General features: G+C 40.0%; 2 protein-coding genes across 5 annotated transcripts in view; both read left to right on the top strand.

Moving 5' to 3' along the window:
* The window catches only part of LOC129655164 (guanylate-binding protein 4-like), a 23,597-nt gene extending 19,799 nt beyond the window's left edge, over positions 1-3,798 (top strand). Inside the window, exon 11 of the mRNA XM_055585243.1 lies at positions 273-3,798. Within this exon, the coding sequence (XP_055441218.1) occupies positions 273-506 (234 nt within the window). The 3' untranslated portion in view covers positions 507-3,798. The remainder of the gene's footprint in view (positions 1-272) is intronic.
* Positions 3,799-35,794: 31,996 nt separating this feature from the next.
* On the top strand, positions 35,795-95,830 carry LOC129655165 (guanylate-binding protein 4-like). 4 transcript variants are annotated; one of them, XM_055585246.1, is made up of 13 exons: positions 35,806-35,924; positions 49,809-49,911; positions 67,848-68,043; positions 71,173-71,300; positions 80,605-80,714; positions 80,919-81,115; positions 82,660-82,905; positions 83,979-84,259; positions 86,503-86,715; positions 88,095-88,197; positions 88,530-88,723; positions 92,063-92,132; positions 93,249-93,316. In XM_055585246.1, exons 3-12 carry the CDS (start codon positions 67,854-67,856, stop codon positions 92,120-92,122), a joined length of 1,722 nt encoding a protein of 573 aa, XP_055441221.1. In that variant the 5' UTR covers positions 35,806-35,924; positions 49,809-49,911; positions 67,848-67,853; the 3' UTR covers positions 92,123-92,132; positions 93,249-93,316. The 4 variants fall into 4 exon arrangements, with proteins under 4 accessions (XP_055441220.1, XP_055441221.1, XP_055441219.1 ...); XM_055585244.1 differs by lacking the exon at positions 92,063-92,132 and having other exon boundaries at positions 93,249-95,830; XM_055585245.1 differs by lacking the exons at positions 49,809-49,911; positions 92,063-92,132 and having other exon boundaries at positions 35,795-35,924; positions 93,249-95,830.
* Positions 95,831-136,318: the final 40,488 nt, after the last annotated feature.

Consider the following 136,318-nt stretch of genomic DNA (forward strand, 5'->3'; position numbering starts at 1 on the left):
TTTATGAGGCTGGAACCTCTCCCTGGGGTAGTTTTCAGACCTATACCCAACTTCTCTGTACCCAAGAAGATCGTGTTGAAGGAACATGGGAAACTCTAAACCCTGGATGCTCTCCCTTCTGTGTTGCAAATGTTTGCAAATATTAGAATAATATATATAAAAAATAAACATATAAAGTGTTAAAGAATAGACACACATGCATATCAACTGTAGTAGTTTGACACAAAATGCTGATTTGGGGTATTTTCAAAAAGGGACTCTTCTTTTTACAGATGCAAAAAGAGTTACTCACAGAAGGATTCAAAAAGGAAGCTGAGGCATTAAGTAAAGAGATAGATCAACTAAAAGAAGATATTCAAACAACTGAAAAGTCCTTCAATATTTCAGATGTCCTTGATATGGCGAGCATGGCATTGATTGCAGTACTCCCTGGGGCTTATAAAGTACTTGGTATGGGACTGAAACTTCTCAGTGATCGTATGAAAGGGGCTGAGAAACCCTACTAAGTGTATTTTGGAACGCTTCTTATGTTTTAGTAGTGTAACACTACAGTTCATTGTTGGGGGCCAGCGTGAGGCACTCCGCCCGTGGAAAAGGTCATGAGGAAGGAGGCTCGACATACACAAAGGCGGGATCGAGCCTCAGGCATCCCCCTGGAAATCCTTGAGCATCTACCCCCATAACCAGAGCCTGCCTACTTTACTACTTTGTGTTCTCACCTACACCTCTGACTTTACGGGGGGCTGTCCCCCACTACCTCTTTCTGAGAAGGAGTTAACTTAGAGCTCCAGTTAATAATAATTCCTGGGCGTGACAGGAGTGTTTCAACTTACAAACTCCTCTGAAGGTTCTCTAGCCTGCCTGACAGGCTTGTCCGGCCACATGTGATTGCTCACAGCCTCCCAACTGTGACAGGCACGAGATGCTTTAAACCTTCTAAAAACAGGTTCCTTAGAAAAGTTAGAAAACCATTAGTATAAGTATAGTGGTCTGATTAGAAATTGTATTGGTGAAGGGTTTTTCATTTGTTGAGCCAATGCTTACTGCTAAGTCTCCACATCCCTTGCCCTCACACACATTAATGAATATATAGAAATAAGTATTAACCTTTGATATTAATCACGTTAGACCTTAGGCTAAGTAAATTCTTTCCTTAACTAAAACCCACTACACCCTCACCCTATAGGAATGTAACTTTATTTGGGTGGTGTCTGTTTTAAGAATAATCACCCCTGGAGAAATAAGTGTCCTGGTTGACTGACTGCTGTCACAAGGAGAGGGTCATAAATTGTCAGCAGGCCCCCTGGCCAGAAGATGATGTAACACCCCTAAGACCTCTGTATACATTTGTATGAAGCACCTGACTTTGATAAAAGTCAGGACTGCTGACCCCACGTGACTTTTACATAACATCTCAGTGTATAAAAGTAGACCATGGAAAATAAAGAATTGAGATCAGTTCCTCGAAAGACTGGTCTCCCCATGTCTCTCTCTCTCTCAAACTCTGGCTGAGTCTCCATCTGGAGCGTGGAACCCACCAAGCTTACTAATTAAATTGCCTGGGCTTCTAAGATCCGACTGGGGAGGCCTCAGTGTCTCCTCTCCTTCGGGAGAACGGAAGGATGCCCGCGGCCTACGTAAGTGGTGCAAGCTTCTTGTCTTGAAGTTTTATTGGTCTCCCGCATAAACCAAGCTACTCAGCCTCTTTTCTCCACTGAATTTTCCTACTGAGCTATCCTCATTCTATTACTCTTTATATCTTTGATGAATATTTAAATAGTCGCCGACGCTGTCTCCCCTTCGAATACCCTGGATCAGCCGGGGCTGGACCCCGGCAGTTCATTTTTAAAATATGTATGTCATGATAGTTTTGTTCAAGAGGAGCTTAAAAACTTATTATCAAAGAATTACTAATGGTATTACAAAAGTGATTACCAGTGCTTCATATGCAAAAAAATCCCACACAATTTTGAATGAATTAGTTAATTTTAAAAAATGGAAACAAGTTGGAAGATAATGACTAATTATAGATAAGTGTTAAGAAAAGCAAGAAACAAATAAGAAGAGGAAGAACAGTCGCAGTCTATAATAAAGTCTTGGAGATCAACTTTTTAAGTTATAATGAGCCCTTATAAATCAATGAGGAAAGAACAACCAACAGATTTTTAAATGGGCAAAAATATACCAACAGAATAAATATGTTTAACTTTATTGATTATAAATGATGTACAAGGTAAAATTAGGAGGGACATGTGTCACCTCCCAGATGGGCCAGAAAGAAAAGTTTGGCAAGGACACTGGCTGGCAAGGGTACCAGGAAATTGGGGGTCTCTGATAAATGCTAGAGAGAGTGCAAATTGGTGCACATATGTATCAAAGATTTAAATGCAAGTCCTGCTAATACAGAAGTCCATGTTTAGCCATTTATCATACAGATTTTTTACCCAAGTTGCAAATGACATATGTAGCAGTTTATTTGTCACAAAATTGTTGTAATTCCAGAAGACTGTGAACTTCAAAGTCCCTCTGTCACATACTAGTGAGATAAATCCTGAGACACACTTACACAGGAAAACTCTACAGTCACTGAAATGAAAAGGGAAACTCTATTTGTGCTAACGTGAAAAAATCTCAAGATGCAGAAAGTGTGTATAGTTGTACCACTGATTGAAAAAAACAATGAATATGTGCACATATTATCATCTATCTTGGAAATTAAAAAAGAAATTGGTATCCGTGAGCACAATGAGATAAATATGATAACATGAGAAGCTAACTAACTTTGCATGGCACATTCCTAGGTGACTTTTATACTTTGTAAGAATTCTTACTTATTGAAACATAAACACAGTTATTAAAATTAAAAACAGAAGCAGTAACACACAGAGTGGAAAAGAGACTTCTCTTTAAGAATATGCGAAATAACTTCTTAAGGAAGCAGGACTAGTAAAGTGTCTTGAGCTCCTTTGATCCCTTGAACATTTGTGTGAACATTGAGTGTAACACAGGCAAGAACATTTAAACAACCAATCTGCAGTCTGGGGAAGTCCTGCTCTGAACCAAAGGCCTGGTCCATGGTGACCAGCTGTGGCAAGTCCTCTGGGCTTGAAGTTCTCTCAGGGCCTGGGTTCCCTCTGGGGTGGGGAGAAGTGGGACAACAGGAGTGAACCTTGGAACATACACAGCGAGCAGAGCCATGACCCCTCCCTACCTTATGTCCTGTTCATACAAGGAGGTTGGGATCTGTTCAGTTCTCCGGACATATCACATGTTTTAAGCCACACTGACTTCATTGTTAATTCTTATGCCACTTAACAAACTCCTTGCTGTGAATTCAGATAAGAAGACCTCCTGTACAAAATCACCTTAACATGTTTCATTCTAGATTTGGTCAGTTCACATTCTATTAATCACCCTATGGGCATTAATTGGAGTCAGCATCTAAACATAAAGAGCACACTTATTAGTCTGAAATATTTTAGTGTTAATTACCACTGGGAAAAAATAACTTTTTCCAGTTCCAACCTGCTAGTTTTCTGAATCTTGGTTTCCTACTTGCTCACTAGAATAAAACATCTTTATTGCACCCTGAAACTGCATCAATTACCCCTGGTTTCTGTCTAAACCAAGAGGACTAGTAAAATCTCTTATTGCAGCCTCATTTCTATGTAAGCAACTCTATTAAGATAATTCATCTGTGTACATCAAACACTCTGTATGACAGATATTATGTAATGTCATTCATTGCTTAATACTCACCTAACAAATGTATGATGATGGATTTCAATACCTATCACCTAGCAGGAAATTTTCTCTTGAAAATAAATATTTCTCTTTTTCAAAGGAAAAGTACTTTCCTGTTGTACATGTGTTATTCTATGATTATAAAAGAATTCAAAATCATTTAAAAAATTCACTATTCACAGAAAAGTATAAAAGTAATAAGGGACAATCCTAACAATGAGATAGAAATGCTGTTTTTAATGGAATACATAATGTTCAAGGCTCTGATGTATTTATTATTGCTGTACAAATGTTTTTCTAAAGAGATCAGTTATGTACCTATTATGAATTGATTTATTCACAATGAACAAGCCCAAATTTATCTACAGACAGTAACTTTGGTCATCTGGAAAGGCGTGTGAAATGTAGGCAAAAAATTCAATCCTTCATATTATTGGTAAATTAAAAGTCTTAAAGAAATTCCTCTTCTTAATGATGTATAAAGAGGATATTTTTTATATTAGTCAATAAACTATACCTAGCCTGTGCCTATTGGAGAAGGCAATGCCACCCCACTCCAGTACTCTTGCCTGGAAAATCCCATGGACGGAGGAGCCTGGAAGGCTGCAGTCCACGGAGTCGCAAAGAGTCGGACACAACTGAGCAACTTCACTTTCACTTTTCACTTTCATGCATTGGAGAAGGAAATCGCAATCCACTCCAGTGTTCTTTCCTGGAGAATCACAGGGACAGCGGAGCCTGGTGGGCTGCTGTCTAAGGGGTCGCACAGGGTTGGAAACGACAAGCGACTTAGCAGCAGCAGCAGCAGCACGTGCCTATGGGGCTTACCTTGTGGCTCAGAGGTAAAGAAACTGCCTACAATGCAAGAGTCATGGGCTCGATCCCTGGGTCAGGAAGATACCCTGGTGGAGGAAATGGCAAGCCACTCTAATATTCTTGCCTGGAGAATCCCGTGAACAGAGGAGCCTGGCAGGTAACGGTCCATTGGGTCGCAGAGTCAGACACAGCTAGGCACACATGCATGACAGTACATGTGTATAGGTAGACTATAATGACTAGAAAGGATAAAATCATGTCATTTATAAATCTAAGCAAATGAGCTCTTTCTATGGCAGTTTTTAGCCAATATAGAGGAGGACTTAGGCAGAAAGCACATGCACGCCCATCTGAACCTGCTGTTTTTCTCTGGAAGGGACTGGATACCCCACGTGCTCTGGGTTCCTTGAGTTTCTATGTCAGAAAACTATAGAGCAATGAAGTAACCACCTTTGGCCAACAGAACAATGATACTGTTTAAAATAGTGAAGAAAGAGCCTGTAATTGGCAATACTTCGGTTGTCACCATAATTGTCAGTTGCCTAAGGAGCTTCTGTGGAAATAAAACTGTCCTTTTGATATGAGGATCCATTTCTCACTGAACATGACAGTCACAGGCTGACAGACTGTGGCATCTACAGCATGACTCTGCTTTCTTAAGGGTTGTGAGTTAAGGTTCAGTTGCCACTTCTCTGACCAAAGTCTCTGGAATAAGTTCCACAGCTGGTCCAGTCCCCAAAGACCCTCTGGTTTCACCAGAGGAACGCCCTGAATACCAGAAGTCTGGAAGGTCTGGTAAGGGGGAAGAGGGGGCAGTGAGGAGTTCTGCTTCCCCATCAAGTCTCTCCGACACACATAATAAGTAATGCAAACAAGAAACAGGCACACCCATTTGTGCCAGGAAGTGATCATGGTTTAGAGAAATGAAGCAGTTAAGAGTGAGGGACTAGACAATTACAGCAGAGTGAAAGGAATCTGCCTGACTCTGATGTTCAGTCCTAAGTGGTTGTCTGATGGAATAAAGTTATACATATCTCAAGACAAAGCTCCAGGTGAAAGGCCTTTTCCATACTTCATAATAATAAACGTATGTTAAATTACTGATGGAATCAAAAATCTATACAAGCACTTGTTGGGCAATTCTGTAGGAAGGCAACATCATAATCATTCTTTCAACACAACATTTGCTAGAAGGGAGCTTCCCAATGTTCTACCAACATTGGGAAGAAGTGAGCTACTCTGGACATTTCTACATTCCTTACCCCTTCTCCTCAGACTTGTGTATGGCCTGCCTCACAAAGGTCTCTCATCTGTTGACTGGGTATTACATAGTCCTCACAGGATGTATTTATTAAGGCAATTCTTCAGTGCTACAGATGGGTTGCAGGAACTCATTAGAATTGCAAACAACACAAGAGACTTCTCTTCAAGAATACAAGATATGACTTTTTAAAGAAGCAGGACTGAAAAGACAGTGTCAAGGGGTCTCCTTTGGTCTCCTCAGGCTCATGTTCAATTCTGCTAGTTGTGTGCACATTGAGTATAACACAGCCAAGAACATTTAAGCAATCAGTCTGCAGCCTGGGAAAGTCCTGCTCTGTGAAGCAAAGGCCTGGTCCATGGTGAGCAGCTGTGAACAAATGTGGCAGGTCCTCTGGACTTGAAGTTCTCTCAGGGCCTGGTCCTCCCTGGGGTGGGGAGAGGCAGGGCACCAGGAGTGAACCTTGGAACATGCAAAGCTGGCAGGAGCCACGGCTTCCTACCTTACTTCCTGTTCAGAAAAGGGGCTGGGACTTGCTCAGTTCTCCTAACCTATCACATGTTTTAAGCCACACGGATGTCATTGTCATTACTATTGTTGACTCTTATGCCATTTCACATCTCCAGGGGATCTTCCACACCCAGGAATCGAACCCAGGTCTCCTGCATTGCAGGTGGATTCTTTACCAGTTGAACCACAAGGGAAGCCCAAGAACACTGGAGTGGGTAGCCTATCCCGTCTCCAGGGGATCTTCCCCACCCAGGAGTCGAACCAGGGTCTCCTGCAATACAGGCCTATTCTTTACCAACTGAGCTATCAGGAAAGCCCATCACCAACTCGATAGACATCAGTTTGATGGCATCACCGACTTGATGGACATGAGTTTGAGCAAGCTCCAGGAGTTAGTGATGAACAAGGAAGCCTGGCCTGCTGCAGTCCATGGGGTCACAAAGAGTCAGATACGACTGACCACGGAACTGAACTGAACTGATGCCACTTAGCAAACTCCATGTTGTTAATTCAGAGGACTTCCTGTACAAAACCAACTTATCTTAAAATGTTTTACTCTAGATTTGTCAAGTCACATTCTGTTAACCACCCTATGAGAATAAATTGGAGTCTACATTTAAACATACACAACACACTATTATTCGGAAATATTTTGATGTTAATTACATGGAAAATAATTTTTTCCAGCCCAACCTACTATTGTTCTGAATCTTTGTCTCCTATTTACACATGGACAGAGGAGCCTGGTGGGATACAGTCCATGGGGTCGCAGAGAGTCAGACACAACTTAGTGACTAAGCATGCACATGTGAACTTACTAGGATAAAACACCTTCACTGTACCCTGCAACTTCATCAGTTGCTCCTGCTTTCAAGCCAAACCAAGAGGAGTAAAATCCCTCATGATTTCAATCCAAACCAAGAGGAGTAAAATCCCTCATGGTGACCACATTTCCTATGTAACCTACCTAAGATAACTCATCTGTGTACACTGAACACTATATAAGACTGACTTTGCACAATGTCACTGATTATTAAGTACTTGTATATAAAAAATGGCAGATGAATTTCAATACCAAGCACCTAGCAGAAATTTTTTTCTTAAAAGATTTTTTCAAAAGATAATTATTTTACTATTATGTATATGTTCTTCCCCCATGACTGTAAAATAATTCAAAGTCATTTTAAAAATTCATTAGTCACAGAAAGGATAAAAATAATAAACTAAAATCCCAACCATGAACTAGAAATTCTAAGAATGACACATATAGTAATTAAGGTTTTTATTATTAGTTTATAAATGTTTCCATAAGTAGAATAATTTTGTACCTATTATGAATTGAATATCCACAAGCAACATGCCCAAATTTATCTATAGACAATAACTTTGGTCATCTGGAAAGGGATATGCAGTGTAGGCAGAAAAGTCATTGTTTCATATTATTGGTGAATTAAAAGTCTTAACAATGAAAATTCTCTCCATAACCAATAAAACAGAAGGAAATTTGTTATTGTACTGAATAAGCAGTACGTAGTACATGCATAGGCTTCCCAGGTCACACTACTGGTAACGAACTTGCCTGCCAATGCAAGAGATAAAGAAGACTCAGGTTTGATCCCTGGGTTGGGAAGATCCCCTGGAGAAGGGCATGGCAACCCACTCCAGGATTCTTACCTGGAGAATCCCATGGACAGAGGAGCCTAGCAGGCTACAGTCCATAGGGTCACAAAGAGTCGTACATGACTGAAGCAACTTAGCACTCATGCACGCACATAGTGCATGCATATAGATAGACTGAAATGACTAGAAAGAATAAAATCATGTTACTTATGTATGCAAGCAGTTGAATCTTTTTGCATTGCACAATTTTTAATATATAACATATTTTCTTAGAATCAATTGTATCCCATTTTTCCATTAGTAGACTGAACAGCACATTTTGTTGCCATATGCTGAATTTTTTGTACTTTCCTTTATAGAGTTCAACCTATGCTAACATGGGAACTGAGGTATTCATTGTTTGGTTAATTGCCCTCATCTAAAAGAATATTCTAACTTCTCTCATCTCCCTGAAGAGAAATGTTTACAGCCAGGATTGAGCCTAGTTTAAACTCTCAAGGTGTCAGGGAGCCTGGGGCTCTAACTTTCTGGCTATTCACATTTCAAAAGGAACGGAGCTGAAACACTTGGAGACCTCTCAAGGTTATACAGCTGCCAGTCCCTGGGAAGTTTTATTGGCATTCAAAATTTTAGAGAAAATATAGAGATTGGTCCAGCAACTATGGAAAACAGTATGACGTTTCCTCCAAAAAAAACCTGGAACTACAATATGACCCAGCTGTTCCAATTCTGAATATTTACCCAAAGAACACAAAAACTAATTTGAAAGGATATGGGCATAGCCATGGACTTCCCTAGTAGCTGCAGGCAAAGAATCTGCCTGCAATACAGGAGACCAGGGTTTGATCCCTGGGTCAGGAAGATTCCCTGGGAGGAAATGGCAACCAACTCCAGTATTCTTGCCTGGGAAATCCATGGATAGAGAAGCCTGGTGGGCTATAGTCCACGAGGTAGAGAAGAGTCAGGCACAACTAAGCAACTAAGCTTATACACACACATGACACCTATGTTTATAGCATTATGTGTGATAGCTAAGAAATGGAAACAACCTAAGTGCCTGTCAATGGATGAATGGATAAAGATGAATGGTTTACGCATAAAATAAATACTACTTGGCCATTAAACAGAATGAAATTCTGCCATTTGCAACAACATAGATGGACCTTGAAGGTGTTATCCAAAGTGAAATAACTCAAGCAGAGAAAAGCAAATGCCATATTATTTCACTCATATGTGGAATTGTAAAAAAAGCAAATGAAAAAACAAATAGAACAAAGCACACTCATAGATACTGCAAACAGTTGTCATTTGAGAATCTGACACTATCTTCTTGAAACCTTTGGTAAGAAATTAACTCTAGATCAAGTTGATATTGTCCAGTGATTCTGCAAAAGAGTCTAAGTTCTTGACCTGACTGTGACATAGAAAAACAAGCAGTTCAGGGATGTTTAATTTTCCTTTGTTTTTAATAAAAAACACTGATAATTGGAGGCCTCAACTGACCTTTTCTTAGTGTTAAAAACTTCTCCCAAAAGATCTTTAAACATTTTAAATTAATGCATGACAAAAGAACACAAAAATGCTCAGTTCAAAAGTACATAATAGGTGAAATATTACAAAATGAACACATGCCAGTAATTATTTCTGAGGTCAAAAATAAGAGCACTCCCAAGACCAGATGTTTTCTTGTACCCCTTTTAAACTTTAACCCAAGCCCTGCCACTCCAACGCATAGCTATTAGGTTGGTTCAAAAGTAATGGCAGTTTTGTATTGTAGAAATTTGCCATTTAATATTGGAATATATCCTCAAATAAATGTAGTTATGTCATATATCATTTTAATGTGCATTTCTTGCATTTATTTTAGATTGTGACATGTTAGACGAAAAGCAAATTTGAGCAATTTTCTTATTTGAGTTCAAAATGGGTTGTAAATCAGCAGAGATAACTTGCAATATCAACAATGCATTTGGCTGAGGAACTGCTAATGAAAGAACAGTACAGTAGTTGTTCAAGAAGTTTTGTAAAGGAGACTAGAGCCTGAAGATGAGGAGTGTATCAGCTGGCCATTGGAAGTTGACAATGGCCAATTGAGAGCAATCACTGAAGTCGATCCTCTTACAACTACATGAGAAGTTGTTGAACTCAATGTTGACCATTCTATGGTTGTTCAGTCTTTGAAGCAAACTGGAAAGGTGAAAAAGCTTGATAAGTGGGTGCCTGGTAAGCTGAACGCAAGTCAAAAAACGTCACCGTTTTGAAGTGTCTTATCTTACTGCATGGAACAACAACCAACCAATTCTCAATTGGATTGTGACATGTGATGAAAAGTGGCTTTTATACAACAACCATAAATGTCCAGCTCAGTGGTTGGACCAAGAAGAAGCTCCAAAGCATTTTCCAAAGCCAAACTCGCATCAAAAAACGCTCATGACCTTTTGGTGGTCTGCTGCTGGTCTGATGCACTACAGCTTTCTGAATCCTGGCAAAACCATTACATCTGAGAAGTATGCTCAGCAAATTGATGAGATACACTGAAAACTGCAGTGCCTGCATCTGGCATTGGTCAAAAGAAAAGATCCAGCTCTTCTCCATGACAGTGCCTGACCTGTCTGACCACACAGGTCACATAACCAATGCTTTGTAAGTTGGGCAAATTGGGCTACAAACTTTTGCCTCATCTGCCATATTGCTAACTGACTACTACTTCTTCAATCATCTCGACAACTTTTTGCAGAGAAAATGCTTCCACAACCAGCAGGAGGCAGAAAATGCTTTCCAACAGTTCATTGAATCCTGAAGCACAGATTTTTATGCTACAGGAATAAGCAAACTTATTTCTTCTTGGCAAAAATGTGTTGATTTTTACGGTTCCTATTTTGATTAATAAAGATGTATTTGAGCCTAGTTATAATGATTTGAAATTCACAGTCCAAAACCGAATTACATTTGCACCAATCTTGCAAGAGAATTCCAGAAAAACATCTATTTATGCTTTATTGACTATGCCAAAGCCTTTGACTGTGTGGATCACAATCAACTGTGGAAAATTCTGAAAGAGATGGGAATACCAGACCACCTGACCTGCCTCTTGAGAAACCTATATGCGGGTCAGGAAGCAACAGTTAGAACTGGACATGGAACAACAGGCTGGTTCCAAATAGGAAAAGAAGAACGTCAAGGCTGTATATTGTCACCCTGCTTATTTAACTTCTATGCAGAGTACATCATGAGAAACGCTGGGCTGGAAGAAGCACAAGCTGGAATCAAGATTTCTGGGAGAAATATCAGTAACCTCAGATATGCAGATGACACCACCCTTATGGCACAAAGTGAAGAGGAACTCAAAAGCCTATTGATGAAAGTGAAAGAGGAGAGTGAAAAACTTGGCTTAAAGCTCAACATTCAGAAAACGAAGATCATGGCATCTGGCCCCATCATTTCATGGCAAATAGATGGGGAAACAGTGGAAACAGTGTCAGACTTTATTTTTTTGGGCTCCAAAATCACTGCAAATGGTGATTGCAGCCATGAAATTAAAAGACACTTACTCCCTGGAAGGAAACTTATAACCAAACTAGATGGCATATTCAAAAGCAGAGACATTACTTTGCCAACAAAGGTCCGTCTAGTCAAGGCTATGGTTTTTCCAGTAGTCATGTATGGATGTGAGAGTTGGACTTGAAGAAAGCTGAGCACCAAAGAATTGATGCTTTTGAACTGTGGTGTTGGAGAAGACTCTTGAGAGTCCCTTGGATGGCAAGGAGATCCAACCAGTCCATTCTAAAGGAGATCAGTCCTGGGTGTTCTTTGGAAGGAATGATGCTGAAGCTGAAACTCCAGTACTTTGGCCACTCATGCCAAGAGTTGACTCACTGGAAAAGACTCTGATGCTGGGAGGGATTGGGGGCAGGATGGCATCACCAACTAGATGGACATGAGTTTGAGTGAACTCCAGGAGTTGGTGATGGACAGGGAGGCCTGGTCGCAAAGAGTCAGACACGACTGAGCAACTGAACTGAACTGAACTGAATAGCTGCTACCTGGCTTTTAACATCAGAGAGTAGATCTGCTTGCTTGTCAACTTTACATAGATGGAATCAAACAATATGGATTCTACTGTATCTGGCTCCTTTCATTCAACATTACCACTAGGAGATTCATCCATGTTGTTAGATTTAACTGTAATTTTGTCATTTTCATGCTTTAAGTCTTTTCATAGTAGTTATTAGAAGTTATGTTATACAGTGCAAATATACTACAATGTACTTATCCATTTACTGTTTATGAACACTTTGGCTATTTTCACTGCTGAAGTATTTCAAATATTGCTGATATGATCATTATATGAATTTCCTTGGTGTGCATGTGCATACATTTCTGATAGCAATATATTTAAAAGTGAGATGGCCAAGTTCTTGGGTATTTATGTTAAACTTTAGTATATAATGCCAAAGAGCTTTACCACTGATGGACTCTATTGTCTATTGCTACATAAGAAACACTACAAACCTATTGAATAAAAGCAAAAATTATTTTATTTCTCATAATATGAGAAATATTATAAGAGTTGAGTGGGTAGTTCTTTTCCTGGACTCACCTGGTCTCAGTCACATGGCTGTATTCTATGTGTGACTCTGTAGGAGGTGGAGGACCTTGCACTGCCTCGCCCACAAGTCTGTGGCCTGAGTGGGATGGCCAGAAGACTGGAACCTCTCTCTTCACATGGACTTTCATCATCAAGTTGTCTAGCCTTCACTGAGTCAGCCATCGATTGATTTCCATTTTATCATGTTATGCTTATGCTATAAAGTTGAACAGACTATCACCCTATCCAACAAATCTTGTAGGCCTGTTATAAGAGAAAATGGGTTCTGATCATAGAGAGAAAAAAAAAAAGTGTTTTTTGTTTTTTTTTTTTTAACTATTTTCCTCTGCAGAGTTGGTAAACTAAATAGGGGACAGGATTCACTTCCTATTAGAAATAAGCCTTCAGTGTGAGCAGGTCAGAAACAATCAACTCTATAGTGGAAGCAAATCATTCTTCATTATAGGATAAGACTGAAAATGAGAGGGTTATACTCTATGTTTATTTGTATCTCAAAGAGCTAACAAATGTTAGGTCATGATAACCTCAAGTTGTCAAGATTGAGACATTGAAATTAAAAAGACATGGAAAAGCCTACTAACAGAAGGTTTTTGCTGCTTTTAACTCAACAAAATTATCAAATCATCCAGGCCTAGTTAAAGAGGCCATGCCTACAATTGTGTAAATAAATACGCTATGTAGAGTAGAATTCAGAGGAAAAAACAAGCCATGATTCATCAAAGACTGCTTCATAATGGTAGCTTCGTTGCATGAATGAATTTAAAGCAATATGCAAGCTAATACATATGGAAGTGATAAAGAATAAATTAAAAAAAAAAAAAAAAAAACAGAGAGGTCAAAATCTGAAAACACAATTGAGTAAAAAGCCAACAGAGTAAGAGTCACATTGAGGTTGCAGGCCTGGTGAGAAACATGTGAATGCAGATGCAAAGATTGAGAACCAGTGAATGGAAGACAAGATGGGCCCTGCAGCTCCAGGGGCCATGCTGAACAGTAAGAGGAGAAAGCCACTGGGGAGTCTGAATCACTCCATCTGACCCAGGCTCTGCTCAGAGACAGACTTAAGAGAAATCAGGACCAAGGCTAGATGAGGACAGTGTCTGCGTTTCAAAGTACAGAGGTATATTTGACACAGTTCTCTACATGCAGGCTACCTACTATTGATACTATACACCTGACCTGAGAAAGCTCAGCTTTGTTCAACTCAGTGACCTAAATATGAAGAAGTGGAGCTTCCAAAGCAAATTTTGTGGTGAAGTCAAGAGATGAGGGACGGTCCTAAGATGGCAGAGGAATAGGACAGGGAGACCAATTTCTCCTCCACAAATTCATCGAAAGAGCACTTGAACGCTGAGCAAATACCACAAAACAACTTCTGAACACTGGTGAAGGACACCAGGCACCCAGAAAGGCAGCCCATTGTCTTTGAAAGGAGGTAGGACAAAATATGAAAGATAGAAAGAGAGACAAAGAGTTAGGGATGGAGACCCATCCCAGGGAGGGAGTCTTAAAAGAGGAGAAGTTTCCAAACACCAGAAAACCCTCTCACTGGCAGGTCTGTGGGGAGTTTTGGAATCTCAGAGGGCAACATAACCAGGAGGAAAAATTAAATAAATAAAACCTACAGATTATGCACCTAACTGCAACTCCCAGCGGAGAAGTAGCCCAGACGCTTGCGTCTGCCACCAGCAAGCAGGGGCTGAACAGGGAGGCGCGGGCTGCATTGCTTAGGGTAAGGACCAGGCCTGAATGCCCTGAGGGTAATCTGAGGGAGCTAATGTGAGAGAGAAACCCAAACCGTGGGATAGCCAGAGAGGAACAAAAAAAAAAAAAAAAAGGAGAGAGAGAGAGAGAACTTTCCAGTGAAAAGCTCTAACCTAAGGCACTGACAGGCCTGCTTACAGAACAAAGGACTGAGCAAATACCAGAGGAGAGTCAGCTTGCTGCAGACCGGCCCATCCTCCACCGGAGGCAGAGAGGCAGGTGGATGCCAGGCAGAGCCAGAAGGAAAGGGGCAAACTTGGCCCCAGAGATGGCATCCCCTACCAAACTGTGAGCAGGCTCCCTGTTGCTAATCAAGTCTTCCTGGGATCTTGGACGGTTGACATCCATCAGGAGGGTCACAGCCAGAGATCAGCACCCCAGAAGAGACACACGGCACACCTGCGACGGCGCTCCCACTGCGCACCCAGGAAACCCAGTGGCTGGGACCGGGGAGGTGATAAGATGCACAGCCCAGCTGGGAAGAGTGTGCTGGCCAAGCACCTGGTCGGCTAGGCTGCTGGGACCTGGGAAGGGCACAAAACGCAGGCCCAACTGAGTCTGCGCCTTTGTGGGAGTACTTGAGAACCTAAACCTGAGCGGCATAGATCTGGGAAGTGTGGGCAACCCAGCGCCCACCTTAGACAGTTCCCCGGCAGAGCAACCTGGAGCCTGAACAGTGTAGACCGAGAAAGCACACAAGCCGTGAGTGGGGGCAAACCCAGTGTGGCCCAGACACTGCAAGTGATATTTGTTTGTAGTATCATGCCAGTGATATTTGTTTGTAGTGTTCCTCCCTCCCCGCAGTGCAATTGAACAAATAAGCCTAAGTAAATGATCACCTTCACCCCCTTGTGTCAGGGCAGAAGTTAGATACTGAAGAGACTTGCAAACAGAGGAAGCCAAAATAAACAAAGAAGAGGGAATGGCTTTGGAAGTGACAGGTGCAACAGATTAAAACCCTGTAATTAGCACTGGCTACATTGGAAGGGACCTATACACCTTGAGAAGAAGTATCAGGTGGAACAAGGAACTATCTGAAACTGAACTGATGACACAATGCCCTCAACCGTCCAGAGAAATTCCTAGATATATTTTTACTATTATCATTAAAAAATGTTTAAAGATTTTAAAAATTTTAAGTTATTACCCCTTTAATTTTCATTTTAAAGCCTACTATTACCTTGAAAAAAAGACCCTATTTTTAAAGCAAATTTCATTTTTTTATGTATATAACGTTTGCGATTTTGTTTTTTTAATATAGTATTTTTGAGAGTCTAACCTCTCCTCTAGATTTTTAATCTTTTCTTTTTGGTATTTGTTATCAATTCTGTACCTTTAAGAATCCAATCTTCAGAATCCATTTTTACTTAGGAGTGTGATTACTGGCTTCATTGCTTTCTCCCCTTTTCACGCTCTTTTTTCTCCCCCAGGTCACCTCTATTTCCTCCCTCCCCCTTCTCTTCTCTACTTAACTCTGTGAATCTCTTTGGGTGTTTCAGGCTGTGGAGAACACTTAGGGAACTGATCACAGGCTAGATTGGTCTCTCTTTTGACTCCCCCGCCTCTCCTGCTGGTCACCACTATCTCATTCCTCCCTCTTCTCTTCTCTATGGAACTCTGTGAACGTCTCTGAGTGTAGTTGAAAGTGACCTTGTTTTATCTGGGTTTAGGCTCAATTATTGAATGAGCTTGTCTGTTGTGTCACTTCATCATAATCAGAGAGTTACTGTCTGATGTTAGTGTTCTGTCAGATAGCTATATTGTGCCAGGAACCCCCAGGCTAGTTCCTAACACTGAAACCTTAAGAGTAAGTTTCAGTTCAGTCCTTCATACTGGGTCAGATCAGATCAGATCAGTCACTCAGTCATGTCTGACTCTTTGCGACCCCATGAATTGCAGCACGCCAGGCCTCCCTGTCCATCACCAACTCCCGGAGCTCACTCAGACTCATGTCCATCGAGTCAGTGATGCCATCCAGCCATCTCATCCTCTGTCGTCCCCTTCTCCTCTTGCCCCCAATCCCTCCCAGCATCAGAGTCTTTTCCAGTGAGTCAACTCTTCGCATGAGGCATGAGGTGGCCAAAGTACTGGAGTTTCAGCTTTAGCATCATTCCTTCCAAAGAAATCCCAGGGCTGATCTCCTTCAGAATGGGCTGGTTGGATCTCCTTGCAGACCAAGGGACTCTCAAGAGTCTTCTCCAACACCACAGTTCAAAAGCATCAATTCTTCAGCGCTCAGCCTTCTTCACAGTCCAGCTTTCACATCCATACATGACCACAGGAAAAACCATAGCCTTGACTAGACGAACCTTTGTTGGCAAAGTAATGTCTCTGCTTTTGAATATGCTATCTAGGTTGGTCATAACTTTCCTTCCAAGGAGTAAGCGCCTTTTAATTTCATAGCTGCAATCACCATCTGCAATGATTTTGGAGCCCAGTAAAATAAAGTCTGACACTGTTTCCACTGTTTCCCCATCTATTTCCCATGAAGTGATGGGACCAGATGCCATGATCTTCATTTTCTGAATGTTGAGCTTTAAGCCAACTTTTTCACTCTCCACTTTCATTTTCATCAAGAGGCTTTTGAGTTCCTCTTCACTTTCTGTCATAAGGGTGGTGTCATCTGCATATCTGAGGTGATTGATATTTCTCCCGGCAATCTTGATTCTAACTTGTGTTTCTTCCAGTCCAGCGTTTCTCATGATGTACTCTGCATATAAGTTAAATAAGCAGGGTGACAATATTATTTGGAACCAGTCTGTTACCCATGTTCAGTTCTAACTGTTGCTTCCTGACTTGCATACAAATTTCTCAAGAGGCAGGTCAGGTTGTCTGGTATTCCTATCTTTTCAGAATTTTCCACAGTTTATTGTGATCCACACAGTCAAAGGCTTTGGCATAGTCAGTAAAGCAGAAATAGATGTTTTTCTGGAACTCTCTTGCTTTTTCCCTGATCCAGCGGATGTTGGCAATTTGATCTCTGGTTCCTAAGTGATTTTCTTTCTTCATACTGTTATATGGCAAATTACATTAATTGAGTTTTGAACCACTCTTGCATTCACATTATAAACCCCACTTGACTGAGGCTCCTTATGTTTATGTATTTCTGGATTTGACTTTTCATGAGGTTTATGGTCAGCAGTTTCCTTTTTTGAACTGTTTTTGTCTGATCATGGTATCAGAATAATGCTGCCTTGTAAATGAATTGGGAAATCTTTCCTCTTCCATTTTAAATTGGTGTTATTTTTTTCTTTAAATTCCTGGTTAAATTCACTATTCATAAGGGACGATCTGGACCTATAGAATTGTTTCCCAAAGTTTTAAAATAGTTTTAAATAGTGAGGTATAATGGGCCTGCAGAGAGCTGCATACATTTAATGTGTAAATCTTGATGAGTTTGTGCATATGCAAATACCGATGATACCATCACTACAGTCAAGGTAGTTGACATTTCCAACACCTCTCCTAAACTCCTCCCTACCTCTTCTTCAGAGGTCACGAATCCAGTAGAGTTCACCATAAGCTATCAATTTCAAGTTTATATACACTCCAATTTCACAGAGCCTTGTTTTCCAGCCAACTCCTGTAAGCTGGCTTTCCTTTTTCCTGCAACAGAGCTCTGATAGATTGTTGTGTTGGATACCACCCACTTCTGTCCTCTCCCTGTTGCCTGGGGTGAAACTGCAGGGTTTTACACCTTCTCTCAATTCTACAGAGCTCTGCAGCCCACCATAACCTCCTGATTCTTTCCCCTAGGTTATTGTACTGAAATGCTGAATCTTTGGGTGCAAGTTTCACTTCTTTCCCTCCCACCTGATGGAGAAGATTCTGAATCACGTGTCTTTTCCTTACCTACAGAGCCACTGCAGCTATTAAGAGTCACTGATTCCTTTTTCTCTATGGCAGCATAGTAAAATGACAGCGTTTATGGGAATGGCAGGAGGTTGGGTCAAGTTCTACTTCTTTTCCTTTGTCTTGAAAGATAAGGCTCAGAATTGTGTACTTTCTCTCAGTCCTGCAGAGCCATGCAGGCTGCTAAGAGCTTCTGCCCCTGTTTTTTGTTCTTAGCTTCTCCCAGGAGTCTAACCAACTTGGTTTATCTCAGAGCTCTGAGGGAGGTGACACGGGAATAGGTTTCTTGAGCAGCATTTGGAAAGTCTAGGGAAGTTGGCTGCATGCTTCACTTGTTCTTTGCCCTCAAGCGAAAAAGTGTGGGCTGAGTGGATTTTTCTAGGTGCTAAGTTGTTCTGGCTTAGGGGAAAGGCTGATGTTATTAAAGGAAAACTGCTTCTCATATCCATTTCAGAGAGATATCTCTAAGTTTGTGTTCATCTGCATGCTAAATTGCTTCCGTCGTGTCCGACTCCGCAACCCCATGGATTTAGCCCACAAGGCTCCTCTCTCCATGGGGATTCTCCAGGCAGGAATACTGGAGTGGGTTGCCATGCCCTCCTCCAGGGCATCTTCCCTACCCAGAATCGAATCCGAGTCTCCTGCATCTCTGCATTGCAGGTGGATTCTTTACCTGCTGAGCCATTGGGGAAGCCCATGTGTAACTTCACAACAGTTAAAAATAAGAAAAGAAATAAGAATAACAAATACAAATTTAAACGTTTTTTTAATTTAAAGATCAACGGATATGCTTTCACTACATGAATGTTTTTGTAAATGTCTTATAGTTTATTTTTACATACATTACTTAATTTTTATTACCACATCAGTCTTTCTAGGAAAGGAACAATTTATGCTTTTAAAAAAGAAACTAAGACAAAGTGCAAAGAGCTGTGATCTGATACAGGTCATAGTGACGTTAAGAACATAACTGTGGACTGAAAGTTAGCTTTCAATATTCCTTCCAGGTCTCTCACTTCCTCTCCTCACATCACTGTGCTGCATGCTGGGAGTATGGGTGGACAGAAGGGACTTGGCTGGGCTCTGCTGGTCTTACTCACCCTTTTTCTCCCCAGTCAGCTTGTTCATCAGGTAGGATTTGCCTGTGCAGTAGAGGCCCATGATAGCCACCACCACAACAGGCTGCCTGATGGCAGATAGGATCTTCAGGGCTTTCAGATTAACCAGCGGTCGCCCATTAGTGTTCTCACTGAGGCACTCTGGGCCTGGCATGTGGGCCTCTGAGGCCATGTTGCCTTGTCTGCAGGGCAAGAGATGGGATGAATTAGAATTTCCAGTCTAAATAGATCAAGAGCTTTCATCAGGTTATTTTGCATTCAGAAGGAGAAATGTAAAAATCTCCATGATATAATTGTGTCCCCAGTTAACACAGACAATATCAACAAAGAGAAAGATGATCCTAATGCTTTTTTTTTTTTTTTTTGGCCAATCACAAAAACCTTGGCCATTTATGTCAGCAGAGTTTTATCAAAGTAGCCCATTTAAAATATTCATATGACAGTGATTTACCAACATTCAATCACCCTCATAAACAAAGTCTTCCATTTAATTTACCATGGAAATCTTCTGTTAGGGTTCACATTTAAAAATTTATGAAAGTGAAAATTGCTCAGTTGTGTCCAACTCTTTGGGACCCCATTTATAGTCCATGGAATTCTCCAGACCAGAATACTGGAGTGGGTAGCCTTTCCCTTCTCCAGAGGATCTTCCCAACCCAGGGATCAAACCCAGGTCTCCTGCATTGCAGGCAGATTCTTTACCAGCTGAGCCACCAGGGAAGCCCAAGAATACGGGAGTGAGTAGCCTATCCCTTCACCAGCAGATCTTTCTAACCCAGGAATCCAACCGGCATTGCAGGTGGAATTTATACTAGATGTTAAATGTAAAACAAAATAGGATTCAGAGGGATTTGTTGCACTTCCTAACTGTGAGAATCCATATTTATTTTTTCATTCATTAATTCTTACTATGAATAAAGAATTTCATGAGCAAATGTTCATCACTTGATATGTCTCAAAACTATTTTTAATGATTTGAAATGCATTTTTTTTCTCACTAGTTATCCTTATTTCTACTGGAATAATGGTCCACAGAATTTCTCACATTTCTTTTCTAAAAGTGGAACTTACTTTGGCAAATTTTATAAACATATGTAACCTTGTGAAACACATGACTTAAGACTCTTCCGAAACCTTGCTATGGACTTGTAGAAGCAAGGGGATCTGAAACTTAAAATTCATTAGCTTCAAAATAAATTAGCCTCCAAATAAGTGGGGGTAAACTATACAATTGCAAATACTGTATGGTACTAAAAATTGTGTATGTGTAAGGGGAGAAAAACACAATTAATTAAAGATTAAAATATCAGGAAGAGATCAAGAGAGCTAGAGAAGAAAATTATTGAGAGAAAATGGCTATATTTCCAACCAAACCATTCTAAGTTTTCTGTTTTGTTCTTTTCTCCTGTCTTGTAGAGTAGAAGTAGAAGCAAGAAGAGGATTAAGAGAGGTAGGGGTAAAGAGAGGAGTGGGAAGGGAACCAAGGAGAGGAAACTGAAAAGAAGAGAGAGAGGTGTCAGACAGTAGGTGATGAATGGAGCTAGTGTCAAGCCAAGAAAGTCAGGGGAAGAGTCTCCAGAAGGCAAGATCAGAACTCCTTGAGAGACCAGAGAGGGCAAAGTAAACAACAGTGGTGACTTTAACACTGCTCCAGAGTAGATTCTTTAAGGACAAAGCTTTTTAGTAAAGTGGTGGGGTCGAATTCTGTCCTAAGGCTTAAGCCATCCTTGAGGTGGCACCAAGAAATTGAACTTAGTGAACCTGTGCTGTTTCTAAGGAAGACATCCATTTTGAAGCAGAATGCAAGTGTAGGACTGAAGAGTATGATGTCCTTATAAATCTACATCTTTCTCTGGGTTTCAGTTTTTTTCCTTGTCTTTAACAGTATCAGGTGGCTGTTTCCACTGTAGCTCACTTACTGTTCTCTCCTTCTCATAAAAAAAAGAAAAGAAAAATCTGTTACCCTTTCAGTTTCTTAGCTGCAGACAAATCAGTATTGAGCAAGTTGTATCAAAGACAATGGTAATCAATTGTGTCCCCATTCAACATAGACAACATCATCAAAGAGAAAGATAATCCTAATTCATTTCAAACTCTTAGTTTAGCTCCATGTCCTTGGTGATTAATTCCACACAAGCACAGTCATGACCATAGGATGGGCTGCCCCTTGCTCACAGCTGGATCTCATCTGACCAATGTCCCAAATCATGATGAGCTACAGTCTATCTTGATGCTGATCATTTTTTAGAAAACTAACTAACCCTTACAGATTCCTTCCCACAACTGCACTAATCTTGCCATGGGCTCCTCCTCCCACATCAGGGCTCCTTTAGCACTGAAGAAGAATCTGCTTTGAGGAAAAAGTAAACTTCTTACCTGTTTTCTGCTCAGCTCAGGTAGAGTGGTTCTGTAGCAAAGTTCTCCGTCTCTCACTAGATGGTTAAACTTTTATTTCACCAGCTCAATTTCCCGGGTCTTGCCTGCTTTCCTTTAGTAAATAGACAGTTAGAAGTAAAGCAACCTTTCTAACAGATTTAGAGTTATATGAAACTGAAAGCACTGAGAACAAAGCAATGACTCAACAACCATAAAAGGAATTTCTGGAAGCTATCCTCGTAGGAAGGAAGATGGGTTTGACACAATTTCTCTAGAACCTTCACATTAATTGTTTTGAAAGACATCTTAGAGACCATTTAGTGTTGAAAAAGGTGTCTGTTAGATCCTTAAATATAATGGAGTGTATCTCAGGATTGGGTGTCAGTTTGGGAAACCTAGAATAGGAAGCATATTAATTTTTAGGTTTATATATTTTTGAGATTAGTTCTTTGTCAGTTGATTTATTTGCTATTATTTTCTCCCATTCTGAAGACTGTCTTTTCACCTTGCTTATAGTTTCCTTTGTTGTGCAGAAGCTCTTAATTTTAATTAAGTCCTATTTATTTATTTTTGTTTTTATTTCCAATATTCTGGGAGGTGGGTCATAGAGGATCCTGCTGTGATGTATGTCAGAGAGTGTTTTGCCTATGTTCTCTAAGACTTTTATTGTTTCTGGTCTTACGTTTAGATCTTTAATCCATTTTGAGTTTATTTTTGTGTATGGTGTTAGAAAGTGTTCTAGTTTCATTCTTTTACAAGTGGTTGACCAGTTTTCCCAGCACCACTTGTTAAAGAGATTGTCTTTTCTCCCTTGTATATTCCTGCCTCCTTTGTCAAAGATAAGGTGTCCATAGGTGCGTGGGTTTATCTCTGGGCTTTCTATTTTGTTCCATTGATCTATATTTCTGTCTTTGTGCCAGTACCATACGGTCTTGATGACTGTGGCTTTGTAGTAGAGCCTGAAGTCGGGCAGGTTGATTCCTCCAGTCCCATTCTTCTTTCTCAAGATTGCTTTGGCTATTCGAGGTTTTTTGTATTCCCATACAAATTGTGAAATTATTTGTTCTAGTTCTCTGAAAAATGCCATTGGTAGCTTGATAAGGATTGCATTGAATCTATAGATTGCTTTGGGTAGTATACTCAGTTTCACTATATTGATTCTTCTGATCCATGAACATGGTCTATTTCTCCATCTATTAGTGTCGTCTTTGATTTCTTTCACCAGTGTTTTATAGTTTTCTATATATAGGTCTTTAGTTTCTTTAGGTAGATATATTCCTAAGTATTTTATTCTTTTCGTTGCAATGGTGAATGGAATTGTTTCCTTAATTTTTCTTTTTATTTTCTCATTATTAGTGTATAGGAATGCAAGGGATTTCTGTGTGTTGATTTTATATCCTGCAACTTTACTATATTCATTGATTAGTTCTAGTAATTTTCTGGTGGAGTCTTTAGGGTTTTCTATGTAGAGGATCATGTCATCTGCAAACAGTGAGAGTTTTACTTCTTCTTTTCCAATGTGGATTCCTTTTACTTCTTTTTCTGCTCTGATTGCTGTGGCCAAAACTTCCAAAACTGTGTAGAATAGTAGTGGTGAGAGTGGGCACCCTTGTCTTGTTCCTGACTTTAGGGGAAATGTTTTCAATTTTTCACCATTGAGGATAATGTTTGCTGTGGGTTTGTCATATATAGCTTTTATTATGTTGAGGTATGTTCCTTCTATTCCTGCTTTCTGGAGAGTTTTGATCATAAATGGATGTTGACTTTTGTCAAAGGCTTTCTCTGCATCTATTGAGATAATCATGTGACTTTTATTTTTCAATTTGTTAATGTGGTATATTACATTGATTGCTTTGCGGATATTGAAGAATCCTTGTATCCCTGGCATAAAGCCCACTTGGTCATGGTGTATGGTCTTTTTAATGTGTTGTTGGATTCTGATTGCTAGAATTTTGTTAAGGATTTTTGCATCTATGTTCATCATTGATACTGGCCTGTAGTTTTCTTTTTTTGTGGCATCTTTGTCAGTTTTGGTAGTAGGGTGATGGTGGCCTCCTGGGATGAGTTTGGAAGTTTACCTTCCTCTGCAATTTTCTGGAAGAGTTTGAGTAGGATAGGTGTTAGCTCTTCTCTAAATTTTTGGTAGAATTCAGCTGTGAAGCCGTCTGGACCTGGGCTTTTGTTTGCTGGAAGATTTCTGATTATAGTTTCAATTTCTGTGCTTGTGATGGGTCTGTTAAGATTTTCTATTTCTTTCTGGTTCAGTTTTGGAAAGTTGTACTTTTCTCAGAATTTGCCCATTTCTTCCACGTTGTCCATTTTATTGGCATATAATTGCTGATAGTAGTCTCTTATGATCCTTTGTATTTCTGTGTTGTCTGTTGTGATCTCTCCATTTTCATTTCTAATTTTATTGATTTGATTTTTCCCCCTTTGTTTCTTGATGAGTCTGGCTAATGGTTTGTCAATTTTATTTATCCTTTCAAAGAACCAGCTTTTGGCTTTGTTGATTTTTGCTATCGTCTCTTTTGTTTCTTTTGCATTTATATCTGCCCTAATTTTTAAGTTTTCTTTCCTTCTGCTAACCTTGGGGATTTTCATTTCTTCTTTTTCTAGTTGCTTTAGGTGTAGAGTTAGGTTATTTATTTGGCTTTTTTCTTGTTTTGTGAGGTATGCCTGTATTGCTATGAACTTTCCCATTAGCATTGCTTTTACAGTATCCCACAGGTTTTGGGTTGTTGTGCTTTCATTTTCATTCATTTCTATGCATATTTTTATTTCTTTTTTGATTTCTTCTGTGATTTGTTGGTTATTCAGCAGCGTGTTGTTCAGCCTCCTTATGTTGCCATTTTTAATAGTTTTTCTCCTGTAACTGAGATCTAATCTTACTATATTGTGGCCAGAAAATTTAATTTCCTTAAATAATGGACACATAGTGGATGTGGCTCCTCTTTTATGCATGCTGTAAGTGAGGAAAATGACACATCTTACACAATCATGAACACGAAGGCCCTGGAACCTAACACCCAGTGAACACACAGCATGTGTTCCATGCTCAGTGCTGATCACGCCACATAGGATAAATAACTGGTATTTCATAATAGACATTTTTCTATCATTTTATAGGAACTGAGGCACAGAAAGATTAAATGTCTTATCCCAAATCACAACACTATAAATAACCTGAACCAAATCACTTTTCATCCCCAACCCTCTTGTTAAGCCCCTTCGCTGTACTGTCTTTCCATGTTTGCTCAGTGAATAGCAGTAGAAGTAACAGCTTTGTTGCTTAATTTCTTTCTAAGAAGCACATATGTTCAGTTCAGTCACTCAATCATGTCTGACTCTTTGCGACCTCATGGACCACAGCACATATGTTACAATTGTCTAATTCATTTTTGAGTACAACCATGCAAAATGAGTGGTTTGTCTCCATCTTGTGAAAACAAGGAGGTTTCAGGAAGATTAAATAATATCCTTGGTCAAGGTCACTAAGCGTGTCGTAGAGGTAGGATGTGAATCTGAAACTCTGTTTACTCTTGAACTATGCTTTGAAAAATATGACTTCTCTGGGTCTTTGAGCTGCTGGAACACACCCAGGTTCTTCCTGCCTTAGCAGTCTGAGTATAACAATTTTCTGCATCCGAACCTTTCTTACCCCAGATGTTGGAACAGTTGGTTCCTTCTTGTTCTTAATAGCATCTTTTCGCTGAGGCCTTCCCTGAGTATTAATCTCCATCCAATCACCTGCTTTTTTTTTTTTTCTAACTTTTGCCTGTGACTACCTGAAATTGAAGTTCATAAAAACAGGGACCTCTTGTGTTCACAGATGTATCTCCAGCAAATAGATCAGTGTTTGGCAGAGAGTATAAACTCAGTGGATATTATGTGTGACTCAATATAAAATGACTCAAAATATGAGAGTAACCTTACAGTTTGCCAATTTGAAGTATATAAGAAATAGTAAAATGCCTGTGTAAAGTGTTTAGTTTGTTTGCTACTTTCATTACATTTTAAAAATGATATGTTTTATGTACATATAATACTGATATATTGTTTTTTCTCTTACTGAATTTTTATAATAAAATAATTTTAATTGAAATATAGTTAACATACAATATCACATTAGTGTCAGGTATACTACATGATGACATAGTTTGACATGTGCATACGTTATGAAATGAGCACCACAATAAATCTATAACTGTCCCCATACAATGTTATTAAAATATCAGGACCATATGGCTTATGCTGTACATTGCATTCCTGTGGTTTATGCGTTATATAACTGGAGGTTTGTAACTCAAGCCCCTTCACCCCTTTGCCTGCCATGGCTCTGTATTTGCAAAAGTGCACTGAAACACTGTGGTGCTGTGGCCTTACTCACTGTACTAACTGTGACATTCCGAGTAGTCATGTTATAGATTTAAAAGTCTCTGACTCTCCTCTGTTTTTTCTTATGAGTTTTCTTATGTCAATTAAGGACAGCTTGAAACTATTTTATTGAACTACGTCAGTCGAAAGTGAAAGCAAGAATAGACTTAGTTTCTCAGAAATCCACTGGTTATTAGGAAACCAGCTCCTTCCTGATTAGTATAGTGGGTTGTATGCAGTTTTGTTCATTTTTTTATGTCAGGCTGCTTGAAATATTTTCTAGGGACATCTTTTTCCTAAATGCTAGCTGTGAGGAAGCTTTAAATCCTCACTTTCCCATGTACTTGGAGTTGCAGTTACTAGAATACTTATATTCTAAAAGATAGTCTCAGATCAAGTTAATTTGCATGTTACTACTATTACATTACAACTTTTCATGAAAAACTTTGTATATGTATAAATGCTTAGTGGTTTCAAATGTTTTCCAGGACTTTAGTTCCCATAAAACAGCCTCTGAATTTCAGGCATGGAATGTTTTTATATTAGGCTGCTTTTCATGTGAAAAACTCCATGCAACCTGTTCTAGGGTACCCAGCACCAGAGACACAGTCATTCAGCTAGAGTCACTAAGTGTCATATACAAAGGAGTCAAGGTCAGCGTGTGAGAAAAAGAATCTGCAATATATGCGTATGTATAGGAAGTAGGCTCCAGGAGTTGCTGATGGACAGAGAAGCCTGGCATGCTGCAGTCTGTGTGGTTGCAAAGAGATGGATATGACTGAGCAACTGAACTGACTGAACTGACAGGAAGCGTATGTACTTGGGTTGGATCCCTGGGTCGGGAAGATCCCCTGGAGGGGGCATGGCAACCCACTCCACTTTTCTTGCTTGGAGAACCCCCATGGACAGAGGAGCCTGGTGGGCTACAGTCCAAGGGGTTGAAAAGAGTCAGACACGACAACTAACACACACAGACAATTTATTTTGATGTCAGCTATAGGAAATGATTGAATTCTAGTATTTTTAAAAAATAGCCTGACAGTTCTTATTATTTTTCAGGTAATCTATTCTGTCCTTTCTGTCCATCCTAGTAAACTCAGTATCACACTTTAAATGGCTATCATTTATATTTTCTTTTAAAAATGTAGTGAAGTCTTTTCAGGTCCATGTTTGGGCTCCTCTTACCAACAAATTCTTAGTGACAATTAGGATCACTTTGTGAAATTCCTCCATAATTGGGATTGCATTGGATATAACAGGAAAATATGGATTTATAGGCACTATTTTTAGTTAATTGCTTTCATATTCAAGATGGATTGCTGCTTTCTTTAAAGCCTTTTTTAAGTCTTTTGGTATTATTGTGTATTTTCTATATTTCTGTTCAAATTCAAATTATTATGAATATTGATGCCTTATTATTTTTCCTTTATATTTGTAATATAAATTTTACACTATTTTAAGTGTACAAATTAAGAGATGCTTGCTCCTTGGAAAAAAAGCTATGACAAACCTAGACAGTGTATTAAAAAGCAGAGACATCACTTTGCCAACAAAGGTCCGTATAGTCAAAGCTATGGTTTTTCCAGTAGTCATGTACGGATGTGACAGTTGAACCATAAAGAAGGCTGAGCACTGAAGAATTGATGCTTTTCAATTGTGGTTCTGGAGAAGACTCTTGAGAGTTCCTTGGACAGCAAGATCAAACCAGTCAATCCTAAAGGAAATCAATCCTGAATATTCATTGGAAAGATTGATGCTGAAGCTGAAGCATGAGTATTTCCATCACCTGATGAGAAGAGCTGACTCACTGGAAAAGAGCCTGATGCTGCTGGGAAAGAATGAAGGGAGAAGAGGGCAGCAGAGGATGAGATGCTTAGATAGCACCACAGAATCAATGGACATGAATTTGAGCAAGCTCCAGGAGATAATGAAGGACAGATGTGCCTGGTATGCTGCAGTCCATGGGTTCACAAAGAGTTGGACACAACTTAGTGACTGAACAACAAATGCTGTCCTCCTAGAATGAATTTGGAAGTGATCCCTCCTTTTCAGTTTTTGAGAGACTTTGGTGAAGGAAGTTGCTGTTAATAGTTCTTCATGTCTTTATTTTCCCACCAATAGTGCACAAGGGTTGCCTTTTCTTCATACCGTTGTCAATATTTGCTATTTGTTGTCTTTTTAATAACAGCCGTTCTGACAGGTATAAAATATCTCATTCTCATTTTGATGCATTTCCCTCACGATTGGTGATGTTGAACACCTTTTCATCTGTCTGTTGGGCATGTGTATGTCTTTTATGGAAAAATATCTACTCAGATCCTCTACTCATTTTTAAATCTCTATACTTAGCTCTCTTGAGTTCAATACTTGAAGCTGTGAGTTTAGTTTTGGGATGTAAAAATTATTCTCTGCTATTGTTGCATACCTTTCAGCTCTTAATATTGTATGATTCTATTGTACAAGTCAGGTCATGGAAAAACAGCCAAGGGTTATAGTTTTCTGGCTGCTTTACAGCTAAGTCTAGACACATGATTAAGTTTGAACATAGAATATGGGCAGAAGCACATGTGGAAAGAGCCATAGAATGCTCAGCCTATACTCTACCAGTCTGTGTTTCCCTTCTTATTGTCTGGATCACAGACTTGGCAGTAGTCAAGTTCTGACCTTTCAGGTAAGCAAAATGTCTTAGTGAGTACAGAATATCAAACAGGAAAGAAACAATCCATGAATGATCTTGTGGGAAATCCTTTCACATAAGCCTTGACTGTTAGAACTGTATCAGTCATGCCTTCCAGTCCATAGAACAGCCTCCTAGCTGACCTCTATCTCCAGTGTTCACTTTATTCTCTCCTCCTCCCATTAGAGAGATGTTTGTCAGGCACAGCCCTGGGCAAGCCTAGACTCCCCCTATCTGTGAAATAAAGCCCCTGACTCTAAAGCCCTGAAATAAAGCCCAGGTCCCAACCGATCATTCAAACTCTCCATGAACCTCTACCCTGACTTCAGCGGATTCTGGCTGACCCCTAGAGGTCACTCCCCCACCTCTGTATATTTGCTTATTCCCCTTCTACTCACTCAGATTATGATGTAAAGTGAAAATGTCACAGTGTCTGACTCTGTGACCCCATAGACTGTAGCCATCAGGCTTCTCTGTCCATGGAATTGTCCCTGCAAGAATACTAGAGTGGATTACCATTTTTCTCCTCCAGGGGATTTTACTCACCCAAGGATCAACTGAACCCTTGTTTCCTGCAGCACCAACTTGGGCAAATGGATTCTTTACCACTGAACCACATGGAAAGCGGCCTCCCACTTCTGTATGTTTGCTTATTTCCCTCTTACTCCCTTGAATTAAAGGTCCCAGTAAAATGTACCCCCGTGTACTGCAGAAAAACCATAGCATTTTGATTCTTTACCAGCTGAACTACCAGGGACGCCCTTTCAACTTTAATCCTAACAAAAAAAAAAAAAAGAGTATATTTTAACACTTCAAATTGGGAAGGACAGGATATAAACTCAAATTAAGAGGCAGATTTTTCATGAAAAATGTGATTGGCTGCATCTCATCACATGTCAAAAGAAACAGGTATATTTAATTTCTTAAGTTAGAAATTTGTTTCCTGATTTTTTCCATGTAAAATCTTTCTTGATTCATCTGTCATTTTAAGAATCTTTTTTTGACAGTATTACAAAAAGTGAATCTCTAACATCTTAATAGTTGGTTTTTTTACAGTATTGTCAGAGTCAACTTCACACAAAGATACTACTGAAAATGAAATTAACATTTTTAATGTCTTGTCATCCACTCAGAATATTCTGAGCAAAGTGGCTGATGACCCAAAGTGCACAAAGTTCCCATGACACAGTTCCTATCTTTATCCATCCAGAGGCCAACCGATGTCGGGTAATGGATCATGCAATTTTAGTCTACTAATTCAATACAGAGGAGTGCCTTACATTCTTATATTTTTAGCTTCTCCAGAATTATTACACTAATATTCAAAGATTATTCGAAGTACCCTAATAGAAGAAAAACTGAAAGCTGAGAGAAAATGCTAGATGATTTGACAGATTTGAAAAATTTATTGGTCATGGTTGCTTTGCACACTTAAATATTCACTTTGAATTTTTTCCTTATTTTTAAAAATTAAAAAATTATAAAGTTTAGTTGAGTTACAATGTGTTAATTTCTGCTGTACAGCAACTGATTGAGTTTGAATTTGTATTTATGCATCATTGAAAATGAATTCCCCAAATATGTAAACTCTGGTTCCCCCAAATCTGCATTCATTCCAGTGAAAAAAATGAGCCTCCAAATGATAGTGATTATTTTGAACTATAAAATCATATGTTTTATAAACATACACATTCAGAGCTTTTAGTGGGGCAACTTTGGACAAGAGAGCTCCTCTGACATGGGCTCCCGGAGGGCCTGAATGACTGTCTAAAGTTACCCCACCTTAGGCAGAGGACTGGAAGCAGTGTGAGAACATGTGAATGCTGTATAGCACAGTCTTAAAATAAAGGGGTAAGCATGCTCTTTGCTCTCTGTATCTTGAGGTCATGAAATGTCCCAGTCATTGTGATGAAAAAATACAAAGGAGAGCCTCTTTCAGACGTGGGACTCTTGTCAGACCTGGGAAATCCTCAGACACCTGCACTATTTTTTTCTCTATTCCTGTCAAATTCTAAACAAGAAATGTCTTCTTCCAGTTAAATAAATTAAACCTTGATACATATCTTTCTCTAAACATGATGCAGGTCTTTCCCTTCCTTGTGGAGAGATAAAAATAATTGATTAATAGAGGTTACATTCATTCTGTAATGTTATGGAGTTTAGCTTATAAAGAAGTGTGGTGAATAGAGAATAGAGCATGTTTCCTAAGAAAGCATTTAATATGTAAAGTTTTGATTGCCTGTCTTTGCTGAAATGGAAACAACTTCTTTCTCTTTGGGGCCGTTAATTTCTTACTAATTTTAACTCCTTTAGCCCTGGGGCCACCAGGATTACCAGCTGTGACTTAAGTTGTGTACTTCTGTTCCCTCACAGGTTTCCATCTGGGATCCAGAGTGTGATCTGAATCCAAGGTCATCTAAATGTTATGTACTCCATTCCTACAAATAGTGTTTCTTATGGACACAGAGGATTTGGACAATGAGGATCATGGAAAAAATCTTATTTGCCCAGGGCTTTTAATTTGCCCTCCTAATTCAACTTTTGTGACATATTCCTGCAAATTGTAAACCCAAATGGTGGATGTGCATGTGCTCAGTCACTCAGTTGTGTCCAACTCTTTGGGACCCCATGGGCAGTAGCCCACCAGGTTCCTCTCTGTCCATGGGACTTCCCAGGCAAGAATACTGGAGTGGGCTGTAACTCTCTTCTCCAGGGGAACTTCCCGACCCAGGGGTTGAACCCTCATCTCTAGCATCTCCTGCATTGGTGGCGAGGATTCTTTACCACTAGCACCAACTGGGAAGCTAACATTTTACATCCAACATTAATGTTGGATAATAGTTTTCTTGATTAGTAGAAACATCTGTATTTTAAGGCAAGATTTTCATCTGATTTTTAACACTGGGAAGAATAACAAATTTAATAAATGCTTTACTGGATTGTGGAATTCAGGGCTCTGTATTAAATCTTACAGACACTGCAGTGAAGAAAGGACCAGAGGCTAGTTTGGGAGATGACAGTACAGAGCGTGATCAGTGTAGGATGCCATGGATGCAGCCCTGCTGTACACACAGGGAAAGTTTCACTGTGAGACAACCTCTAAACTGTAACATGTGAGGTCAGTAGGAGCCACCAGTTAGAATGTGTGGATTATGAGGTTGGATACAGAAGCCTTGAAAACAGGCTTTCAATATATGTAAACTGTAAAGGAATATATTTAAACTGTATCTAGTAAGTCTTTAGCTGCTCCAGAAACATTCATAAAGATTGTGGTGCAAATTTTGGGCTTTGCGAATTGATTCTTTACTCCTCAAAAGGACAAGTTTGAGCAATGAAAAACATAGTAAATGTGATAATTTTTGGTACACTGACTTATATAGTAGGTGGAATCTGTCATTTTTATGTTAGACTGAATCTGAGTCTACATTGATGTAGCACCATGACAATAGGCTTCCTTTATGGGAAAAAAAAGAAATAATTAAAAAGTTCTGAATTAAAATTATCTTTAATATAAAAAGTTTTAAAGTATTCAAACTCTCAATATTTAAAGTTTTCAGTATAAAGTATAAAACTAAGGTGGACTCCTAGTGTTGAAATAGACTGTACTTAAACTTACTCCTTGGCAGGAAAGTTATGAGCAACCTAGATAGCATATTCAAAAGCAGAGACATTACTTTGCCAACAAAGGTCCATCTAGTCAAGGCTATGGTTTTTCCAGTGGTCATGTATGGATGTGAGAGTTGGACTGTGAAGGAGGCTGAGCACCAAAGAATTGATGCTTTTGAACTGTGGTGTTGGAGAAGACTCTTGAGAGTCCCTTGGATGGCAAGGAGATCCAACCAGTCCATTCTGAAGGAGATCAGCTCTGGGATTTCTTTGGAAGGAATGATGCTAAAGCTGAAACTCCAGTACTTTGGCCACCTCATGCGAAGAGTTGACTCATTGGAAAAGATTCTGATGCTGGGAGGGATTTGGGGCAGGAGGAGAAGGGGACGACAGAAGATGAGATGGCTGGATGGCATCATTGACTCGATGGACGTGAGTCTGAGTGAACTCCGGGAGATGATGATGGACAGGGAGGCCTGGTGTGCTGTGATTCATGGGGTCGCAAAGAGCTGGACATGACTGAGCGACTGAACTGAACTGAACTGAATAGGTGTGTGCTACAATATCTTAGTGATGTTAACTCGATTTATCTTATGATTTAGCTATTAGATCTTTTTCAAATGTTATGATCATTTGGATACCTTCTTTTTGAAGAGCTGAATTATCATTTTCAATTTTCTATTGAGTATCTATCTTTCTAGAAGTTATTTATATGTTTATATATGGTCATTCATCATTTATTTATGTCTTCTCATATGCAGTTTGCCTTTTTCTTTTATTAATGGTGTCTTTAGGTAAACAATATATCTTAATTTTTATATAGTCAAATTTGTCAATCTTTACAACTGTTTCACACATCTTATGCCTTAAAAATACCTTTCCTATCCTCAAATGCTTGAAACTATTCTTTCATACTATTTTCTAGAGGCTACTGTTTTCCCTTTTACATTGAATTTTACAATCTTTCTGGAATAACTTTTTGTGTATGGTATGACGTGGAAGTCATTTTCTCATTTTTCCTTGTGGATACTCATTGGCCTAGGACCATTCATTTAAAAATCGTCATTTCTGCCAGTTTTAAATGATTACTGGCTGGTCCTCAAGCTCTCAGTTGAGGCATAAGTTTCAGATAATATTTTAAATGAGCATCCACCATAGCGTTAGCATTACAATTTGTTCTGTCCACACTTGCTCTTCTTATTCCCACTGATTCTCATCTTTGCCATTTAGTAGTTTATTATTTAACTCTCTCTTCAACTAAATAGGAGGTAATTTTTCAGGTGAAGATTAGTTTTATTCATATTTGTATTATGTTACTATTTATTTGTATATATTGCTAGATGGAAATTTGGAGACATAGAATGCAATGAGAGCAAAGAAAAGAATTCCACTGAATTCTATTAGGTTCTATTGAATATCTATCGAATATCCATAGAACACTGTACCCAGCATATGAAGGGTATGTTTTAAAGTACACAAGAATATTTAGGCTGACATATTTCTTACCCTCTGACTCTTTTTTCTCATTAAATATAGGGATAATAAGTACCCCATATCTAAAGTATTGTTATGAGCCTTAAACTATACATTAATAGAAAGAGCTTTGGCTTCAAAGTCAGAGCTAGATGGCTTCAAATTCAGGTCCAGATTCATGTTTACTAGTCTAGGACTTCTGACAATTCACAGTCTCTGAGAGCCTCAGGCTTTATCATCTGTAAAATGGGGACAGATCTAGTACTTTGCTTATATTTCTACATTTACTCTTTCTAATACTAATACCAAATGCATGGAACAAAGTTTGGTGCATAGTATGGATTTGATTACATTTAGGTGCCACTGTTTTTCAATCATCTGCTGTTATATCAAAAGTGTTTGTGCATCATCTATGTACTGAGAACTTTGCTAGGTACTTTCAAAGACAGAGAAGAAAAATTGCTCTTCCCAGGTGCCTACAATCAGATTTATATGTGGGACCTTGGTAGCATGAAAAGAGTAATGAAACCACTCAAAGAATTTAACTCAAACTCAGAAAATGGATTGAACATTGAGACAAGATTATATGAATCAACACAGAGCAGGATACAGAAACATCAGTTACTTGAAGCAGAAAAAGGATTATGTGAGAAATAAGTTGTAGAACCCTTCTTCCCTCCCTCCCTTCCTCACTCTGCTCTTTTCTATTACTGGTAAAGCTCTAACAGGGGAACAAGATATTTCTCAAACTTATTTGGCCGTGAAATATTTTTATCAAGGAACATTCCAGAGGCTCACTGTTCAGTAGAATGACCTTTGGGGAATCCTGGCTTAGACCTCCTGATGTAGAGCACAGAGGCCTTTAAACAGCTGGAAGGTCGTGAAAAGAATAAGTCAAAATCCCAAGGAAGTCCTCAATCAAAAGAGCTCAAGTGAAAGAGAGTGAAAGTGAAAGTCACTCAGTTGTGTCTGACTCTTTGGGACCCTATGGACTATACAGTCCATGGAATTCTCCAGGCCAGAATATTGGAGTGGGTATCTTTTCCCTTCTCTAGGGGATCTTCCCAACCCAGGGATCAAACCCAGGTCTCCTGCATTGCAGGCAGATTCTTTACCAGCTGAGCCACAAGGGAAGCCCCAAAGGCCCAAGGACTACAAACTCAAGCTGCCTAATTATTATATGTAATAGGTAATAATATGTGAAGAGTTTGGCCTAGGAAGCAATTGATAAATAAGAAACATTATTATTATTGTTGTTCACTTGGTAACAACAAGTATTAAGTGAGGTGGTTGATAGCATGGGTTCTGGAGAAAGACTTTTGGGGTTCAATCATACTTACTAACTTGTGATTTTAGCACATTATTAAATCTCTCTAATATTGTGGTAAAAGTAAATAATATTGTGGCAAAAATATTGTGGTATAAGAATAAGAGGGGATAATGTATATGTAGAAGTTGTCATTGGGTATGAATCAAGTGTGCAAAAAATGGAATATAACCTCATTTTTTATTATTTATTAAGCACTAAGTGCCAGTACTAGGATTAAGTATGGAGAATTAAAAAAAAAAAAATGTATGACACAGTCATTGCCCTGGAGAACTTACAGTTCTCACTTACTAAACACGAGTATCCAGCTACATTGTGACTGAATCTAACTGGACCTAGAAAATCATTATAGTAGGTTTTCTCATCCTAATACTTTTCAAACTGTCTCCAAAAAGAAATAAACAGCATTATTTTAATTGATGCAATGGATCTTTCTCTCATTTTTCTTTTCAGCAGTCTCTAAGACGTTTTCTAATTATAAAATTTAAAGGTTCCAGTTGAGAAATCATGTCACGCTCTCTCACTAGCATAGCTCTTGCATTTCCTCTGTAGCCTTAGATTCTACTTTCAGTTTCAGTGCTATTTCTTTGCAGACATTGCCTGATAGTTTCGCTTTCTTATCATTGGGTGAGGAAAATCTGAAAAGCCTCAGGAGATTGGAGGGATAAAATAAAGGCCAAATTGCCAGTGAGAGAGAAAAGTGAAACCAAACTCAGAAGAAACACGAAGAGGACAAGCTCTTCTAACCTTCCAGTTGAGGCAGCTTTCTGCTCACCTCTACAGGATCTCTCCACTGGGTAAGACTGAGGCTGGGTGGGAAGAGATTTATGGGAGGGAGCACACTTTCTCTAAAGCAGTCATACCAAGACAGGCTGCGCAGAGCCTGATCTGTCATAAGTTCAAATGAAAGTCTGATGTTGGGCATTAGGGTGTCCTCTAAGTGCCCACTGCTGAGCTCTGTGCTGAATTAGGTTCCAGCAGAGGCAGAGTCTAAACTGAGAGCCAGGAATGCTTGAAGATTCTTTCTTGATACTTTATTAAAGTGTCTTTATTTATTTTTCATAAAACCCACTAACTAAAGCTCAGAGTTCACTTCTGTCTTTATTGCAAACTTTCCAAGTGCTAGAACTTGGGGTCTACAAAAAAAGGCTACAGGTTATTGTAATTTGGGAGCTTACAAAATCTTTATGCAGCCACTTTTTCTGGTCAGTAACTGATTGATTCTCATTTTATAAAAGTGCTATGTCTCATGTTAAAACCAGACAATCTACTTGCCAGCAGTCCTGGTGGGCCACTGTTGTAAGAGGAAATGAGTACAGTACTATCATAGGAAAAAAAAAATTTTTTTTTAGCCACCCCTAGAGAAATGGGAGGCCAAATAGGTGGAAAGACTAGCATCATATAAGATTCCAGTCTTCAGCCAGCACAAGTAATCAACTATAATAGAAGCAATCATGCTTTCTTATAGGATAAGAATAAAAACCAGCATCCCTTAGTCTGTCTTTGTTGATATCTCAAAAAGTTAATAAAAGTTTTATCATGATCACTTCCAGTTACAGGGATTGAGACATTGAAGTTAACAAAGTAAGTAGGGCATTACTAAAAGAAAACTTCAACTCCTCTTAATGCTATAAAATCATCAAATCATCAAGTCCTGGTTAAAGAGGTCATGACTAAAATCATGTGAATAAATATTTTATATAGAACAGAGTTCAGAGAGGAAACATGATCATTTATAAGATCATGTTTCATAAGAGGAGCTTCATTACCTGAGGTAATTAAAAGCAATATGCCAGTTGATATATACGGAGATAATAAAGAATCAATCTTCAAACACAAGGAGGTCAAAATTTGGTAACATAATTGAGTGAAATATAGAGTGTTAACAAAAATTTCAGAAACTATAACCTGATTAAAATGAAGAGGTGTTTTATTCAAGGTTTATTAGGACTGCAGCCTGGGAGACAAGTTCAAGAAACACTTAAAAACTTATGTTCCTCTTGACTACAAAATAGAAAACGTTTATAAAGGCCAAAATTAGACCAGTTATTTACAATTCTGTGTTAAGGATTATAATTAAGGCAAAAAGTAAGGACCTGAATTGGTTGCTGAATTGATTTTAAATTGGTTTAAATCGCTGAAATGGTTTTAAACTTCCACAGGGTGGGGGGAGGAGGGAATCCTGAACCATAAAGTTGCAGGTAGCAGATGTTGTCCCAAACACAGCTGATGCTGTCCTTAGGTGTGATACAGGTCAGAGAAAATCCAAGCTTTTCATGGTGCTAGGATATGACTTAGACTAAATTCTTATTGGCACTCAACTCTTGTTTTGTATGTCTGAGCTATGATTACTCCATTGTAATTTCAATTTGTCATGAAGAGTGAGATTCAGATTAGAGGTATCAGTCTTGGGCGAAAACACATGAGTTCAGATGCAGATCAACGGTTAGGAACCAGTGAGTCGCTAGACAGGTGGACTATGGCAGCTCAGCAGTGCCTGTCCCTGAGAGGAGGAAGCCACTGGGGACCCTGAGTCTCAGTCTGATCCAGAGCTTGCCCAGGAACAGACTTGGGAGAAATCAGGTCCAAGACTGGGTTAGGATGGCATGTGTTTCACATTATATAAATGTTTGACATAATATTCCCCAGATGTAGGCTGCCTGTTATATATGCTTAAGGTGAGACAGCTCAGGGTGTCCTGTCCAAAGATCAAAATTTGAAGGTGAAAAGCTTTGAAAGGAAATTTTGTAATGAAGTCAGAATATGTGAGACACAAGGAAAAAAATCTCCATGTTATGGAAATGTGATACAAGCTGAGCCAGTGGAAATGCAGTCTGGTATGCCCTTCTTCTGGAAAAAAATTTGGCAATAAGCAACAAAAGTATATACTCTTGCCTTTTGACAGAGCAACCCCTCATTCCCAGGAATCTATTCGGAAGAAACAGCTGCAACAATATAAAAGCAGGGTTATTCATTGCAGCACTGTAATTGAAAAACACTAGAAGCAATCTAAGTGCCCACACATAGGAGTGGTTAAGTAAACTATGGTATATACATTTAATGGAGTAGGCACCCATCAAAAAGAATGAGCAAGCTTTCTATGAAGTGATATAGAGTGATTTCCATATATTTGTAAAATCTGATCTTTCTTATTAAGAATGTGAATAAGAAAATATAAGTGATTTATGGAAAGGATACCTAGGAAGTATCAACCAGAAACTAATGAGATTGGTTTATTCTCAGAGAATGGGTGGTACTGCATTTGGGACTATTTGTTGACCATGATGGCTACTCCAGTTATTCTAAGGGATTCCTGCCTGCAGTAGTAGATATAATGGTCATCTGAGTTAAATTCACCCATTCCAATTCATTTTAGTTCGCTGATTCCTAGAATGTCGACGTTCACTCTTGCCATCTCTTGTTTGACCACTTCCAATTTGCCTTGATTCATGGACCTGACATTCCAGGTTCCTATGAAATATTTCTCTTTATAGCATCAGACCTTGCTTCTATCATCAGTCACATCCACAACTGGGTATTGTTTTTGCTTTGGCTCCACCCCTTCATTCTTTCTGGAGTTATTTCTCCACTGATCTCCAGTAGCATATTGGGCACCTCCTGACCTGGGGAGTTCATCTTTCAGTATCCTATCATTTTGCCTTTTCATACTGTTCATGAGGTTCTCAAGGCAAGAATACTGAAGTGGTTTGCCATTCCCTTCTCCTTGGACCACATTCTGTCACACCTCTCCACCATGACCCACCCATCTTGGGTGGCCCCACGGGCATGGCTTAGTTTCATTGAGTTAGACAAGGCTGTGGTCCTAGTGTAATTAGATTGACTAGTTTTCTGTGATTATGGTTTCAGTGTGTCTGCCCTCTGATGCCCTCTTGCAACACCTACTGTCTTACTTGGGTTTCTCCTACCTTGGATGAGGGGTATTTCCTCACCGCCCCCCCTCCTGACCTTGAATGTGGAATAGCTCCTCTCAGGCCTCCTGCGCCCACACAGCCACCGCTCCTTGGACATGGAGTTGCTCCTCCCGGCTGCCGCCCCTGGCTTTGGGCATGGGGTAGCTCCTCTCGGCTGTTACTGCGCCGTTGCAGCCTGGCAGTGTTGGCCACTGCCATGTAGGGCTACCCAAAATAGAATGGGTCATAATGGAGATTTCTGACAAAATGCAGTCCCCTGGAGAAGGGAATGGCAAACCACTTCAGTATTCTTGCCTTGAGAACCCCATGAACAGTATGAAAAGAAAAAAAAATACATGACACTGAAGGATGAATTACCCAGGTCAGTAGGTGCCCAATATGCTACTGGAGAAGAGTGGAGAAATAACTACAGAAAGAATGAAGAGATGGAGCCAAAGCAAAAACAACACCCAGTTGTGGATGTGACTGGTGATTGAAGTAAAGACCAATGCTGCAAAGAACAATATAACATAGGAACCTGGAATGTTAGGTCCATGAATGAAGGTAAATTGGAAGTGATCAAACAGGAGATGGCAAGAGTGAACATCAACATTTTAGGATTCAGTGTACTAAAATGGACCGGAATGGTGAATTTAATTCAGATGGCCACTGTATCTACTACTGTGGGCAAGAACCAATTAGAAGAACTGGAGTAGCCATCATAGTCAACAAGAGTCTGAAATGCAGTACTTGAATGCAATCTCAAAACAACAGAATGATCTCTGTTCATTTCCAAGGCAAACCATTCAATATCACAGTAATCCAAGTCTATGCCCCACCACTAGAGCCAAAAAAGCTGAAGTTGAATGGTTCTATGAAGACCTACAAGGCCTTCTAGAACTAACAGCCACAAAGATGTCTTTTTCATCATAAGGGAATAGAATGCAAAAGTAGGAAGTCAAGAGATACCTGAAGTAACAGGCAAATTTGGCCTTAGAGTACAAAATGAAGCAGGAGAAAGGCTAACAGAGTTTTGCCAAGAGAAGGCACTGGTCATAACTAACACCTTCTTCCAACACAAGAGACGACTACATCATCAGATGGTCAACACTGAAATCAGATTGATTATATTCTTTGCAGTCAAAGATAGAGAAGCTCTATACAGTCAGCAAAAACAAGACCGGGAGCTGATTGTGGCTCCGATCATGAACTCCTTATTCCCAAATTCAGACTGAAATTGAAGAGAGAAGGGAAAACCAATAGACTATTCAGGTATGAACTAAATCAAATCCCTCACAATTATACAGTGGAAGTGACAAATAGATTCAAGGGACTATATCTGATAGACAAAGTGCCTGAAGAACTATGGACAGAGGTTTATGACATTGTACAGGAGGCAGTGATCAAGACCATCCCCAAGAAAAAGAAATGCAAAAAGGCAAAATGGTTGTCAGACGAGTCTTACAAATAGCTGAGAAAAGAAGAGAAGTGAAAGGCAAATGAGAAAAGGAAAGATATACCCATTTGAATGCAGAATTCCAAGGAATAGCAAGGAGAAATAAGAAAGCCTTCCTTGGTGATCAATGCAAAGAAATAGAAGAAAACAAAAGAATGGGAAAGACTAGATATCTCTTCAAGAAAATTAGAGCTACTAAGGGAATATTTCAAGCAAAGATAGGCAGAATGAAGGACAGAAATTGTATGGACTTCACAGAAGCTGAAGATATTAAGAAAAGGTGATAAGAATACACAGAAGAACTATGCAGAAAAAGATCTTCATGACACAGATAACCATGATATTGTGATCACTCACCTAGAGCAAGACATCCTGAAGTCTGAAGTCAAGTGGGCCTTAGGAAGCATCACTACAAACGAAGCTAGTGGAGGTGATGGAATTCCAGTAGAGCGATTTCAAATCCTAAAAGATGATGGTGTCAAAGTGCTGCACTCAATATACCAGCAAATTTGGTAAACTCAGCAGTGGCCACAGGACTGGAAAAAGTCAGTTTTCATTCCAATCCCAAAGAAAGCCAATGCCAAAGAATGCTCAAACTACGGCACAATTGCACTTATCTCACATGCTAGCAAAGTAATGCTCGAAATTCTCCAAGCCAGGCTTCAACAGTACGTGAGCCGCGAACTTCCAGATATTCAAGCTAGTTTTAGAAAAGGCAGAGGAACTGGAGATCAAATTGCTAACATCCACTGGATTATTAAAAAAGCAATAGAGTTCCAGAAAAACATCTATTTCTGCTTTATTGACTCTGCTAAAGCCTTTGACTGTATGAATCACCAAAAACTGTGGAAAATTTTTCAAGAGATGGGAATACCAGGCCACCTGACCCGCCTCTTGAGAAATCTGTTTCCAGGTCAGGAAGCAGCAGGAAGAACTGGACATGGAACAACAGACTGGTTCCAAATCTGGAAAGGAGTACATTAAGGCTGTATATTGTAACCCTGCTTCTTTAACTTGTATGCAGAGTACATCATGCAAAATGCTGTGCTGGATGAAACACAAGCTGGAATGAAGATTGCTGGGAGACATATCAATAACCTCAGATATGCAGATGACACCACCCTTATGACAGAAAGTGAAAAGGAATTAAAGAGCCTCTTGATGAAAGTGAAAGAAGACAGTGAAAAAGTTGGCTTAAAACTCAACATTCAGAAAACTAAGATCATAGCATGATGTCCAATCACTCTGGAAAATAGATGGGGAAACAATGCAGACAGTGACAGACTTTATTTTTGGAGGGGCTCCAAATCACTGCAGATGGTGATTCCAGCCATGAAATTAAAAGCTGCTTGCTCTTTGGTAGAAAAGCTGTGATCAACCTAGACAGCACATTAAAAAACAGAGATATTACTTTGCCAATAAAACTCCATCTAGTCAAAGCTATGGCTTTTCCATTAGTCATGTATGAATGTGAGAGTTGGACTCTCACTAAGAAAGCTTAGTGCCAAAGAATTGATGTTTTTGAACTGTGGTGTTAGAGAAGACTCGAGAATCCCTTGGAGTGCAGGGAGATCAAAGCAGTCCATCTGAAAGGAAATCAGTCCTGAATATTCATTGGAAGGACTGATGCTGAAGCTGAAACTCCAATACTTTGGCCACCTGATGTGAAGAACTGACTCATTGGGAAAGACTCTGATGCTGGAAAAGATTGAGGGAAGGAGGAGAAGGTTAAGATGGTTGGATGGCATCACCCACTCGATATACATAAGTTTGAGCAAGCTCCAGGAGTTGGTGATGGACAGGGAAGCCTGGCATGGTGCAGCCCATGGTGTTGCAAAGAGTCGGACACGACTGAGGGACTGAACTTAACTAAACTGATGTTATCTACCATCATCTATATATACCATATATGACATATACTATAATCTATATATACCCTATATGATATGCCGTAATCTCCATTCTTTTAGTCTACCTTTGTCTTTATATTTAAAGTGGTTTTCTTGTACACAACAGATAATTGAGTTTTGTGTTTTTAATCCACTCTGACAAGTCTCTGTCTTTTAATTGGTGTATTTAGACCATTGATATTGAAATTGATTACTGATAATTGATTACATTACAGAGTAGGATTAATATCCACCTTACTTTATACTTTTCACTATTCATTGCCCATATCTTTGTCACTATTTTATCTTTCACTCCTTTTCTAACTTTTGGTTTTAATTATGCATTTTATATGATTCCATTTTCTATCCTTTCTTAGCATAGCAATTATACCTCTTTAAAAATTTTTTTTAACTGTTTTGCCCTAGAGATTGCAATATACATTTCTAACCAATCCATGTTCAGTGTCAAATAACACTCTACCACATCACCAATAGCACAAGCACCTTAAAATAACAAAATATTCATAATTCTTCTCTCTGGTCTTTTGTATCATTGCTATAATTCATTTCACTCATACATACTCTTCAATCTTCAAATACATTGGTGCTATTATTGCTTTAATAAATTGTTGTATGTTAGATCAACTTAGAATAAGAGAAATATATTTTTATTTTCTTGCCATTTATTCCTCCTTCAGTGCTCTTCCAGTCTTTATGTAGATCCAAATTTCTGATATATCATTTTCCTCCTCTGAAGAACTTTAAACTTTCTTACAAATCAGGGTTCCTGGTGAGAGAGTCCCTCAGTTTTTGCTTGTCTAAGGAAGTACTTATTTCTCCTTCACTCAGAAGAATAATTTCAGTAGATACAGAATTCTAATTTGGTGTTGCTATTTCTTTCAAGATTTTAATTATTTCACTCCATTCTCTTCTTGCTTGTATGCTTTCAAAGGAGATGCCTGATATAATTCTTACCCTAGTGCCTCTATGAGTAAAATAAAATCTCTTTGCCTCATTTCAAGATTTTCTCTTTGATTTTCTGTAGTTGAATATGCTGTGCTTTTCAATTTGAGAAGTTTCTATTGACACACCTCCAAATTCACTGAGTCCGTCCCAATCATGTTCAGTCTACTGATGAACCCACCAAAGACATTCTTCATTCTGTCAGCCTGTTTTTAGTTTCTTGTATCTCCTTACAATTGTGGGAGTTTCCATTTCTCTCCCTACATTACTCACTTGTTCATCCACATTTGCCTCCTTCTCCATTAGATTTCTTAGCATATTAATCACAGTAATTTTAAATTTAGCTGTCTGATAATTTGCAAATTTCTGTCATGTCTGAGTCTGGTTCTGATACTTAATTTGACGCTTCAGACTGCTTTTATGCCTTTCAGCATGTCTAGTAATTTTTTTGTTGAAAGCTGGCATAGTTTAATATTTTGAAGGACCTGATGTAAATATGTCCATAGTGTGAGGTTTTATGTTAACTGTCAACAGGTTAGATTGTGTTTACCACTCGTTTTGGCTGCTGTGTCAGGAAATAACATTTCCTTACTGTTAATGTTTTTGCCTCTCTGCTATCTTTTGGTTTCCCTAGAAGAGTGGTCCCCAAACGTATTGGAACCAGAGACTGGTCTTATGGAAGACAATGGGAGTGGAGGTAGAGGCTAGTTCAAGCGCTGATACTAGTGATGGGGAATGGCACATTAAGCTTCCCTTTCTTGCCCTGCAGCTCACCTCCTGCTGTGCAGCCAAGTTCCTAACAGGCCATGGACTAGTACCAGTCTGCAGCAGGGGGTGGGGGGTGTTAGGGACCCCTGCCTGCCCTAGAGAACTTTTCTGCTGCTGCTGCTGCTGCTGTTGCTAAGTCGCTTCAGTCGTGTCCGACTCTGTGCGACCCCATAGACGGCAGCCCACCAGGCTCCCCCTTCCCTGGGATTCTCCAGGCAAGAATTCTGGAGTGGGTTGCCATTTCCTTCTCCAATGCATGAAAGTGAAAAGGAAAAGTGAAGTCGTTCAGTCGTGTCCGACTCTTAGCGACCCCATGGACCGCAGCCTACCAAGTTTCTCCGTCCATAGGATTGCCCAAGCAAGAGTACTGGAGTGGGTCGCCATTGCACTCTCTGAGAACTTTTCTACTACCATCTAAATCAGTATGTCTCCCCAAATATCATATGTTGAAAAACTTATGCCCGATGTGCTGGTTTTGGTGATGGGGTCTTTAGGAAGCGATTAGTTCACGAGTGCAGAACAATCATGAATGAGTGTAATGCTTCCGTAAACTCATAACATGTACCATGCCCATACCATACCCTTGCTATGGTAGTTATTTTTAGTCTTTTGAGGGACTTTCATACTGTTTTCCATAGTGGCTCCATCAATTTACATTCCCACCAATAGGGTACATACAAACACCACATTTTTAAAATCTTTTGCATTCACTTTAAAGGCATTGTTACTCTGTAGATAATTCTGGTTGACATTTTTCATTCAACACTTTAATAGAGATGTTATTCCACTTTTTCTTAACTTATATAATTCTTAGCAATGTTTCTTTCCAAGCCTAGTTTTTGTTCTTCTGTGTGTAATGTTTCTTTTTTCACTGCTTGTCTCTAAGATTTTCTGTTCATAATTGGCTTTTATTACTAGTCTGTGGGGTGCAAGGCCGTATTTATCTTATATTTGTTTTGTTTGGGGTTCTGTGAACCTTTGATTGGCAATTTGTCTCTTTTATTAATTTTGGGAAATTTTCTCTTCAAGTATTTTTCCTGCCTCTTTCTTTACTTCTTCTATTTTTATTTTTCCAGTTATGTGCACAAGAAACCTTTTGTCATTGTACTGGGGGATATCCTAAACTATTGAAGGCTCAGAATATTTTTTTCTCTCTATTTCTGTGTTTCCATGTGGTTAATGACTATCGATCTAGCTCAGATTGTATGGTTCTTTCCACCAATTTGTTCACATATCTTCTGTTAATTCCTTTAAAAGAATTCTTAGTCACTGATATTGTGCTTTACTTTTATAGGATTTCCACTTAACTCTATTAATAGCATGCAGTCTTTAAAAAATGTAAATGTGTTCATGTGTGTTATTCACCTTTCCAGTAGATCTTTCAACATAGTAATAGTGATTTCAGAGGCCCTGATTTTTCCACATTAGGTTTATTTCTGATATTGTTTCTGTTCTTTGTCTTATCTCATTATGATGCATAGTTTTAAGTTGGGTTTTTTTCTTTGTTTGTTTTTGTTTGTTTCTTGTTTTTGCTTGACTCCATTTTTATTGTATGCTTAGCACTGTAAAAAAAATGTGAGTGTTGAGATGGTAAGATTTATATTTGAAAAATAGCACAACCTCTATTTTGGTTAGGATGATTGTGGGGGGCATTTAGTCAGTGTAGTAATTCATCTGTGCTGAGTTTTGTTGTTGCTACACTCCATCAAGTCCACCACAAGCTTCACATTCCTCCAGCGGAATTCTATTTGTACTGGAAGACCTGAAGCACCAGAAGACTCTTTTAGTTTTCCTGTTCCATCCTCAACCTTTAGCAGACCCTGCATACTTGTCTTATGGGCAGTCTCTGTGCTCTTGACCTATTCCAATGGTAGACTGCTGTTTTTGTTTTTTGTTGTTGTTTATTTACTCATTGCAAGGCTTTGTTGAATGCCTGCATACTCTTAGGTTTTCCAGGTAAATCTGTTGCACCTCAAACCTTGAAAAGCTCAGTCAGTCTGCCCAACAAAAGTTATTGCATATCTCCTGCCCTGCATCTACTATTTCTTGTGATACTTGATGGAGGCCAATGGAAGATTTTATATGAGTATGTGTGAATTTCTCTTATGTCAAGGTTTATTGGGGATTCTGGCCATTGTGCAATATGCAGGAAGTTTATTAAAAATTTTGTTATTCTAATATCTGTAATCAGATAAAAGATAACTTGTTTATGTGGCTCATCTTCTCAAAAGGGATTGCAACTCTTGGAAATTTCATCTTCTTGCTTTGTGACCTCACTTGAAATGGGTTTTTAAAAACATGATTTTATATATTATTTGGACCTTTTTTTCTTTTCAGATGGAAGCAATGTTCTCTTGAGTCATTTTGGATTCTTAGTAGTTTGAAACATGGATCTCATTTCTGTTGATTAGTCACTCTAGCTTTACCAATTTCATACACAACCAATTTTACAAACAGTTTGGTTGCTTTGGCTCTCCTATTATATACTGGTTTTCTACTTCATTAAGTCTGTTTTGCTTTTATTTTGGTTTCTTCTACTTTTTCCTCATTTGGGTCACTTGAAGAGATTGATATTTAGCTTGTTTTCTACTTGAATTCTTTACTAGTTTATGGCTTGAGGATATGAATTTCACTGAAATTAGTGATTTAACTGCATCTTAAAGTCTGAAATATAGTATTATCAGTATTGCTCATTTAAAAATATTTTATATTTTTCAAAATAAAATTCTTTGTGACCTATATATTATTTAGAATTATAATATAAAAATATAAGAATCTTCAGTTTTCTTTTTGTCACTGTTTTATAGCATTGAAAAGTGAAAGTGTCAGTTGCTCAGTCGTGTCCAGCTCTTTGCAAACTCATGGACTATAGCCTGCCAGGTTCCTTTGTCCATGGGATTCTCCAGGCAAGAATAGTGGAATTGGCAGCCATTCCCTTCTCCAGGGGATCTTTCCAGCCCAGGGATTGAACCTGGGTCTCCTGAATTTCAGGCAGATTCTTTACACATCTGAGCCAATAGGGAATATTTTTTTAACATAGTATTATGGTAAATTGGTATACTCTGCTTGATTTTAATTTGTTGACCTGAAAAAAATATGTTTTCTACAGTGTTTGATCACAATTATCAACATATTAAATATCTATTTGTTCAATTTGCTAATTATCCCCTTCAAATCTTTGGGCTTCTCTGGTGGCTCAGATGTTAAAAAATTTGCCTACAGTACAGGAGACATGGGTTTGACCTCTGAGTCAGGAAGATTCCCCTGGAGAAGAAAATGGCAACCCACACCAGTATTCTTGCCTGGAGAATTCCATGGACAGAGGAGCCTGATGAGTTACAGTCCATGGAGTTGCAAAGAGTCAGACATGACTGAGCAAATAACACTTCACTTCACCTCATGTCTTCAACACCATTACTGATTTTGTGTGTTGGTTCTATTAATCTCTGAAGTGGGATAAGTGTGTCCTTAAAATTGTGACTTTCCCTATTCTTTCAATTCTGCCATTTTCTCAATTTATTGGAAGCCATATTATAAAGTGAAAGCCATTCAGTCGTGTCCGACTCTTTATGACCCCATGGACTGTGGAGTCCATGGAATTCTCCAGGCCAGAATACTGGAGTGGGTAGCCTTTCCCTTCTCCAGGGGATCTTCCCAACCCAGAGATCGAACCCAGGTCTCCCATATTGCAGGTGGATTCTTTACCAGCTGAGCCACAAGATACATACAAATACAACAATATTATGTCTTCTATAAAGCTGAAATTTTCTTCAATTTTCTGCATGCATATAGACAGGCATTTTTGCTCTTAAAATATATTTTTATATGCTGCTATATGTATTACTCACACACAGTATAATAATCTGTTTTCATATACCACTTGTAGATACTTTGGTAATAGTATATATCATGTTCCAGAGCCAAACATATCTAAGTGGCTTTACAGTCTTCATCTAGAAACACAAATCTTTATACCCTAACTGACAACAACAAAAAGTTGATGAAAACAAGAGAGGAGATCCAGAGAGACAGAACAAGACCAAGAGCGAGAGAGAGAAAAAAAAAAGAAAGAAATTTCTTGGATCCAGATAATTGAGAAATGATTAACTTTATCGGTTTTAGGTCATATGCCTAATCTCCGCCTAAATCAATCTTGGTGGCTCAGAAATTACAGGGCCACAGTAATTTTCCCTGCTTGGATTCAAGTCTTGAATCTACTCAGTGTAATCTCAGAATTCTAGAAAAATCTGTCCCTGATATTGTCACATACACCTTTACAGTTACAACACGCTCTGCAGCTCCAAATACGGTGTCATTTTATTTTACAAAATAAGCATATGGCAAGCGGACTAAGGATTTTTATACTGTTCTAGCTGATTTTGCAACCAGAGAAGTCTGCATAGGGAATATGTACCAAAGCACTTGCTCCTGGGGAGTCTTGGCCATAGAGCTTTGAGACTACATTCTGCCTGTCCTTCCTTTCTCCTCATTGCCATCTGAAATACAGATGGGATAGCCAGACCCTGATTCACAGGGTTAAAAACCTGTAACAGAAACTGGTGACTAAGTGAAATTCTTGAGCTCCTTTTACAGAACAGCAGGTAAGGGAACAGGTTGTTTGAAAACTCCTATTGTACCACAACAAAACTGGCTGATACCAGGTCAAACCAATACAGCTCATCAGAATCTGTGCAGAAGAGACCTGCTTGTCCCATAGGCGACCCACTGTCATCACAGCCCAAAACTCACCAACCTGTTTCACACCAAATCCTCTGTATTTGCACGTGTCCCATGAAGAAGCATGTAACCAAGATAAACTTGCACAGAACACCAATTATCTCACTTTTCCTTACCACCAATCACTTTTCTCTAAGGCATAAGACCATTCTGCTTCTTTTTCCTGTTAATATTCTAAGCCTCTGTCCTCTTGGGAGGCAGACCTGAGACTTGTTCTCTTGCCTCCTTACTGGCTTGCCTCTGCTGCAAACCTTGGTGTCTCAGTGTTTTGGCTTGTAGCTCCTTGGGCAAAAGAACCTGGTTCCCTAACAACAGCAGTCAAGCTTTTAACTTGTAGGGTAGTACAACACCTTAGGATACAGAAAAGAATGGAAGAAATCTTAATACACCCCCAAACCCCAAAGGTGGATCCACCTTAGTAAAAGAACAGAAAAAAAAAAAAAAAGTGAGTATTTCTGGGCTATAAAATCAAAGATTAAATACACAGGTTCCTCTGTCCATGGAATTCTCTAGGCAAGAACACTGGAGTGGGTTGCCATTTACTTCTCCAATGAAGAAAGAAACCACCGAGTTAAAAAGAAAATAGTTTTTTAAAAAGGAAAGGGAAAAAGAAACGAATTAAAGGCTTTTCAACTGAAGAAAAATTAATAAACAAACCCCTTCTTTCACAAAAACACCCCTGAGAGAAAGGCTGTTGAACTCTCATCCTACCATTATTTGGGTCCCATTCACTGTGGGGTCAGGAATGCCTAAGTCACCTGTGGAGGAGAGATGAAGTTGGGTTTACCCAGCCAGGCAGGGAGGAACACTTGTCTCCCTGGCTTTCCTGGAAGGTATCTAGGTTACTGCCTCCAGGAAAGAAAAAAAAAAAAAATACAAGTCCTCTGTCCTTTCGATTTCGATTCTCATAAACCCCACCCACACCGGATGGCTTTTAATAACCAACTGGCTTTTCAGCTGCTGAATATAAGAGCAGTTTCCAGAGGAGCCAGAGGCAAGAGGAGCCCTAGGGGCGATCCAGAGCAGCTGACTTGACTCCCAGCTGCAGCGTCTGCTCCATGTAAGTTTGTTCCTAAGCTTGACCTTCCAAGCACTCTTCTATTAAATAAGGACAATAAAATCCCCCAGTGCAGGCCCTATCCTGGGGGTGGGGAGGCAAGGATGGCCCCGTGGGGTCAGAGCTTAGCTCAAGCAGCTCAGAGTTGGTTGGCTTTGAGGCATGTCACCCTGATGCTCTGCTCCTCCTGGAGCATGTAGCAGTTGCTGTTGTTCAGCTGCTAAGATGGTGTCCGACTCTTTGCGACCCCATGGGCTGCAGCACCCTAGCCTTCACTACCTCCTGGAGTTTGCTCAAACTCATGTCCATTGAGTCCATGATGCCATCCAACCATTTCATCCTCTGTCACCCCTTCTGCTTCGGCCCTCAATCTTTCCCAGCATCAGAGTCTTTTCCAATATGTTGGCTTTTCACATCAGGTAGCCAAAATATTGGAGCTTTAGCTTCAGCAACAGTCCTTCCATGAATATTCAGAATTGAAGTCCTTTAGGATTGACTGGTTTGATCTCCTTGTTGTCCAAGGGAACCCCCTAAGCAGGGCTGGAGCAAAAAGTCCGGCATGGGACAAGGAGCAGTGTATGCTTCATCTTCTGAGAAAAAGGGGCTGAAGTCCTTTTTAGGACTGAGGGCCCAAACTCCCAGCCCCCTCGCAGAAGCCCTGGGTGCAGTCTCCTCCTCCAACCCCCTCCATCATGACTGCACCCCGCTGGGCACTGGTGGTAGTCCACAGACAATTTAAATCCTAACAGATTAACAGTGGATTTTTTTTTCTCTTAACATTCAATATTCGGAATAATACAAAACTGTATTATTTGAAATAATTTAATCTAATTCTTAATAAAAAAATACTTACTGTAAGCCAATTCGTGTTTATTTACTATGCATTTTTTTTTAATACCTGGCCCATGCAAATACTGCCTCTTATAACTTCTGATGCTTGCTGAAAATACAGTGTGGGGTACTTTTAACTATCACTTCAGATAACTACTGAATAGTAACCATTGGAAACTGTTCATCATCTTCTGCCATCTAGTAACACTATTTCATTCTAGTTATTTAGTTTTGAAGTTCCTTCATTTGAAAACCTCAGAATATTTTTAATTAAAAAAATACATGGTAAACTTATGGTCTCCTACCAAAGCTTTATGAATATTCTGACTCAGAAGTGAATGCTACTATTCCTGTTGCTTAAAACTGTTCACCTTAAAAATGGTGATTTTTCAAGTAAAAATGGGTTTACTCAGGAATAGCAGGGGAATTGTCATTTGGGACAAGCAAGCTGTAGCAAAAGACATGGGGCAAATTCAACCAAGAAAAAGAGGAAGTTTCTCTGTCTTATTTTATAGAGAAGAGTAGTAAGTTGGGAAGGATTGTTTTAAAAGAAAGTCCATTGGAGGAAAGTGAGAGTTCAAGGCAATGACCCTTTTTCCTTGGCTGGGTTGCTGGGGTACTCCTGGGTTCTTCTAGGAGAAGTGAGGCATACTTTTTCCTGTTGGGGACTCTCACTGGAGTATCTCCTGTTGAAGATTTTTTCCCTGGGGTTTGTGATTGTCAATTCTCATAACTGATCTCCAGTGGTACTGTGTGAGAGCTCTTCTTTCTGGCTTGCTGATTCCATTTGAGTGAAGTTTCCTTTTATTAATTTTCACCTAACACAGAAACAAAAGGTTATTTTACTGCTCTGTCTCTGCTCCCCATCCACTGTAGACCAAAAAAAAGAGCAAGAGAGTGTGAGAGAAGGAGAAATATTAGAGAGGAATTCTTTAGAGCAAATTCATGTTTTTTTCTGACTGAGAGATTTTAGATAAGTTATATTCCTTGGCAAATTGCAACTTACAGAATGCACCAACATATTATAACATATCGTCCAACCTATTTACTGTTGAAGTCATACATTAATGCAGGAAAAGTTTCTAAAACTTTCTGAGAACTTATATCTTACCATCTGTATAGTAATGAATCAGGCAGGAATTACTGTTTTTCCTATAACACTGGTAAGAAAATGGAGGCTTTGTACGTAAGTTCCTTTTTCAAGGTTTCAACAGACAATAAGTGACTTGAACCCTGGCAGCCCAACTCCAGAACCTGTACTTGGACATCTCGGGGCAGCTTTCAGCTCCTCCAGCCTGACTCTTCCCCTGTTGCTGTTCTCCCTCTCAGTTGTTACTGCTTGGGCCTCCCAGCCTACTCATCTTCCTCTTGGACTGTGTCCTCCCATTGCTGCAACCAGAGAAGGAATTGTCACTTTCTCAGGCCAAAGCCAACTCTCCCCTTTCATTCAGAAATTACCCTCCCAGTCTTCAGAGACACACAATTGTAAAATTATATAGGATTGACTATGTGCTTGTATAACTTGAAGAGTATGGTAAACATTATGAGATATGTAATCCTCCTAATGACCCCAATACCCTACATGGATCACAGCCTTGTCATGGTGAAGGGAAATTCAGTTCAGTTTAGTTCAGTCACTCAGTCGTGTCTGACTCTTTGCGACCTCATGAATTGCAGGACACCAGGCTTCCCTGTCCATCACTAACTCCCGGAGTTCACTCAAACTCACGTCCATCAAGTCGGTGATGCCATCCAGCCATTTCATCCTCTGTCACACCTTTTCCTCCTGCCCCCAATCCCTCCCAGCCTCAGAGTCTTTTCCAATGAGTCAACTTTTTACATGAGGTGGCCAAAGTACTAGAGTTTCAGCTTTAGCATCATTCCTTCCAAAGAACACCCAGGACTGATCTTCAGAATGGACTGGTTGGATCTCCTTGCAGTCCAAGGAACTCTCAAGAGTCTTCTCCAACTCCACAGCTCAAAAGCATCAATTCTTCAGAGCTCAGCTTTCTTCACAGTCCAACTTTCACATCCATACATGACCACAGGAGAAACCATAGCCTTGACTAGATGGACCTTTGTTGGCAAAGTAATGTCTCTGCTCTTCAATATGCTATCTAGGTTGGTCATAACTTTCCTTCCAAAGAGTAAGCGTCTTTTATTTTTTTATTTATTTTATTTTTTAATTTTACAATATTGTATTGGTTTTGCCATATATCAAAATGAACCCACCTCAGGTATACATGTGTTCCCCATCCTGAACCCTCCTCCCTCCTCCCTCCCCATACCATCCCTCTGGGTCGTCCCAGTGCACCAGCCCCAAGCATCCAGTATCGTGCATCGAACCTAGACTGGCGACTCATTTCATATATGATATTATACATATTTCAATGCCATTCTCCCAAGTCATCCCATCCTCTCCCTCTCCCACAGAGTCCAAAAGACTATTCTATACATCAGTGTCTCTTTTGTCTCATATACAGGGTTAGTGTTACCATCTTTCTAAATTCCATATATATGCACTAGTATACTGAATTGGTGTTTTACTTTCTGGCTTATTTCACTCTGTATAATAGGCTCCAGTTTCATCCACCTCATCAGAAATGATTCAAATGCATTCTTTTTAATGGCTGAGTAATACTCCATTGTGTATATGTACCACTGCTTTCTTATCCATTCATCTGTAGATGGACATCTAGGTTGCTTCCATGTCCTGGCTATTATAAACAGTGCTGCAATGAACACTGGGATACACCTGTCTCTTTCAATTCTGGTTTCCTCAGTGTGTATGCCCAGTAGTGGGATTGCTGGATCATAAGGCGGTTCTATTTCCAGTTTTTTAAGGAATCTCCACACTGTTCTCCATAGTGGCTGTACTAGTTTGCATTCCCATCAACAGTGTAAGAGGGTTCCCTTTTCTCCACACCCTCTCTAGCATTTATTGCTTGTAGACTTTTGGATTGTAGCCATTCGGACTAGCGTGAAATGGTACCTCATAGTGGTTTTGGTATGCATTTCTCTGATAATGAGTGACATTGAGCATCTTTTCATGTATTTGTTAGCCATCTGTATTTCTTCTTTGGAGAAATGTCTATTTAGTTCTTGGGCCCATTTTTTGATTGTGTCATTTATTTCTCTGGAATTGAGCTGCAGGAGTTGCTTATATATTTTTGAGATTAGTTGCTTGTCAGTTGCTTCATTTGCTATTATTTTCTCCCATTCTGAAGGCTGTCTTTTCACCTTGCTTATAGTTTCCTTTGTTGTGCAAAAGCTTTAAATTTTAATTAGGTCCCATTTGTTTATTTTTGCTTTTATTTCCAGTATTCTGGGAGGTGGGTCATAGAGGATCCTGCTGTGATGTATGTCAGAGAGTGTTTTGCCTATGTTCTCCTCTAGGAGTTTTATAGTTTCTGGTCTTACGTTGAGATCTTTAATCCATTTTGAGTTTATTTTTATGTATGGTGTTAGAAAGTGCTCTAGTTTCATTCTTTTACAGGTGGTTGACCAGTTTTCCCAGCACCACTTGTTAAAGAGATTGTCTTTAATCCATTGTATATCCTTGCCTCCTTTGTCAACGATAAGGTGTCCATATGTGTGTGGATTTATCTCTGGGCTTTCTATTTTATTCCATTGATCTATATTTCTGTCTTTGTGCCAATACCATACGGTCTTGATGACTGTGGCTTTGTAGTAGAGCGTGAAGTCAGGCAGGTTGATTCCTCCAGTTCCATTCTTCTTTCTCAAGATAGCTTTGGCTATTTGAGGTTTTTTGTATTTCCACACAAATTGTGAAATTATTTGTTCTAGCTCTGTGAAAAATACCGTTGGTAGCTTGATAGGGATTGCATTGAATCTATAAATTGCTTTGGGTAGTATCCTCATTTTCACTATATTAATTCTTCCAATCCATGAACATGGTATATTTCTCCATCTATTAGTGTCCTCTTTGATTTCTTTCACAGTGTTTTATAGTTTTCTATATATAGGTCTTTAGTTTCTTTAGGTAGATATATTCCTAAGTATTTTATTCTTTTCGTTGCAATGGTGAATGGAATTGTTTCCTTAATTTCTCTTCCTGTTTTCTCATTATTAGTGTATAGGAATGCAAGGGATTTCCGTGTGTTGATTTTATATCCTGCAACTTTACTATATTCATTGATTAGTTCTAGTAATTTTCTGGTGGAGTCTTTAGAGTTTTCTATGTAGAGGATCATGTCATCTGCAAACAGTGAGAGTTTTACTTCTTCTTTTCCAATTTGGATTCCTTTTATTTCTTTTTCTGCTCTGATTGCTGTGGCCAAAACTTCCAAAACTACGTTGAATAGTAATGGTGAAAGTGGGCACCCTTGTCTTGTTCCTGACTTTAGAGGAAATGCTTTCAATTTTTCACCATTGAGGATAATGTTTGCTGTGGGTTTGTCATATATAGCTTTTATTATGTTGAGGTATGTTTCTTCTATCCCTGCTTTCTGGAGAGTTTTTATCATAAATGGATGTTGACTTTTGTCAAAGGCTTTCTCTGCATCTATTGAGATAATCATATGGTTTTTATTTTTCAATTTGTTAATGTGGTGTATTACATTGATTGATTTGCAGATATTGAAGAATCCTTGCATCCCTGAGATAAAGCCCATTTGGTCATGGTGTATGATCTTTTTAATGTGTTGTTGATTCTGATTGCTAGAATTCTGTTAAGGATTTTTGCATCTATGTTCATCAGTGATATTGGCCTGTAGTTTTCTTTCTTTGTGGCACCTTTGTCAGGTTTTGGTATTAGGGTGATGGTGGCCTCATAGAATGAGTTTGGAAATTTACCTTCCTCTGCAATTTTCTGGAAGAGTTTGAGTAGGATAGGTGTTAGCTCTTCTCTAAATTTTTGGTAGAATTCAGCTGTGAAGCCGTCAGGACCTGGGCTTTTTTTGCTGGAAGATGTCTAATTACAGTTTCAATTTCCGTGCTTGTGATGGGTCTGTTAAGATTTTCTATTTCTTTCTGGTCCAGTGTTGGAAAGTTGTACTTTTCTAAGAATTTGTCCATTTCTTCCACATTGTCCATTTTATTGGCATATAATTGCTGATAGTGGTCTCTTATGATCCTTTGTATTTCTGTGTTGTCTTTTGTGATCTCTCCATTTTCATTTCTAATTTTACTGATTTGATTTTTCTCCTTTTGTTTCTTGATGAGTCTGGCTAATGGTTTCTCAATTTTATTTCTCCTTTCAAAGAACCAGCTTTTGGCTTTGTTGATTTTTGCTATCGTCTCTTTTGTTTCTTTTGCGTTTATTTCTGCCTTAATTTTTAAGATTTCTTTCCTTCTACTAACCCTGGGTTTCTTCATTTCTTCCTTTTCTAGTTGCTTTAGATGTAGAGTTAGGTTATTTATTTGGCTTTTTTCTTGTTTCTTGGGGTACACCTGTTTTGCTATGAACTACAGGTTTTGGGTTGTTTTGTTTTCATTTTCATTCGTTTCTATACAAATTTTGATTTCTTTTTTGATTTCTTCTGTGATTTGTTGGTTATTCAGCAGCGTGTTTTTCAGCCTCCATATGTTGGAATTTTTAATAGTTTTTCTCCTGTAATTGAGATCTAATCTTATTGCATTGTGGTCAGAAAAGATGCTTGGAATGATTTCAACTTTTTTGAATTTACCAAGGCTAGATTTATGGCCCAGGGTGTGGTCTATCCTGGAGAAGGTTCCATATGCACTTGAAAAAAAGGTGAAGTTCATTGTTTTGGGATGAAATGTCCTATATATATCAATTAGGTCTAACTGGTCTATTGTATCATTTAAAGTTTGTGTTTCCTTGTTAATTTTCTGTTTAGTTGATCTATCCATTGGCGTGAGTGGGGTATTAAAGTCTCCCACTATTATTGTGTTATTGTTAATTTCTCCTTTCATACTTGTTAGCATTTGTCTTATATATTGCGGTGCTCCTCTGTTGGGTGCATATATATTTATAATTGTTATATCTTCTTCTTGGATTGATCCTTTGATCATTATGTAGTGAGCTTCTTTGTCTCTTTTCACAGCCTTTGTTTTAAAGTCTATTTTATCTGATATGAGTATTGCTACTCCTGCTTTCTTTTGGTCCCTATTTGCATGGAAAAACTTTTTCCAGCCCTTCACTTTCAGTCTGTATGTGTCCCCTGTTTTGAGGTGGGTCTCTTGTAGACAACATATGTAGGGATCTTGTTTTTGTATCCATTCAGCCAGTCTTTGTCTTTTGGTTGGGGTATTAAACCTATTTATGTTTAAGGTAATTATTGATAAGTATGATCCCATTGCCATTTACTTTATTGTTTTGGGTTTGAATTTATACACTGTTTTTGTGTTTCCTGTCTAGAGAATATTCTTTAGTATTTGTTGGAGAGCTGGTTTGCTGGTGCTGAATTCTCTCGGCTTTTGCTTGTCTGTAAAGCTTTTGATTTCTCCTTCGTATTTGAATGAGATCCTTGCTGGATACAATAATCTGGGCTGTAGGTTATTTTCTTTCATCACTTTAAGTATGTCTTGCGATTCCCTCCTGGCTTGAAGAGTTTCTATTGAAAGATCAGCTGTTATCCTTATGGGAATCCCCTTATGTGTTATTTGTTGTTTTTCCCTTGCTGCTTTTAATATTTGTTCTTTGTGTTTGATCTTTGTTAATTTGATTGATATGTGTCTTGGGGTGTTTCACCTTGGGTTTATCCTGTTTGGGACTCTCTGGGTTTCTTGGACTTGGGTGATTATTTCCTTCCCCATTTTAGGGAAGTTGTCAACTATTATCTCCTCAAGTATTTTCTCATGGTCTTTCTTTTTGTCTTCTTCTTCTGGGACCCCTATGATTCAAATGTTGTAGTGTTTAATATTGTCCTGGAGATCTCTGAGATTGTCCTCATTTCTTTTAATTCGTTTTCCTTTTTTTCCTCTCTGATTCATTTATTTCTACTATTCTATCTTCTAATTCACTAATCCTCTCTTCTGCCTCTCTTATTCTACTATTTGTTGCCTCCAGAGTGTTTTTGATCTCATTTATTTCATTATCCATTTATATATTGACTTTTTTTTATTTCTTCTAGGTCCTTGTTAAACCTTTCTTGCATCTTCTCAATCCTTGTCTCCAGGCTATTTATCTGTGATTCCATTCTGATTTCAAGATTTTGGCTCAATTTCACTATCATTATTCGGAATTCTTTATCAGATAGATTCCCTATCTCTTCCTCTTTTGTTTGGTTTGGTGGGCATTTATCCTATTCCTTTACCTGCTGGGTATTCCTCTGTCTCTTCATCTTGTTTAAATTGCTGAGTTTGGGGTGTCCTTTCTTGTTGGGGGCCAGCGTGAGGCACTCCGCCCGTGGAAAAGGTCATGAGGAAGGAGGCTCGACATATGCAAAGGTGGGATCGAGCCTCAGGAGTCCCCCTGGAAATCCTTGAGCATCTACCTTCATAACCAGAGCCTGCCTACTTTACTACTTTGTGCTCCCACCTACACCTCTTACTTTATGGGGGGCTGCCCCCACCACCTCTTTCGAAGAAGGAGTTAACCTAGAGCTCCAGTTAATAAAAACTCCTGGGTGTGACAAGAGTGTTTTAATCTACAAACTCCTCTGAAGGTTCTCTAGCCTGCCTGACAGGCTTGTCCGGCCAATGTGATTGCTCACAGCCTCCCAACCGTGAGAGGCACGAGATGCTTTAAACCTTCTAAAAACAGGTTCCTTAGAAAAGTTAGAAAACTATTAGTATAAGTATAATGGCCTGATTAGAAATTGTATTAGTGAAGGGCTTTTCATTTGTTGAGCCAATGTTTGTTGCTAAGTCTCCATATCCCCTGCCCTTATACACATTAATGAATATATAGAAGAAATAAGTATTAACCTTTGATATTAATCACGTTAGACCTTAGGCTAAGTAAATTCTTTCCTTAACTAAAACCCACTATACCCTCACCCATTAGGAATGTAACTTTATTTGGGTGGCGTCTGTTTTAAGAATAATCACCCCTGGAGAAATAAGTGTCCTGGTTGACTGACCGCTGTCACAAGGAGAGGGTCATAAATTGTCAGCAGGCCCCCTGGCCAGAAGATGGTGTAACACCCCTAAGACCTCTGTATACATTTGTATGAAGCATCTGACTTTGATAAAAGTCAGGACTGCTGACCCCGCATGACTTTTGCATAACATCTCAGTGTATAAAAGTAGACCATGGAAAACAAAGAATTGGGATCAGTTTCTTGAAATACTGGTCTCCCCATGTCTCTCTCTCTCTCACTCTGGCTGAGTCTCCATCTGGAGCGTGGAACCCACCAAGCTTACTAATTATGCCTGGGCTTCTGAGATCTGACCGGGGAGGCCTCAGTGTTTCCTCTCCTTCGGGAGAATGGAAGGACGCCTGCGGCCTACATAAATGGTGCAACCTTCTTGTCTTGAAGTTTTATTGGTCTCCTGTGTAAACCAAGCTACTCAGCCTCTTTTCTCCACTGAATTTTCCTACTGAGCTATCCTCATTCTATTACTCTTTACATCTCTAATTAATATCTAATTAAAGCTATTGTATCCTGATCCTCGCCGACGCCATCCCCACTTCAAACTCCCTGGATCAGCCGAGGCTGGACCTCGGCACTTTCTGTATTCTTGTAGTTTGTGGCATTCTCTTTATTGTGGCGTTTCCTCACTGTGTGTGGGTTTGTACAGGTGGCTTGTCAAGGTTTCTTGGTTAGGGAAGCTTGTGTCGGTGTTCTGGTGGGTGGAGCTGGATTTCTTCTCTCTGGAGTGCAATGAAGTGTCCAGTAATGAGTTATGAGATGTCTATGGTTTTGGGGTGACTTTGGGCAGTCTGTATATTGGAGCTCAGGGCTGTGTTCCTGTGTTGCTGGAGAATTTGTGTGGTATGTCTTGCCCTGGAACTTCTTGGCCCTTGTGTGGTGCTTGGTTTCAGTGTAGGTATGGAGGCATTTGATGAGCTCCTGTCAATTTATGTTCCCTGGAGTCAGGAGTTCCCTGGAGTCAAGGTTTGGACTTAAGCCTCCTGCTTCCAGTTATCGGTCTTATTTTTACAGTAGTCTCAATACTTCTCCTTCTATACAGCACCATTGATAAAACATCTAGGTTACAGATGAAAAGTTTCTCCACCGTGAGGGTCATCCAGAGAGGTTCACAGCGTTACATGGAGAAGAGAAGAGGGAGGAGGGAGTTAGAGTGACCTGAATGAGATGAAGAGGGAGGAGGGAGTTAGAGGTGACCTGAATGAGATGAGGTGGAATCAATAGAGGAGAGAGCGGGCTAGCCAGTAATCACTTCCTTATGTGCACGCCACAACTGGACCGCTCAGAGATGTTCATGGAGTTATACAGAGAAGAGAAGAGGGAGGAAGGAGACAGAGGTGGCCAGGAGGATAAAAGTGGGGAATGAAAAAGAAAGAGACAGATCCAGCCAGTAATCAGTTCCCTAAGTGTTCTCCCCATCTGGAACACACAGAAATTCACAGAGTTGGGTAGAGTAGAGAGGGGTTAGGGGGGAGACACAGGCGACCTGGTGGAGAAAAAGGAGAGTCCAAAGAGGGAGAGAGCAGTCAAGCCAGTAATCTCACTCCCTAGTAAAAAATGGGTACTGAAGATTGAGTTCTTAAAGGTACAAAATTGGTAATAAATACCTAAAAGCAAAAATTAAAAATCTAGAGTAGAGTTTGGAATTTCAAAAATACAATGTTAAAGAAAAGAAGAAGGAAAAGAAATAGAGAAAAAGAAGAAGAAAAAAAGAAAAAACATAGTCACAAAAATTATAAAGAAAATATAGGTACAAAATTGATAACAAATACCAAAAAGCAAAAGTTAAAAATCTAGAGTAGAGTTTGGAATTTCAAAAATACAATGTTAAAGAAAAGAAGAAAAAAAGAAAGAAAAACAAACAAAAACAAAGTCACAAAAATTATAAAGAAAATATAGGTACAAAATTGATAACAAATACCAAAAAGCATAAATTAAAAATCTAGAATAGAGTTTGGAATTTCAGAAATACAGTGTTAAAGAAAAGAAGAAGAGAAAGAAAGAGAGAAAAAAAAGTCACAAAAACTATTAAAAAAAAAATAGGTACAAAATTGATAACAAATACCAAAAAGCTAAAATTAAAAATCTAGAGTAGAGTTTGGAATTTCAAAAATACAATGTTAAAGAAAAGAAGAAAAAAAAAAGGAAAGAGAAAAGAAAAAAAAAATAAGGTCACAAAAAGTATAAAAAATATATATATGAAGTTTGCTTTTTTTAAAAAAAATAGTCTTTTTTTTTTTTTGCAAAGTAATAGTAGGTTATAAAAGTGAAAATTAAAGAAGTAATAGAGGACTTAAATTTTTTTTTAATTAAAAAAAAGAAAGAAAGAATGATCATAAAAATAGTAAAAATATATCTAGGACTTTCTCTGGTATTGTTGTGGATATTGTGGGGTCGGTTCATTTTCGGCTAGTTCCTTGGTCCGGCTTATATTTCTCAAGATCTATAGGTACCTTCCTATGTAGTCGGTACTAACCACAGGATTTTAATCTATTGCCTGTCGCTTCCAAGGCGGTTCCCTCTGTTACAGCTTCTTCTGTTTGCTGGGCTCTTCAGCTGCCGTCTATGTGGTCGCACAGAGTCGGACACGACTGAAGCGACTTAGCAGTAGAAGTAGCAGTCAGTGTCTAATTTCCGCTCTGATACAAAGGGAGCGGTGGTGGACACTTTTTTTTTTTTTTTTTTTTTTTAGGCTCACTTGTTCAGTCGCGCTGTGGGCAGGGAGGGATGCTGCAAACAAATAACACTGGCATGTGCTCGCAGTGCCTCAGCCACACTGGGCCTGCCCCCGTTCACGGCACGTGTAGCCTCCCTGCCCAGACTGCTCAGGCTCTAGGTTGCTCCACCGGGAACCATCCACGGCCGGTCCTGGGCTTCCTGCACCTCCCAGGTCTAAGCTGCTGAGGTTCAGGCACTTGGGTAGTCCTCAGAGGCGCAGACTCGGTTGGACCTGCGTTTTGTGCCCTTCCCAAGTCCAAGCAGCTCAGGTGATGAGGTGTTTGACGAGAGCGGTTGCTGCGACTTATCGCCTCCCGCCGCTCGGTTTTCTGGGTGTACAACCGGTGCACCTTCTCAGGCGGATGTTGACTGTCCAGAACCACAAGAGGTCTTAGGTAGCAAAGAAGCCTGCTTACAGTTTTGTAGATAATGTCTCTCTGGGGCTGCGATTGCCCCCTTCTAGCTCTGGCTGCCTGTCACCAGAGGGGGACGGTCTGCAGCCTGCTATCTCTGTTCAGTCCTTTGTTCAGTGCGTGGGCCTGGTGGTGTCTTAGGTTAGGGCTGGCTTTTCGCGTGGTAGATATCCCACAGTCTGGTTTGCTAGCCCAAATTATTTCGCTCAGATAGCACTCGGGGTATTTCGGCCAGATCCTTACTCTAAGTGATGCAGCCCGTACTGCGCCTCCCTGCCCAGCCCCCACTTGCTAGTGGCGGGTGCAGGCGTCTGCGCTGCTTCTCCACTGGGGGAGTTACCATAGGGCTCCTAACCTGTGGGTTTTTTTTTTTTTTTAACTTGTGGGTTTTAATTGTTTATTTAGGTTTCCTCCCTGTTATGTTGCCATCTGTGCTTCCAAGGCTCGGCACAGAGGGCAGTGAGAATGTTTCCTGGTGTTTGGAAACTTCTCTCTTTTTAAGACTCCCTTCCCAAGACAGAGCTCCATCCCTCCCTCTTTTGTCTCTTTTTTTGTCTTTTATATTTTTTCCTACCTCCTTTCAAAGACAATGGGTAGCTTTTCTGGGTGCCTGATGTCCTCTGCCAGCATTCAGAAGTTGTTTTGTGGCATTTACTCGGCATTTAAATGTTCTTTTGATGAATTTGTGGGGGAGAAAGTGTTCTCCCCATCCTATTCCTCCGCCATCTTAGCTCCTCTCCATGTCTTTTAATTTCATGGCTGCCATCACCATTTGCAGTGATTTTTGAGCCCCCCAAAATAAAGTCTGACACTGTTTCCACTGTTTCCCCATCTATTTCCCATGAAGTGATGGGACCAGATGCTGTGATCTTCATTTTCTGAATGTTGAGTTTTAAGCCAACTTTTTCACTCTCCTCTTTCACTTTCATCAAGAGGCTTTTTAGTTCCTCTTCACTTTCTGTCATAAGGGTGGTGTCATCTGCATATCTGAGGTTATTGATATTTCTCCCAGAAATGTTGATTCCAGCTTATGCTTCTTCCAGCCCAGCCTTTCTCATGATGTACCCTGCATATAAGTTAAATAAGCAGGGTGACGGGAGAAGGCAGTGGCACCCCACTCCAGTACTCTTGCCTGGAAAATCCCATAGACGGAGGAGCCTGGTAGGCTGCAATCCATGGGGTCGCAAAGAGTCGGACACGACTGAGCGACTTCACTTTCACTTTTCACTTTCATGCATTGGAGAAGGAAATGGCAACCCACTCCAGTGTTCTTGCCTGGAGAATCCCAGGGACAGAGAAGCCTGGTGGGTTGCTGTCGATGGGGTCGCACAGAGTCAGACACAACTGAAGCAACTTAGCAGCAGCAGCAGCAGCAAGCAGGGTGACAGTATACAGCCTTGATATACTCCTTTTCCTATCTGGAACTAGTCTGTTGTTCCATGTCCAGTTCTAACTGTTGCTTCCTGACCTGCATACAGGTTTCTCAAAAGGAAGGTCAGGTGGTCTGATATTCCCATCCCTTTCAGAATTTCCACAGTTTCTTGTGATCCACACATTCAAAGGCTTTGGCCTAGTCAATAAAGCAGAAATAGATGTTTTTCTGGAACTCTCTTCCTTTTTCGATGATCCAGCAGATGTTGGCAATTTGATCTCTGGTTCCTCTGCCTTTTCTAAAACCAGCTGGAACATCTGGAAGTTCACGGTTCACATATTGCTGAAGCCTGGCTTGGAGAATTTTGAGCATTACTTTACTAGCGTGTGAGATGAGTGCAGTTGTGCGGTAGTTTGAGCATTCTTTGGCATTGCCTTTCTTTGGGATTGGAATGAAAACTGACCTTTTCCAGTCCTGTGGCCACCGTTGAGTTTTCCAAATTTGCTGGCATATTGAGTGCAGCACTTTCACAGCATCAACTTTCAGGATTTTAAATAGCTCCAGTGGAATTCCATCACCTCTGCTAGCTTTGTTCGTAGTGATGCTTTCTAAGGCCCACTTGACTTCACATTCCAGGATGTCTGGCTCTAGGTGAGTGATCACACCATCGTGATTATCTGTGTCCTGAAGATCTTTTTTGTACAGTTCTTCTGTGTATTCTTGCCACTTCTTAATATCTTCTGCTTCTGTTAGTTCCATACCATTTCTGTACTTTAATGAGATAGTCAATACCAAAATCAGACTGATTTTATTCTTTGCAGCCCATATTGGAGGAGCTCTTTACAGTCAGCAAAAACAAGACCTAGAGCTGACTGTGGCTCAGATCATGAGCTCTTTATTGAAAAAAATAAGGCTTAAATTGAAGAAAGTAGCAAAAACTGCTAATCCATTAGCTATGACCTAGATAAAATCCCTTATGATTATACACTGGTTTGGTTTGTGAACCTATGGACTGTAGCCTGCCAGGCTCCTCTGTGCATGGGATTATTTTCCAGGCAAGAATACTAGAGTGGGTTGCCGATTCCTTCTCCAGGGGATCTTTCCAACCCAGAAATTGAATCAGATCTTCTGCATTGCAGGCAGATTCTTTACTGACTGTGCTGCGAGGGAAAACCTTGATTATACACTGGAGGTGATAAATAGATTCAAAGGATTAGATCTGATAGAATACCTGAAGAACTATGGACAGAGATTCATAACATTGTACAGGAGGCAATGATGAAAACAATCCCCCCCCCCAAAAAAAAAAAGAAATGCAAGAAAGCAAAGTGGTTGTCTGAGGAGGCCTTACAATTAGCTGAGAAAAGAAAAGACGTGAAAGGCAAGGGAGAAAGGAAAAGATAAACCCAACTGAATGCAGAGTTTCAGGGAATAACAAGGAGAAATAAAAAGGCCTTCTTATGTGAACAATGCAAAGAAATAGAGGAAAACAATAGAATGGTAAAGAATAGAGACATTGGAGATATCAAGAGAACCATTTCATGTAAAGATGGGCACAATTAAGGATAGAAGCAGTAAGAACATAACAGAAGCAGAAGAGTTTAAGAAGAGGTGGAAAGAATACACAGAAGACCTACACACAAAGAATGTAATGTCCTAGATAACCACGATGGAGTGATCACTCACCTAGAGTCAGATATCCTGGAGTGTGAAGTCAAGTGGGCCTTAGAAAGCATCACTATGAACAAAGCTAATGGAGGAGATGGAATTCCAGCTGAGCTATTTAAAATCCTAAAGGATGGTGCAATTAAAGGGCTGCACTCAATATATCAGCAAATTTGGAAATCCAGCAGTGGCCCCAGGACCGGAAAAGGTCAGTTTTCATTCCAATCCAAAAGAAGGGCAATGCCAAAGAATGTTCAAACTATTGTCCAGTCGCTCTCATTTCACATGATAGCAAGGTAATGCTCAAAATCCTTCAAGCTTGGCTTCAGCCGTACATGAAATGAGAACTTCCACATGTACAAACTGGATTTAGAAAAGGGAGAGGAACCAGGGATCAAATTGCTAACATCTGTTGGATCATAGAAAAAGCATGGGAATTCCAAAAAAATCTACTTCTGCTTCATTGACTATGATAAGCCTTTGACTGTGCATCATAAAAAAAGTGGAAAATTCTTCAAAAGACATGAATATCAGACCACCTTAAATGCCTCCTGAGAAACCTGTATGCAAGTCAAGAAACAACAGTTAGAACCGGACATGGAACAACGAACTGGTTCAAAATTGGGAAAGGATGATGACAAGGCTTTATATTGACACCCTGCTTATTTATTCATAATGTATATGCAGAGTACATCATGCAAAATGCTGGTTTAGATGAATCACAAGCTGGAATCAAGATTGCCAGGAGAAATATCAACAGCCTCAGATATGCAGATGATACCACTCTAATGGCAGAAATTGAAGAGGAACTAAAGAGTCTCTCCATGAGGGTGAAAGAGGAGAGTGAAAAAGCTGACTTAAAACTCAACATTCAGAAAACTAAGACCATGGCATCCAGTTGAAGCAGTGACAGATTTTATTTTCTAAAATCACTGCAGATAGTGACTGCAATCATGAAATTAAAAAAAAAAAAAACACTTGCTCCTTGGAAGGAAAGCTATGACAACCTAGATAACATATTAAAAAGCAGAGACGTCACTTTGCCAACAAAGGTGTGTATAGTCAAAGCTATGGTTTTTCCAGTAGTCATGTATGGATGTGAGAGTTGGACCATAAAGACTGAGTGCCAAAAAATTTATGCTTTCAAATTGTGGTGCTGGAGAAGACTCTTGAGAGTCCCTTGTACTGCAAGGAGATCAAACCAGTCAATCCTAAAGGAAATCAACCCTGAATATTCATTGGAAGGACTGATGCTGAAGCTGAAGCTCCAATACTTTGGCCACCTGATGCAAAATGCCACCTAGAAAAGACCCTGATGCTGGGAAAGATTTAGGGCAGGAGGAGAAGGAATGATAGAGGATGAAATGGTTAGATATCATCACTGACTCAATGGACATGATTTTGAACAAACTCCGGGTGATAGTGAAGGACAAAGAAGCCTAGCATGCTGTAGTTGGACACAATTTAGCAACTGAATAACAACTACCTTAATGACAGATTGATCTTTACTTTTCATGTCACCACTTTCCAGAAGAGAAACTTGAGGCACAGAGAAATTAATCTTCCCAGTCATCACACAGTTCATAAAGTATGGCAACATGTGGATGTTGCTTAGTATAGTCTTTGAGAAAATAAAGGGACAATCCAAGCTCTCTGACTGCTACTGCAGTCTGACTCTTGAGATCATGAAACACCCTACCATTGTAATGAAATTATTTAAAGTAGAAGCTAGCCCAGATGTGAGACTCTGACATATCTAGGCAGATCTGACAATACCCTGGTTGCTTGCTTCTCCTCTCTATCTGCTTAAGAAATGTCTTATAATTTCTGTTAATAAATTAATTCTTACATGCACAACATTGTATAGGTACCTTAAATTCTGTTGTGTTTTTCTTTTCTTTCTTTCTTTCTTTTTTTTTTTTGAGAGAAAGCTGCATTCATTATCTCAACTTCTTTCTCTCATAGTCCCTCCTCTTCCAGCCTGTTCCTGCTCCCACTGCTTCCCTGCATCTGTCTGTTCTCATCAAAGGATGAGGACACTGATCACCTTCATCTTGCCTTTATTGTCAAGGTCTTCCCTGGATAGCCTCTCCATAAATTCAACCCTCAGTGTTCCATAGGCCATTGCTTGCTCATTTCCTTCTGATACTTTACTACCCTCTCATGTACATATAGGGCTTCCCAGGTGGCTCAGTGTTAAAGAATCTGCCTACCAATGCAGGAGACATGGGTTTGCTCCCTGGGTTGGGAAGCTCTCCTGGAGTAGTAAGTGGCAACCCACTCCAGTACTCTTGCCTGGAAAATCCCAAGGACAGAGAACCCTAGCAAGCTACAGTCCATGGATGGCAAAGAGTTGGATATGGCTGAGCATGTACAAGCCTTACATATATGTATTTTGGTTTTACTTTCTATATTATCTGTTTCCTCCACTAGAATAGAGTACCGTGAGGCAGAGATTTCTATCCATTTTCTTCAGTTTGATACTGAGCCCCTAGAGCAGTGTTCAGCACGTGGTAGGTTCTCAGTGAATATTTGTACAATTAATGAGTGACCAAATCATTCTGACACTCCAAAAATCATCTCTGATCACTCCTCATCTCTTCCATGTCCCATCTGCCTCTACTTACCCCAAAATGTTAGTGTTTCCAAGGTTCCATCATCAATACTTTGTTTTCTCATTCTGTTCACTGTAGGGCTCATGTGGGCAAGGTTGTTTTAGAGGTCATTTAAAGATCAATAAGATAATTTCCATAATTTACCTGTACAGGCTTTGACACAGGTTGGCTAAATACTTACCTTTTAGAAACATGCAAAGCGTGGATAATTGATATATAAGTTCCACAAGCCGAAGGCTGATGCTCGCTGTGAGTGGTGACTTCCAGATCTTATAGTCTACTGAGTTGTTCCTCTGGGTTACAGGTTCCCATGGCAACTCGAGCTACCAAAATGGACCCCATCTGTTTGGTGGAAAACCGGAAAAATCAACTCTCAGTAAACCCTAAAGCACTGGAGATTCTTGACGAGATATCTCAGCCTCTGGTGGTGGTGGCCATTGTAGGGCTGTATCGGACAGGAAAGTCCTACCTGATGAACCGCCTGGCAGGACAGAACCACGGTGAGTATTGTTCAGGACCATTTGCTGGGAAACAGTGATAACACAGGCTGCTGATCATCCTCCTCTAGTGCCCTGTTAAGGAAGAGCCTAACTCCCCCCACTGAAAACAACTTCTTAATTCCCACCACTGAATTTGTAACTCCAAACCTGTCTCTCCACAATGTTCCCTCTTGTATCCAGTAATGGAGAGTTCACAGGCCCATCAAAATGTCCGCCTTATTTATCCCAATCCCATCCACTGCCATCTTCTCAAGGGTTCATCTTCAAAAATGACTCCCTTCCTTTCTCCTTCATCACTTTTGCCCTAAACCACAGGGTTATTTCAAATAGCACACAAATGTTGTTCAACACACTCTGTTTTTTAGAAGAGATGTAAAGAAATACACACAGATAAATTCCTAAAACTCTCATATCTCAATGAGGCTACCATCCATCATTTTTTGCTTCATTTAATTTCCTTACTTCCAAGCTTTGGTGAATTATACCCCTGTTTCTCTACTTAGTCTTTTCTATTATCTGAACTATAATACATATAGAACAGTGCATAAATATATATATATATATACACACACAATAAAGGTGATAAAACTAAAGTGATCATCTGTGTAATCAGTACACAGATCAGGAAATACTTCAACACCCAAAAGCCCAAATCATGCCCTCTCATACCTTCACAACAAAATCAAAACATCTCACCCATGTTTTGACTTCCATGGTGCATTCTTTCATTCTTCCTTTTTAAAAATGGCTTTGTATTATGTTTCTGCATTTGTTAAGGATTGCTCAAACTTAATACAAAGGGAGTTACATTGTGACAATCATGGGGGTCTTGCTTCTTTAGCTCAACAAGAAGTTTATAAGGGTCATCTAGTTTGTCATACACATCTATAATTCATGTATATTCACCATTGTAGAGTATGCTATTGAGAGAGGATAGGAACTTTTATTTATTCACTCATTGATGATGAACTCTGGTATTATTTGTAGCTCCAACTTTTATGGGTTCACTGTTGTGAATATTCTTGTATCTATATCCTGGTGCACGTGTATACTAGCTATCCTTGTTTAATATACTCAGAAGTGCCATTGCTGGGTCATGGAGTCCATATGTTTTCAGGCTTTCAAGATAATATCAGTGTTTCAAGTTTTACGTGCAATTTATGTGCATATTAGCAGAAAGTGGAATTCTCCACATCATCATAAAAATTTGGTAAGAAGTTTTTTAGCTTTGGCTGATCTGGTGTCTGTACAGTTGCACATTATTTGCCTCACTACAGGTAAGTAGTACTTGTAGATAGACTTCTTCCTGTCTTCCTCTTTCTTTTTGCTTACAGTCTCCCATTGGCCTCAAATTAAACATTTTATATTTGTCTTTCTTTTAAGGAATAATTGACAACTAGTCAGGGGAGAGCACTTTTCCTTTGCCAGGCTAAAATACTTAATAGGTCATTTTTTTGGTGATTAAAATTTGAGAACTCTAAGAAATGATATCAGTCAAGATGTTTCAACAGTCAAGGTGTTTCAACAATATTCCTTTTTATTTTATTCAAGATAACATCAGGTAATAAGGAGGTGATTTCCATTACTAAGGAAATCCTTCACCTGGTTATGTTTTAAAGAACTTGAATTGTGGCACTGCTATCCCAGTTAAATGACAGGAAGAACAAAACCAAACAAACAAGCAAAACTGGTGCCCAGTCAAAGTTCACTAGCAGAAGCAGCTCACTACTGTCACCTTCTTATGATTCTTTGTCTCTCCTTTACCTCACATAACTGACTGTTATACCCTGCCTTTCTCCCTGGGAGAACTGGAAGCTCAGACTGCTCTGTATTAATCAGACAGCAGTCAAATGCCATCACGATGTAGAAGAGTGCAGATCATCTCAGGTCTTATACCCGCTAGAGCAGAATACACAGAACATGGTAATTGAATGGCCTAAGCCATGCTCCCCTAGGCATTTCATCATATCCATTTCTATTCTCAGTTGAAGGGAGCATTGGCATCTGGCAGACAGTCAAAATCTTGGACTATAGATGAGACATATTTTGCTTTCTTACACATATGTGTGTTAGTTGCTCAGTCCAGTCTGACTCTGTGATCCATGGACTGTAGCCCATCAGATTCCTCTGTGCATGGAATTCTCCAAGTAGGGATACTGGAGTGGGTTGTCATTCCCTTCTCCAGGGGATCTTCCCAACCCAGGGATCTAACCCTTGTCTCCTGCATTGCAGGCAGATTCTTTACTGTCTGAGCTAACAGGGAAGCCCATTACCTCACATAATCACTTTCTGTTGGTTTAAGCCTTAGAAAGAAGGGCAAACAATTCTCACAGGTCTTTCCTAATCCCCTGCTATTTTATCCCCACCCAAGTCAGTGAACAAAGATTTCATCATTTTTTGAAGAGAAGAAAAATGAGGAAAATACAGGGAAAACAAGGAGGGAAAAAACAATTTAACAAAAGTTAATGTATTAGTTCAGAACCTGGAAGGACACAGATGATCCACGTAACAGGTAACCATAAATGGAGTGACAATTACAAGGGCCCAAGCAGAGCAAAAGGAACCACTCCATTTTTCTGAAGGAAGCAGAGGCACTCAGAGGGTGGCAGAAACAATGGCCAGGGAACCTTTATAATTCCTCTAGGGTGAAGAGGCAGTTAGTGGATTCCATAATGTGACAGAGACCAGAACAACTGGATGGAGCTAAATGAAAGGAGATGCGATGAAGGCAGAGGAGCAGAGGTACTAGGACACCACGGCCCACCAGGGTGGAAGCCAAGGGAACAGGCACCTGACTTCTGCTCTCTTGCTGGTACCTCTCACTGTTGGGACTCCATCAGAAAGTGGAGGATATGGAACTGATAAAAATAGAAAGGTTACTAGAGTTCACATTAATTCTGGAATGTGACACAGTATGAGCCATTAATGTTATGAGGTGAATAGGGGACAAGAAATATTTCTTGGGAAGGTCCTGAGCATGTGTAAACATTGGAACTGACAGTCCTTGCTGAAACAAAAACACATTTCCCCCAGCCATGCACTCATATTTCGACAATTTTACCCAAAGTAATCCATGGGCAGCCTGGACTATCTGCTCTTATTGTGCATTGCATTCTTCTTTCTGTGCAGGTTTCCGTCTGGGCTCCACAGTGAGGTCTGAAACCAAAGGCATCTGGATGTGGTGTGTGCCCCACCCCTCCAAGGAGAACCACATCTTGGTCCTTCTGGACACTGAGGGCCTGGGCAATGTGGAGAAGGTAAGGCAGGGAATCTTCTCTACTCTTTTTCCTCTTTCTTTTTTATGTTTTAAATTGGAAAATATAATAACACATTTATAGGAGACCTGGAAAATACAAAAGAAAGCTATATATAGTACCACTATATATTATAATTAAATTTTATGTAGATAAGTTAAGATTTTAGCTGAAGTTTCAATATCAAACTCTCAAAAATTAATCGAATGAATATACAGAGAAGGAGAAGGATATAGTAGACATGAAAGGCACTATGAACCAGTTCAACATAACTAAGATTTATACAATTTTCACAAAACAGTAGAATACAAATTCTACCCAAGTTCCCATTGGTTATAAACTAGGAGACACTGGAACTTACCCAGGGACGTAATATCAGGTGCAAAAGAGTCATGGTATAAAAGTATTGAAATCATAGAGTCATATTCTCTTATCATTGTGGAATTATGTTAGAGACCAATATCAAAAGATATGTTAAAATAACCCACACACTTATAAGTGCACTGTGACATTTACCAAGAGAGATATTTGACTTAGCCACTGAAATCCTCAGTAAAGTTATGAGACTGAAAAAAACACAGAGGGTGATTGAAGAGCAGAAAACATTTAAATGAGAAATTGATATCAAAATGAGAAATTGATATCAAAAAGAGAAATTAATATCAAAGATACTTTAAAAAGTCCATGGCTTTAGAAATTAAATGTCTACTTTTAAATAATGGTTATATCCAAAAGGCCATAACAAGGAAAACTAGAAAATATTTGTAATAGAATAAAAATGAAAAGAGAATTTACCAGAATTTGTTACATGCAGCTGAAGCTGCTCAGTGCAGTTAAATACAATGTGGAGTGTTGAATAAGGTATGAAAACAAGGGACACAAGCATAAAGTTTTGTGAAATTTGAACAAAATCTTAACTTTAGTTAATGATACTATATCACATGTTAAACTCCTAATTTTTTATAACATAGTATTTCTTTATATTCTCGGAATTGTATTAGAAGTTTCAAGCCTCATTCAAAAAACTTCTTTTTAAAAAACAACTAAGATAATAAACTTTTCTGATGACTCAAACATTAAAGAATCTACCTGTAATGCAGGAGACCTAGGTTAAATCCCTGGATCCGAAAAATACCCTGGAGAAGGGAATGGCTACCAAACTCAGTATTCTGGCCTGGAGAATTCCATGGACAGAGGAGCCTGGCAGGCATGGGGTAGCAAAGAGTAGGGCATGACTGAGCAACTAAGCACACACAGACTTCTAGAAGTAATACTAGATGCCAAAATCAGTTCAGTTCAGTTCAGTTCAGTTCAGTCGCTCAGTCTTGTCTGAATCTTTGTGACCCCATGAATCGCAGCACGCCAGGCCTCCCTGTCTATCACCAACTCCCGGAGTATGCCCAAACTCAGGTCCATCAAGTCGGTGATGCCATCCAGCCATTTCATCCTCTGTCATACCCTTCTCCTCCTGTCCCCAATCCCTCCCAGCATCAGGGTCTTTTTTAGGATGGACAGGTTGGATCTTCTTACAGTCCAAGGGACTCTCAAGAGTCTTCTCCAACACCACAGTTCAAAAGCATCAATTCTTTGGCGCTCAGCTTTCTTCACAGTTCAACTCTCACATCCATACATGACCACTGGAAAAACCATAGCCTTGACTAGATGGACCTCTGTTGGCGAAGTAATATCTCTGCTTTTCAATATGTTATCTAGGTTGGTCATACCTTTCCTTCCAAGGAGTAAGCATTTTTTAATTTCATGGCTGCAATCACCATCTGCAGTGATTTTGGAACACCAAAACATAAAGTCTGACACTGTTTCCACTGTTTCCCCATCTATTTCCCATGAAGTGATGGGATCAGATGCCATGATCTTCATTTTCTGAATGTTGAGCTTTAAGCCAACTTTTTCACTCTCTTCTTTCAGTTTCATCAAGAGGCTCTTTAGTTCCTCTTCAATTTCTGCCATAAGGGTGGTGTCATCTGCATACTTGAGGTTATTGATATTTCTCCCAGCAATCTTGATTCCAGTTTGTGCTTCTTCCAGCCCAGCATTGCTCATGATGTACTCCACATATAAGTTAAGTAAGCAGGGTGACAATATACAGCCTTGACGTACTCCTTTTCCTATTTGGAACCAGTCTGTTGTTCTATGTTCAGTTCTAACTGTTGCTCCCTGACCTGCATATAGGTTTCTCAAGAGGCAGGTCAGGTGGTCTGCTATTCCCATCACTTTCAGAATTTTCCACAGTTTCTTGTGATCCACACAGTCAAAGGCTTTGGCATAGTCAATAAAGCAGAAATAGATGTTTTTCTGGAACTCTCTTGCTTTGCCGATGATCCAGCAGATGTTGGCTATTTGATCTCTGGTTACTCTGCCTTTTCTAAAATCAGCTTAAACATCTGGAAGTTCACAGTTCACGTATTGCTGAAGCCTGGCTTGGAGAATTTTGAGCATTACCTTACTAGCGTGTGAGATGAGTGCAATTGTGCAGTAGTTTGAGCATTCTTTGCAGTAGTTTGAGCATTCTTTGGCATTGCCTTTCTTTGGGATTGGAATGAAAACTGACCTTTTCCAGTCTTGTGGCCACTGCTGAATCTTCCAAATTTGCTGGCATATTGAGTGCAGCACTTTCACAGCATCAGCTTCCAGGATTTGAAAGAGCTCAACTGGAATTCCATCACCTCCACTAGCTTTGTTCGTAGTGATGCTTTCTAAGGCCCACTTGACTTCACATTCCAGAATGTCTGGCTCTAGGTGAGTGATCACACCATCGTGATTATCTTGGTCATGAAGCTCTTTTTTGTACAGTTCTCCTGTGTATTCTTGCCACCTCTTCTTAATACCTTCTGCTTCTGTTAGGTCCATACCATTTCTGTCCTTTATCGAGCCCATCTTTGCATTCAATGTTCCCTTGGTATCTCTAATTTTCTTGAAGAGATCTCTAGTCTTTCTTATTCTGTTGTTTTCCTCTATTTCTTTGCATTGATCGCTGAAGAAGGCTTTCTTATATCTCCTTGCTATTCTTTGGAACTCTGCATTCAGATACTTATATCTTTCCTTTTCTCCTTTGCTTTTTGCTTCTCTTCTTTCCACAGCTATTTTGTAGAGCCTCCTCAGACAGCCATTTGTGTTTTTTTGCATTTATTTTCCATGGGGATGGTCTTGATCCCTGTCTCCTGTACAATGTCACAAATCTCTGTCCATAGTTCATCAGGCACTCTGTCTATCAGATCTAGTCCCTTAAATCTCTTTCTCACTTCCACTGTATAATCATAAGGAATTTGATTTAGGTCATACCTGAATGGTCTAGTGGTTTTCCCTACTTTCTTCAACTTAAGTCTGAATTTGGCAATAAGGAGTTCATGATCTGAGCCACAGTCAGCTCCCGGTCTTGTTTTTGCTGACTGTATAGAGCTTCTCCATCTTTGGCTGCAAAGAATATAATCAGTCTGATTTCGGTGTTGACCATCTGGTGATGTCCATGTGTAGAGTCTTCCCTTGTGTTGTTGGAAGAGTGTGTTTGCTATGACTAGTGCGTTCTCTTGGCATAACGCTATTAGCCTTTGCCCCCTTCATTCCGTACTCCAAGGCCAAATTTGCCTGTTACTCCAGGTGTTTCTTGACTTCCTACTTTTGCATTCCAGTCTCCTATAATGAAAAGGACATCTTTTTTGGGTATTAGTTCTAAAAGGTCTTTGGGTCTTCATAGAACTGTTCAACTTCAGCTTCTTCAGCGTTACTGGTTGGGGCATAGGCTTGGATTACTGTGATATTGAATGGTTTGCCTTGGAAACGAACAGAGATCATTCTGTCATTTTTGAGATTGCATCCAAGTACTGCATTTCGGACTCTTCTGTTGACCATGATGGCTACTCCATTTCTTCTAAGGGATTCCTCCCTGCAGTAGTAGATATAATGGTTATCTGAGTTAAATTCACCCATTTCAGTCTATTTTAGTTCACTGATTCCTAGAAGGTCAACATTCACTCTTGCCATCTCCTGTTTGACTACTTCCAATTTGCCTTGATTCATGGACCTGACATTCCAGGTTCCTATGCAATATTGCTCTTTACAACATCAGACCTTGCTTCTATCACCAGTTACCTCCACAACTGGGTATTGTTTTTGCTTTGGCTCCATCCCTTCATTCTTTCTGGAGTTATTTCTCCAGTGATCTCCAAAAGCATATTGGGCACCTACCGACCTGGGGAGTTCCTCTTTCAGTATCCTATCATTTTGCCTTTTCATACTGTTCATGGGGTTCTCAAGGCAAGAATACTGAAGTGGTTTGCCATTCCCTTCTCCAGTGGACTGCATTCTGTCAGACCTCTCCACCATGACCCATCCATCTTGGATGGCCCCCCACGGCACGGCTTAGTTTCATTGAGTTAGACAGGCTGAGGTCCATGTGATCAAATTGGCTAGTTTTCTTTGATTATGGTTTCAGTGTGTCTGCCCTCTGATGACCTCTCGCAGCACCCCCCGTCTTATTTGGGTTTCTCTTACCTTGGACGTGGGGTATCTCTTTATGGCTGCTCCAGCAAAGTGCAGCTGCTGCTCCTTACCTTGGATAAGGGGTATCTCCTCACAGCCACCCCTCCTGACCTTGAACGTGGAGTAGCTCCTCTAAGCCCTCCTGCGCCCGTGCAGCCACCGCTCCTTGGACGTGGAGTTGCTCCTGTCGGCCGCCTCCCCTGACCTTGGGCATGTGGTAGCTCCTCTCAGCCACCTCCCCTGACCTCGGGCGTGGGAAGCTCCTTTCGGCCACATTTCTGTGCGATCCATCGCAGCCAGCATGCTTCTGCCAAAATACATGGAACTATATCAAAGTTTTGATTGAATATAAATTAGAAATCTAGGACTCTATTCATACTAAGTCAAACACATGGACTCAAAATATCATAATTTTTAGTCAGACAATAATTTATGTTTTCTAATATATATATATATATATATATAAAATACACATTATGTGTAATATATATGTGCATATATATACAAAAGCTGTTCTACTACTTTTGATAAGGACTTTAGAAAGAACATAAAAAAAAAGAGACAGAAAAATTGGAAAGCATAAACTAAACTAAATGGGAGCACTGAATATGAAATAGAAAAGGTGAAACAAAGTAGATAAAAGTAAAATATCATCATATTGTCCAGTTGCTATTAAATATGACTGCTCATTAGAAACACATCTAGAGCTTTTGGGAATAAAAGCAATACCTGGGCATTTGTATTTTTCAAAAACTTCCAAGATAATTCTGATCTGCATCTGGATTTTAAAAAGTGATTACAGGTTTTCTATTAAATGGTCATTGCACTAATATAGAATTCTGTTATTTTTTTTTGTTGACCAATCATGATACAATATGGAGAAGGCAATGGCACCCCACTCCAGTACCCTTGCCTGGAAAATCCCAGGGATGGAAGAACCTGGTAGGCTGTAGTCCATGGGATCACTAAGAGTCGGACACGACTGAGTGACTTCACTGTCACTTTTTGCTTTCATGCATTGGAGAAGGAAATGGCAACCTACTCCAGTGTTCTTGCCTGGAGAATCCCAGGGACGGGGGAGCCTGGTGGGCTGCCATCTATGGGGTCGCACAGAGTTGGACACAACTGAAGTGACTTAGCAGCAGCAGAACCATGATACAATAGTATTAAGGGAATAATAGTTACATAATCACAATAATAAAAGATGTGTATCAGTTTTCACAATCAATAGCCAGACAAAAAAATAAAAGACAATTGCAAGCCATAATAAAACATGATTACCCTAACAATATAACATAATTACATACAATTTGGGGGGTTAAGTAGAGTGATGTGGTAAGTGGAAGTGCATACATGCACATGTTTTCATCAGCCCAGCCAGTTTACGCCTTTTCATTGGTGCATTTAATCCATTAACATTTAAAGTAGTTATTGATATATATATAATTCTGTTGCCATTTTCTTAATTGTATTGGGCTTATTTTTGTAGATCCTTTTCTTCTCTTGTGTTTCCTGCCTAGAGAAGTGCCTTTAATATTTGTAAAGCTGGATTGTGCCCATCTTTGCACAATTTTCCCTTGGTTTCTCTAATTTTCTTGAAGAAATCTCTTTCTTACTCTATTGTTTTCCTCTATTTCTTTTCATTGTTCACTTAAGAAGCCTTTCCTTCATGTTGAGGTTTGACAGAAAACAAAATTCTGTAAAGTTATCTTTCAATTAAAAAAATAAATAAAAGAAACCTTTCTTATGCTTCCTTGCTATTCTTTGGAACTCTGCATTCAGATGGGTATATATTTCCTTTTCGCCTTTGCCTTCCACATAAGTAAACAATACAAAGGAAAGCAATGGAATGGGAAAAACTAGAGATCTCTTCTAGAAAATTAGGGATACCAGGGAACATTTCATGGCATGACTGGCACAATAAAGGACAGAAACAGTATGGACATAAAAGAAGCAGAAGAGATTAAGAAGAAGTGGCAAGAATACACAGAAGAAATACACAAAAAAGGTCTTAATGACCCAGACAACCACGATGGTGTGGTCGCTCACCTAGAGCCAGATATCCTGGAGTGTGAAGTCAAGTGGACTTTAGGAAGCATTACTACAAACAAAGCTAATGGAGGTGATGGAATTCCAGCTGAGCAATTTCAAATCCTAAAAGATGATGTTATTAAAGTGCTGCACTCAATATATCAGCAAATTTGGCAGACTCAGCAATGGCCACAGTGCTGGAAAAGGTCAGTTTTCATTCCGGTCCCAAAGAAGGGCAATGCCAAAGAATGTTCAAACTACCACACAATTGCACTCATTTCACATGCTAGCAAGGTAATGCTCAAAATCCTTCAAGCTAGGCTTCAACAGTGCATGAACCATGAACTTCCAGATGTTCAAGCTGAATTTAGAAAAAGCAGAGGAACCAGGGATCAAATGTCAACATCTGTTGTATCATAGAAAAATCAAGGGAATTCCAGAAAAGCTTCTACTTTTGTTTCATTGGCTACGCTAAAGCCTTTGACTGTGTGGATCACAACTGTGGAAGTATCTTCAAGAGATGAGAATACCAGATCACCTTACTTTCCTCCTGAGAAACCTGTATGCAGGACAAGAAGCAATAATTAGTACTGGACATGGAATAATAGACTGGTTCAACTTGGAAGAAGTATGTCAAGGCTGAATATTGTCACCCTGCTTATTTAACTTATATGCAGAGTACATCATGAGAAATGCCAGGCTGGATGAAGCATAAGCTGGAATCAAGATTGCCAGGAGAAATATCAGGAACCTCAGATGTGCTGATGATGCCACCCTTATGCCATGGCAGAAAGCAAAGAAGAACTAAACAGCCTCTTAATGAAAGTGAAAGAGGAGAGTGAAAAAGCTGGCTTAAAACTCAACATTCAAAAAATGAAGATCATGACATCCAGTCCCATCACTTCATGACAAATAGATGGAAAAACGATGGAAACAGTGACAGATTTTATTTTCTTGGGCTTCAAAATCACTGCAGATGGTGACTTCAGCCATGAAGTTAAAAGATGTTTGTTTCTTGGAAGAAAATCTGTGACAAACCTAGACAGTGTACTAAAGAACACAGACATCACTCTGCCAACAAAGGTGCATCTAGTAAAACTATAGTTTTTCCAGTAGTCATGTATGGATGTGAGTGTTGGACCATAAAGAAGGCTGAGCACCAAAGAACCGATTCTATTGACCTGTGGTGCTGGAGAAGACTTTTGAGAGTCCCTTGGATAGCAAGGAGATCCAATCAGTCAATCCTAAAGGAAATCAACCCTGAATAGTCTTTGGAAGGAATAATGCTCAAGCTGAAGCTTGAATACTTTGGCCACCTGATGCAAAGAGCTGACTCATTGCAAAAGACCCTGATGAGGGAAAGGATTGAAGGAAGGAGGAGAAGGGGGTGACAGAGGATGAGATGGTTGGATGGCATCACCAATTCAATGGACACGAATTTGAGTGAACTCTGGGACACAGTGAAGGATAGGGAAGTCTGGCATGCTGCAGTCCATGGGATTTACAGAGTTGGACACTACTGAGCAACTGTTGCTGTTGCTGAACAACAAACAAAGCTGGATTGGTGGTGCTGAATTCTCTTAATTTTTGGCTTGTCAGGAAAGCATTTGATTTCTCCATCATATCTTAACGAGAGTCTTGCTGGGTAGCGTATTCTTGTTTGTTGGTTCTCACCTTTCATCACTTGGAATATATTGTGTCTGTGCAGCAGAACCCCTTGCTGCCCCACTGTGTGTCATGTATCTCTGTAGTATGCATGTGTACTCAGTCACTAAGTCGTGTCCAACTCTTTGCAACCCCATGGACTGTAGCCTGCCAGGCTCCTCTGTTCATGGGATTTTCCAGGTAGGAATACTTGAGTGGGTTGCCATTTTCTTCTCCAGGGGGTGTTCTTGACTCATGTCCCCTGCATTGGCAGGCAGGGAGCCCATTTCTGTAGTATATATATATAAAATCAATTCCAAAGTCACTCATGACCTTCTGAATCTCATTTTTAGCCTCAACATCTAAAAACTACTTCAGTCAAATAAAATAACCTTGTAATTTCTCTGTATGACCACACTTTCTTGCAATTGTGATCAGCTTCTGTGAGCCCTTCTACCTGCAGAGTCCCTATAACTCCACAAATCCACATTCTGTCAAGTTTTGAAAGCCCAGTTCCATTCAACCTGATGCCATCATGTCACTATCAGGCATAATTAATTCTGGCTCTGAATGCACAGAGCATTTTTTTCTGTCTTTTGGGAGTTGCCACTTTGTCTTTTACAGTACAACATTTGGTTCCATGCCAGGCTGTTTGTCATTGTGGATAGATTTGTATGTTCCCATGTATACCTGTCCCTCAAGAAAGCCATCTCTCTAGGGTGGGCATTATCATGTGGAACTTTATATCCTAGTAAGCAAATAAGTATCTTTTGCTATCTAGATGCATAGTTAGCAGTTGATGAATTTGATTAAATAGTATTTATGTCTCTAATATACATTGTGATCTAGAAAAACTTACAAAGCAACCACTGCCCACTTACTATTGTACAACTTCTATGTTCCAGGCACTGTATTAAACATTTTAATCACATATAAGATGTCATTCACTTCTGTTAATAGCTAATCACACTGAAGTACTTGAAGGGGAAAATGTCAATACCAGAAAGTTTGAATTTATCATTGTCTTGAAAATTTATTTACCTTACAACTGAGTTACAGTACAGCTGTTATAGTGAATGAACACCTGAATGAGAGTGTGAGAAGTAGTGTCCTCACTCTCTAACATACTTTCTAGGAGGACTCCAAGAATGACTTGTGGATCTTTGCCCTGGCTGTGCTCCTGAGCAGCACCTTTATCTACAACAGCATGAACAGCATCAACGATCAGGCCTTGCAGCAGCTGCAGTATCCTTTCAGGAATTGAAGCACCGTGTTTCATTGAGTTTATGGCAATAGCAACTGACACTGTTTTTTCTTGCCCATGACTTCATTCTTATGGTTGATGAAGATGGAAAATGGGGCAAAAGGGAATGATGATCAAACTTGTTTTGAGGTGAGATCTGGAAACTGTGTTGGAGAGTACTTCTTTTTCCTTAGCTAAGATCCCAGCTATGTGACTGAATTAACAGAGCTGATCAGAACCAAATCATCTTCCAGCTCTGATGAAGTAGAGGATTCAGCCCGATTTGTGAGTTTCTTTCCAGACTTTATTTGGACTGTGCGGGATTTCATGCTGGAGCTGGAGTTAGACGGGAACTCCATCACTGAAGATGAGTACCTGGAGAATGCCTTGAAGTTGATTCCAGGTATCAGAGCAAGGCCAGGGTGGTAGGAAGCTCAGTAGGAAGTGGGGTCAATGGAGCCCTTGATGTTGGAACTTGATTTGAAGTTGGATTTGAGGCCATGCTAATGGTACTTGGTGAATGACTGGGAGGTGGCTTCAGTCATTATTACTGGGAAAACCCCAGCGACCAGAACTTAAGCTCACAGAGGAAATTTAGAATCCAATATTCTACCGAATGACTTTAGAAAAAGTAATACCACGAAAAAGAAAGGCTCATATACTGTGTTTCATATTAAGTGTTTCTCCTCTTCTATTTGAGAAATATAACCCATCAAATTGAAATTAGTAATACAGAATCATAAAGTAAGCAAAATAATTAATTTGTAAATACATTTCACACCATGTATTTTACTATCTTATATAGATACATTCTTCACAAACAGATTATTTATACCTCAACTAGTTCCAAAGAAAAGCATCGCTATGTCCTTTCACTGAGACTGTGAAAAGTCTTCAAATGCTTTTGCCTAATCTCACGCTCTTTATTCTAGAGCCTTACATAGTATGTCATATTATATAACAAATTAGTTATAACAGATTATAATTAGCAGAGAATAATGAGTGGTACTTAGAAGAAATATTGATTTTGTTTGTTTAATCATTTATTTGCCCTTTCAATAAATATTTATGGAACTGCAGATATACGCTCAGAATCTCTCTGGATGCTACTGTCACTTCCAACAGAAAATGACGCAAAAGACTGATGAGGTGTCCTAGTTTCATTTAGGCCAATCTTACCATGAGATTGTGTATGCTAAAGTAATTGCAAAACATATTTATAGAATGCACATTTTTTTTTACTCTGATTTTGTAAAACTCCACTGCCTTGTGTATCATTTGTCTCCCACATGGTTTCTTTCCCAGAAATACTGTGAATATCCTTATTTCTATGATTTCTTTACTTTTGAGCCCATATTTCATATCTGAAATGGAGACTGTAAGATCAGAAAAGTATTTCTGACAATTATTTGTATTAGCTTATCTTTCAAGAAAGTGAAGTCACTCAGTTGTGTCCGACTCTTTGAGACCCCATGGACTGGATTTTCCAGGCAAGAATACTGGAGTGGGTTGCCATTTCCTTCTCCAGGAGATCTTCCTAACCCAGGGATTGAACCCGAGTCTCCTGCATTGTAAGCAGACGCTTTACCATCTGAGCCACAAGGGAAGTTCATTGGCCGGTCTGTATAAATCCCCAACAGGGTTTCTGCCATGAGCTGTATGAGGTCTTCACTTAATAATTAATCCATGGCATACTATATAATGGCTGAGGAAAACAACCACAGGTTTCTTCAGTTGCGGTGGATGCTTCTTCTTCCTCCTCAGGAGTACTTTCTTCACTCTTGGCTCAGTACAAAAACAGAGTTTCCATGGTAGATTACCATAAGACTGAAAAAGATTTACTGGCACAGGAATTAGAGTGATACAAAAATCCCTGGAAATGAAAGTCCTCAGCCCCCTTACCTGAAGTCTTTCACTTCTGTGATTGCTCTTTTTCCACTTTTGCAGATGAAGGTCCCCAAATTCAAAATTTCAACTTGCCCAGAGAGTGTATCAGGAAGTTTTTTCCCAAACGGAAGTGTTTCGTCTTTGACCGTCCTGCAAGCAACAAAAAACAATTACTCCATCTTGAGGGAATGCCAGATAATCAACTGGATGAGAATTTCCAGAAGCAATCAAAAGATTTCTGTTCATATATCTATACCCATGCAAAGACCAAGACCTTAAAAGAAGGAATCACTGTCACCGGGAAAAGTGAGCCTCCTTTGCTAGAGCATGGCTCTCTGTGATTCAGTGTGGGTGAGGAATGTGTGGGTGAGAAATGTGTGAATATCCTCTGGGATTGCCAATAATTGTGTTTTCTTTTTTTCAGTTGTGTCTTCTCTATATAATTTGGAAAAACATATTTATGCCCCACATAGAAGTGCATGTTACTTCGTTAAAATTTCCCTACATGAGGGTTTTCTGAAGACTGTCATATCTCATGAAACTGTAGGGCTGGCCAAAATGTTCTTTCAGGTTTTCAGAAAGATGTTATGGAAAAACCCAAACGAACTTTTTGGCTAACCCAATATTACATTGAAGGTATGTTAAGGATACAAATATTCATTATGATGAGCCATCCAGTGGATAAGTATTTCTAGTGAGGATATACAAGTTATTTTGTGAATTCACATGAATCAGAAAATAAGTAGTACACCATGAATCCATGTAAACTCATTGAAAGACTGAGAAACAAATGTAAATACAGTCTTATAAACAGAGCTGGCTTCATGCACAGGCTACCTGAGCAGTCTCACAGTGCCCTGAGCTGAGATGTGCCCTGTCTGTTTTAATGTTTTTGTCACTGTCTGGAAATTCTTGATGACATTTTTACATGGGGCACTGCATTTTCATTTGGAAATAGTACCCACAAAATACACAATTTATTTACATATGTAAGTTCTCCATATTTTGCTACAATGGGGAAAGTGTTCCAGGGGAACTTTGAACATATTGTTGAGGTCATTCAGTTAATATTGTATTGTGATGAACTGAGAACCATAAAAGAGAGTGAATAGGGGACACTGGTGTTATTATAAGAAAATTATAGAAGAAAAAGGAGAAGGATATGAAGATGAGGAGAAGAAAGAGAAGAAAAGAAAATTTTAAGCTCAATAAAATTTTAGTGATGTTTAGGATACTGATCTAAGGTTCATAAAATGAATGACAACATCCTATTTTCAAAATATTGAATTGGCCAAAAAGTGTGCTCGGATTTTTCTGTAGCATCTTATGGGAAAATCTAAACGAACTTTTTGGATAATACAATGTAATATATTATTCAGGGCTGGGGCCTCTGGTGGAGGCCTATGTAAATGCCATCAACAGTGGATCAGTTCCTTGTCTGGAGAACGCAGTGACAACTCTGGCCCAGCTGGAGAACTCAGCAGCCGTGCAGAAGGCAGCTGACCACTACAGTGAGCAGATGGCCCAGCGACTGAGCCTCCCCACAGACACGCTCCAGGAGCTGCTGGAGGTGCACGCAGCCTGTGAGAGGGAAGCCATTGCAGTCTTCATGGAGCGCTCTTTCAAGGATGAAAATCAGGATTTCCAGCTGAAGCTTGCGGTAATGTGATCTAGAATATATCCTTCCTGATTCCTGTGGTTCTAGAAACGTTCTTTGTTGTTGCTGTTGTTCAGTAGTATGTCAGTCATGCCTGACTCTCCAATCCCATGGACTGCAACACACCAGGCTCCTCTGTCCTCCACTATGTCCTGGAGTTTGCTCAAATTCATGTCCACTGAGTGGGGGATGCCATCCAACCATCTCATCCTCTGCAGAGGATGAGAAATGTTCTTAGGCGCCTTCTGTTCATGTATGATTCATATGTTTCTCATTGTAAAAGGACTTTGGATTCTTGTGAATGACAGGACTCTACAGGCTACTTTCCTTCTTTTTTCCTAAAAACTGGCCTCTTTATTTTCTACTGTAAACAACTTACCCTGTGCTTTGGTGCTTAAATCAACACACAGTTATTAGCTCACACTTTTTTAGGTCACACGCCAGTGCAGGGTGTGTATGGGTGATGTGCTCGGAGTACAGCAAGCTGAAAACAAATCAAGGGTCAAATGGGTTTAGCGATACCACCAAGAATAATCAGTAAACAACTTTTCTCAGGATAAGAAAAGAGTTTTATTTGAGCCAAATGAGGACTAGAGCCCAGAAGATACAGATTAAAGAAGAACTTGAATTCTGTTCTGTTGCATGACAAAATGCAGGGTGGGGGGGAACCCTTACTATAGGCAAAACCCACAAAATTACCTGTATTATTTGTCAAGAATTAAGATTGTAGCTGGAAAGAAATAAGAGTGCTTGTTAAAGAAGGATTGTTTGGGGTCTGAAACTATTGCATTTTTACAATGGTACACTTTGAGTTCCTAAGTGTGCAGCTCCCAGTTACTAGCAGACACTCTTTTGAGAATGGATGGTGGCATCCTTGAGTTTGATACAGTTCAGAAGATTCAAGTTCTCAGGGATGCAGAAACATGTCTGAAACCACATCCACAATGGCCACCAAGCTCAATTTTTAATTCCTGCCCAACAGTTACTCCATTGTGATTTTTAAATGCATTCTTTTTTAATGGTTAGAACAGATGTACATCTTTGATAGGCCACAAAACAGATTATTGTATTTAGCATAAAGTTTAATTTAAATCATATATACTGGATGCTTGGGGCTGGTGCACTGGGACGACCCAGAGGGATGGAATGGGGAGGGAGGAGGGAGGAGGGTTCAGGATGGGGAACACATGTATACCTGTGGCGGATTCATTTTGATATTTGGCAAAATTAATACAATTATGTAAAGTTTAAAAATAAAATAAATTAAAAAAAAAAACAAAAAAAAATCATATATAAGCCAGAGTGTCCTCCCTGTATGTAAATATGTGAATATATCTTTCATCAGAACTCATATGGGTTCTGGGGAACCCCCCTTCATCTTCAAGCCAGCAATGGTGCATTGTATTCTGCTTTTGTTTCTAGTCACTCCAGTTACCTCTCCTTCCACCAACTAGAGAAGACTGTGTGGAAAGGGCTTGTGTGATTATGTAATGTCCACTTGGGTAATCTCACTTTCTTAAAGTAGCCTGTGCCGTAAGACATAATCTAAACACAGGATCAACGTTCATCCTGTTCCTAGGTCCAGGGACTATGCAGTGTGAACACCAAGGGAGAGAATTCTTAGAGTTCATAATTCTACTTACCATTAGCACCATCACTGAAACCTTGTCTTTCAGTCTACCTTTGTATGTCCTACAAGTTACAAAAATCTCTCAGAGGAAAACCAGCCCAACTGTAATTTATTAGGACAGGTATGAAATTTCTGTTCCTATATTTTCACTCAATCAACCCCTCAATGAAACAAGAATTCAGAAAAAGTTCAAAACTCTGTTCAGCGTATACTTCACTCATTATGTTAGGCAGTTGATTTGCTATGTATATATTTTATCTAAAGCACCTAGTATGCCTAAGAAAGCCTACTTCAAATCATATTGAACTTGCTATTTTTCATTGTTGATGGATTTATCACTATTAATCCTACTACTCTTAAAGGAACAATGAAATTCACATCTGCCAACCCATCATTTCACAGATGCTGAGATGGAGACAAGAAAGTTAAGGGACTTCCTATAAGTCACACAGAGTTGGTCACACCTGGGACTAAAACTAGTCTCCTGACTCTGTATCTATTATTCTGTGTCTCATGTGCACTGATGTTGTCCCATTGCTTCCTTCAAGAGGATCACAGTTGGATGTTTTCTTCTAACAGCTCCTTTCTATTGCATTTCTCCTTGTTTTTTCAACAGATCATGATCAATAAAAAGAAAGATGATTTCTTGTTGCAAAATGAAGAAGCATCTGTCAGATATTGTCAGGCTGAGCTTAAAAAGCTTTCAGAGCCCTTAATGACAAGTATTTCAGAGGGAACTTTCTCTGTCCCTGGAGGACACCATTGCTACTTAGAAGCAAGGAACAAGTTTGAAGAGAACTATAAACTCATTCCCAGGAAAGGAGTTAAGGTGAGGAGTAAGAGGACTGGGAAAGAACAACTGATTGGAGACCAAGGGTTTTTGTTGGTTCTTTTGAAATTCTAAGACCATAGCACAACTTTTGTAGAGAAAGGAGAGCATGGCAATATCTTTACATTTTCAGCTTTTATATCTACAGCATGTTAGCTACTCTTCAACAAACCAGAAATATTTCTACCCAAAGATGGGACTTATTATCAAGGATCTAGATGAAAGAGAATATTCCTTTTATTCAAACAATGTACTAGGTTTTGCAAAACACTAATTCAAAAAGATACTCTCATCCCAAAGTTCATAGCAGCATTATTTACAATAGCCAAGATATGGAATTCAACCCAAATATCCATCAACAGATGAATGAATAAAGAAGATGTGGAATGTGCATATATATGAATGCTACTTACTCAGTTATTAAAAAAATAAAAGGATGAAATTTTGCCATTTGTGGCAACATGGATTGACTTATACTAAGAGAAATAAGTTAAACAGGGAAAGAAAAATACTGATGATATCACTTATATTTGATATCCCAAGCTACAGCAAACTAGTAAACATAACAAAAGAAGAAGATTCACAGACATAGAGGACAAATTATTTGTTGCTAATGTGGAGTGGGAGCAATACAGGAGGGAGGGTGTGAGGTACAAATGATTGTGTGTAAGATAGGCTACAAAGATGTATTGCAAAGTATAGGGAATATAGCCAATATTTTGTCATAACTTTAAATGCAGTGTAACCTTTGAAAGTTGTATAAAAATAACATAACAAAATTTTAAAAAGAAATTTCCCTCAAATGGGCTTTCTGCAAAGAATAGGGAAAATTAAAGAAAAGCTGCTATTTCCAAGAAGCTTATGGTCTTACCTGAGAAGGACATGTAAATAGTCAATGGATATGGTGGGACAATGGTTATTATATACATTGATAGGGATGAGTGACAGTGATGGTGGTGGTGATGATGATGATGGCTGATGTCTGTTGAGCACTCACTACGTCAACTGTACCTTAGGTGATTTGGTTGGATTATCGATTTAGTCCTCAAAATAATATAAATTAGATATTATCACTTTATTATAAAGTTGAGAAATATGACATGGGGAGGATGTACTAAGTTGCCCAAGTAAATGATATCCTAATAAAGAGTAGATGAGCATTAGAAGAAAAACAAGGTGCAGAGACTACAGCTGCAAGCAGTAGAGAATTGGTGTTTGTACAACTGCGCAGAATTACAGGGTCTTTAACCACTGTGGGGCCCCAAGAAGGATGAAGAACGTATAGGGTCCAATCTGTAGCTTTACTGAACAATAATTTCCATAGCAAGACACTACATCTTTGCTGCCTGATGAGTCTTTGCTTCTTGTTGTTTTCTCAGGCAAACCAGGTCCTCCAGAGCTTCCTGCAGTCACAGGCAGAAGTAGAAGAAGCCATCCTGAAGGCAGACCAGGCCCTCACGGATGCAGACAAAGCCATGGCAGGTACAGGGAGGACTGAGCTCTCAGAGGGGAAGGTGGCTCCTCTGCTGCCCTTTGGCAGGTGTGGGAGCAAACACTTCCTGGAACCAGAGCTATCTCTTCTTCTGTGGAACCTCTCTGCTACACATGGAAATAACCAGGGGAGTTTGGGTTTTATGTACATCCAATCAGGGCTTCTACCTCATGTGCTGAAGCAGGCTGTCTGATGTGGTAGCAGGATGAGGTAGCAGAAACAGTCAGACTCCTTCCCACCAATTTAATGTCATTTTAGTCTTTGAGCTCAGGAAGGTACAGCTCAGCATAACTGTTATTTCTTTAAAACTTTTGTGAAACAGAGGAACGTACCAAGAGACAAGCAGCAGAGATGAAACAGGATCTGCTAACACAGAAACTGAATGATGAGAAGCAAAAAATGGAGGCCCAAGAGAGAAGCCACAAGGAAAATATAGCCCAACTGAAAGAGAAGTTCGAGATGGAAAGAGAAAACCTTCTAAGAGAGCAGGAAGCAGTGCTGGCGCACAAGCTGAAGGTAAGTCTAGATGGGCGTGGGCAGAGTGTGACCACCTGACCTGCCTCTTGAGAAATCTGTATGCAGGTCAGGAAGCAACAGTTAGAACTGGACATGGAACAACAGACTGGTTCCAAATAGGAAAAGGAGTACATCAAGGCTGTATATTGTCACCCTGCTTATTTAATTTATATGCAGAGGACATTATGAGAAATGCTGGGCTGGAAGAAGCACAAACTGGAATCAAGATTGCTGGGAGAAATATCAATAACCTCAGATATGCAGCTGACACCACCCTTATGGCAGAAAGTGAAGAAGAACTAAAGAGCCTCTTAATGAAAGTGAAAGAGAAGAATGAAGAAGTTGGCTTAAAGCTCAACATTCAGAAAACTAAGATCATGGCATCCAGTCCCATCACTTCATGGGAAATAGATGGGGAAACAGTGGAAACAGTGGATGACTTTATGTTTCTTGGCTCCAAAATCACTGCAGATGGTGATTGCAGCCATGAGATTAAAAGATGCTTACTCTTTGGAAGGAAAGTTATGACCAACCTAGATAGCATATTCAAAAGAAGAGACATTACATTGCCAAAAAAGGTCCGTCTAGTCAAGGCTATGGTTTTTCCAGTGGTTATGTATGGATGAGAGAGTTGGACTATAAAGAAAGCTGAGCACTGAAGAATTGATGCTTTTGAACTGTGGTGTTGGAGAAGACTCTTGAGAGTCCCTTGGACTTCAAGGAGAAGCAACCAGTCCATCCTAAAGGAAACCAGTCCTGGGCGTTCGTTGGAAGGACTGATGTTGAAGCTGAAACTCCAATACTTTGGCCACCTGATGGGAAGAACTGACTCATTGTAAAAGACTCTGTTGCTGGGAAAGATTGCGGGCAGGAGAAGAAGGGGACGACAGAGGACGAGATAGTCGTATGGCATCACCAACTCAGTAGACATGGGTTTGGGTGGACTCCGGGAGTTGGTGATGGACAGGGAGGCCTGGCGTGCTGCGGTTCATGGGGTCGCAAAGAGTCGGACATGATTGAGCGACTGAACTGAACTGAACTGAGAGTCTGATGGACAAAATGCTAGTTTTTCAATAATAAAGGGATAGAACTTCAACCTTAAGTCAGATCCCAGAGAGAACTCCAAAGACATATGTTTCATGTAAACATCAAAGAGATGTGGATTGTGCTGAAGACTCACCTCTGTAAGACTCAGGGCCTTGTGTAGTGTTAGGGTTTGGAAGGGAAAATAACATGGCCCAGGCTCCTGAACTGCTGTTTGTGGTGATTACAGTGTCATATTTGCCCCAACATGAATAGAACTTCAGTGTTAGAGTCGTTAGAATTTTTGGTACAACCGTCAGAGACCTGGCATAGTTCCATCTGCTCTTGAAGATATCACATTGTGCCTGGTATGATATATGGGATGCTGAAAGCTCGAAAATTTGCTACATTTGTTTCCAGATCTGCCTGATTCATTTTACACACCTAGAGTAAATATATTCTTTGTTCAAACCTGGAGTTTGATAGTCAGTGTCCTAAAGAGGGTCAGCAGATCTCATTATTTGTGACATGAGTGTGGTCATTTTATCTCAGGGGAACTGAGAAATATTCAGAATTCACCTACATTCCCTCCCAGAGTGCATTCTTAGGGCTGGAACACATTACTGGTATAGCTTTAAGGCCTGACTGAGGCACAGATCCTCCCTTCCCAGGGAGATGGTGTAGAGCTTGGGTCCCCAGCCCACAGGCACAGACTGGTAGCAGTCTGTGGCCTATTAGCAACTGGGCCACACAGCAGGAGGTGAGTGGTGAGCAAGTGAGCAAAGCCTCATCTGTATTTACAGCCACTCTCCATCACTCACATTACTGCCTGAACTCTGCCTATTCTCAGAGGAGCCTGAACCCTACCGTGAACTGTGCATGCAAGGGGTCTAGGTTGCGTGTTCCTTATGAGAATCTAATGCCTGATGATCTGAGCTGGAGCTGAGGCAGTGATGCTAGGGAGTGACTGCAAATTCAGATTATCATTAGCAGAGAGGTTTGACTGCACAGAGCCATCATAAATCAATTGTGGCAGACTCATATCAAAACCCTATCAGTGAGTGGCAAGTGACAATTAAGCTGCATCTAGTGGCAGGTTCTATACTGGCAAGTGAGTTGATGTACTTCAATTGTACATCTGGTGGCAGGTTTCAAGTAAGGATCCAACACTTATTTTAGTCCATACATGGCCCACTGATTATTGTATTTACCACTTCTGTCCCCACTTCTTTTCCACACTGCTCACTTGTGTCAATCACAGTTTTGGTGAGCTCACAAGCTAAGCCTAGCCAAAATAAGTTAAAAAAAAAAAAAAAGTCACTGGAGAGCTTCTTTGAAAAGGGGGAAAGACCCAATGATGAGACCACAGAAGACTGTAAGACTGCCAACAAAATGAAAGTTGCATTTAAAAGAAAATACCAAAAGCCCTACTTAAAATACAGGTCCATTGCAATAGGTGGTTCACATTCTCCAACCCACTGTGCATAATATGTAGTGACCAGCTACACATCGAAGCCATGAAACCTTCAAAACTGATTCGCCACATAGAAACCAAGCCCTCTGTATTAAAGGACAAGCTTTTGCAGTTTTTCAAAAGAAAAAAATGTGAACAAGAAGAACAGAAGCTATTATTGAAGGCCACCACTTCATCAAACATGTCTGCACTGAAAGCATCATTCTTAGTGGCTAACCACATGCTAGAGCTAAGAAGAGTTGGTGAAGAGTTGATCCTGCCAACTGCCAAGGACATTTGTCAGGAACTTTTAGGAGAGGCTGCAGTTCAGAAGGTGGCACGTGTTCCTCTTTCGGCTAGCACTATAACTAGACGAAGTGATGAAATAGCAGAGGGCATTGAGGCACAATTGTCAGAGCTTAATGAGTCACGGTGGTATGCAATCGAGGCTGACAAGTCTATGATTGTTGATAACAAAGCAGCAATCTTGTTTTTGAGGAATCTATTTTTCAGAGGATGAGAGGATGTGCATGCGGATATGTTATGTGCAGTTTTGTTGCCAACCAACACCACAACCACAGAACTATTCAAGTCTTTGAATGATTACATATCAGGACACCTGAATCGGGCATTTGTGTTGCTATGTGCATGGACAGAGTGGCTGCCATGACTGAATGGCTTTCTCGATTCATTGTTCAGGTCAAAGAGCTTGCTTCTAAATGTGAGTCTATGCACTGTGTTGTCCTTAGAAAGATGCTGGCTAGATGAAAAATGTCACCTGAACGTAACAACATTTTGCACGATGTGATTAAAATTGTCAACCATTTAAAGTATCTACCTTTAACTCATGTCTGTTTTCCCAGCTCTGTGAGGAAACAGATGCAGAGCTCACACATCTCCTCTTATACACAAAAATGGGATAGCTTTCTAAAGGTAGGTCCCTGGCCAGAGTTTTTGAGTTAAGAGAGCTGCTCCAGAGATTCCTTTTAGAAAAACAGTCAGCACTGGCGGCACATTTCAGTGACACACAATGGGTTGCGACCCAAACTTGCTTACTTGTGTGACATATTCAACAAACTCAATCTGTCAACTTCATGGGAAAATGACAACTGTGTTCAAGCCAGCAGATAAAATGGCTGCATTCAAAGGCAAACTGTAAGTATGCGGATGAGTGAACACTGGGATTTTTAACATGTTTCAAACATTAGCAGAGATTTTGAAAAAGACTGAGCCAGGGCCTCTTTCTCCCAACCGGTGTGTGAACACCTATCTCAGCTTTCAAAACAGTTTGAACCTCACTTCTCAAACACAAAAGACCCCTAAACTGGAAAGGAAAGGATCCAAGACCCATTTGTGAATAAACCAAATGAATCAACTTTATCTGTGCTAGAACAGGATGAATTTGCATGAAATCCCAAATGACAGTGGCCTTAAAAGTATGTTTGAGACAGCTTCAAATGTCAAATACTTTCCAGATTAACGTCAAAGTGAAATATCCTGAGGTTGCCACAAAAGCACTGAAAAGCCTGCTTCCATTTCAACATCCTGTCTTCATGAAGCAGGGTTTTTTGCAATAACAGCAACTGAAATGAGATTACCTAGTAGACTGGACATAAGCAGCACGTTTCAGACATCACTGTCTCCCATCCCTTCAGCAGCAACCATCTAGTTGCAGGAAAACAAGCTCGGGGCTCCCTCTGATTCTGCTTTATAATATAATAGGAATAGTGTGCACATAAATACGATATGCTTGAATCATCCTGAAACCGTTCCCCCCTCCTCTGGTCTGTGGAAAAACTGTCTTCCACGAAATTGGTTCCTGGTGCCTAAAAGGTTGGGGTCACTGGTATAGGTCAATCCTGGGAAGCTATAAACTCTGAATACTCTTTCTACCCACCCACATCCAAACATTTAGAAATATTGGACAAACTCATCAAAAAGCATCTAAGGCCATATAGAAATAGACACAGGTGATGATTTCCTGTAGTTCTTAGATATAAAATTCTGATAGTTGGATATTTTCAACAGGGCACTGTCTTATTTTTACAGGTACAAGAAGAAATGCTTGCTGAAGGATTTGAAAGGAAAGCCAATGAATTACATGAAGAGATACTTCGACTACAAAAGGAAATCGAAAGAACTAAAGATGATAGGCTCCTTGAAAATGTAAGGCTTCTGACACAAATTGGCCTTATATTAATGGCCTCACGATCTAGATTTCTTAACCGTGTATAGATATGATGGATCTCAGGTGAGTTGTTAAATGAGCTGACAATTCCTGTTAAGTACATGAAAAAAAAAAAAAAAAAACTTCATGTAAGGGTGGCTAAACCTTGAAGTATATGTCACAGTAGTTTCAATCAAGAAAGGCTTAAAAATAAGAAGTTATTACCAAAGAATCAGGGCCTGGTATCCAAATATATAAATAATTTTGATTGAATTGGCCAATTTAAAGAAATGCAAAATGAGTTAAAAGATAATGATTGATTCATAGCAAAGTTTTAAGCAGAGCATAAAGAGAAGGGACAGTCACCTATGATATAGACACGGAGAGAGTTTCTTTAGGCTCAATCTAACAAGCCCTCATAAATTAGCAAGGAAATGACAACAACCACATTTTTTAAATGGGTAAACATATAAGAAGATAATTAAAATGTTTAACTTTGCTGATTATAAAAGGTATGCAAAGTATAATTAGGAGATAACTGTGTCACCTCTCAGTGGGCCAAGAAGTATAGTTTTGACAGGACACTGGCCTGGCAAGGGTTACAGGAAATTGGCAGCCTGATATTTGCTAGGAAGAGTGCAGATTGATACAGATGTATACCAAAATTTAAATGCAAATGCTGTTGATCCAGCAAGTTCTCACTTAGGGATTTATTTTAAACATTTATGTACACAAGCTGAATATGGAATGTATGGTGGTACATTTATTGAAGGATTGTTGTAATTCCAAAAGACTGGAAACATCTTTAAAGTTCCCCTGTCACATGCTAGTGAGGTAAATCCTGAGACACAACTACACAGGAATGCTCTGTATCACTAAAGTGAAAAGGGAAACTCTATTTGTGGTAATGTGAGAAAATCTCCAGGATGTATCATAAGTAAAAAAAAGAAAAAAAAAGATGCAGAAAGTGTGTGAGTTGCATTACTGATTTAAAACATAATCAATATATGAATATATTATCTGCTATCTCTGGAAACATGAAAGAAACTGGTGTCCATGAGCAAAATAGGAATGGACCTGCATATTTGAGACAAAAAATACCTGACATATTCTTCTGTGGGTTTTATGTTTTATATGATTTATCACCTATTCAAACATAAATAGAATTATTAACATTAAATAAGAAATAATAATACATGGGATGGAAATGTTCTTATGACAAGATGCCAGTGTTGAATACTGTGAGAAATAAAAGTCAACTCCGCAGGAGGAATCTACTTAGAGCAGGAAGCAGAAAGCACCAGATGTGTATCATACTGTTGTTGTCACTAAGGCTTTGAACTTCTAGTCCCTAAGTGATTTTTAGGTATAAAGTCTGCTGGAATGTTATGACCTCCAAATTCCTGCTACACCTTATGAAGACAGTGTGTTCAAAGAAGAGGTTTTCTTCAATTTCAGCACAACATTTAAGAATTCTTCTCAGCTGTCTAATGCTAGACCTTGTGCCTAAAATGAACTGGGCGTGGTGTCCCTTCTCTGTGCCCCCATTGTACCATGTTTCACTCAGAGCACAGTGCCGAGAGCCAGCGTGAGGAACTCCGCCCATGGCAAGGTCATGAGGAAGGAGACTCGGCATATGCAAAGGCGAGATCGAGCCTCAGGAGTCCCCCTGGAAATTCTCGAGCATCTACCCCCAAAACCAGAGTCTGCCTACTTTACTGCTTTGTGCTCTCACCTACACCTCTGACTTTACGGGGGCTGTCCCCCACCACCTCTCTCTGAAAAAGAGTTAACTTACAGCTCCAGTTAATAAAGTTCCTGGGCGTGACAAGAGTGTTTCAACCGACAAACTCCTTTGGAAGTCCTCTAGCCTGCCTGAACAGGTTCTTCCAGCCACATGTGATTGTTCACAGCCTCCCAACCATGAGAGACATGAGATGTTCTAAACTGTCTAAATACAGATTCCTTTGAGCAGTTAAAAGATTGATTAGAACTTGTATTGGTGAAGGGTTTTTCACTTGCTGGGCCAATGTTTGCTGCTAAGTTTCCATATCCCTTACCTACTGTGTCCCTGGCAGTGTATTGATGAATATAATTGGTGTATAGGAATGTAAGTAGTAGCTTTAATGTTTGTAACCTTGGACCCTTGAGTTAATGCTTTTCTTGTTATAGCCCACCACACCTTTGCCCTATAGGAATGCAACTTTATCTAATGCTTTTGGAGGGTGGCACCTGACTTTAGAATAATCACCTTTAGAGAAAAATAAGTTTTCTGAAGAAAGGATCATAAAATGTTAACAGGCCTCTTGGTCAGAAGATGATGTAATTCACCTAAACTTTTGCATATGATAAGTTTGCAAGAGGAAAGCCTGGCTTACTGCTGACTCTACCCCTTCCCCCATTATCCTCTATGCACAACTTAAGGTATAAAAACTACTTTGGAAAATAAAGTGCGGGCCTTGCTCACCGAAGCTTGGTCTCCCCATGTCGTTCTTTCTCTCACCTTCCGGCTTAATTCCCATCTGGAGAATGGAGGCTCGTCAAGCCTACTAATTTTGCCTGGGCTTCTAAGATCTGGCCGGGGAGGCCTTAGTGTCTCCTCTCCTTCTGGAGAACGGGAGGATGCCTGCGGCCTATGTAGGTGACACAAATTCCTTATCTTGGAATTTTATTAGCTTTCCACATAAACCAAGTTATTCAGCCTCTTTTCTCCACTGAATTTTCTCACTGAGCTATCCTTATTTAACCACTCTTTATATCTTTAATTCTATCATATCCTGATTGCCAAAGCCATCTCCCCTTAAAAACCCCTGGATCCACTGGGGCTGGACCCCGGTAGCACAGGATTTTTATATAATTTCGACATTGAAATGATCTGTTTACATTTTATCTCCTCTACCACCTCATGTGGAGAAGGCAATGGCACCCCACTCCAGCACTCTTGCCTGGAAAATCCCATGGACGGAGGAGCCTGGTGGGCCACAGTCCATGGGGTCGCTAAGAGTCGGACACGACTGAGCGACTTCACTTTCACTTTTCACTTTCATGCACTGGAGAAGGAAATGGCAACCCACTCCAGTGTTCTTGCCTGGAGAATCCCAGGGACGGGGAAGCCTCATGGGCTGACGTCTCTGGGGTCACACAGAGTCGGACACGACTGAGCGACTTCACTTTCACTTTTCACTTTCATGCACTGGAGAAGGAAATGGCAACCCACTCCAGTGTTCTTGCCTGGAGAATCCCAGGGATGGGGAAGCCTCATGGGCTGCCGTCTCTGGGGTCACACAGAGTCGGACACGACTGAGCGACTTCACTTTCACTTTTCACTTTCATGCACTGGAGAAGGAAATGGCAACCCACTCCAGTGTTCTTGCCTAGAGAATCCCAGGGATGGGGGAGCTTCGTGGGCTGCCGTCTATGGGGTCACACAGGGTCGGACACGACTGAAGCGACTTAGCAGCAACCACCTCATGATCCTGTCTACCAGATGATCTTCACTGTATACTTACCTCCCACCACAAAGACTACCACTGAGGCTTCATGTGTTCAAACAATACACATGAATAAATACATAAGCTTCCACCCATCGGGGGCCCAAATTGTCACTTCCTTACTACATTAATTGCTGCTTAGTGTTCTCAAAATAAAGGGCACAATTTTAGGAACTGGTACTGAAAGAATTCAGGCAGAAAGTACACACACACCCATCTGAACCTGCCACTTTTCTCTGGGAGAGACTGCACAACCCATGTGCTCTGAGTTCCTCCAGTTTCTCTCCCAGGAGACTTGCCCAGCAATGAAGCCACCACATTTGGCTCACAGAACAATGATATTGTTTAAAATAGCAAAAAAAAAAAAAAAAAAAAGAGCCAGTAATTGGCAAAATTTATATTGTCACCATAACTGTTACCAGTTCAAGGAATGTCTATTGAAATAAAACTGTGCTTTTGATGTGAGGAGGATCCATTTCTCCCTGAACATGCCACCCACATGCTGACAAACTGCAGAGTCTATAGGATGACTCTGCTTTCTGAAGGGTTCAGGGTTAATGCCCAATTGCCACTTCTCTGACCAAAGTCTCTGGAATAAGTCCTTCAGCTGGTCCAATCCCCAAAGACCCTCTGGTGTCATCAGAGGAATATCCTGAACACTGGAAGTCTGGATGGTCTGGTAAAGGGGGTGAGGGGGCAGTGAGGAGTTCTGTTTCCCCATCAAATCTTCCCGACACACGTGACAAGTAATGCAAATAAGAAACAGGCACACGCATTTGTGCCATGAAGCGATCGTGCCTTAGAGAAAGGAAGGGGTCAGGAGTGAGGGAAAGGACTGTTAAAGCAGAGAGAAAGGAATCTGCACTGCTCTGATGTTCAGTCCCAAGTGGTCGTCTGTTGGAATAAAATTATACACATCTTAAGGCTCCAGGCCTCTTCCAGACTTTATAATTAATAAATATTTGTTAAATTACTGATGGAATCAAAGTTCTACACAAGTACTTGGTGAACAATTCTGGAGGGAGACAGCAAGGCAACCATTTTTTCACACAGTACTTAGTACAGGAAGAGTGAGCTTCTCCGGACATCACTACATCCCTTTCCCCTTCTCCTTAGACTTGTGTATGGTGTGCTCACGAGGGTCTCTTGCCTGCTGACTGGGTATTACACAGTCCTCACAGAATGTATTTATTAAGGAAATTCTTTAGTGTTACAGATGAATTGTCAGAACCCATTAGAAATGCAAATAGAAAATCCAACTCTTTGAGACCCTATGGACTGTAGTCTGCCACACTCCTCTGTCCATGGAGTTCTCCAGGCAAGAGTACTGGACATGACTTAGTGACTGAATAACAACAACAATAGTGCTTTTATTCTGCTTCCAAGAAAACAAGGTCTGCAAAGACACATATATGCCCTTAGGACTTGGTCAGTTCAGTTCAGTCGCTCAGTCGTGTCCGACTCTTTGCGACCCCATGAATTGCAGCATGCCAGGCCTCCCTGTCCATCACCATCTCCTGGAGCTCATTCAGACTCACATCCTTCGAGTCGGTGATGCCATCCATCCATCTCATCCTCCATCATCCCCTTTTCCTCCTGCCCCAAATCCCTCCCAGCATCAGTCTTTTCCAATGAGTCAACTCTTTGCATGAGGTGGCCAAACTACTGGAGTTTCAGCTTTAGCATCATTCCTTCCAAAGAACACCCAGGGCTGATCTCCTTTAGAATGGACTGGTTGGATCTCCTTGCAGTCCAAGGGACTCTCAAGAGTCTTCTCCAACACCATAGTTCAAAAGCATCAATTCTTCAGCTCTCAGCCTTCTTCACAGTCCAACTCTCACATCCATACATGACCACTGGAAAAACCATACCCTTGACTAGATGGACCTTTGTTGGCAATGTAATGTCTCTGCTTTTGTTGGCAATGTAATGTCTCTGCTTTTCAATATGCTATCTAGCTTGGTCATAAATTTTCTTCCAAGGAGTAAGCGTCTTTTAATTTCATGGCTGCAGTCACCATCTGCAGTGATTTTGGAGCCCCGCAAAATAAACTCTGACACTGTTTCCACTGTTTCCCCATCTATTTCCCATGAAGTGATGGGACCAGATGCCATGATCTTAGTTTTCTGAATATATGTATTACATATATGTATTATATGTATTATATACATATAATACACAATATATGTATTATATGTATTACATATAAATACAACTATAATATGTAATATAATTACATTGTACAATACAAATACAATTAGGTTATAATACAATTATGATATGACTATTCTCTCCAATATTCTTAAGAGGTAGTGGAGATGAGTGAGAAGGTAACCATTCTCGGTGAAGTACATGTGGATCCTAAAAATTTAGAAGAATGGACAACACAGAATGAAACTAACAGTGGATGAATGCAGACACTTGGGGCTTTCGGTTTGTATTAGATCCTGCTTTCTGTTTCTGTATAGCTCTAATAGACACCTTCCTCCGAAACTCCTACCCAACTATATTAAAGTCTGTGGACTTTGATCATGTGAACTCTCTGACACTTCAAAAATGGTAAAAGGAACCTTAAGCCAGAAATAACTTTTTCCTTTAAAAATGAGATCTAAAGAGAGATTAGCTTGAACGCTATCAGTTATCCCTTTACCTCGAGTTGCAGATACACTGAGGCTGAACTTCCTCAGGTGAGACACCTCCACTCCAGCTTGCAAGCAGAGTGACATACTTATTAGCCAAATAAGCAATCAAGGTCTATCACCTTACAATTTTAGAGTCCTGAATGCCTATTCTTTTATCTTGTTTATTTCTGTGCTCAGCAACATCCAAGGTGCTTTTAGTTTTGCCTTGTTTTTATAAACATTTTGCCTCAATGGTTACTCTCTCCAATTCTAAAGCTCCCCAAGCCTAGGAACTTTATCCCCCAAAGAGCTAGTACTTCTTTGTGCCCATATTTTCCATGTGAAGAACTGCACTCATATTTCTGAACTGCAAGTACTTCATGTTCGAGCTGTTTATAATGCTGGTCCATCCACACCCTGTGGTCTGGCACTAAACTCTGAGGATATGGAAATAAGATTCTTCCTCTCAGATGTTTCACTGGACACAAGGTTCGATGTTCATTTCAGCTCAGTTCAGTCACTCAGTCATGTCTGACTCTTTGCATCCCCATGGACTGCAACACGCCAGGCCTCCCTGTCCATCACCAACTCCCGGAGCTTACTCAAATTCATGTCCATTGAGCTGGTGATGCCATTCAACCGTCTCATCCTTGGTTGCCTGCTTCTCCTCCCACCATCAATCATTCCCAGCATCAGGGTCTTTTCAAATGAGTCAGTTCTTCGCATCAGGTGGCCAAAGTATTGGAGTTTCAGCTTCAGCATCAGTCCTTCCAATGAATATTCAGGACTGATTTCCTTACTAGGTGACAAAGAAGCACAACTTCTAAAACAAGATGCAAGACCACTTTTTCTGGAGTTAAATAAATAGCAACTATAAAAATCTTCAGTTAAATCATCTCATTGACTGTCTTCCATTTACGAACACATTGTATTCATTCTTCCTTTCCTAATACTTGATACTTTTGTGAATTAAAGTTATGGGATATAACTTTTAAAGTATCTTTCCTGAAGCAATTACAAACCATGGAAACTGAAAGACTCAAAATTTATTTGTAAGTAATAATATATATCATGTTTATAACATACATCATGTTGCAGAGCCAAACATATCTAAATGGCATTACAATTTTCATTCTGAATCATACATCTTTATTCTTCACTGACAACAACAAAAAGTTAATGAAAACAAAAAGTTAATGAAGAAATCTCTCAGGAGATCAAGAGAGCCCAAAAAAGACAAAGAGTGAGAGAGAAAAAGAGAAAATTTTCTTGGATACAGGTAACTGAGAAAAGATTAGCTTTATCTGGTTTTAGGTCACATGCCCAATCTCCCTCTGAATCAATCTCAGAGACTTGGGCTTATGGGGCCACAGTAATCTTCCCAGCTTTGGTTCAAGTCTTGAATATACTAAGTGTGGTCTCAGAATTCAAGAAAAATCTGTCCCTGATATCGTCACATACACCTTTACAGTTATAACACTCTCTGCAGCTCCAAATATCGTATCATTCTATTTTACAAAATAAGCGTATGGTAATCTAAAGATATTATACTTTTCTAGTTGCTCTTGGGGAGGCTTGGGCATAGAATTTTGAGACTATACTCTGCATGTCCTTCCTTTCCCTCACTGCCATCTGAAATACAGATGGGACAGCCAAACCCTGATTCATAGGGTTAAAAACGCGTACCAGAAACTGGCAACTAAGGGAAATTCTTGAGCTCCTTTTACAGAACAGCAGATAAGGGAAGAGCTTGTTTGAAAACTCCTTCCTCTTGTGACACAACAAACCTGGCTGAAACCAGGGAAACCAATATAGCTCATCAGAGTCTGCTCAGAAGAGACCTGCTTGTCCCATGACCTACTGTCATCACAGCCCCTGCAGCCTTACCGAGTTGCCTCAGATCAGATCAGTCGCTCAGTTGTGTCCGACTCTTTGCGACCCCATGAATCGCAGCACACCAGGCCTCCCTGTCCATCACCAACTCCCGGAGTTCACTCAGACTCACGTCCATCGAGTCAGTGATGCCATCCAGCCATCTCATCCTCTGTTGTCCCCTTCTCCTCCTGTCCCCAATCCCTCCCAGCATCAGAGTCTTTTCCAATGAGTCAACTCTTCGCATGAGGTGGCAAAAGTACTGGAGTTTCAGCTTTAGCATCATTCCTTCCAAAGAAATCCCGGGGCTGATCTCCTTCAGAATGGACTGGTTGGATCTTCTTGCAGTCCAAGGGACTCTCAAGAGTCTTCTCCAACACCACAGTTCAAAAGCATCAATTCTTCGGCGCTCAGCCTTCTTCACAGTTCAACTCTCACATCCATACATGACCAAAGGAAAAACCATAGCCTTGACTAGACGAACCTTTGTTGGCAAAGTAATGTCTCTGCTTTTGAATATGCTATCTAGATTGCTCATAACTTTCCTTCCAAGGAGTAAGCGTCTTTAAATTTCATGGCTGCAGTCACCATCTGTAGTGATTTTGGAGCCCAGAAAAATAAAGTCTGACACTGTTTCCTCTGTTTCCCCATCTATTTTCCATAAAGTGGTGGGACCAGATGCCATGATCTTCGTTTTCTGAATGTTGAGCTTTAAGCCAGCTTTTTCACTCTCCATTCTGTCAACTATAAATGGGCAGTTGCCAAGAGCACTGCTAACAACTGAACAATAAGGGCATTTGCCATCTGCCTCTGAGGAGATTGAACCCTGTGCTGCCGTAGCTGTTGACCTTCAACAACCCGTGAGGAACTTCATGGTGGAATGAGGCACTCTGTGCTCCAGGGAATCTGATGGGGCAGGTCTTTATATAGTTGGATATTTTGGGGGAAAGATTTTATGATACCAATCCCTCCATCCCCTCATATCTAAAGTGAAAGTGAAAGTCGCTCAGTCGTGTCTGACTCTTTGTGACCCCATGGACTCTACAGGCCATCAAATTCTCCAGGGCACAATTCTGGAGTGGGTAGCCTTTCTCTTCTCCAGGGAATCTTCCCAACCCAGAGATTGAACCCAGGTCTCATGCATTGCTGGTGGATTCTTTACCAGCTGAGCCACCAGGGAAGCCCAAGCATACTGGAGTGGGTAGACTATCCCTTCACCAGCAGATCTTCCCGACCCAGGGATTGAATCAGGGTCTCCTGCATTGCAGGCGGATTCTTTACCAACTGAGCTATCAGGGAAGAGCCACTTCATATCTAGAAAAGCACTAAATCCATTCATGGTGACATCAGATCCTCGTGACTAGGAGAAAAACTCTTGTAAAGTAAGCACTTGATTGCATTGACCTCCCTGTTCACCAAAATCTTATATATTGAACATCCCCCACTACTTCTTTGGAGCAGTCTCTCAGAGCTACCTGAGGTGCTGCCTTCTGGGCTACAGTCCTCATTTTGCCCCAAATAAGACTTAACTCACAACTCTCAAATTGTGCATCTTTTTTAGTTGATACCTCACAAATAAACTCTCTGCTGCAAATCTCCTGCTCTCAGTGTTTTGGCTTGCAGCTCCTTGGGCAAAAGAACCTGGTTCCCTAACAGCAGAAGTCAAACTTTTAACTTGCAGGTTAGTACAATGCCTTAAAGGATACAGAAAACAATGGAAGGGATGAATCAAGCCTTAATCTCCAAATTTGGATCCACGCTAGTAAAAGAAAAGAGGAAAACTCTAACAAAATAATAGTGAAGCTTAAGAGGGAGGGGATATACACATAATTATGGCTGATTTGTGGTGTGGTACGGCAGAAATCAACACAACATTATGAAGCAATTATTCTCCAATTAAAAAAAAAATAGTGACTATGGGCTATAAAATTAAGGATTTTGTACACACACATATTTCTTTTACTAATGAAAAAAAAAAATCACTGGGGTGACCCAGAGGGATGGTACGGGGAGGAAGGTGAGAGGGGGGTTCAGGATGGGGAACACATATATACCCGTGGCAGATTCATGTTGATGTATGGCAAAACCAATACAATATTGTAAAGTAATTAGCCTCCAATTAAAATCAATAAATCTATATTAAAAAAATCACTGAGTTAAAAAGAAGAAACATTTTAGAAAGGAAAAAATTAAACATTTTTCAGGTGGAGAAAAACTTATAAACAAACCCCTCTCTCACAAAAACACCCCTGAGAGACAGACTGTTAAACTCTAATCTGCACATTACTTGGGCCACATTCAAGCCATTTGTGTAGGAGGGACAAATGCTTACCCAGCCAGGCATGGAGGAACAATCATCCCCTGTCTTTCCCACAATTCATCCAGATTCCTGCCTCTGTTTTTTGTTTTTTTTTTTTTCAATCCATGTTCTTTCAATTTTGATTTCTTTTCTCATAATCCCCATCAATACCTGAATGGCCTTTAAAAACTTGCTTTCTTTTCAGCTTCTGAATATAAGAGTCGGGTTTCCAGAGGAGCCAGACGCAGGAGGAGCCCTAGGGACGAGCCAGGGCAGCTGACTTGACCCCTAGCTGCAGCTCCAGGTAAGTTTGCTCTTACTGTGACCTTCCAAGCACACTTCCATTGAGTCAGTTCAGTTAAGTCATGTCGGACTATTCTCGACCCCATGAATTGCAGCATGCCAGGCCTCACTGTCCATTATCAACTCCCGGAGTTCACTCAAACTCACGTCCATCGAGTCGGTGATGCCATCCAGCCATCTCATCCTCTGTCGTCCCCTTTTCCTCCTGCCCCAAATCCCTCCCAGCCTCAGAGTCTTTTCCAATGAGTCAACTTTTCACATGAGGTGGCCAAACTACTGGAGTTTCAGCTTTAGCATCATTCCTTCCAAAGAAATCCCAGGGCTGATCTCCTTCAGAATGGACTGGTTGGATCTCCTTGCAGTCCAAGGGACTCTCAAGAGTCTTCTCCAATACCACACTTCAAAAGCATCAAATCTTCAGAGCTCAGCTTTCTTCACAGTCCAACTCTCACATCCATACATGACTACTTGAAAAACCATTCCATTAAATAACAATAAATCCCCTTGCTCAGGCCCCACACTGCAGTAGGTCTGACCCAGGCTCCTATCAAATTGCCGCTTATTCTCTGGGTCCTGGGACATGTGACATTTAGTGTGCACCCTGTAAGAGCTGGGATTCTTATTTCCCCCAAGCCCTCTGGGACTGCTGAAAGTCAGCCTCACTGGCCTTCACAGCAAAGTTCTTGAGGATTGTCTTCAAGGTGCTAGATCCATGGCTGTGGTGGAGGGGTGGTGATGATACAGACCTAGGAATTCTCACTCCTTGGGAAACATTTAGGGTTATAATTATCCTCTCAATCATGACTAGCCCACACGGGGCTGTGGAATTTGACTGTACTGAGACTTCACTACTCCTACTCATCTCACTGTGGTTCCTCCTTTATATCACCATTCATAGGAGATCTCTGCTGATAGCTTCCATGTTTTTCACCAATGGTTGTTTTACAAACAGACTTTGAGGGTGAACTCAGGATCTTTCTACTCCACTATATTGCCTAGATAATGATCTTAGTCCTCAGAATAATGAATTAGGTACTGCTGTCATGCCATAATAAAATTGAGAACTCTGATGTACAGAGAAATTATTAATTTGCTTAAGACAACACAGCTAGCAAGTGGTTTACTGGTGGGGTAGCTTTGAGTTCTTGGCAGCCATTCAGAACTCAGAGTATAGCTTAGGAAAGCTTCCAGGAAGATGAGGTAGAAAGGACAAGTTGAACTATGCGTAAATGATGCCCTAATAAAGAAACAGTAGATGAGCATTAGTCAAGAGAAAAAAAACATGCAGATATGGCAGATGTGAACAACGGATGGTGCGGGTTTGTAGACCTGCACAGAATTCTAGGGTCTGTAACCATTTCGGAAGCCTACAAAGGATGGAGAATTTACAGGATCCAGTCTGTAGGTTTACTGAACAACAATTTCCACAGCAAGACACTACATCTTTGCTGCCTGATAGGTCTTTGTTCCTTGTTGTTTCCTCAGGCCAACGAGGTCCTCCAGAGCTTCCTGCAGTCATAGGGAGGAGCAGAGGAAGCCATCCTGCAGGCAGACCAGGCCCTCACAGATGGGGACAAGGCCATGGCAGGTACAGGGAGGACTGAGCTCTCAGAGGGGAAGGTGGTTCCTGTGCTGCCATTTGGCAGATGTGGGAACAAACACTTCCTGACACCAGACCTTCCTCTTCTTCCATGGAACCTCTCTGCTACATGTGGAAATAAACGAGGGAGTTTGGGTTATATGTACATCCAATCAGTGCTTCTACATCATGGGCCGAAACATGTTGTCTGATGTGGTAGCAGGAATAGTCAGACTCCTTCCCACAATATTAAAGCCACTTTATCTCTGAGCAAAGGAGGTGACAGCTCAGTATAACTCTTCCCTCTTTAAAGCTCTTGTAAAGGAGCTGAGTGTGCCAAAAAGGATACAGCTAAGATGGAACATGGAGAAGGCAATGGCAACCCACTCCAGTACTCTTGCCTGGAAAATCCCATGGATGAAGGAGCCTGGTGGGCTGCAGTCCATGGGGTCGCTAAGAGTCGGACACGACTGAGCGACTTCACTCTCACTTTTCACTTTCCTGCATTGGAGAAGGAAATGGCAACCCACTTCAGTGTTCTTGCCTGGAGAATCCCAGGGACGGGGGAGCCTCATGGGCTGATGTCTCTGGGGTCACACAGAGTCGGACACGACTGAAGTGACTTAGCCGCAAGAGGGAACAGGAGATGCTAAGAGAGAAACAGAATGAGAAGGAACAAAAAATGGAGGCACAAGAGAGAAGCTTCAAAGAAAACTTCACCCAACTGTAAGAGAAGATGGATAGGGAAAGAGAAACCCTTCTGAGAGAGCAGGAAATGATGCTGGAGCACAAGCTGAAGGTAAGTCTAGACGGGCCTGGGTGGGACCTGATGGAGAACCCCTAACTCCTCAGGAATAAAGGGACAGGAATTTGACCTTAAATCAGATTCTGGAGGGAAATACAAAAACATAGGATTCACTGTAACATCAAAGAGATGTGAATCGTGCTGAAGGTTTACCTCTGAAAGACTCAGCACCTTCTGTAGTGTTAGTGTTTGAATGGGATCAGTAACATGGCCCAGGCTCCTGGACTGCTGTTCATGGTGATCACAGCATCACATTTGTTCCCAAGTGAATAGGACCTTAGTCTTAGAGTCCTTAGAATTTGGGGGACAACTATCAGAGACCTGGAATAGTTCCATCTGCTTTTGAAGGTATCAGATTGTGCCGGAATGAAATACAGGATACTAAACTGTAAAACTTACTACATTTGTTTCCACGTCTGCCTGATTCATTTTACACACCTAGAGTAAACGCTTTCTTTGTCTGTCTGGAATTTGATGGCCAGAGTTCTAAAGCAAGTCAGGAGTACCATTTTGGTGACATATGTATGGTCATTCTACCTCAGTGAAACTGACAAATATTTAGAATTCACTCACATATTCTCCCAAAGTGTATTCTTAGGGCTGGAACCCCTTCTTGGGGTAGTTTCCAGGCATGACCTAGGCCCAGGTCTTCTGTGCCCAGAAAGATGGTCTTGAGGGAACATGGGAAGCTCCAAATCCTGGATGTTCTCTCTTCCCTGGTACAAATGTTTACAAATATTAGACTAATATCAAAAAGCATCTAAGGAATCAAGATTGCTGGGGGAAATATCAATAACCTCAGATATGCAGATGACACCACCCTTATGGCAGAAAGCAAAGAAGAAGTAAAGAGTCCCTTGATGAAAGTGAAAGAGAAGAGTGAAAAAGTTGGCTTAAAACTCAACATTCAGAGAACTAAGATCATGTATCTAGTTCCATCACTTCATGACAAATAGATGGGGAAACAGTGGAAACAGTGACAGACTTGATTTTGGGGGGCTCTGAAATCACTACAGATGGTGACTGCAGCCATGAAAATGAAAGGCGCTTACTGCTTGGGAGAAAAGTTATGACCAACCTAGACAGCATTTTAAAAAGCAGAGACATTACTTTGACAACAAAGGTCTGTCTAGTCAAAGCTATGGTTTTTCCAGTAGTCATGTATGGATGTGAGAATTGGACTATAAAGAAAGCTGAGTGCAGAAAGACTGATGCTTTTGAACTGTGGTATTGGAGAAGACTCTTGAGAGTCCCTTGGACTGCAAGGAGATCCAACCAGTTCATTCTAAAGGAAATCAGTCCTGAATATTCATTGGAAGGACTGATGCTGAAGCTGAAACTCCAGTAATTTGGCCACCTGATGTGAAGAATGGACTCATTTGAAAAGACCCCGATGCTGGGAAAGATTGAAGGCAGAAGAAGAAGGGGATGAGATGAGGATGGCATCACCGACTCAATGAATATGAGTTTGAGTAAACTACAGGAGTTCAGGGTGGACAGGAAGGCCTGGCCTGCTGCAGTCGATAGGGTCGCAAAGAGTTGGACACGACCGAGCAACTGAACTGAACTGAACTGAACCCCAGTCATATCACAGGAAGAACAAAAACCAAACAAACTAAATTTGTGCCCAGTTGGGGTTAGGTGGACAATCAGGACCAGGTCACTGCTCTCTCTGTCTCCTTGTGATGACTTCTTTATCTGCTCTTTATTTCAAATACCTGACAATGGTGAACTCTAATAACACTTTGTCTTTTCTCCTTGGTGAAACTGGGAACTCAGGTTGCTCTGTATTAATCAGCAAGAGGTCAAATGCCATCAAGATGTAGAGGGGTACAGATCATCTCAGATGTTATACCCACACTAAGCAGAACACACAGGACATGGCAGCTGATTGGCCTGAGCATGCTCAACCATGCTCCCCTAGGTATTTGATCGTATCCATTTCTATTCTCAGTTGAAGGGAGCATTGCCTATGGAAGACAGTCAAAATCTTGGAGTATGGATAAGATACATTGCCTGCAGCTTCTTCAACATATACCTCACCTCCTCTCCACTGTGGGTTTAAACCTTTAGAAAGAAGGGCAAGTGATTCTCACAGGTCTTGTTGAATTTCCTGCTGTTACATGCCCACCTCAGTCAATGAACAAAGAATTCATCCTTTTTTGAAAAGAAGAAGAGACATGAGGAAAACACAGAGAGGAAGGGGAGGAAAAATATCTGACAAAAGCTGATGTATAGTCCAGGTGTTGGAAGTACACAGATAATCCACTTAAAGGGTAACTGAAGACATTTAAAGGCGAGGGTGGGGGGACAAGTTCAAGGGCACAAGCAGAGGGATTGAATGAAGGATATGGAGCAGACAGAAGGTGGCAGGAACAATGACCAGATAGCTTTTATAACTCGTGTAGAGTGAAAAGGCAAGCAATGTGTGAATTCCAGAATTATCAAAGATCAGAGAAAATGGATGGTGCTAAATGAAAGATGTGACCAAGGCAGAGGAACAGAGACACTGGGGCACGGTGGTTGATGAGGGTGGAAGCAAGGGGAATAGGAGCCTGACTTCTAGTCTCCTGCTGGTACTTCTCACTGGTAACTATCCATCAGAAAGGATGGAGGATATGGGGGATCTTCCATGTCAGATAAATATAGAAAGTTTAATACAGTTTGCATTATTTCTAGAATGTGACATAGTTAGAGCCATTAATGTCAGGAGGTGAATAGGGGAAACAAAGCGTTCCTTGAGAAGGTTCTGAATATGTATAGAGGTTGAATTTTCTGTCCTTGTTAAAATGGAAGTATCTTCCTCCCAGGCAGGCATTCATCTGCACACAAGTTCACCCAAAGCAACCCATGGGCAGTCTGGTCTATTGCTCTTACTGTGTGTTGCATTCTTGTCTTTCTGTGCACGTTTTCCTCTGGGCTCCACAGTGAGGTCTGAAACCAGAGGCATCTGGATGTTGTGTGTGCACCATCCCTCCAAGGAGAACCACACCCTGGTCCTTCTGGACACTGAGGGTCTGGGCGATGTGGAGACGGTAAGGCAGGGAATCTTCTTTACTCTTGAGACTCCACTTACATTTCAATTTCCCACCTCAATTCAATTTTTAGGACATGTTCCTATAAACTGCAAATCCTATTATGAATGATGAGGCCAAATTCTCTTTCCTTGAATTAATTCTTTGATAAAATATATACCTCAGCTGATAGGGATAAACTTTATTATTTTAAACACTGGGGTGAAAGATACAGTGAAAATCTCTCAGTCCTGTCCAACTCTTTGCAACCCCATGGACTGTACTGTCCATGGAATTCTCCAGGCCAGAATACTGAAGTGGGTAGCCTTTCCCTTCTCCAGGGAATCTGGATCTTCCCAACCCAGAGATCCAACCCAGGTCTCTGGCATTTCAGGCAGATTCTTTACCAGCTGATCCACACGGGAAGCCCAAGAATACTGGAGTGGGTAGCCTATCCCTTCTCCAGAGGATCTTTGTGACCCAGAAATCAAACCGGGGTCTCCTGCATTGCAGGTGGATTCTTTAGCAACTGAGCTATCAGGGAAGCCCATACGAGTTAATAAATATTTATTGGGCATCTGAATCCTCGGGATGAAGTGTAACAGACATCTCAGTGAGTTAAAGACCCAGAGCTGAGTTGGGGAGATAAATATTCAGTGTTATCAGTACAGGGAACCAAGAGGAAAAGAATGTGAGAATCTATCCCAGTTGTTCAGGTTCCTGAAAACTTCATTATGAAAGCTATAACCCATTCAATCAATGGGATCTAGTCGTTGAAGTGTGTGGAGTTGAGTTGATGGTGGTAGGTAAGAACAATTAACATCGGATTTCTCTGAATAATGTATTTTTCAAATCTCCAGAAAAGCTTCAGCTATCCCAGGAACATTTTAGGTTCTGAAGATGAATTCGTCACTGACTTATCTAGAAGCATGAGCTACTTTAACCAAGAACTTTGTAAATGGGATAATTTTAGAAACTTTGTCTTTACAATATTAGTTGTAATCAAACTTTTCTACTTATTTATAGTAATCTGCATCTATATAAGAAACAATAGCATTGAATTTTTGGCCTTCATCTTTGTAGATAAAAGCTGGTACATAAATTCAGAATTTATAAAAGCTGGTACATAAATTCTAAATTTAAAAATCCAGATATAATGTATTCAATAATCACATTAGTGTCAACCCAAGTTGGTCTACTGATTCGTAATAGACCGTAATTTTCATGATCCTCTTCTTTTTATATAACTGCATTTTCAAAAAACCAAAGCACACTGAACTGCACACTGATAGCAGAACTACTTGCTGCTCATATTGGTATAAAGTATCTTGGTAGTATATATGATGATTTAGCCACTAAGTCGTGTCCAACTCTTGCAACCCCATGGACTGTAGCCTTCCAGGCTCCTCTGTCCATGGGATTCTCCAGGCAAGAATACTGGAGTAGGGTGCCATTTCCTTCTCCAGGGAATCTTCCTGACCCAGGAAAAGAAACTGGGTCTCCTGCATTGCAGGCAGATTCTTTACAGACTGAGATACGAGGGAAGCCCTGATACCGTGTGTGTGTGTGTGTGTGTGTGTGTGTGTGTGTGTGTGTGTGTGTTTGTATACACACACATTGTGTTCCAAAGTCACCCCTACCTTTCCCTGAATTTTGTCTTCAGCCTCATCATCTACTACCACACAGATAATCACTACTTCAGTCAAATAAAATAATCATATAATACCTTTACCTGAGCACACTTTCTGGCAATTATCATTGGCTTCTGTGGGTCCTTCCACCTTCATGATTTCTATAACTCCACAAATCCATCTTCTGTCAATTCTTTAAATTCCAGCTATTTATTTCTTAATACCATCATATTACAGTCAGACATAAGCACTACTGCTCTGAATGCACAGAGTATTTTTTCTGGTTTGGGCATATGGGTTTTCCTGGTATCTCAGACAGTAAAGAATCCATCTGCAATGCAGGAGACCCAGGTTCAATCCCTGTGTCCAGAAGATTCCCTGGAGAAGAGAAGGGCTACCCACTCCAATATTCTTGCCTGGAGAATTCCATGGACAGAGAAGCCTCACAGGCTACAGTCCATGGGGTCGCATAGAGTCAAATACGACTAAGCAACTAACATTTACTTACTTACCTTTGCCATTTATAATATAACAGTTGATTCCATGCTTGGCAGCTTATCATCTTGGATGTATGTAAACGTCTCCAATAAGATTATGTTTCCAGGTATACCTGCACCTCTTCAATGCCCTCTTTCTAAAGCAAGGAGTATAATATGAAATTTTATATCCAAGCAAGCAAATAGGTGTCTCCTGTTAGTTAGATGCACAGTTAGTAGTTGATTAATTTAACTGAATATCACTTGTGTTCTTAATATACACCATGATATATTAAGAAAACGTTGGAAAGGCAACCAACACCCACCCACTGTCCCACAACTTCTATGTTCCAGGCACTGTACTAAATATTTTAAGCACATATAGGGTATCATTCATTTCTGTTGGCAGCTAATCATACTCAAGTGCTTAGAGGGGTCAATATCTTCACCAGAAAGGTTTGCATTTAGCATTGTCTTGAAAATTTGCTATTTGTCTCACTATTGAGTTACAGTACAGCTGTTATAGTAAATGAACAATTGAATGAGAGCATAAGGAGTAGCATCCTCATGCTGTAAAGTAGTTTCTAAGGGAACTCCAAGAATGACTCATGCATCTTTGCCCTGGCCATGCTCCTGAGCAGCAGCTTTGTTCAACAGGATGAACACCATCAACCACCAGGCCCTGGAACAGCTGCAGTATCCTTCCAGAACTGAACGAGTACATTTCGTTGACTTCATAAGAATAGCAACTGACAATGTTTCTTCTTTTCCATGACTCCATTCTGTTGGCAGATGAGATAGTAAAATGGGGCAAAAGGGAATATTCGTAAAACTGATTTTGGGATGAGATCTGGAAATTGTGTTGGAGAGTGCCATTTATTCCTAAGCTAAGATCCCAGATATGTGACTGAATTAATAGAACTATCAGAACCAAATCACCTCCCAGCTCCGACAAAGTAGCAGACTCAACTGAATTTGAGAGTTTCTTTTCAGACTTAATCTAGACTGTGCAGGATTGCAGGCTGGAGCTGGAGTTGGATGGGAATCCCATCACTGAAGATGAGTACCTGGAGAATGCCTTGAAGCTGATTCCAGGTATCAACTGGAAGGGACAAGGCGGTAGAAAAATCAGTAGGAGGTGGGATCAAGAGCCATATATGACAAACTCTCAGCAAACATTATCTTCAATGGCGAAAAATTGAAAGCAATTTGCCTAAAGTCAGGAACAAGACAAGGGTGCCTATTCTCACCACTACTATTCCACATAGTTCTGGAAGTTTTGGCCACAGCAATCAGAGCAGAAAAAGAAATAAAAGGAATCCAGATTGGGAAAGAAGAAGTAAAACTCTCACTGTTTGCAGATGACATGATCCTCTACATCAGTTCAGTTCAGTCACTCAGTCGTGTCCAACTCTTTGCGACTCCATGAATTGCAGCAAACCAGGCCTCCCTGTGCATCACCAACTCCTGGAGTTCACTCAAACTCATGTACATTGAGTCGATGATGCTATCCAACCATCTCATCCTCTGTTATCCGCTTTTCCTCCTGCCTCCAATCCCCCTCAGCATCAGAGTCTTGTCCAATGAGTCAACACTTCGCATGAGGTGGCCAAAGTGCTAGAGTTTCAGCTTTAGCATCATTCCTTCCAAAGAACACCCTGGACTGATCTCCTTTAGAATGGACTGGTTGGATCTCCTTGCAGTCCAAGGGACTCTCAAGAGTCTTCTCCAACACCACAGTTCAAAAGCATCAATTCTTTGGTGCTCAGCTTTCTTCACAGTCCAACTCTCACATCCATACATGACTACTGGAAAAACCATAGCCTTGACTACACGGACCTTTGTTGGCAAAGTAATGTCTCTGCTTTTGAATTTGCTATCTAGGTTGGTCATAACTCTCCTTCCAAGATGTAAGTGTCTTTTAATTTCATGGCTGAAATCACCATCTGCAGTGATTTTGGAGCCCCCCAAAATAAAGTCTGACACTATTTCCACTGTTTCCCCATCAATTTCCCATGAAGTGATGGGACCAGATGCCATGATCTTAGTCTTCTGAATGTGGAGCTTTAACCGACTTTTTCACTCTCCTCGTTCACTTTCACCAAGAGGCTTTTTAGTTTCTCTTCACTTTCTTCCATAAAGGTGGTGTCATCTGCATATCTGAGGTTATTAATATTTCTCCTGGCAGTCTTGATTCCAGCCTGTGCTTCTTCCAGTCCAGCGTTTCTCATGATGTACTCTCCATATAAGTTAAATAAGCAGGGTGACAATATACAGCCTTGATGTACTCCTTTTCCTATTTGGAACCAGTCTGTTGTTCCATGCCCAGTTCTAACTGTTGCTTCCTGACCTGCATATAGGTTTCTCAAGAGGCAGGTCAGGTGGTCTGGTATTCACATCTCTTTCAGAATTTTCCACTGTTTATTGTGATCCACACAGTCAAAGGCTTTGGCATAGTCAATAAAGCAGAAATAGATGTTTTCTGTAATTCTCTTGCTTTTTGATCCTTTACATAGAAAACCCTAAAGACTCCACCAGAAAATTACTAGAGCTAATCAGTGAATATAGCAAATTTGCAGGATATAAAATTAACACAGAGATATCCCTTGCATTCCTATACACTAACAATGAGAAAACAGAAAGAGAAATTAAGGAAATAACTCCATTCACCATTGCAACGAAAAGAATAAAATACTTAGGAATATATCTACTTAGAGAAACATGGACAGAGAAGCCTGGTAGGCTACAGTCCACGGGGTTGCAAAGAGTTGGACACAACTGGGCGACTTCACTATACTATACTATACTATACTATACTATAAAGAATCAAAAGACCTATATATAGAAAACTATTAAACACTGGTGAAAGAAATCAAAGAGGACACAAATAGATGGAGAAATATACCGTGTTTGTGGATTGGAAGAATTAATATAGTGAAAATGAGTATACTACCCAAAGCAATCTATAGATTCAATGCAATCCCTATCAAGCTACCAATGGTATTTTTCACAGAGCTAGAACAAATAATTTCACAATTTGTATGGGAATACAAAAAAAAACTCGAATAGCCAAAGCAATCTTGAGAAAGAAGAATGGAACTGGAGGAATCAACCTGCCTGACTTCACACTCTACTACAAAGCCACAGTCATCAAGACAGTATGGTATTGGCACAAAGACAGAAATATAGATCAATGAAACAAAATAGAAAGCCCAGAGATAAATCCACACACCTATGGACACCTTATCTTTGACAAAGGAGGTAAGAATGTACAATGGAGTAAAGACAATCTCTTTAACAAGTGGTGCTGGGAAAACTGGTCAACCACTTGTAAAAGAATGAAACTAGAACACTTTCTAACAACATGCACAAAAATAAACTCAAAATGGATTAAAGATCTAAATGTAAGACCAGAAACTATAAAACTCCTAGAAGAGAACATAGGCAAAACACTCTCCAATATACATCACAGCAGGATCCTCTATGACCCACCTCCCAGAATATTGGAAATAAAAGCAAAAATAAATAAATGAGACCTAATTAAAAGCTTATGCACAACAAAGGAAACTTTAAGCAACGTGAAAAGACAGCAAATGAAGCAACTGATAAAGAATTAATCTCAAAAACATACAAGCAACTCCTGCAGCTCAATTCCAGAAAAATAAACGACCCAATCAAAAAATGGGCCAAAGAACTAAACAGACATTTCTCCAAAGAAGACATACAGATGGCTAACAAACACATGAAATGATGTTCGACATCACCATTATCAGAGAAATGCAAATCAAAACCACAACGAGGTACCATTTCATGCCAGTCAGAATGGATGCTATCCAAAAGTCTACAAGCAATAAATGCTGGAGAGGGTGTGGAGAAAAGGAAACCCTCTTACACTGCTCATGGGAATGCAAACTAATACAGCCACTATGGAGAACAGTGTGGAGATTCCTTAAAAAACTGGAAATAGAAGTGCCATATGACCCAGCAATCCCACTGCTGGGCATACACACTGAGGAAACCAGAATCGAAAGAGGCACATGTACCCTAATGTTCATCACAGCACTGTTTATAATACCCAGGACATGGAAGCAACCTACAAGTCCATCTGCAGATGAATGGATAAGAAAGCTATGGTACATATCCACAATGGAGTATTACTCAGCCATTAAAAAGAATACATTTAAATCAGTTCTAATGAGGTGGATGAAACTGGAGCCTATTATACAGAGTGAAGTAAGCCAGAAAGAAAAACACCAACACAGTATACTAACGCATATATATGGAATTTAGAAAGAAGGTACGATAACCCTGTATGAGAGACAGCAAAAGAGACACAGATGTAGTGAACAGTCTTTTGGACTCTATGGGAGAGGGCAAGGGTGGGATGATATGGGAGAATGGCATTGAAACATGTAAAATATCATTTGTGAAACGAATCACCAGTCCAGGTTTGATGCACGATACAGGGTGTTTGGGGCTGGTGCACTGGGATGACCCAGAGGGATGGGATGGGGAGGGAGGAGGGTGGGGGGTTCAGGTTGGGGAGCACATGTACACTCATGGCGGATTCAAGTCAATGTATGGCAAAAACCAATACAATATTGTAATGTAAAATTAATTAATTTTTAAAAATAGAGCTCTGACATTCAGCACTTGATGTTAATCTTGATTTGGGGCTGGATTGAGGCCTTGCTAATGGTTCTTGGTGAATGAAATGTAGGTTTAGCTTTACATTGCTGTTACTTGGAAACCCCAGTGACCAGAGCGTAAGCTCACAGAGGAAGTTTAGAATCGAATATTAGAGAAATGGGTACCAAGAAAAAGAAAGGCTGACATATGTGTATTATATATTGAGTGCTTCTCCTCTCCTATTTGAGTAAGATAATCTTTCAGATTGGAAATTGGTAAATACAGAATCATAAGGTAAACAATAGGACTAATTTTTGACATACATTTCACACAATGTATGTTCTTAGCCTACACAGGTAACTCCTTCATAGACAGGCTGTTTATGCACTAAAGAGTTCAGGGGAAACAAATTGCTATGTCCTTCCAGTAAGACTGTCTGGTTCCTAAATCCTCTTTCTCGTAACATCACATCTCAAGAATCTCCTTCAACACCACAGTTCAAAAGCATCAATTCTTCGGTGCTCAGCTTTCTTTATAGTCCAACTCTCACATCCATACATGACCACTGGAAAAACCATAGCCTTGACTAGACGGACCTTTGTCGGCAAAGTAATATCTCTGCTTTTTAATATGCTGTCTAGGTTGGTCATAACTTTCCTTTCAAGGAGCAAGCGTCTTTTAATTTCATGGCTGCAATCACAATCTGCAGTGATTGTAGAGTCCAGAAAAATACAGTCACTCTTTCCACTGTTTCCCCATCTATTTGTCACGAAGTGATGGGACCGGACACCATGATCTTCGTTTTCTGAATGTTGAGCTTTAGGCCAACTTTTTCACTCTCCTCTTTCACTTTCATCAAGAGGCTCTTTAGTTCTTCTTCACTTTCTGCCTTAAGGGTGGTGTCATCTGCATACCTGAGGTTATAATATTTCTCCCAGCAATCTTGATTCCAGCTTCTGCTTCCTCTAGCCCAGCGTTTCTCATGATGTACTCTGCATATAAGTTAAATAAGCAGGGTGACAATATACAACCTTGACATACTTCTTTTGCTATTTGGAACCCGTCTGTTTTTCCATGGCCAGTTCTAACTGTTGCTTCCTGACCTGCATACAGGCTTCTCAAGAGGCAGGTCAAGTGGTCTGGTATTCCCATCTCTTTCACTATTTTCCACAGTTTATTGTGATCCACACAGTCAAAGGCTTGGCATAGTCAATAAAGCAGAAATAGATGTTTTTCTGGAACTCTCTTCCTTTTCAATGATCTGGCAGATGTTGGCAATTTGATCTCTCGTTCCTCTGCCTTTTCTAACATCATTCAGGTATGACCTAAGGCATATCCCTTATGATTATACAGTGGAAGTGACAAATAGATTTAAGGGACTAGATCTGATAGACAGAGTGCCTGATGAATTATGGACAGAGGTTTGCAACATTGTACAGGAGACAGGGATCAAAACCATCCCCAGGAAAAGGAAACACAAAAAAGCAAAATGGCTGTCTGAGGAGGCCCTACAATTAGCTGTGAGAGGAAGAAAAGTGAGAAGCAAAGGAGAAAAAGAAAGATACACCCATTTGAATGCAGAGTTGCCAAGAATAGAAAGAAGAGATAAGAAGCCCTTTCTCAGCAATCAATGCAAAGAAATAGAGGAAAACAATAGAACAGGAAAGACTAGAGATCTCTTCAAAAAACAATTAGAGATACCAAGGGAACATTTCATGCAAAGATGGGCTCGATAAAGGACAGAAATGGTATGGACCTAACAGAAGCAGAAGATATTAAGAAGAGGTGGCAAGAATACACAGAAGAACTGTACAAAAAATATCTTCATGACCCAGATAATCATGATGGTGTGATCACTTACTTAGAGCCAGACATCCTGGAATGTGAAGTCAAGTGGGTCTTAGGAAGCATCACTACGAACAAAGCTAGTGGAGGTGATGGAATTCCAGTTGAGCTATTTCAAATCCTAAAAGATGATGCTGTGAAAGTGCTGCATTCAATATGTCAGCAAATTTGGAAAACTCAGCAGTGACCACTGGACTGGAAAAGGTCAGTTTTCATTTCAATCCCAAAGAAAAGAAATGTCAAAGAATGCTTAAACTACCACACAATGGCACTCATCTCACACACTAGTAAAGTAATGCTCAAAATTCTCCAAGCCAGGCTTCAACAATACTTGAACCGTGAACTTTCAGCTGTTCAAGCTGGTTTTAGAAAAGGCAGAGGAACCAGAGATCAAATTGCCAACATCTGCTGGATCATCGAAAAAGCAAGAAAGTTCCAGAAAAACATCTATTTCTGCTTTATTGACTATGCCAAAGCCTTTGACTGTGTGGATCACAATAAACTGTGAGAAATTCTGAAAGATATGGGTATATCAGATCACTTGACCTGCTTCTTGAGAAACCTTTAGGTCGGGAAGCAACAGTTAGAACTGGACATGGAAAAACAGACTGGTTCCAAATAGGAAAAGAGTACATCGAGGCTGTATATTGTCACCCTGCTCATTTAACGTCTATGCAGAGTACATCATGAGAAATGCTGGGCTGGAGGAAGCACAAGCTGGAATCAAGATTGCTGGGAGAAATATCAATAACCTCAGATATGCAGATGACACCACCCTTAAGGCAGAAAGTGAAGAGGAACTAAAGAGCCCCTTGATAAAAGTGAAAGAGGAAGCAAAAAAGTTGGCTTAAAGCTCAACATTCAGGTGGAGGAGCCAAGATGGCGGAGGTGTAGGACGGGGAGAACACTTTCTCCCCCACAAATTCATCAAAAGAGCATTTAAACTTCGAGTAAATTCCACAAAACAACTTCTGAATGCCGGCAGAGGACATCAGGCACCCAGAAAAGCAACCCAACTCTTCGAAAGGAGGTAGGAAAAAATATAAAAGACAAAAAAAGAGACAAAAGAGGGAGGGACGGAGTTCCCTCCTGGGAAGGGAGTCTTAAAAAGAGAGAAGTTTCCAAACACCAGGAAACCTTCTCACTGCTGAATCTGTGCCGAGCTTTGGAAGCACAGAGGGCAACATAAAAGGGAGAAAAAAATAAATAAACAATTAAAAATCGCATATTGTGAGCCCTACGGTAACTCCCCCAGCGGAGAAGCAGCGCAGACACCTGCAGGCATTAGCAAGTGGAGGCTGGGCAGGGAAGCGGGGCGCGGGCTGTGTCCTTTAGAATAAGAATTGGCCCGAATGTCCTGAGCGCTATCTGAGTGAAATAATTTGGGCTAGCAAACCAGACTGTGGGATATCTATCACGCGAAAAGCCAGCCCCAACCTAAGACACCGCCAGGCCCGCGTACAGAACAAAGGACTGAACAGAGATAGCCGGTTGCAGACCTTCCCCCTCCGGTGACAGGCAGCCAGAGCCGTAAGGGGGCAATTGCAGCCCAAGAGAGACACTATCTATAAAACTGTAAGCAGGCTTCTTTGCTAACTAAAACTTCTCAGGGGTCTGGACGGTCAACATCTGCCTGAGAAGGTGCGCCGGTTTTACACCCAGATAACCGAGTGGCGGGGAGGCGATAAGTCACAGCATTGGCGCCCGCCAAACACATCACCTGAGCTGCTTGGATCTGGGAAGAGCACAAAACGCAGGCCCAACCGAGTCTGCGCCTCTGAGGACTACCCGAGTGCCTGAACCTGAGCGGCTTGGACCTGGGAGCTCAGCCCAGGGCTGGCCTCTGATTGTTCCCAGCGGAACAACCTAGAGCCCAAGCAGTGTGGGCAGGGAGGCTACACGCGCCGTGAGCGGGGGCAGACCCAGTGTGGCTGAGGTACTGCGAGCGCACGCCAGTGTTATCTGTTTGCAGCATCCCTCCCTCCCTCCCCACAGCGCGGCTGAACAAGTGAGCCTAAATAAAATTTAAAAAATAGTGTCCTCCACCATCCCCTTTGTGTCAGGGCGGGAACCAGACACTGAAGAGACCAGCAAACAGAAGAAGCTATAACAGAGGTAAACGCCTTGGAAGCTACAGGCCATAGATTAAAACCCTGTGGTTACTACGGACTGCATAGGAAGGGGCCTATAGATCTTGAGAAATATAAGTCAGACCAAGGAACTAGCCAAAAATTAACTGAACCCACAATACTCACAACAAAACCAGAGAAAGACCTAGATATATTTTTACTATTTTTACGATCAATCTTTCTTTCTTTTTTTTTTAATTTTTAAAAAAAAAAAATTTTAAGTCCTCTATTGTACTTTAATTTTCACTTTTATAACTATTACTTTGCAAAAAAAATATAAGACCCTATTTTTTTCTTCTTCTTCTTCATCAAACTTCATATATATATTTTATAATTTTTTGACTGTGTTTTGTTTTGTTTTGTTTTGTTTTTCTTTTTCTTATTTTCTTTAACATTGTATTTTTGAAATTCCAAACTCTATTCTAGATTTTTAATTTTAGCCTTTTGGTATATGTTATCAATTTTGTACCTATAGTTTTTTTCATAATTTCTGTGACTTTTTTTTTCCTCTGTTTCTTTCTCTTCTTCTTTTGTATAACATCATATATCTGCGATTCCAAACTCTACTCAAGATTTTTAATTTATGCTTTTTGGTATTTGATAGCAATTTTGTACCTGTATTTTCTTTATAATTTTTGTGACATTGTCTTTGTTGGTTTGTTTGTTTTCTCTCTTTATTTTTCTTCTTCTTTTTTTTAACATTGTATTTTCGAAATTCCAAACCTACTCTAGATTTTTAACTTTTGCTTTTCGATATTAGTTATCAATTTTGTACCTGTAGTTTCTTTATAATTTTCGCGACCTTGTTTGTTTTTCTTTGTTCGTTTTTTCTCTCTTTATTTTCCTTCTTCTTTTCTTTAACATCGTATTTTTGAAATTCCAAACTCTACTCTAGATTTTTAATTTTAGCCTTTTGGTATATGTTATCAATTTTGTACATATAGTTTTTTTTTTTTATAATTTCTGTGACTTTTTTTCTTTTTTTTTCACTCTGTTTCTTTCTCTTCTTCTTTTATATAACATTGTATATCTGCAATTCCAAACTCTACTCAAGATTTTTAATTTATGCTTTTTGGTATTTGATATCAATTTTGTACCTGTATTTTCTTTATAATTTTTGCGACATTGTTTTTGTTGGTTTGTTTGTTTTCTCTCTTTATTTTTCTTCTTCTTCTTCTTCTTTTTTTAACATTGTATTTTTGAAATTCCAAACTCTACTCTAGATTTTTAATTTTTGCTTTTTGGTATTAATTATCAATTTTGTACCTGTAGTTTCTTTATAATTTTCGTGACCTTGTTTGTTTTTCTTTGTTCGTTTTTTCTCTCTTTATTTTCCTTCTTCTTTTCTTTAACATCGTATTTTTGAAATTCCGAACTCTACTCTAGATTTTTAATTTTAGCCTTTTGGTATATGTTATCAATTTTGTACATATAGTTTTTTTTTATAATTTCTGTGACTTTTTTTCTTTTTTTTTTCACTCTGTTTCTTTCTCTTCTTCTTTTATATAACATCGTATATCTGCAATTCCAAACTCTACTCAAGATTTTTAATTTATGCTTTTTGGTATTTGATATCAATTTTGTACCTGTATTTTCTTCATAATTTTTGTGACATTGTTTTTTTGTGGTTTGTTTGTTTTCTCTCTTTATTTTTCTTCTTCTTTTTTTTTTTAACATTGTATTTTTGAAATTCCAAACTCTACTCTAGATTTTTAATTTTTGCTTTTTGGTATTAGTTATCAATTTTGTACCTGTAGTTTCTTTATAATTTTCGCAACCTGGTTTGTTTTTCTTTGTTCGTTTTATCTCTCTTTATTTTCCGTCTTCTTTTCATTAACATCGCATTTTTGAAATTCCAAACTCTACTCTAGATTTTTAATTTTTGCTTTTAGGTATTTGTTACCAATTTTGTACCTTTAAGAACCCAATCTTCAGGACCCATTTTTCACTACAGAACGAGATTACTGGCTTGACTGCTCTCTCTCCCTTTGGACTCTCCGTTTTCTCCACCAGGTCGCCTGTATCTCCTCCCTAACCCCTCTCTACTCTACCCAACTCTGTGAATTTCTGTGTGTTCCAGACGGTGGAGAACACTTAGGGAACTGATTACTGGCTGGATCTGTCTCCCTCCTTTTCATTTCCCCCTTTTATCCTTCTGGCCACCTCTGTCTCCTGCCTCCTTCTTCTCTTCTCTGTATAATTTTGTGAACATCTCTGAGCGGTCCAGTTGTGGAGTGCACATAAGGAAGTGACTACTGGCTAGCCCACTCTCTCCACTATTGATTCCACCTCATCTCATTTGGGTCACCTCTAACTCCCTCCTCCCACTTCTCTTCTCCATGTAACGCTGTGAACCTCTCTGAATGACCCTCACAGTAGAGAAACTTTTCATCTTTAACGTAGATGTTTTATCAATGGTGCTGTATAGAAGGAGAAGTTTTGAAACTACTGTAAAAATAAGACCGATAACTGGAAGTAGGAGGCTTAAGTCCAAACCCTGACTCCAGGGAACTCCTGACTCCAAGGAACATTAATTGACAGGAGCTCATCAAACGCCTCCATACCGACACTGAAACCAAGCACCACACAAGGGCCAACAAGTTCCAGGGCAAGACATACCAAGCAAATTATCCAACAACAAAGGAACACAGCCCTGAGCTTCAAGATACAGGCTGCCCAAAGTCACCCCAAAACCATAGACATCTCATAACTCATTACTGGACACTTCATTACACTCCAGAGAGAAGAAATACAGCTCCATCCACCAGAACATCGACACAAGCTTCCCTAACCAAGAAACCGTGACAAGCCACCTGTACAAACCCACACACAGTGAGGAAACGCCACAATAAAGAGAACTCCACAAGCTGCCAGAATACAGAAAGGACACCCCAAACTCAGCAATTTAAACAAGATGAAGAGACAGAGGAATACCCAGCAGATAAACGAACAGGAGAAATGCCCACTAAACCAAACAAAAGAGGAAGAGATAGGGAATCTACCTGATAAAGAATTCCGAATAATGATAGTGAAATTGATCCAAAATCTTGAAATTAAAATGGAATCACAGATAAATAGCCTGGAGGCAAGGATTGAGAAGATGCAAGAAAGGTTTAACAAGGACCTAGAAGAAATAAAAAAGAGTCAATATATAATGAATAATACAATAAGTGAAATTAAAAACACTCTGGAGGCAACAAATAGTAGAATAACAGAGGCAGAAGATAGGATTAGTGAATTAGAAGATAGAATGGTAGAAATAAATGAATCAGAGAGGATAAAAGAAAAACGAATTAAAAGAAATGAGGACAATCTCAGAGATCTCCAGGACAATATTAAATGCTACAACATTCGAATCATAGGGGTCCCAGAAGAAGAAGACAAAAAGAAAGACCATGAGAAAATACTTGAGGAGATAATAGTTGAAAACTTCCCTAAAATGGGGAAGGAAATAATCACCCAAGTCCAAGAAACCCAGAGAGTCCCAAACAGGACAAACCCAAGGCGAAACACCCCAAGACACATATTAATCAAATTAACAAAGCTCAAATACAAAGAACAAATATTAAAAGCAGCAAGGGAAAAACAACAAATAACACACAAGGGAATACCCATAAGGATAACAGCTGATCTTTCAATAGAAACTCTTCAAGCCAGGAGGGAATGGCAAGACATACTTAAAATGATGAAAGAAAATAGCCTACAGCCCAGATTATTGTACCCAGCAAGGATCTCATTCAAGTATGAAGGAGAAATCAAAAGCTTTTCAGACAAGCAAAAGCTGATAGAATTCTGCACCACCAAACCAGCTCTCCAACAAATACCAAAGGATATTCTCTAGACAGGAAACACAAAAATGGTGTATAAATTCAAACCCCAAACAATAAAGTAAATGGCAACGGGATCATACTTATCAGTAATTACCTTAAACGTAAATGGGTTGAATGCCCCAACCAAAAGACAAAGACTGGCTGAATGGATACAAAAACAAGACCCCTACATATGTTGTCTGCAAAAGACCCACCTCAAAACAGGTGACACATACAGACTGAAAGTGAAGGGCTGGAAAAAGATTTTCCATGCAAATAGGGACCAAAAGAAAGCAGGAGTAGCAATACTCATATCAGATAAAATAGACTTTAAAACAAAGACTGTGAAAAGAGACAAAGATGGTCACTACATAATGATCATAGGATCAATCCAAGAAGAAGATATAGCTATTATAAATATATATGCACCCAACACGGGAGCACCGCAGTATGTAAGACAAATGCTAACAAGTATGAAAGGAGAAATTAACAATAACACAATAATACTGGGAGACTTTAATACCCCACTCACACCTATGGATAGATCAACTAAACAGAAAATTAACAAGGAAACACAAACTTTAAACAATACAATAGACCAGTTAGACCTAATTGATATCTATAGGACATTTCATCCCAAAACAATGAATTTCACCTTTTTCTCAAGTGCACATGGAACCTTCTCCAGGATAGACCACATCCTGGGCCATAAAGCTAGCCTTGGTAAATTCAAAAAAATAGAAATAATTCCAAGCATCTTTTCTGACCACAATGCAGTAAGATTAGATCTCAATTACAAGAGAAAAGCTATTAAAAATTCCAACATATGGAGGCTGAAAAACACGCTGCTGAATAACCAACAAATCACAGAAGAAATCAAAATACGCATAGAAACGAATGAAAATGAAAACACAACAACCCAAAATCTGTGGGACACGGTAAAAGCAGTCCTAAGGGGAAAGTTCATAGCAATACAGGCACACCTCAAGAAACAAGAAAAAAGTCAAATAAATAACCTAACTCTACACCTAAAGCAACTAGAAAAGGAAGAAATGAAGAACCCCAGGGTTAGTAGAAGGAAAGAAATCTTAAAACTTAGAGCAGAAATAAATGCAAAAGAAACAAAAGAGATCATAGAAAAAATCAACAAAACCAAAAGCTGGTTTTTTGAAAGGATAAATAAAATGGACAAACCATTAGCCAGACTCATCAAGAAACAAAGGGAGAAAAATCAAATCAATAAAATTAGAAATGAAAATGGAGAGATCACAACAGACAACACAGAAATACAAAGGATCATAAGAGAGTACTAGCAACAATTATATGCCAATAAAATGGACAATGTGGAAGAAATGGACAAATTCTTAGAAAAGTACAACTTTCCGAAACTCGATCAGGAAGAAATAGAAAATCTTAACAGACCCATCACAAGCACGGAAATTGAAACTGTAATCAAAAATCTTCCAGCAAACAAAAGCCCAGGTCCAGACGGTTTCACAGCTGAATTCTACCAAAAATTTAGAGACGAGCTAACACCTATCCTGCTCAAACTCTTACAGAAAATTGCAGAGGATGGTAAACTTCCAAACTCATTCTATGAGGCCACCATCACCCTAATACCAAAACCTGACAAAGATCCCACAAAAAAAGAAAACTACAGGCCAATATCACTGATGAACATAGATGCAAAAATCCTTAACAAAATTCTAGCAATCAGAATCAACAACACATTAAAAAGATCATACACCATGACCAAGTGGGCTTTATCCCAGGGATGCAAGGATTCTTCAATATCCACAAATCAATCAATGTAATATACCACATTAACAAATTGAAAAATAAAAACCATATGATTATCTCAATAGATGCAGAGAAAGCCTTTGACAAAAGTCAACATCCATCTATGATAAAAACTCTCCAGAAAGCAGGAATAGAAGGAACATACCTCAACATAATGAAAGCTATATATGACAAACCCACAGCAAACACTATCCTCAATGGTGAAAAATTGAAAGCATTTCCCCTAAAGTCAGGAACAAGACAAGGGTGCCCACTTTCACCATTATTATTCAACATAGTTTTGGAAGTTTTGGCCACAGCAATCAGAGCAGAAAAAGAAATAAAAGGAATCCAAATTGGAAAAGAAGAAGTAAAGCTCTCACTGTTTGCAGATGACATGATCCTCTACATAGAAAACCCTAAAGACTCCACCAGAAAATTAATAGAACTAATCAATGAATATAGTAAAGTTGCAGGATATAAAATCAACACACAGAAATCACTTGCATTCCTATACACTAATAATGAGAAAACAGAAAGAGAAATTAAGGAAACAATTCCATTCACCATTGCAACGGAAAGAATAAAATACTTAGGAATATATCTACCTAAAGAAACTAAAGACCTATATATAGAAAACTATAAAACACTGGTGAAAGAAATCAAAGAGGACACTAACAGATGGAGAAATATACCATGTTCATGGATTGGAAGAATCAATATAGTGAAAATGAGTATACTACCCAAAGCAATCTATAGATTCAATGCAATCCCTATCAAGCTACCAACGGTATTCTTCACAGAGCTAGAACAAATAATTTCACAATTTGTATGGAAATACAAAAAACCTCGAATAGCCAAAGCAATCTTGAGAAAGAAGAATGGAACTGGAGGAATCAACCTACCTGACTTCAGGCTCTACTACAAAGCCACAGTTATCAAGACAGTATGGTACTGGCACAAAGACAGAAATATAAATCAATGGAACAAAATAGAAAGCCCAGAGATAAATCCACGCACATATGGACACCTTATCTTTGACAAAGGAGGCAAGAATATACAATGGATTAAAGACAATCTCTTTAACAAGTGGTGCTGGGAAATCTGGCCAACCACTTGTAAAAGAATGAAACTAGAACACTTTCTAACACCATACACAAAAATAAACTCAAAATGGATTAAAGATCTAAACGTAAGACCAGAAACTATAAAACTCCTAGAGGAGAACATAGGCAAAACACTCTCTGACATACATCACAGCAGGATCCTCTATGACCCACCTCCCAGAATATTGGAAATAAAAGCAAAAATAAACAAATGGGATCTAATTAACCTTAAAAGCTTCTGCACATCAAAGGAAATTATTAGCAACGTGAAAAGACAGCCTTCAGAATGGGAGAAGATAATAGCAAATGAAGCAACTGACAAACAACTAATCTCGAGAATATACAAGCAACGCCCACAGTTCAACTCCAGAAAAATAAATGACCCAATCAAAAAATGGGCCAAAGAACTAAATAGACATTTCTCCAAAGAAGACATACAGATGGCTAACAAACACATGAAAAGATGCTCAACATCACTCATTATCAGAGAAATGCAAATCAAAACCACTATGAGATACCATTTCAGACCAGTCAGAATGGCTGCGATCCAAAAGTCTACAAGTAATAAATGCTGGAGAGGGTGTGGAGAAAAGGGAACCTTCTTACACTGTTGGTGGGAATGCAAACTAGTACAGCCACTATGGAGAAGAGTGTGGAGATTCCTTAAAAAACTGGAAATAGACCTGCCTTATGATCCAGCAATCCCACTGCTGGGCATACACACTGAGGAAACCAGAAGGAAAAGAGACACGTGTACCCCAATGTTCATCGCAGCACTGTTTATACTAGCCAGGACATGGAAGCAACCTAGATGTACATCAGCAGATGAATGGATAAGAAAGCTATGGTACATATACACAATGGAGTATTACTCAGCCATTAAAAAGAATACATTTGAATCAGTTCTAATGAGGTGGATGAAACTGGAGCCTATTATACAGAGTGAAGTAAGCCAGAAAGAAAAACACCAATACAGTATACTAACGCATATATATGGAATTTAGAAAGATGGTAACAATAACCCTGTATACGAGACAGCAAAAGAGACACTGATGTATAGAACAGTCTTATGGACTCTGTGAGAGAGGGAGAGGGTGGGAAGATTTGGGAGAATGGCATTGAAACATGTAAAATATCATGTATGAAACGAGTTGCCAGTCCAGGTTCGATGCACGATACTGGATGCTTGGGGCTGGTGCACTGGGACGACCCAGAGGGATGGAATGGGGAGGGAGGAGGGAGGAGGGTTCAGGATGGGGAACACATGTATACCTGTGGCGGATTCATTTTGATATTTGGCAAAACTAATACAATTGTGTAAAGTTTAAAAATAAAATAAAATTAAAAAAAAAAAAAAAAAGCTCAACATTCAGAAAACGAAGATCATGGCGTCCAGTCCCATCACCTCATGGCAAATAGATGGGGAAACAGTGGAAAGAGTGACAGACTTTATTTTGGGGGGCTCCAAAATCACTGCAGATGGTGATTGCAGCCATGAAATTAAAAGACGCTTACTCCTTGGAAGGAAAGTTATGACCAACCTAGATAGCATATTAAAAAGCAGAGACATTACTTTGCCGACAGGGGTCTGTCTAGTCAAGGCTATCTTTTCTCCCGTGGTCATGTATGGATGTGAGAGTTGGACTATAAAGAAAGCTGAGCACCGAAGACTTGATGCTTTTGAACTGTGGTGTTGGAGAAGACTCTTGAGAGTCACTTGGACTGCAAGGAGATCCAACCAGTCCATCCTAAAGGAGATCAGTCCTAGGTGTTCATTAGAGGGTCTGATGTTGAAGCTGAAACTCCAATACTTTAGCCACCTGATGAGAAGAGCTGACTCATTTGAAAAGACCCTGATGCTGGGAAAGAATCAGGGCAGGAGGAGAATGGAATGACAGAGGATGAGAGGGTCGGATGGTACCACCAACTCAATGGACATGAGTTTGGGTGGGTGGTGTTTGAAAGGGAGGCCTAGCATGCTGCAACTCATGGGGTCTGAAAGAGTCAGAAATGACTGAGCAACTCAACTGAACTAAAACATATGATTAATGTTCAACTTACTCACAGGTCCAGTAATGTGCATACCGGGGAGAGAATTCTTGGTGGTCATGATTCTGCCTACAATGGCATATTCACAGAAACTTTGTCTTTTAGTCTACGTTTGTCCATCCTCACAGTTAAAAAATCTCTTAGAGGAAAATCAGATCAATTATAGTTTTCAAGTACAAAAGTGAAAAATAAAGTTCCTATATTTTCATACACTCAACCCCTCAATGAAACAACAATCCAGAAAGAGTTCAAAATTCTGTTGTGTATACTTAACTCATTAAGTTAGGCAATTGATTAGCTATGTATTAATATATATATATATATTTATCTATAGCACCTAGGTTGCATAGGAAGCCCTACTTCAAGTCATAATTGAGCTTTCCATTTTTCTTGGTTGATGGGTGGATCACAATTAATTCTATTAGTGTTAAAGAGCAGTGGAAGTCACAGCTGCCAATCCATCAGTTCACAGATATTGAAACTAAGCCAACAGAGTTTAGAGATTTCCTATAAGTCACACAAAAAGTTGGTCAGATCTAGAACTAAAACTAGTCTCGTGACTCTGTATCTATTATTCTGTTTCTCATGTGTCCTGATGTTGTGCGACTGCTTCCTTCAAGAGGATCACAGTTGGACTTTCTCTTCTAACAGCTTCTTTATACTGAATTTCTCTTCATTTCCTTGACAGGTCATGATCAAGCAAAAGAAAGAAGATTGCTTGCTGCAAGATCAAAAAGCATCTGTCAAGTATTGTCAGGCTGAGCTTAAGAAGCTTTCGGACCCCTTGATGAAGAGTATTTCAGAAGGAACTTTCTCTTTCCCTGGAGGACACCATCACTACTTAGAAGCAAGGAACAGGTTTAAAGAGAGCTATAAACTCATTCCCAGGAAAGGAGTTAAGGTGAGAATAAGGGGATTGGGAAAGAACAGAAGATTGGAGTCAAAGGGTCTTTGCTGGTTCTTTTGAAATTCTAAGACCATAGCACCATTTTTGTAGAGAAAGCAGAGCATGGTGGTATTGCTACACTTTTAGCTTTTATATCCACAATTTGGCAGCTGCTTGGAGATCCGGGTTCAATCCCAGGGTTGCGAAGATCCCCTGGAGGAGGAAATGGCAACCCATTCCAGTATTCTTGCCTGGACAATTCCATGGATACAAGAGCCTCATGGGATACATATAGTCCATGGGCTCACACAGAGTCGGACATTATAACATGACTAACACTTTCACTTTCTTTAAATAAACTAGAATACTTCTTCCCAAAGACAGGATCTATTATCAAGAATCTAGATGAAAGAGAACATTCCTTTCAATTAGCAAACACTGTAATAGGTTTTGAAAAAACACTAAATCAAAAAGATACCAGCATCCCAATGTTCATAGCAACATTACTTACAATAGCCAAGACATGGAAGCAACATAAGTGTCCATCAACAGATGAATGGATAAAGGAGATGTGGAGTGTGCCTATCCAGGAATGCTACTCCGTTATTAAAAATAATGAAATTTTGCCATTTGTGGTAACCTGGATGGACTTGGAGGGCATTATTCTCAAAGAAATTTCAGACAGAGAAAGACAAATACTGTATGATATCACTTACATGTGAAATCCAAAAAATACAACAGACTAGTTATTATAACTGAAAAGGAGAAGACTCACAGATATAGAGAACAAATTAGTGGTTACTAACGTGGAGTGGGGGAAATATCAGAGTGAGGGTGGGAGATACAAGTGACTGGGTGTAAGATAGGTTACAAAGATATATTGTAAAATACAGGAAATATAGCCACTATTTTGTATTAACTATAAATAGAATATAACATTTAAAAATTGTGTAAAAAATAAAATAATAAAAAATTTAAATGAGTACCCCCAAAATGGACTTTCTGCAAAGTGTAGGGAAAATTAAAGAAAAGCTGTTGTTCTCAAGAAGCTTATGATCTTACCTGCTACTGCTAAGTCACTTCAGTCGTGCCCAACTCTGTGTTACCCCATAGACAGCAGCCCACCAGGCTCCCCCGTCCCTGGGATTCTCCAGGCAAGAACACTGGAGTGCGTTGCCATTTCCTTCTCCAATGCACGAAAGTGAAAAGTGAAAGCGAAGTCTCTCAGTAGTGTCCGACTCCTAGTGACCCCATGGATTGCAGCCTACCAGGCTCCTCTATCCATGGGATTTGCCAGGCAAGAGTACTGGAGTGGGTTGCCATTGCCTTCTCCCGATCTTACCTGAGGACATGTAAATAGCCACTGGATATGGTGGCACAATGGTTATCATACAGGTACACACTGATAGAGATAGTGACAGGGACGATTGTAGTGGTAGTGATGATGACTGACGTATGTTGAGCACTCACTACTTCAAGTGTACTTTAGGTGTTTTGGTTAGACCATAGATTTAGTCCTCAGAATAATATAGATTAGATACTGCTATATCTTCATTACAAAATTGGTAAGTATGACATAAGGAAAAGGAACTCAGTTACCTAATGTCACATATCTATCAAGTGGTAGTGCTGATAGGGTAGCTGTTAGGTTCTTGGCAGCCATTCAGAACTCAGAATAAAGCTTAAGAAAGCTTCCTGGAGAAAGAGGCAAAAGCTACATGTTGAAATGTCAATAAACGATAACTTAATAAAGAAAGGGTAACCCCCCCAAAAAATAAAATAAAATAAAGAAAGGGTAGGTGAGCATGAGTCAGAACAAAAGCAATGTGCAGCTACAGCAGTTGCAAACAGTGGAGGATGGGTGCTTTTACAGCTGCACATAATTCTGGCATCTATAACCATTGTGGGGTCTGAAGAAAGGTGAAGAAGTTACAGGGTCAAACCTGGAGGGTCGTTGCTGTTGTTCAGTCACTAAGTCATGTCTGAATCTTTGTAATCACATGGACTACAGCATGCCAGGCCTCTCTGTCCACCATATCCTTGAGTTTGCACAAATTTATGTCCACTGAGTCAGCAATGCTATCTAAACATCTCATCCTCTGTTTCCCCCTTCTCCTCCTGCCTTCAGTCTTTCCCAGCATCAGGGTCCTTTTCAGTGGGTCAGCTCTCTACATCACGTTGCCAAAGTATTAGAGCTTCAGCTGCAGCATCAGTCCTTCCAATGAATATTCAGGGCTGATTTCCTTTAGGATTGACTAGTTTGATCTCCTGCTGTCCAAGGGACTCTCAAGAGTCTTCTGCAGTATCACAGTTCAAAAGAATGAGTTCTTCAGTGCTCAGCCTTCTTTAGGGTCCAACTCACACATCCATACATGACTACAGGAAAAACCATAGCTTTGACTGTGTTGACTTTTGTTAGCAAAGTGATATCTCTGATTTTTAATACACTGTCTAGGTTGGTCATAGCTTTCCTTCCAAGGAAGAAGCGTATTTAATTTTACCATCCACAGTGATTTTAGAGCCCAGGAAAATAAAATCTGTCTGCTTCCACTTTTTCCATTTCTATTTGCCATGAAGCAATGGGACTAGATGCCATGATCTTAGTTTTTTTTTTAATGTTAGGATTTAAGCCAGATTTTACCACTCTCCTCTTTCACCCTCATCAGGCTCTTTAGTTCCTCTTCACTTTCTGCCATTAGAGTGGTATCACAGGCGTATCTGAGGTTGTTGATATTTTGCCCAGCAATCTTGATTTCAGCTTGTGCTTCAACAGTCCAACATTTCGCACCATGTACCCTGCATGTAAGTTAAATAAGCAGAGAGACAATATACAGCCTTTACATACTCCTTTCCCAACTTTGTACCAGTTTGTTTTTCCATATCTAGTTCTAACCGTTTATTCTTGATTTGAATACAGGTTTCTCAGGGGACAGATAAGGTGGACTGGTAACCCCACCTCTTGAAGAATTTTCCACACTTTGTTGTGATCCTCACAGTCAAAGCCTAGCATAGTCAATGAAGCAGAAGTAGATTATTTTCTGCAATGCCCTTGCTTTCTCCGTGATCCAACAAATGTTGGCAATTTGACCCCTTTAAACCCTACCTATGCATCTGTAAGTTCTTGGTTCCTGTACTGTTGAAGCCTAGCTTGAAGGATTTTGAGCATAACCTTGCTAGCATCTGAAATGAGCACAATTGTATGGTAGTTTGAACCTTCTTTGACATTGCCCTTCTTTGGGGTTGGAGTGAAAACTGACCTTTTCCAGTCCTGTGGCCACTGTTCTTTTCCAAATTTGGTGAGGTAGTGAGGGCAGCACTTTTAACAACATCATCTTTTAGGATTTTAAAAAGCTCAGCTGGAATCTATCACCTCCATTAATTTGTAGTAATATTTCCTAAGGCCCATTTGACTTCACACTATAGGATGTCTCGCTTTAGGTGAGTGACCACACCATTGTGGTATCCAGGTCATTGAAACCTTTCTTGTATAGTTCTTCTGTGTATTCTTGTCACCTGTTCTTAACCTCTTCTGCTTCTAATTAGGTCCTTATCGCTTCTGTCCTTTATCATGCCCATTCCTTGCATGAAATATTTCCTTGATATCTGCCATTTTATTGAAGAGATCTCTAGTTTTTCCCATTCTATTGTTTTCCTCTATTTCTCTGCATTGTCCATGTCAGAAAACCTTCCTATCTCTCCTTGCTATTCTCTGGAACTCTGTATTCAGTTGAATATATACTTACCTTTCTTCCTTGCATAGGGAAACCTACTAGGCCATTGAGGTATGACCTAAATCAAATCCCTGATGATTATACAGTAGAGCTGACAAATAGATTCAAGAGATTAGATCTGTTAGAGAGAGTGCCTGAAGAGTTATGGATGGAGGTGTGTAACATTGAACAGGAGGAGGTGACCAAAACCATCCCAAAGAAATCTGTAGGTTCACTGAACAATAATTTCCCCAGGAAGATACTATATTGATGTTGCCTGGCAAGTCTTTGTTCTTTGTTGTTTCCTCAGGCAAAGCACATCCTCCAGAGCTTCCTGCAGTTACAGGCAGGAGTAGAGGCAGCCATCCTGCAGGCAGACCAGGCACTCACTGATGCAGACAAAGCCATGGCAGGTACAGGGAGGACTGAGCTCTCAGAGGGGAAGGTTGCTCCCATGCTGCCCTTTGGCAGGTTGGGGAGGAAACACTTTCTACACTAGAGCTTCCTCTTCTTCTGTGGATCCTCTCTGCTACATGTGGAAATAAACAAGGAAGTTTGGGTTGTATGTACACCCAATCAGTGTGTCTACATCATATACAAAAGAGGGTTGACTGATGTGATAGCAGGAACAGTCAGACTCCTTCCCACCAATTTAACTAGACTACAACAAGTAAATGAAAGAAATGAAAATGCGTGCTTACTAATACGTGCTTACTACTTAAGGATCTTGGCAGGTTTTACCTTTGTGCTAATGTCCTTATGAAGTGACTTTTTTTAACCATGTGCATAGGGATGATGTATCTCATGTGAATTATTAAAAGAGTTGACAATTCCACTTAAGTACATTATAAAGGGTTTCATATAATAGTTGCTAATCTTGAAATATGCCCTGGTAGTTTCAACCCATAAAAGTTTAAAAATAAAAAGAAGTTATTACTGAAGAATCAGGGCCTGATATCCAAATATCTAAGTAATTTTGATTGAAAGTGAAAGTGAAGTAGCTCAGTCGTGTCTGACTCTTTGCAACCCCATGGACTGTAGCCTACCAAGCTTCTCCATCCATGGGATTTTCCAGGCAAGAGTACTGGAGTGGGTTGCCATTTCCTTCTCCAGGGGATCTTCCCGACTCAGGGATTGAAGCCAGGTCTCCCACATTGTAGGCAGATGCTTTACCATCTGAGCCACCAGGGAAGTCCTAATTTTGATTGAGTTAATTTAAATAAATGGAGAAGAAGTTAGTGGGTAATGGTTGATTCATAGAAAATTTTAAGAGAAGTATAAAAACAAATCATAAGAGAAAAAGTCTCCATGAAACAGGCATGGAGATGATTTCTTTAAGCCATAATGAGCCCTTATGCGTCAGTGAGGGAAGAGCAACAATCACATTTTTCAAATGGGTAAAAACATGGGAATATAAATGTCTAATTTTACTGATTATAAAAGACATGAGGGGTAAAATTAGGAGGGACCTGTGTCACCTCTCAGATGGACCAGAAAGTAGTTTGGACAGGACATAGGCCAGCAAGGGTGACAGGAAATTGGCAGTCTCTGATATATGCTAGGAAGAGTGAAGATTAATGCAAATATATACCAAACCTTAAGTGAAAATACTGTTGATGCAGCAAGTTCTCATTTAGGAATTTATCTTAAACATTTATGTACCCAAGTTGAAAATGGAATGTGTGGTAGTATATTTATTGAGGGGATTGTTGTAATCCCAAAAGACTGGAAACATCTCTAAAGTCCCTCTGTCACATACTAGTGAGATAAATCCTGGGACACACTTACACAGGAGTACTCTACAGTCCCTGAAATGAAAAGGGAAACTCTATTTGTGCTAAGGTGAGACAATCTCGAAGATGTTGTTGTTCAGCTGCACAGTTGCGTCTAACTCTTTGTGACACCATGGACTGCAGCATGCCAGGCTTCCCTGTCCTTCACTATCTCCCAGAGTTTGCTCAAACTCATGTCCCTTTGTCGGGAACCGCGTTAGGCATTACTGACAAAATGGAGGCACGGCCCCAAGCCCCTCTCTTCGTCCCGCAAGCACAGACCTGGGATGAAGGAATTAGACTTTGTGATTCTGACTTGTTTTTTCCTTTCCTGGGCTGAGTTGACTGAAAAGGAATATTAAGGTGCTTATTGCTCTTGAGAGGAGCATGAGAAGGCACAAAGCCATCTGCAGCTGTGCTCAGAGAATAATTCATAAGGTAATCACTGACATTTGTTCAGGGACTTTTACAAAAGAGTGTTCCAGGATGCACACATGGGCTTCAGCCTGAGGCCATGGGAGGGATTGCTATCTGAAGCCTATTTGTGAGGAAAATGTTTATGGCAAAGGAGTTTACTGAATTTCAGTTCAGTTCAGTAGAGTCACTCAGTCATGTCTGACTCTTTGCAATGCCATGAATCGCAGCATGCCAGACCTCCCTGTCCATCCATCATCAACTCCCAGAGTTCACTCAGACTCATGTCCATCGAGTCAGTGATGCCATCCAGCCATCTCATCCTCTGTCGTCCCCTTCTCCTCCTGCCCCCAATCCCTCCCAGCATCAGAGTCTTTTCCAATGAGTCAACTCTTCACACGAGGTGGCCAAAGTGCTAGAGTTTCAGCTTTAGCATCAGTCCTTCCAAAGAAATCCCAGGGCTGGATCTCCTTCAGAATGGACTGGTTGGATCTCCTTGCAATCCAAGGGACTCTCAGGAGTCTTCTCCAACACCACAGTTCAAAGGCATCAATTCTTTGGTGCTCAGCTTTCTTCACAGTCCAACTCTCATATCCATACATGACCACTGGAAAAACTATAGCCTTGACTAGAAGGACCTTTGTTGGAAAAGTAATGTCTCTGCTTTTCAATATGCTATCTAGATTGGTCATAAGTTTTCTTCCAAGGAGTAAGCATCTTTTAATTTCATGGC

Source organism: Bubalus kerabau, chromosome 6 (assembly GCF_029407905.1).
Source record: "Bubalus kerabau isolate K-KA32 ecotype Philippines breed swamp buffalo chromosome 6, PCC_UOA_SB_1v2, whole genome shotgun sequence".
NCBI classification, from domain to species: Eukaryota; Metazoa; Chordata; class Mammalia; order Artiodactyla; family Bovidae; genus Bubalus; species Bubalus kerabau.

What these genes read in the sequence shown, in the direction of transcription:
- LOC129655165 (XM_055585245.1), top strand. Translation starts at nt 67,854, where the DNA reads ATGGCAACTCGAGCTACCAAAATGGACCCCATCTGTTTGGTGGAAAAC. An exon ending in ATTTCCAGCTGAAGCTTGCG is followed by an intron (nt 84,260 to 86,502) that starts GTAATGTGATCT and finishes TTTTTTCAACAG; the next exon opens with ATCATGATCAATAAAAAGAA. An exon ending in TGCAGACAAAGCCATGGCAG is followed by an intron (nt 88,198 to 88,529) that starts GTACAGGGAGGA and finishes TTTGTGAAACAG; the next exon opens with AGGAACGTACCAAGAGACAA.